The sequence below is a fragment of the Carcharhinus amblyrhynchos genome, chromosome 10 (genome assembly GCF_965287045.1).
Source record: "Carcharhinus amblyrhynchos chromosome 10, sCarAmb.v2.hapA, whole genome shotgun sequence".
Taxonomy (NCBI): Eukaryota; Metazoa; Chordata; class Chondrichthyes; order Carcharhiniformes; family Carcharhinidae; genus Carcharhinus; species Carcharhinus amblyrhynchos.
The window spans coordinates 104,331,563-104,475,741 of NC_137333.1; the positions used below are offsets into that span (position 1 = coordinate 104,331,563).

The 144,179-nt window shown below is 45.3% G+C and overlaps 3 protein-coding genes across 3 annotated transcripts; 1 reads left to right on the plus strand and 2 right to left on the minus strand.

Moving 5' to 3' along the window:
- The first annotated feature begins 381 nt into the window (after window positions 1-381).
- On the plus strand, window positions 382-53,135 carry LOC145349233 (transmembrane protein 164-like). Its single transcript, XM_080197707.1, has 6 exons — window positions 382-1,416; window positions 24,077-24,126; window positions 34,301-34,367; window positions 35,779-35,854; window positions 40,551-40,651; window positions 49,058-53,135. The coding sequence occupies exons 1-6, from the start codon at window positions 1,054-1,056 to the stop codon at window positions 49,262-49,264; spliced, it is 864 nt and encodes a 287-aa protein (XP_080053833.1). The 5' UTR covers window positions 382-1,053; the 3' UTR covers window positions 49,265-53,135.
- Window positions 53,136-60,353: 7,218 nt separating this feature from the next.
- Window positions 60,354-114,673, minus strand: ints4 (integrator complex subunit 4). Its single transcript, XM_080197709.1, has 23 exons — window positions 114,579-114,673; window positions 108,294-108,491; window positions 106,728-106,845; window positions 103,040-103,146; window positions 101,432-101,617; window positions 93,573-93,623; window positions 91,669-91,757; window positions 90,467-90,587; window positions 89,291-89,362; window positions 87,763-87,937; window positions 86,040-86,245; window positions 83,953-84,095; window positions 82,372-82,487; window positions 80,359-80,492; window positions 77,903-78,060; window positions 76,757-76,850; window positions 73,525-73,605; window positions 70,742-70,872; window positions 69,250-69,309; window positions 68,358-68,517; window positions 65,365-65,508; window positions 64,824-64,944; window positions 60,354-63,038 (listed from the first exon to the last, which is right to left on the minus strand). Exons 1-23 carry the CDS (start codon window positions 114,630-114,632, stop codon window positions 62,839-62,841), a joined length of 2,919 nt encoding a protein of 972 aa, XP_080053835.1. The 5' UTR covers window positions 114,633-114,673; the 3' UTR covers window positions 60,354-62,838.
- A 14,619-nt stretch (window positions 114,674-129,292) lies between these two features.
- kctd14 (potassium channel tetramerization domain containing 14) lies at window positions 129,293-140,970 on the minus strand. Its single transcript, XM_080197995.1, has 2 exons — window positions 140,857-140,970; window positions 129,293-130,587 (listed from the first exon to the last, which is right to left on the minus strand). The coding sequence occupies exons 1-2, from the start codon at window positions 140,914-140,916 to the stop codon at window positions 129,916-129,918; spliced, it is 732 nt and encodes a 243-aa protein (XP_080054121.1). The 5' UTR covers window positions 140,917-140,970; the 3' UTR covers window positions 129,293-129,915.
- Window positions 140,971-144,179: the final 3,209 nt, after the last annotated feature.

The window sequence follows — 144,179 nt, forward strand, 5'->3', positions numbered from 1 at the left end:
GTGTGGCTCCACGTGATTGGCTGGTGTAGGAGCTCCAGCTGATTGGCTGGTGGGGGTTCCAGGTGATTGTTTGGTGGAGGGGTTCCAGGTGATTTGTTGGTGAAGGGGCTCCAGGTGATTGGCTGATTACGGCTCCACGTGATTGGCTGGTGTAGGGGCTCCATGTGATTGGTTGGTGTAGGGGCTCCAGGTGATTGGTTGGTGTAGGGGCTCCAGCTGATTGGCTGGTGTAGGTTTTCCAGGTGATTGTTCAGTGTAGGGGCGCCATGTGATTGGTTGGTGTGGGAGTTCCATGTGATTGGCTGGTGTAGGTTCCAGGTGATTGTTCGGTGTAGGGGCTCCATGTGATTTGTTGGTGAAGGGACTCCAGCTGATTGGTTGGTGTAGAGGCTCCAGGTGCATGGTCTCAGGTGAGTGGGTGGATTCTGGTTTGGGTTCAGAGCTCTGGGCGGGAGCCGCAGGGAAGCAGCAGCCGGCAGAGGAGCAGCAGCAGCGGGCACTGAGACTGCCGTGAGCCGGGGTAGCAGCGGGAAGGGGAGCTCCTTCAGCGGAAACTTTCCCAAACTGGAGAGTCCAGCCCCAGAACTCCAATCTCTGCCCCATTCGGAAAATACATCGCCTGGGAAGCTGAGCCCTCCCGGGAAGAGAAAGCAAAGTTATTTTAGTGATCTGGATATTTAATGAGGAGATTTAATGACTTTTTTTTGGACCTTAAGTCGAAATCCTCTCCAAATTATTTCAAACCAAGAGGGAGTAGTTAATTCATAGACTAAAAAATCTATTATCCTGTCTCATGTTGGTTATTTCTGAAGCTGATAGGCGGGTGTGACTTAAAAATATATTTTACAAAGGAACAGGAACAGAGCAAGGAACAGCTTTCCTGAGATCTAAATCAGCTTCTGTCAACTGCGAAAATGTCATCTTGAAAACAGCTTATAAGGGGCCAGGTTTCACTCCCGGTGGTGGGCTGTGGACGGTTTCAGGTTTCGTGCTGTGATTCTGGATGTGAAGTAAGGCTCTCGTCTGCTGGTATTGTGTTCGCCCTGATCGAAGATGGCCAGCTTGGAGCTGGAGCCGCTCTTGGACATGCTGTACGGTGGCGTGGACCCCAACTTCACTGGCAACGGCGGGGAGGAGTGTGCCGCTTTCCTCTCCAACACTCAGCGAGCCCTGGAGACCCTCCTCATGGTCAGCGTCTCGTTGCTGCAGATTGCGGTGGCCTACGGGAAAATCAGTGGGGGCTTTCAGGAGCACTGTACGCCAGCAGTGTTGTCGCACGAGTGGGAAGAGACTGTGGGTAAAAACCTCCTGCAAGTTGCCCTGTGCTTGACGTTTGGGTTGGAGCTCGGATTCAAGTGTGCTACCAAAACTCTTATCTATTTACTGAATCCTTGCCATGTTGTTACTGCCTTGCAGGTATGTTGTGTTTCTTTCACTCCCTTTCCCTCAAGTTTTTAAAGTTTATTCGTGTTGCAAGTAGGCTTACATTAACACTGCAATTAAGTTACTGTGAAAATCCCCCACTTGCCATATGTCGGTGCCTGCTCGGACACACTAAAGGTGAATTTACCATGGCCGATACATCCAACCTGAATGTTGGGGTGGCATGATAGCACAGTGGTTAGCACTGCTGCCTCACAGCACCAGGGACCCAAGTTTGATTCCAGGCTTGGGCCACTGTCTGTGTGGAGTCTGCACATTCTCCCTGTGTCTGTGTGGGTTTCCTCCAGTTGCTCTGGTTTCCTTCCACAGTCCAAAGATGTGTGGGTTATGTGGATTGGCCATGGTAAATTGCCCCTTAAGTGTCAGGGGGATGAGCTAGAGTAAATGCATACAGTTATGGGGATAGGGCCTGGGTGGGATTGTGGTCAGTGTAGACTCGATGGGCTGAATGGCCACCTCCTGCACAGTATAATTCTATGAATCTTTCAGACTGTGGGAGGAAACCCACACAGACACGAGTAGAATGCAGATTCTGCACAGACAGTGACCCAAGCTGGGAATCAAACCTGGGTACCTGGCTCTGTGAGGCAGCAGTGCTAGCCACCGTGCCACCCCTTAATTTATTTCATCTTCTGTCTGGTCTACTTTGATAAGAAGGAAAATAGACTTGTGTTTATATTGCCCTTCTCATATTCACCAGATGTCCCAAAGTGCTTTACAACTCATTTGGTATTTTCTGAAGTTTTGGAATATAGGAATTTACACAAAGCAAGCTTCGTCAATAGCAATGTGATAATGACCAGATTTGTTGGGGATGAGGGGTAGTGAGTGTTTATTGGGGGCAAACTGTTGGTACGGGTGGTAGGAAGAGAAGCTTTTGTCATAACTGTAATTGAATAATTAATCAAATACTGACAAAGTGTACAAAAAATATATTGCAGTTTGAGTTATGATCTGTTAGAAACTAGAAGCAGGAGTAAGCCATTCGGCCCTTCGAGCCTGCCCTGCCTTTCATTTTGATCGTGGCTGATCATTAAATTCAATATCTTGTTCCCTCCTTCTCCCCATATCTAATTTCTTCTTGAAATGACACAACGTTTCAGCTTCAATTACTCTGGGTGAAGAAATTTCTCCTCACCTCAGTTCTAAAAGATTTACCCCTTATCCTCAAACTATGACCACTAGTTCTGGTCTCTCCCACCATCAGGAACGTGCAATGTGATTTGCTCTCACTCTTCTAAACTCCAATTAATAGAATCCTAATTGACTTAGTGTCTCCCTGTATGACACACCTGCCATCCTAGGAATCAGCCTGGTAAACCTCCACTGCACACCTTTATTAGCAAGGACATCCTTCCTCAGATAAGGACACCAAAATTGCACACAATACTCCAGGTGTTGCCCCACCAATGCTCTGTACAATTGCAGTAAAACATCCTCATTTTTCAAATTCTCTTGCTATGAAATCCAACATACCATTTGCCTCCTTTACTGCCAGTTATACCTTCACATTAAGTTGATCTTTCACTACACCCTAGCTATGACTGTAACACTACATTCTGCACACTCTTGTTTCCTTCTCTATGAACAGTATGCTTTTTCTGTATAGTACGCAAGAAACAATACTCTTCACTATATACAACACATGACAATAAATCAAATCCCTTACTTTCAGGGACTAATGCATGAGGACACCAAGCTCTCGTTGAGTAGCCACTTTTCTCAATTTACACTTATAAATAATAATCTGCCTTCCTATTATTAGTGAAAAAGTAGATAATCACGCATTTATCCACATTGTACTGCATGCATATGCCCACACACTCAGCCTGTCCAAATCACGCTGAAGCATCTCTGCATCCTCCTCACAGCTCACCCTCCCACCTAACTTTGTATCATCTGCAAATTTTGAAATGATGCACTTACTTCCCTCTTCCAAATCATTAATATATGATGTGAATAGTAGGGATTCCAGCGCAGATCCCTGCGATACCCTACTAGTCACTGCCTGTCAATTGGAAAAAGACCCATTTATGCCCACTCTTTGCTTCCTATCTGCTAACCAGCTTTCTATCCATCTCAAGACACTACCCATAAGCCCATGGCTTTAACTTTACATACTAGTCTGTTATGTTAGATTTCGTCGAAAGCCTTCTGAAAGTCTAAATAAACCACATCCACTGGTTCTCCTTGGTCAACTCTCTTAGTTACATTCTCAAAGAATTCCAATAGATTCATCAAGCATGATTTGCCCTTTGTAAATCCATGCTGACTTTGTCTCTGATTATACCACTGATTTACTAATGCTGAGCTATGAAATCCTTGATAAAGGATTCTAACAACTTCCCTACCACTGATGTTAGGCTCACTGGTCTATAGTTCCCTGTTTTGTCTCTACGTCCCTTTTTGAATAGTGAGCTTACATTAGCTACCCTCCAGTTTGTAGGGACTAGTCCAGAGTCCAAAGATTTTTGGAAAATAACCACCAATGGATCTACTATTTCCAGGGCTTATGTACTTTGGGATGAAGATTATCAGGCCCTGGAGATTTATCCACCTTCAATCCCATCAATTTTCCCAAAACAATTTCTCTACTAATGCTGATTTCGTTCAACTCTTCAGTAAAAGTTGCCCTTCTCAGAACTTCTGGGACATTGTTCACGTCTTCCTTTGTAAAAGCAGAAGCAAAGTACGAATTTAGTTTCTCGGTTATTTCTTTATTCCCCGTTATGAATTCTCCTGTTTCTGTAAGGGGCCAATATTCATTTTTGTCGATCTTTTCCCCTTTACATACTGATGGCAACTTTTACAATCAGTTTTTATGTTCCTCGCTAGCTTACTTTCATACTCTATTTTTCCTTTCTTATTCAATCCCTTTGCTGAATTTTAAACTGCTCTTAAGCCTCGGGCCTATTTCTTTTTCTTGCCAATTTATATGCTTCTTCATTGAATCTAACATATCTCTAATTTCCTTTGTGAGCCATGCTTAGGCCACAGTTCCCTTGCCACTCTTGCATCAAACAGGAATAAACAACTTTTGTTCATTTATTTGTTCTTCAAATGTCCACCCTCCATCCTTTTTCAGTAATGTTTCCCATCCATGATGGACAATTCATGCCTCATACCATCATGGTTACCTTTACTGAGATTCAAGATTCTGGTCTCAGAATCAACTACGTTACTTGACAAAGAATTCTACCATGTTATGGTCACTCATCCCCAAGGATTTGATTTGAGGTGTTATCATTGTCACATGCATTGGTATGCAGTGCAAAGTATTATTTCTTGCATGCTATATAGACAAAGCATACCATTCATAGAGAAGGAACGGAGAGAGTGCAGAATGTAGGGTTACAGTCATAGCTAGGGTGGAGAAAGATCAACTTAATGTGAGGTAGGTTCACTCAAGGATGAAAGGCTACTTAATAGAGGTTTATAAGATGGTGAGGGGGTTAGATAGTCTCTGCACGAACACTTCATTTCCTCGGGTGGATGTTACTAGGGGGCATAACTTTAAGGTTCGTGGTGGGAGACATAGGAAGGATGTCCGAGGTAGGTTCTTTACTCAGAGTGGTTGGGTTGTGGAATGCACTGCCTGCTGTGATAGTGGAGTCGGACACTTTAGGAGCTTTCAAACAGTTATTGATTGGATAGGCACCTGGAGTGCACCAGAATGATGGGGAGTGGGGATAGCTTGATCTTGGGTTCGGACATAGCTCAGCACAGCATCAAGGGCCAAAAGGCCTGTACTGTGCTGTACTGTTTTATGATCCAGACCGGCAGGGTGTGGAAGCCGCTGACTCTGGACTGGCAGGGTGCGATTGCCGCTGACTCCAGGCTGAGCAACAGAAGAGAAGCTGCTCTTGAGTCGTTATATTTAGCATGTATATCTTTTTCCCGGAGAAAGAAGAGGGGGGGGTGGCGGCATGGGGTCCTTAGTTATGCTGATTGCTTTGCTGACGCAGTGGGAAGTGTAGACAGAGTCAACGGATGGGAGGCTGGTTTGCCTGATGGATTGGACTATATTCACAACCTTTTGTAGTTCCTTGCGATCTTGGGCAGAGCAGGAGCCATACCACGCTGTGAGACAACCAGAAAGCTTTCTATGGTACATCAGTAAAAGTTGGTGAGAGTCACAGCTGATGTGTCAAATTTCCTTATTCTTCTGAGAAAGTAAGAGGCGTTGGTGGACTTTCTTAACTAAGTTCTCTCACAACTAGATTGCCAGCTAATTATTTCTCATTGCACAATACCCAGTCCGAGACGACGGTTCCCTTGTTGGTTCCTCAATGTATTGGATCAGAAAACCATCTGGTATACACACCAGAAATTCCTCCCCCATTGTACTGTGACTAATTTGACTGTCCCAAGAAGTTGTTCCTATTGAACCATATCCCAAAGTAAAATTATGAAACGCTTGTTAATGCAAATTGTGATCGGAGTTTGGAATTCATTCCGCAAATATAACTGATAGAATTATTAATTATAAATCTGAGATGATAGATTTTTGTTATTAAAGGCATTAAGAGATGTGGGGCAAAGGTGAGTATATAGAGTTATATAGGTGAGTATATGGGGGATAGAATATAAAAGTAGGGAGGTCTTGCTGCAACTGTACAGGGTACTGGTGAGGCCGCAGCTGGAATACTGTGTGCAGTTTTGGTCGCCGCACTTGTGGAAGGATATATTGGCCTTGGAGGGAATACAGAGGAGGTTCACTAGGCTGATACCGGAGATGAGGTAGTTGGACTGTGAAGAGAGACTAAATAGACTGGGTCTGTACTCGTTGGAGTTTAGAAGGTTGAGGGGGGATCTTATAGAGATGTATAATATAATGAAGGGTATGGATAGGGTAGAGGTAGAGAGATTCTTCCCTATTAGAAAGGATAGCAGGACTAGAGGGCACAGCCTCAAGATAAGGGGGGGGTGCAGTTTAGGTCTGAGTTGAAGAGAAACTTCTTCACTCAAAGGGTGGTGAATCTCTGGAATTCTCTGCCCTTTGAAGTGGTGGAAGCTACCTCGCTAAACATATTTAAGTCAGGGGTAGATAGGTTTTTGACAGGCAAGGGAATTAAGGGTTATGGAGAGAAAGCGGGAAAGTGGAACTGATCCACTTCAGATCAGCCACGATCTTATTGAATGGTGGGGCAGGCTCGAAGGGTGAGATGGCCTACTCCTGCTCCTATTTCTTATGTTCTTAGAGTTGGATGACAGATTACCCATGACCTCATTGAATTGTGAAAGAGCTTTGGGGTTGTCTGTACTTGTTTGCACTCCTGTCTCACAGACAACAGGGGTGGATTTTTGATTTGATTTATTATCTTCACATGTATTAATACACAGTTAAAAGTATTGTTTCTTGCGTGCTACACAGACAAAACATACCGTTCATAGAGAAGGAAAGGGGAGAGTGCAGAATGTAGTGTTACAGTCATAGCTAAGGTGGAGAGAAAGATCAACTTAATGCGAGGTAGGGCCATTCAAAAGTCTGATGGTCGCAGGGAAGAAGCTGTTCTTGAGTCGGTTGGGACGTGACCTCAGACTTTTGTATCTTTTTCCCGACGAAAGAAGGTAGAAAAGAGAATGTCCGGGGTGCATGGGGTGCTTAATTATGCTGGCTGCTTTTCCGAGGCAGCAGAAAGTGTAGACAGAGTCAGTGGATGGGAGGGTGGTTTGAATGATGGACTGGGCTTCATTCACGACCCTTTGTAGTTTCTTGAGGTCTTGGGCAGAGCAGGAGCCATACCAAGCTGTGATGCAACCTGAAAGAATGCTTTCTATGGTGCATCTGTAAAAGTTAGTGAGAGTTGTAGCAGACATGCCAAATTTCCTTAGACTTCTGAGAAAGTAGAGGTGTTAGTGGGCTTTCTTAACTATAGCAGGGGGACCAAGACAGGTTGTTGGTGATCTACACACCCAAAAACTTGAAGCTCTTGACCATTTCTACTTTTCCCCCATTGATGTGGACAGGGGCATGTTCTCCTTTACGCTTCCTGAAGTCGATGACAATTTCCGTCATTTTGTTGACATTTGAGGGAGAGATTATTTGGTTGCACCAGTTCACCAAATTCTTCATCTCTGTGCTCTGTCCTGTCATTGTTTGAGATCCGACCCACTACAGTGGTGTCATCAGCAAACTTAAAGATCGAGTTGGAGGGGAATTTAGCCACACAGTCTTAGGTGTATAAGGAGTATAGTTGAGGGCTGAGGACACAGCCTTGCAGAGCACTGGTGTTGAGGGTGATTGTGGAGGAGGCTTTGTTGCCTATCCTGACTGATGGTGGTCTATGAGTAAGGAAGTTCAGGGTCCAGTCACAGAGGGAGGAGCCGAGGCCCAGGCCACGGAATTTGGAGATGAGTTTTATAGGAATAATGGTGTTGAAGGCTGAGCTGTAGTCAATAAATAGGAGTCTAACATAGGTGTCCTTGTTATCTAGGTGTTCCAGGGTTGAGTGTAGGCCTGGGAGATGGCATCTGGACCTGTTGCAGCAGTAGGCGAACTGTAATGGAACCAGGCAGTCTGGTAGGCAGGAATTGATTTGTGACATGACTAACCTTTCAAAGCACTTCGTAATGATGGATATCAGAGCCACCAGACTGTAGTTATTAAGACATGCCTGGCTTTTCTTTGGTACTGGGATGATGGTCATCTTCTTGAAGTAGGTGGAGACCTCAGATTGCTGTAAAGAGAGGTTGAAGATGTCGCGAATACCCCCAGTAGCTGGTCTATGCAGGACCTCAATGTTCGTCCGGGTACCCCATCTGGGCCAGTCACTTTCTGTGGGTTGACCTTGGAGAAAGCTGCTCTGACATCAGCAATGGTGACCTCAGACACAGGTTCGTCCGAGGCTTCCGGGATGCTCTCACTGACCTCTTACTCAAAACGAGCGGGGAATGAGGAGAAAACACTTGTCACTCGGGAATATGGGACGTGAATAGAACTATAAGTGTTTTGTGACTGAATCTAATTTCAGCAAGACTAGGAAAATGCAGGACATGGGGTTTAAATTATACTTCAGAATAAGAAAGAACTTGATGATTAACCCTAGTGTTGTTAATAGATTAGCGAGTGGTAATGGAATGTGCAAAACAATCCTGATGTTTTTTCCCTATTCATTCGTGGAATGGGAATGTCCTGATGAGGCCAATGTTAATTGTCCCTTCTTAATTCCTCTTGGGAGATTGGCTTTAAATTGCTTCTCCAATCATGATAGTTACGGTAGAGATTTAATTGAGCTTGAGCTAAATAACTAGTTAATGTTTTACATTAATATTACTTATTGGCATCCACCCAGCATTATTAGCCATTCATGAGAGGTGATTCTTAAAACAGTTAATCACCAACTTGCATTTCACAAAGTGCATCTGTAAATGCCTGCATGTAACTTGGAGGGCACTTTCTTAATTCAATTTTGGAAAAGTGGGCATCATTGGGGAGGTTGTTGTTTATTGCCTGGTTCCAGTTTCCCTGACTTTAGTATTTTGCTGGGTCATTTTCGACATGGGTTAGGAGTTCAACCACTTGGGTCTGGGGGACTGGAGTCACATACAGGGCCCAGACCAGGTAAGGACAGCAGACATCCTTCTCTAAATGGGATATTCGATTTTCAAGTTTGCTGACGACACCACCATCGTGGTTTGGATCTCAAACAATGACCAGAAAGGGTGCAGGAACGAGATAAAGAATCTGGTGAACTGGCGCGGCAACAATAATCTCTCCCTCAATGTCAACAAAACGAAGGAGATTGTCATTGACTTTAGGAAGCGCATAGGAGAACGTGCCCCTTTGAACATCAGTGGGGACGAAGTAGAAAGGGTCAAGAGCTTCACGTTCTCAGGTGTCCAGATCGCTAATAACCTGTCCTGGTCCCCCCCCCCCCCCCCAAGCCAACACTATAGTTAAGAAAGCCCACTAACACCTTTACTTTCTCAGACGACTAAGGAAATTTGGCAGTCAGCTCTGACTCTCTCCAACTTTTACAGATGCACCATAGAAAGCATTCTTTCTGGTTGTATCACAGCTTGGTATGGCTTCTGCTCTGACAAGACCACAAGAAACTACAAAGGGTCATGAACGAAGCCTAGTCCATCACTCAAACCAGCCTCCCACCATTGACACTATCTACACTTCCCTCTGCCTTGGAAAAGCAGCCAGCATAATCAAAGACCCCACGCACCCTAGACAATCTCTCTTCCACCTTCTTCTTTCAGAAGAAAGATACAAAGTCTGAGGACATGTACCAACTGACTCGAGAACAGCGAGTTCAACAGAGCATTGAAACGATATGTTTTGTCTGTATAGCGTGCAAGAAACGATACTTTTCACTGTAAGCGAATATATGTGACAATAATAAATCAAATCAAAGGGCAATATGTGGACCCAAAACACTCGGCCTCAAATCGGTGTAGAGTAAGGATGGAACCCTTGAGATAGTGAAAACATCAGCATTTGACAGAGAGAATGAAACATCTAAACCATGTTACAATTATAGATGAGGTCATGTTTGAGGAAATCCCCCTCCCCAACTGGCTATTAAAGATGAGTTTGGACTCCCACCAAGCATGGTCGAAGTCAAAGCTGCCATTAAACGTATGATTGGAAAAGATGCAGAAATGGACAGGATTTTCAAACTTGAAAGAGAAGAGATCATCCATTGCTTTAGTCAGCTGTTTCGACAAAGCAGACTGTGGGAACTACCGAGGAATCTTCCTGATCTCCATTGCTGTGAAGATCATCACCCAATTCCTCTCTTGTATCTTTCCCCAGTCACTGAAGTAATCCTCCTGGAAAGTCAGTGTGGCTTCTGACCAAACCATGGAGCAGCTGACGTGATTTTCGTTGCTTGACAATTTCAAGAGGAGTGCCAGGAGCAACATCAACCACTCTACACGGCCGTCATCGATCTGACCAAGGCATTTGACTCCCTTGGGAAGCGCTATGGAAACTGAATTCCATAAAAATTATCTGGAATTAAGAATGTACTGATGACCATGAAACCATTGTTGTAAAAACCCATCTGGTTCACTAACGTTCCTTTAGGGAAAGAAATCGGCATTCCTTGCCTGGCCTACATGTGACTCCAGAGCCACAGCATTGTGGGTGGCTCTCAACTACTGTCCAAGGGCAACTGGAGATGGGCAATAGATGCTGGTCAGCCAGCAACGCCCACGTTCCACAAATGAATAAAGAAATTAGCTGGTTTACTAATGGCTCTTGGGCAATACCATCCATGTCCAGTCCTCCTTCAATGTGATTGACCCTGAACTTCCCTCTAATATGACCAAGGAAGCCACTCCCTTGTGTTGAGCTGCAACTACAATTATGCAACGGGATGACTCGCCACTTTCTGCTCCAGAAAGCCAGTTGGTGAAAGAGTCAAGCTTTACTCTGTCTTGCATTTATTTACAGAGTTGAACATTACAGTCACATACCGCCTAATCCAGCCACACTACAGTTTCGACAAATACCCCCTTTGTGTGCTCAAGTCAACACCTGTTTGAAGCCCACTAACTCGATTCTCTTAAATATAATTGGTATCCATTGTAACAATTATCACCAAGCATTGATAAATAATAAATGGCAGCGACACCCACAGCTTGAAGTGAGCTTAGGAAAACATTTAAGATAAATGTGGAACCAGGTTTCAGAGGTGGAAACAGAATTGTGATCCATTTTCAGAGCAGAAAATTTGATATCCAGCAATAAAATTTCCCGGTGGCAAATAATTTGCTGAAATTACTGCTCTACATGGTAGAGAGGAGAAGTTTGAATTGTCCCTTCTCTGTTGTCCCTGGCTGTGGTAGTGGTTAGCAGATGCTATTGTTTGAAGATTCTTTCTTCCAATAGATTAAGTTTATTTATTAGTGTCACAGGTAGGCTTACATTAACACTGCAATGAAGTTACTGTGAAAATCCCCTAGTTGTCACACTCCAGCGCCTGTTCGGATACACAGGCGGAGAATTTAGCATGGCCAGTGCACCTAACCAGCACATCTTTCGGGCTGTGGTAGGAAACCAGAGCGCCTGGAGGAAACCCATGCAGACACGGGGAGAATGTGCAAACTCCAAATATGCACTGACCCAAGCTGGGAATTGAACCCAGGTCCCTGGCACTGTGAAGTAGTAGAGCTAACCACTGCCACCATGCTGCCCATCAGGGTGATCAGAAATCCTTGGTCTAAATCATAATACTCATGATATTGCAAGGACAGCATGGGAAGGGTTCTTGAATTCCGCTTTTAAGAATGCAAATATTTATTTGCAGGCCTCAGAGAGGGAGATTGAATTGAAGTCTGTAGAATCCCTACAGTGCAGAAGGAGGCCATTCAGCCCATCAAGTCTGCACCGACTTCCCGAAACAGCGCCTTAACCAGGCCCGTCCCCTGCCCCCTCCCCATAATCCTGCGCATTTACCAATGTCAATCCACGGAACCTGCCCACCTTTGGAAACTAAAGGGCCGTTTACCATGGCCAATCCGCTGAGCCACGAGGCCTAGATAAGTGTATAGGGAAGCCCTTTTTCCCAAAGCTGTGAGGTCAATAACGGGCATAGATTTAAAATAATTGGCAAAAGAATTAGACGGTGAGCTGAGATTATTTTTCACCAAGAATGTGGTGGCTGTCTGAAAAGCTGATAGAGGCTGGGCCAACGTTTGTTGCCCATCCTAATTGCCTTTGCCTTTGTACTGAGTTTTGTTAGGCCATTTCGGAAGGAAGTTGAGAGCATTGCTGTGGCACTGGTGTTGCACGTAGGCCAGACCAGGTAAGGACAGCAGATTTCCTTTCCTAAAGGACTAACCTTTGTGGCCCAAGAGCTGGAGAGTGGAATTAGACTGGGTCAATCTTTTTGATCTGGTGCCGACAAGATGAACAGAATTGATGGTGTCTTTCCAGGCCAGACATTTTGTGTTTCTAGTCCTCTGACTCTGAGGTAAGAGCACTGCTAACCAAGCTGATCTAAAGAACAAAGGAAATACAGCACAGGAACAGGCTCTTTGGCCCTCTAACCCTGTGTGCAGATCATGATGGAAACATGGAATCTAGAAGCAGGAGTGGGCGTTTGGGCCCTTTGAGCCCATTCTGCCTTTTGCTTTCATCAAAAAGATGCCCTGACTTAACTGAAAAAAAAACACCTGCCCTTACTCGGTCCATATACCTCCATTCCCTCCCTATTCATGTACCCATCCAGATGCCTCTTAAATGTTGTTAATGTTCCTGCTTAAAAGCGGAATTCAGAACCCTTCCCATGCTGTCCTTGCATATCATGAGTATTATGACTTAGACCAAGGATTTCTGATCACCCTGGTGGGCAGCATGGTGGCACAGTGGTTAGCTCTACTACTTCACAGCGCCAGGAACCTGGGTTCAATTCCCAGCTTGGGTCAGTGCAGCGCGTACCAGGCACCCACCACTCTGTGCGTGAAAAACTTCCCCCGCACATCTCCCTTAAGCTTTCCCCTCTCTCATCTTGTGCCCCTGTCTAATCGACGCTTCCACCCTGGGGAAGAAAGGCCTCTGACTATCTGCCCTGTCTGTGCCCCTCGCAATTTTGTAGGCCTCTTATCAGATCTCCCCTCAGCCTCCGTCTTTCCAGTGAAAACAATCTTAGTTTATTCAGCCTCTCCTCATAGCCAACGTCCGAGTGAAACTTCTTTGTACTCTTTCCAAAGCTTCCACGTCCTTCTGGCAGTGTAGCAACCGGAACTGCAAGCAATACTCCAAATGCAGCCTCTCCAAAGTTTTTGTATAGTTAATGTTGGACGTTGTGCATAATGGGGATCTGCCTCAAAAGGTTGTGTAACCATGCAGTGGGATGTTGCAATTCCAGTCTCATTAACAAGGGGAAAGTATCTTTCCAAAAAAAACCATGTGAAAATAGACTTTCCTTTTCAGAAATGATGACATCAATTTCCATAGAAAGTTGGCAATAAGTAACCATTGTGTATTAATGATGTACTGCCATAAAACCCGGAGTATTCAGTGGATGTTTTCAATAGGGTAGGCTGAAAGAATTGTAATAGTAAGAAGGGTTTGCTTTTCTGTAACATCTTTCACAATCACCGGGTTGCACAAAGCGTATTGTAACCAATAAAGTGAAAAGTGGCTATTGTTGTACTGCAGGAAACTCAGTCAGCCAATGTGTACACGTAGAAACATAGAAGATAGGAGCAGGAGAAGGCCATTTGGCCCTTCAAGCCTGCTTCACCATCCATCACGATCATAGCTGATTGGTCGAACCCAATAACCTAATCCTGCTTTCTCCCCATAGCCTTTGATCCCATTCGCCCCAAGTGCTATATCCAGCCACCTCTTGAATACATTCAATGTTTGGGCATTAATTACTTCCTGTGGTAATGAATTCCACAGGCTCACCAGTCTTTGGGTAAAGAAATATCTCCTCATCTTTGTCCTAAATGGTCTACCCTGAATCCTCAGACTGCGACCCCTGCTTCTGGACTCCTCCACCATTGGGAACATCCTCGCTGCATCTACCCTGTAAAGTCCTGTTAGAATTTGATATGTCTCAATGAGATCCTACCCCCATTCATCTGAACTCCAGTGAAAACAATCCTAACCTAGTCATTCTCTCCTCATACATCAATCCCACCATCCCTGGAATCAGCCTGGTATATATTGACTGCACTCCCTCAAGAGTAAAAACATCCTTTTTCAGAAAAGGACATCAAAATCATGCACAATATTCTACACAGTAAGCTCCCACAATGTGATGATGACCAGGTCATCTCTCTTTGAGGGATAAATCAGCCAGGGACTGGTGACCACTCCACTGCTCTTGTTCAAAGAGAGTGCCACTGTATCTTTTTACATCTATTTGGGAAGGCTGATGTGGGTTCAGTTGAAAGATGGGATCAGTGCTGCACTTGAGTGTTAGCCTTGATCTTTTTTTGTTCTCAGCTCCTAGAGCAGTACTTCCCGAGTGAATGAGATGAACTTGTATTGGTCAAAGAACATCTCGCCCTTTTTTCTTGTGTCTGTGCTGAGGTAAGTTGTGGTTTGTAGCTCACAGCAGTAATGTCTAACCTGTTCTCACAGGCCTAATGTAACTAAAAACCCGAGATATTGATCCAGCAAGTTCATTCAGGTGACCTGGACCAAGTGACATCGTTTCCCATCCTATTCCTAAATTTGTTTTTTTTCCCTATGTTTTAAAGTTTTTCTTTTATTATTAGTGTTACAAGTAGGCTTACATTAACTCTGCAATGGAGTTACTGTGAAAATCCCCCAGTCACCACACTCTGGCATCTGCTTGGGTACACTGAGGGGGAATTTATCATGGCCGATACACTTAACCAGCACATCTTTCGGACTGTGAAAGGAATTTGGAGCACCCGGAGGAAACCCACGCAGACACGAGGAGAATGTCACTGTGGAATCTGCACAACAACCCAAGCCAGGAATTGAACCCGGGCCACCGTGCTTTGAGGCAGCTGTGCAAAACCACTGTGCCACCATGCCACCTTCATTATGTCCCATATTAAAGGTGTGTATTGCAATGTGCCAGTTCCAAAATTCTTTCCTACAAATCCCATTGTTGCCTAACCCTTCAAATCTTGAATTTTCTCCTTGTGAGATCCATCCATTGCTCTAGCACTGCGCAATTCCTCTCCGATCACACTTTCCATGCATTATCAGTAGTTATTCATTAGTGTTTCTTACTTGTTATGCTCTACCTTGTAATTCCCTCTACTTCAGTTCCTCAATCCCTGTTTTCCAGAAACAACTTTCACCATCTCAGTTACAATGTTTTCTGTATTTCAGTCAGGGCTAAACTTCAAAGGTATTTTGTTTGTTGTCTGTTTTTCTTCCTTTGTTTCTCTCTCTCTCCCTCTTACTCACTTTCATTATAAACTAGCAATTGCCGATATCTGAATTAAAAGCGCCTACTATTCAATGTAAACAGCTCATCCAGATAACTTATATCCCATTTTCAGCCTCTGATCTTTGCTAAGTGGGTTAGCGTAAGCAATAGGTTGTTGGCTTAAGTGCTTTGGGAGGAGAATGGTCAATGTGAGAGCTTCCTAAACTGCTGCTGTCCCATCCTGGGACATGACCCTCTCCAAAGGTTGGACAAAGAAGCAGGATGGGTCTTGTCTTTGTGACGCAATCCACGGTTGAGGAGTTTGATTCACACTCGCTGGCTAAACAGAACAGCTACCTCGGTGGACAGTCCCAACTCCTTCAGGAAAAGGGAATGTTGTGAAATTGGCCCTATCTACAGGTTTTCTTCTGGTTTGGCTTAATGTTGAGGTGAGTTGTGGTCTTAATTCTAATATCAACAGAAAATAACTTTTTTACAAAGGCCCTTTCATGTTGTGGAGAGCAGATGACACCTTGGGATTTCCTCCTAATTAAATGTTACAAACTGCAGACTTTACAAGCATTGCTTATTGTATTCGAGACTTGACTATGTCAGTGCTCCTCTGGCTAGTCTCCTGCTTTGTTTCCTCTTTGAATACGAACACATCCAAAGCCTTGCTGCCCCTTTAATATAACTCGCTTCAATTCTTGTTGGTGATGTGCTGTGCTGACCTACATTTCCTCCCAGTCAAGCAACACGTGGAAGTTTAAAATCTTTTTCCTTGTTTCAAATTCCTCCATGGCCCCCTCTCTGAGGGGGGAATCTGGAATGCATTGCTTCGGAAACCTTACAACCTTTTAAAAAATATTTGGATGAGCACTTCAAACATCATAACATTCAAGGATATGGGAGAAGTGCAGGAAAATGGGATTAGCATGAATTTATTTGATTTGATTTATTATTGTGTTGGGATGCAGTGAAGAAGTATTGTTTCATACACGCTGTACAGACAATGCATTCTGTTCATAGAGAAGAAAAGGAAAGAGTGCAGAATGTAGTGTTACAGTCATAACTAGGGTGTAGAGAAAGATCAACTTAATGCGAGGTAGATCCATCCAAAAGTCTGACAGCAGCAGGGAAGAAGCTGTTCTTGAGCCGGTTAGTACCTGTTCTCAAACATTTGTATCTTTTTCCCAACAGAAGATGGTGGAAGAGTGTATATCCAGGGTAGTTGTTGCTGGTACACACTCGATGGGCTGAAGGGCCTTTTCTATGACTCCTATCTGTAATCTCAAACAACCTTCTTGTAGCTATAATCCTTCAAGTTTGGCCTTTTGAATATCCCAATATTAATTGTTCCACCATTGGTGGCCTCGACATCAACTCCTCTATCCTAAGCTCTGGAATTCATTTCCTAAACCGCTCCGCTTTTCTCCTAAGATGCTCTTTAAACCCTACCTTCTTCACAATCTGCCTCAGTATCTTAAGTCGCTCATCTGAAATTTTGTTTCTTATTCCTAATTGAGAAGCAACTTGGGATGTTTTTACCATGTTCTAGGTGCTATATAAATGCAAGTTGTAGAGCTGTAATAATAACTTTCCTGAGATCTGTGCCCTCCTGTGTGCAGCCTGACCCTCCACTCGAGAGGGGATCATAGACTGAAGTGAGTTGTTATGTAGGGGGTTGCTTCACAGAGGTCGGTGCCTTTAGAACAGAAGGTTGAGTTCACAAAGTGAACCATGCCCCCAGCCTGACACTGCCTTCAGGCTGACCTCACATCCATGACCTATTTTCTTGGTGCCTGACAGCTTCACTGTAACCTGATCCCATCTGGAGAGCATTTCCTTCAAACTGCATTTGCTTCCACTCAACGAGAGCATTTGTCAACACAAAGGAAGCAGCAGTGAACGTTTGTGAATTGAAGGTTGGAGACCTGAGTAATGTGATAACCTGCCAACGTAATGCATATTTCATCCTGTGTTAACCCAGCTGGTAATATTTCATCACTGTCCATAAAGCGGTGACTGAGTGCGAGAGCGTTATCACTTTTTCCACCGAAGGTAATTGCTATGCGGTCAAAGCAGTGTTGCTGGAAGTACAGCCTTTGTCCTATCATTATGCATTCCTAACTAAACGATCACATGTGGTGCATTGTGCTAAAGCTAAGATAACATTTTTGGAGTCCTTTGTAACCATCCAGGCTTCCTTTCCCCCATCTGTGAGATGTTGACATTTACACAAAGGGGCCTGTTGGAATAAAGAGAGGAATTTAGCACCGTAGCTTGTTTCTCAAATGTACCAAAGGAAATAAGATAGAAATTTACATTTATATCGCAGATCACACTTTTCATAATAGTCATAGAATCCCTAAATGCGAAAGGAGGTCATTCAGCCCCATTGAGCCTGCTGATCCCCCTAACACTAAGGGGCAATTTAGCATGGCTAATCCATCGAACCCGCACATCTTTCGGATTGTGGGAGGAAACCCATGTGGACGCTGGGAGAATGTGCAAACTCCACACAGACGGAGACCCAAGGCCGGAATTGAACCCAGGTCCCTGGTGCTATGCGGCAGCAGTGCTAACCATTGTGCTGCCGTGCCGTATTGGGGCATCCGTTTTGCATACAGCGAAGTTCTTGATTGGGATGAGCAACTGATATCTTTGTTAACTGTGGATCATTCCTAACACTTTAATTACTCTTTGTGAAGCATCTTCGGGCCCCTCTTTTAGTGTTAGTGGCACAGACCAAGATCTTACTATTAAAGGTGAACAAATGACAGTTTCCATTCACCACGTTTGCAGGTCCCCTTTCACTGAGTGTCGAGAGGCAGCTCTGTCATCTGGTGTCTGATGATGTCCTCTACAGGGGACCTCTGTGAACAGGCGAGCAACAGTGAGGCTCTTCAACCAATCAGACTGAAGAATCCTCACTGAGAGGCACAAATTGTAAACCAAAAGTATAAATAAGAATTATATATTAAAAAATACTTTAAAACCATGAGTGGAAAGGGAACTAAGATGGGATTAAGAAAGAGATGAGTCAAAACAGAAAAGTAAAATTAAATACACATTTAATTTTTAAAAATCGCTAATAATAACTAAATTATGAATGAGCATCCACATTTGTAAATCTAAATATTTATATAGAGAGTCATAGAGGTTTAGAGCATGCAAACAGGCCCTTCGGCCCAACTTGTTCATGCCGTCCTTTTTGTTTAAAACCCCTAAACTAATCCCAATTGCCTGCATTTGGCCCATATCCCTCCATATCCATCATACCCATGTAAGTACTAAATGCTTTTTAAAAGATAAAATTGTACCTGTCTCTCTCTCTCTCTATCTCTGGCAGCTGGTTCCAGACACTCACCACCCTCTGTGTGAAAAAATTGCCCCTCTGGACACTTTTGTATCTCTCCCCTCTCACCTTAAACCTATGTCCTCTAGTTTTTCTCCTATCTTTGGGAAAAGATATTGACTGTCCACCTTGTCTATGCCCCTCATTATTTCATAGACCTCTATAACGTCACCCCTCAGCCTCCTACGCTCCAAAGAAAAAAGTCCCAGTCTATTCAGCATCTCCTTATAACTCAATCCATCAAGTTTCGGTAGCATCCTAAAAAACTTTTCTGCACTCTTTCTAGTTTAATAATATCTTTCCTATAATAGGGTGACCAGAATTGCACACAGTATACCAAGTGTGGCCTTAGCAATGTCTTGTACAACTTCAACAAGACGTCCCAATTCCTGTATTCAATGTTCTGACCAATGAAACCAAGCATGCCGAATGCCATCTTCACACTATCCACCTGTGACTCCACTTTCAAGGAGCTATGAACATGTACCTCTAGATCTCTTTGTCCTGTAACACTCCCCATATGCCCTACCATTAACTGAGTAAGTCCTGCCCTGGTTCAATCTACCAAAATAGAACATTACAGCACAGTACAGGCCCTTCGGCCCTCGATGTTGCGTCGACTGGTGGAACCAATCTAATGACCCTCTAACCTAAACTATTCCAATATTATCCATATGCCTATCCACTGACCGTTTGAATGCCCTTAAAGTTGGCGAGTCCACAACTGCTGCAGGCAGGACATTCCACGACCTTACTACCCTCTGAGTAAAGAACCTAGCTCTGACATCCGTCCTATAATTACCACCCCTTAATTTAAAGCTATGTATCCTTGTGTTAGCCATTACCATCCGAGGTAAAAGGCTCTCACTGTCCACCCTATCCAATCCTTTGGTCATCTTGTATGCCTCAATCAGGTCACCTCGTGACCACCTTCTCTCCAATGAAAATAACCTCAAGTCCCTCAGCCTTTCCTCATAAGACCTTCCCACCATACCAGGCAACATCCTGGTAAACCTCCTCTGCACCCTTTCCAATGCCTCCACGTCTTTCTTATAATGCAGCGACCAGAACCGTACGCAATACTCCAAGTGCGGCCGCACCAGAGTCTTGTACGGTTGTAACATGACCTCACGGCTCCGAAATTCAATCCCTCTACCAATAAAAGCTAACACGCCGTACGCCTTCTTAACAACCTTATCAACCTGGGTGCCAACTTTCAGGGAACTATGCACATGTACCCCGAGATCTCTCTGCTCGGCAACACTACTAAGAGTCCTTCCATTAGCCCTATATTCTGTACTCCTGTTACTCTTACCAAAGTGAATCACCTCACACTTTTCTGTATTAAACTCCATCTGCCACCTCTCGGCCCAGCTCTGCAGCTTGTCTATGTCCCTCTGCAAACTGTAACATCCATCCTCACTGTCTACAACTCCTCCAACTTTGGTGTCATCAGCAAATTTACTAATCCATCCTTCTATACCCTCATCTAGGTCATTTATAAAAATGACAAACAGCAGTGACCCCAAAACAGATCCTTGAGGCACACCACTTGTAACTGAACTCCAGGTTGAATATTTCCCATCAACCACCACCCTCTGTCTTCTATCAGCTAGCCAATTCCTGATCCAAACTGCTAAATCACCCTCAATCCCATGCATCTGCATTTTCTGCAAGAGCCTACCATGGGGAACCTTATCAAATGCTTTGCTAAAATCCATATACACCACGTCAACTGCCTTACCCTTATCCACCTCTTTGGTCACCTTTTCAAAAAACTCTAAGCTTTGTGAGGCACGACCTACCCTTCACAAAACCGTGTTGACTATCCCTAATCAATTTATTTCCCTCTAGATGATTATAAATCCTATCCCTTATAATTCTTTCCAAAACTTTGCCCACAACAGAAGTAAGGCTCACTGGTCTATAATTCCCAGGATGGTCTCTACTCCCCTTCTTGAACAAGGGGACAACATTTGCTATTCTCCAGTCTCCCAGCACGATACCTGAAGCCAATGATGACATGAAGATCAAAGCTAAAGGCTCTGCAATCTCCTCCCTAGCCTCCCAGAGAATCACCTTGCATTTGTCTAAATTAAACTTCATCTGCTATTCGTCAGCCCACTGCCCAATTGATCAAGATCCCGCTGCAATTGGAGATAACCTTTCTCACTGTCCACCTTTCCACCAATCTTGGTGTCATCTGCAAACTTATAACCATGCCTCCTATATTCTCATCTAAATCTTTAATATAAATGACAAATAATAGTGGGCCCGGCGCTAATTCCTGAGGCACACCGCTGGTCACATACCTCCAGTTTGAAAAACAACTCTACAACTACCCTCTGGCTTCTGGAAAGAAGTCAATTTTGTATCCATTTAGATATCTCATCCTGGATCCCGTGAGATTTAACTTTATGAACATACCGTGTGGTACCTTGTCAAAGGCCTTACTAAAGTCCATGTAGACAACATCAACTGCACTGCCCTCATCTACCTTCTTGGTTATCCCTTCAAAAAACTCAGTCAAATTTGTGAGACATGATTTTCCACTCTCAAAGCCAGGCTGACTGACCCTAATCAGTCCTTGCATCACTAAATGCCTCTAGATCCTGTCTCTCAAAATACCTTCCAACAGTTTACCCACCTCACGTGAGGCTCACCGGCCTGTAGTTCCCAGGCTTTTCCCCGCAGCCCTCTTTAAACAAAGGCACAACATTTGCCATTCTCCAATCTTCAGGCATCTCACCTGTGACTATCAATGATTCAAACATCTCGGCTAGGGGACCTGCAATGTCTTCCCTAGCCTCCCACAATATCCTGGTATACACCTCATCAGGTCCTGCAGATTTATTTACCTTGATGTGCTTTAAGATTAGAAAGTTCCAGCAGTAATTATTTTATTTGTGGGACATGGGCGTCTCTGGCTGGCCAGCATTTTCTGTCCATCCCCAGCTGCCTGAGGGTAATTGAGAGTCAACCACATTGCTGTGGCTCTGGAGTCACATGCAGGCCAGACCAGGTAAGGATGGCAGATTTCCTGCCCTAAAGGACATTAGTGAACCAGATGGGTTTTTCTGACAATTGACAATGGTTTCGTGGTCATCAATAGATTCTTATTTTCAGATATTTTTTACTGAATTCAAATACCACAATCTGCCGTGGTGAGATTCAAAGCCAGGTCCCCAGAACATTAGCTGAGTTTCTGGATTAATAGCCTAGCGATAATACCACTAGGCCATCACCTCCCCAAAATTAAGACTTACTGTTAAAATTGACTTCCATTTGAATGAGCAGGCTCGGTGAATACCTGAACACCATGCCCCTTACGCATTTCAATGCAGATTCTCTCAGCAATGCAAGATGTAGTGAAGCTCTGGAGGAGGGCAGCTGCTGGCCAGCAACGCCCTGCTTTCTGGGTTTAACTGTACATGTGTGCAGGCCAGAACATCATTGGAATCCCTGCAGTGCAGAAGGAGGCCATTTGGCCCATCAAGTCTCTACCAACAACAATTCCACCCATGCCCTATCCCTGTAATCCAATGTATTTATCCTACTAGTCCCTCTGACGCTAATGGGCAATGTAGCATGGCCGATCCTAGTCCACACATCTATTTTGGAGTGTGGGAGGAATCTGGAGCATCCAGAGGAAACCCAGGTAGACACGGGGAGAACATGCAGACTCTGTACAGTCACCCGAGTCCAGAATTGAACCTGGGTCCCTAGCGCTGTGAGGCAGCAGTGCTAACCTCTGTGCTACTGTGCAGCCCAAATGTTAATGTCTGATTTGCTCCTTAATAATGGTGAACCCTAATTTCACCAATGTCACTGTCTGTGTGGAGTCTGCATGTTCTCCCTATGTCTGCGTGGCTTTTCCTCCCACAGTCCAAAGATGTGCGGGTTAGGTTGTTTGGTCATGCTAAACTGACCCTTCATGTCAGTGAGACTAGCAGGGTAAATGTGGGCTGAAGGGCCTCTTTTTTTTGTGCTGTAAAACCCAATGACTCCAGCACATTGGGAGGAAACTCTGTCCTTGGAATTCTGCCAGCCAATCTGATTGGCTCTACCAGTCTCAGCAGTGCCAGAACTGAGCAGTGGGCACTGCTGGAACTACAAGCAGTCTGACGCTCGATAGACGCCGGCATCTCTACATCGTGACTAGATCCTGGAGTCGGGTCAGTCTTGGGTTTTCAAGACGGAGGGGATCAGGCAGCCTGGGGGGTGGCGAAGGGAATGATGAGTGGGACAGGTTTTGGTGTTGGGGGTAGGTAGGGGCATTGCCCTAATGCGCACAGAGCAGCCTCTGAACGCTGTGTTCCTCCCACTTTCCAAATATTTTCTTTTCAATGGGGGCTCCCCCCTCTTATCCATCTATCCACACCAATGACTGTGTGTCATGGGCAGTGTGAAATATGGCTCAATGGCCTGTTAATTTTTTTTTAAATGGTGGGCAAACTGTCAATTCTGAAGCCCACCTCCTGCTGGGAACCAGGATGGGGATGGGTGGGGAAGCGGTGAGTGGCTAGCGCTCATTTTCTACACCCTACGCCTCCCCACCCCCCTCACCACCAGCTCCCCAACCACAGACAACATGCCCAGCAAAAAGCCGTACAGTCAAAATTTATCCAAAACCCTGCATGTTTTAGAACCCCTCCCTTGAGCCGCTCTGCTCCAAGGAGAACAATCCCAGCTTATCCAGCCCCTCCACATCACTGAAGTCCCTTGTCCCTGGTATAATTTTAGCAATTCTACTTTGCTACTGTACAGCTAGTCTTTTGAACAAAAGCTTGTTTATGGGATGTGGGTGTCGCTGGCTCAACCAGAATTTATTATCCATCCCTAATTGCCCCTTGAGAAGGTGGTGGTGAGCCGCTGCGCTCCATGAGATGTAGGCACCTACAATGCTGTTAGGGAGGGAGTTTCAGGATTTTGACCCAACAACAGTGAAGGAACGGATAATATATTTCCAAGTCAGGATGATGAGTGGCTCGGAGGGGAACTTTCAGGTGGTGGTGATCCCATGTATCTGCTGCCTTTGTCCTTCCATGGATCCATGGTCATGGATTTGGAAGGTGCTGCCCAAGGAACATTCACAAGTTCCTGTAGTGCATCTTGTAGATGGTACACGCAGCTGCCACTGTGTTGTCAGTGGTGGACTGAGTGAATGCTTAAAGTGGTCGATGGGATGGCAAACAAGCAGACTGATCTGCATTGACCTGAACAGGTGCCAGAGTGTGGTGACTACAGGAATTCCGCAGTAGCTTCATTGCAGTGTTAATGTAAGCCTTACCTGTGACACTAATAAATAAACCTTAACTTTGATTTGTGTTGAGTTTCTTGAGTGTTGTTGGAGCTGCACTCATCCAGGCAAGTAGAAAGTATTCCATCACACTCCTGACTTGTTCATTTATAATGGAAGAATACAATTTAACTGACTAACACTTTTTTATTTCAGATATTCTTGCTTGCCTGTCCGCCTTGCCCTGCCAGCTTGATACTCTTCAGGTGAGCATTACTTTATTTAGGCTTTTGATATCTGAATGGAGTAAGCTTGAGGGTCTTATTTTTCCTCATATTTGTTATGAACTTGGGAGCTCTGCAAATATTTCCAATGCTCTTTGAAAGTTACTTTGTAAAAGTTACTCCAAGACCTCCACCCTTCCTGAATTATGGTTCTTGGATTTTTAAAAATTCTTTCATGGGATGTGGGCTTTGCTGGCTAGACTCACATTTATTATCCATTGCTAATTTGATTTATTATTGTCACATGTATTAGTATTCAGTGAAGAGTATTATTTCTTGCATGCTACACAAACAAAGCATACTGTTCATGGAGAAGGAAAGAAGAGAGTGCAGAATGTAGTGTCACAGTCATAGCTAGGGTGTAGAGAAAGATCAACTTAATATGAGGTAGGTCCATTTAAAAGTCTGGCAGTAGGAAAAAAGCTGTTCTTGAGTTGGTTGGTATGTGACCTCAGACCTTTGCATCTTTTTACCAACGGAAGAAGGTAAAAGGGAGTATGACTGGGGTGCATGGGGGTTTTAATTATGCTGGCTGCTTTTCTGAGGCAGTGGGAAGCATGAACAATGGATGGGAGGCTGGATTGGGCTACATTCACGATCTTTTGTAATTCCTTGCGGTCTTGGGCAGAGCAGGAGCCATACCAAGCTGTGATACAACCAGAAAAAATACTTTCTGTGGTGCATCTGTTTAAAAATTGATGAAAATTGCTTTTGAGAAGAGGGTGGTGAGCTGGTGCCTTGAACCGCTGCAGTCCATGTGGTGTAGGTACACCCTCAGTGCTGTTAGGGAAGGGAGTTCCAGGATTTTGACCCAGCAACAATGAAAGAACGGAGATATATTTCCAAGTCAGGATGCTGAGTGGTCTGTGGGGGAACTTCCAGACGGCGGTGTTCCCAGGTGTCTGCTGCTCTTATCCTAAGTCAGGGTGCTGTTGAAGGGCACAACACTTCATTTTATTATTTTTTTTCTCAACCATCAAAACAAGATGGGGGAAAAGTATATTACTTTTGGATTGAATAATATTTACTGTGTACCACTTGGTTCTTGAAGTCACTGCTTTTATAGGAAAATGTCCTTTGAGGAGAGGAACTGTTTGTACCTTGATTTACACTGTCTCATTACTTTGCAGTTTGTATCATTTTATCCTCTCTTTAGCGATGCAGGTAGACAAAGGGATTGAGTTCTCAACTGAATCTGAGCTACAGGTGTCTAGACCTTAAATGAGCAGAATCAAATGGCACCAACTCGTAAGAACACGCCAGCTACATGCAATAGTTAAACCGCTGATCCTGACTGGTGTTCTGCTCGTTCTGATATTTAGGAGGGTGAGGAAAGAAATCACTCTTGCTATGATCCCTCTAGAGTCCTGTATCTTTTAAAAAGACATTTAAGTTCCTACTGACAAACTCAAGTGAGTGCATGACAAGATTTCATGTCTTAAGACACAAAATCCACTGAACCCTTACAGTGCAGTCCTTCCAGCCCACCAAATCTGCACTGACTCCCCGAAACAGCATGATTCACTTCCACTTTTGTTCCAGGAAAGCCTGTGCTGAAGAAGTATCACTCTTCTCTCTGATGAGCTCTGTCAAAGGCTCATCCAGACTCGAAACGTTGGCTCTATTCTCTTTCCACAGATGCTGTCTGACCTGCTGAGATTTTCCAGCATTTTCTGTTTTTGTATTAAGTTAAAGCACTTGACTGTTAATCAGTTTGGACCTGGGCCGCCACCGCCTCTCCCTTTCCCTCTCCCTGTGGCAACTTGGTCACGTACACCCATTGCCAGACAGGATTGGTCACCTGCCACACTCCACTAAATCATTTTATCTTGAATTAAAATTGACGGTTTAAAACACAATTCTGCAGCTGAAACAAAGTCCAAACATCCCCATGGTTTGTGTTGTCTCTCAGTATTAGTGTCAGCAGCTCATTTGCTATAACACTCTTTGAGTCAGAAGGTTGTGGGTTCAAGCCCCATTCCGGAATCTTAAGTACAAAGATCTAGACTGGCATGCCCAGGAGGAGTGTGGCACCGCTGGAGGTACCATCTTTTGGACAAAACGTTTGAACATAAGAAATAGGAGCAGGAGTAGGCCATCTAGCCCCTCGAGCCTGCCCCACCATTCAATAAGATCATAGCTGATCTGAAGTGGATCAGTTCCACTTTCCCGCCTGCTCCCCATAACCCTTAATTCCCTTATCGATCAGAAATCTATCTACCCGTGACTTAAACATATTCAACGAGGTAGCCTCCACCACTTCAATGGGCAGAGAATTCCAGAGATTCACCACCCTTTGAGTGAAGAAGTTCCTCCTCAACTCTGTTCTAAACTGCCCACTGCCCCCTGCCCCCTGCCTTATTTGGAGGCTGTGCAATCTAGTTCTGGTTTCCTTTCTAAGTGGAGAGAATCTCTCTACCTCTATCCTATCTAGCCCCTTCATTATCTTGTAAGTCCCTATAAGATCCCCCCTCAGCCTTCTAAACTCCAACGAGTACAGGCCCACTTGAGACAAATCTGGCTCCGCAGGTGGGCATAAAGGATAAAATGGACTATTTTGTAAATGATGAGGGGAGTTCTCCCCGGTTTCCTGGCCAACTTTATCCTTCAACCAACATAATTGATAAAGGAAAATTATCTGTTCACTGTTAAGATTGTTTGTGGGAGCTTACAGTAAACAAAAGGGATGTCACTTTTCTTCTGTTAAAGCAATGCATACAACTCCATACATATTTAATTGGTTGTAAAGCACTGGGGTGAGTGATAGTAGCACAGTGGCAGAATGGTTAGCACTACTGCCTCACAGCTCCAGGGACCTGTGTTTGATTCCTGGCTTGGGTTGCTGTCTGTGTGGAGTTTGTACGTTTCCCCGTGTCTTGCCTGGGGGATTTCCTGCGGGTGCTCCGGTTTTTCCATGGTGGATTGGCCATGTTAAATTGCCCCTTAGTGTCAGAGGGACTAACTACAGTAAATGCATGGGGTGTGAGGATAGGGCCTGGGTGGGATTATGGTTGGTACAGAATCACAGAAACCCTACAGTGCAGAAAGAGGCCATTCGGCTCATCGAGTCTGCACCGACCACAATCCCTCCATATTTTACCCACTAATCCCTCTAACTTGCGCATCTCAGGACACTAAGGGGCATTGTTAGCATGGCCAATCAACCTAACCCGCACATCTTTGGACTGTGGGAGGAAACCAGCGGAAACCCATGCAGACACAAGGAGAATGTGCAAACTCCACACAGACAGTGACCCGAGCCGGGAATCGAACCCTGGTCCCTAAAGCGGTGAAGCAGCAGTGCTAACCACTGTGCTACTGTGCCAACGTGATGGGCCAAATGGCCTCCTGCACTGTACGATTCTGTGTAATCATGAAAGACACTGTGTGTGTGTGTGTGTGAGTAAAAACACAAGTCTCTTCTCATGCTTGTTGTTTCTGCGATTCACAATGGATGGGTAATCGATATTGACCTTTTAGTGAGCCCACATTCTGAGAATTCATTAAAGGATTATTACAGGCTAACCTTCAATGAAACACTGGAAAGAAGTACTTTTATTTATTATACCATGTGATGGAAGAATCTGGAACCTGAAATTTATTTGCACTCTCTGACAAGTTCAACATTTATTGCCCATTTCTATGTTGCCTTTGAGAGGAGGAGGTTGAACCACCTTCTTGAATATACAGAGTGGTTTGCTCGGGATTTCAGAAGGTAGTTAGGACTCAACCACATTGTGGTGATGGGGCTAGATAGGGTAGAGGTAGAGAGATTCTTCCTGCTTAGAAAGGATAGCAGGACTAGAGGGCACAGCCTCAAAATAAGAGGGGGGGGGGGCGCAGTTTAGAACAGAGTTGAGGAGGAACTTCTTCACTCAAAGGGTGGTGAATCTTTGGAATTCTCTGCCCATTGAAGTGGTGGAGGCTACCTTGCTGAATATATTCAAAGACACGGGTAGATAGATTTCTGATAGACAAGGGAATTAAGGGTTGTGGGGAGAAAGCGGGTAAGTGGAACTGATCCACTTCAGATCTTATTGAATGGCGGGGCAGGCTCGAAGGACTAGATGGCTTACTCCTGCTCCTATTTCTTATGTTCTTGTAAAGAATAAAGAACAACATAGCACGGGAAACAGGCCCTTCGGCCCAACGAGCCCGCGCCGCCATTTTAACAATGTGCTTTTCCTCTTCCACCCTTGACCTATGGCATCCACATTGGAAACCAGATTGAGGGGAGAATAATTTAGGGACAATTTGTTACACTAGAAGGCCTAAGAGCACATCTTTGGGGTGTGGGAGGAAACCAGAGCACCTGGAGGAAACCCACGCAGCCACAGGGAGAATGCGCAAACTCCCACAGATACTGGCCCAAATCCATGTATCTGCACAGCAAACAGTGATGGTCACTGAGCTGTCGTGGTGCCTATCTGCTGGTCCAGTTTAAGCGTACACAAACGACGCGAAGTATTAAGCTACTGTCGAAACATCCAAGAGCAGCCCACGCACGACCCACTACGTGTATGCCCCTCGTTAGACAACAAGGTGGACCGACGCACCTGTGGAGTAAAAGAGAAAAACATCAACACATGTAACAGTTGATTTCCAGGAACGTTCCGAGGCTCTGATCCTTATTTAAAACAGTCTCCTGTAACTCTCCATCCCTATTTCGCTCATGTGTCTATCTAAGTACACCTTAAACAAGTCCAGCGTGCCTGCCTCCACCACCTTACTTGGCAGTGCATTCCATACCAGTGCATTATGGTGGCTCTGGAGTCACATGTAGGCAGATTTCCTTCCCTAAAGGACATTAGTGAACCAGATAGGTTCTTTATGACAATCAATGATAATTGTCACGTTCTACATTATTTTCAGTTCCAGATTTATTTGATTAATTGAGTTTGAATTTCCCCATGGTAAAATTTGGATCATTAATGTTCCAGATCTCTGGCTGCTAGCCTAGTATCATAACCCACCCTGCAGCTGGGGAGATGTGTTTGTACTTGCTGCATTTAGGCGGCACCGTGTGATCTGCATCAGTGCAGCTGGTTCATACCTTGCCAGCCTTAAGGCATTAGATTTTCTATCTGTTCCCCTTGTTCAAGCCTTGGAGAAGTATGTTTGGGTTTCTGACCACCCTCAAATACACACGGAGCAGTAACCTCTGAGCTGTACTGCGTGACCCCAAAACAGCCCAGTGTCACCAGTCTCAGATGAATGAAAAAGTATAATTGTTTGTGCCAACAATCCAAGCGCAGTAACCCAGCCAGCAAGTCCCCAGACAGGGTGTTCCTGCTGACACCATCTCTGAGGAGCTTTTGATTGGAGCGAACCTTTAAAAATACATTCTGCTGTTTGCTGGGCAGAGCTGTGATCAGGAAGGAAATGCTACTCTGATTCACTGAATGGTATCATCAAGTCTCAGGTGTATGTCGGTGTGCCCTGGGGGGGGGGTCCCACTGGGTTTCCCTGTTTGTACTGGGGGGGGGGGGGGGCGGGAGGGAGTGGCAGGAAGAAGTTCCCACAGGCAGCATGGTGGCACAGTGGTTAGCACTGCTGCCTCACATCATACACACAAGGACAGCCTCAACTGGGATCTTGGGTTTATGTCACACTACGTGTAACCTCCATCATTTGGCCTGGGTTTGCAAAATCCTACTAACTGTCCTAGCTAGAAACAATTCACACCTCTTTCACCTGTGGTTATCCCTCTCTCCACTCACACTCTCTGTACCTGTAAAGACTTCTGTACCTGTAAAAACTCACATTCCAACATTGCGATTGAGTTCTTGTCTATTTATGCCGTGTTTGTGAACCCAACTCTCCACTCACCTGATGAAGGGGCAGCGCTCCAAAAGCTTGTGATTCCAAATAAACCTCTTGGACTTTAACCTGGTGTTGTGAGACTTCTTACTGTGCCTCACAGCGCCAGGGACCCGGGTTCAATTCCTTTTTGGGTCACTGCATGTGTGGAGTCTGCATGTTTTCCTCGTGTCTGCGTGGGTTTCCTCCGGATGTTTCAATTTCCTCCCACAGTCTAAAGATGTGCGGGTTAGGTGGAACAGTCATGTTAAATTATCCCTTAGTGTCAGTGCTCGGGTAAATGTATGGGATTATGGGGATAGGGCCTAGGTGAGATTGTGGTTGGCGCAGACTCAATGGGCTGAATGGCCTCCTTCTGCACTTTATGAATCTGATATTCTATGAACTGATATGGCGAGGTGTGGACTCCTGCACTGGAATTTGACCATCCTGCCTGCCATGAGAATTGTAGCAGGTGGAGGGGGGGCAGCCCAGGCAAAGGGAGGGGTTTTCCAGTTTTGGGACAAGCATGGCTGGAAAATCCCGCCCCTGGAAGTTTAAGGACATCTCAGAGTTGGAGGGAAAGATCCAGTTGTCACAGTCTACATGTGTAACCAGCGACAGTGGTCGGGCTGAAAAAGAAATTCTGTTGAGAGAGTACAAGCAGCTGGGGACTAAATTGATAAAGCAGAATGATGGTAATCTCTTGATTACCACCTGAGCCAGGAGCAAACTGGCATCAGCTAAATAAAATCAGAGAATTAAATACTGTAATAATTCCATGGAGGCAAAAGTCCTGTCACCAAATTACTTTATTTATACCATACATCTGTACACAGCCAGCTCTCCAGTCGCTCTCTGCTGAATGCAGGCTGGGAATCTGACACACCTGCTTTAAACAAGGAGCGTGAGGCTCCCTGATTTAACCATCAGTTAGGACTCATCAGGTAGCTCTTTTCAGGTACCAACAAATTAAACTAAATCAAATTAACTGAGGGACAAATTGAAAGGGGCAGCTCCCCAAAAGGAGGGGGAACAGCCCGAACAAAAAACAAAGTCGAAAGGAAACTTAAAACGTCAAATTAAAATGTGATTATCGAGGACAAGAATATAGCCCAGCCCCTGTCGTGCCCACCGGGCACGGAAAAGGACACATCAGGTAGCTGATACTCTAGCAAGCCAACCTCATCAGCCTGGCTGAAGTCATTATAAATATGTGGCTGAAGGTGTGGGTGGGAGAAATAGGTTTCAGTTGATGGGGCGCCGGTAGCAGTCATGGGAAAAGTAGAAGCTGGAAGGCTGGGATGGTCTTTACCTGAATAGTTTGGGGCCAGTGTTCTGGCAAATTATAAACCAGCATGTAGAGAGGGCTCTAAACTAAATTGTGCAGGAGTTTGAAAAAAAGTAAGAGAATGGACAAAGCAATAGTGCAGTGTAGCGATACAAGTAGAAAATAAGGTCAGAGTAGAGAAAATGGTAAAACATAGAAACTAGAAGCAGGAGGAGGCCGTTTGGCCTTCAAGCCTGCTCCCCCCCATGTATTATGATCATGGCTGAACATTCAACTCAATAGCCTGATTCCACCTTTCTCCCATATCCTTTGATTCCCTTCGCCCCCAAGTGCTATATCAGCTGCTTCTAGGTTTTGGAGTCAACTACTTTCTGTGGTAGTGAATTCCACACATTCACCACCTTCTGGGTGAAGAAATTTCTCCTCACCTCAGTCCCAAAAGCACACTCGTATCCTTAAACTGTGACCCCTGGTTCTGGACACCCCCACCATCGGGAACATCCTTCCTGCATGTCTAGTCCTGTTAGAATTTTCTAAGTTTCTATGAGATTCCCCCTCATTCTTCTGAACTCCAGACAAGCTGTCAGGCGGATACAGAGTCTGCGAAGAGAGGAAGATAAATTGAGTGGGCAAAAGATTGGCAGTTGGAGTATAATATGGGAAAATGAGGTCTACACTGGCAGGATGAAGAAAACATAATATTAAGGTTTATTTATTAGTGTTGCAAGTAGGCTTACATTAACACTGCAATGAAGTTACTGTGAAAATCCCCTAGTTGCCACACTCCGGCACCTGTTCGGGTACACTGAGGGAGAATTTAGCACAGCCAATGCTGTGTTTCCCAGACTGTGGGAGGAAACCTGAGCACCAGAGGAAACCCATGCAGACATGGGGAGAATGTTCAGACTCCACACAGACACTGACCCAGGCTGGAATTGAACCCGGGCCCCCGGCGCTGTAAGGCAGCAGTGCTAACTACTGTGCCACCGTGCAGCCCTCTATTATTTAAATAGAGAGAGTGAGACTGGCGTGCAGTGTGATTTGGGTGTCTATGTATATGAATCACAAAATGTTAACAGGCAGGTAGTTGCAGAAGCAATTATTGTGAGGGTGACGGAGGATAAAAAATATTAAAGTCTCATTACAACTGCACAGGGCTTAGTTTTGGTCTGCTTACTTAAAGGTACACTTTCATTGGACACAGTTCAGAGAAGATTCACCAGGCTGATCCCTGGGGTGAAGGGGGTTGCCTTGTGAGGAAAGGTTGAGCAGGTTGGGCCCAGACTCATTGGAGTTTAGAAGAATGAGAGGGGATCTTATTGAAACATAAGATTCTGAGGGGGTTTCACAGGGTGGATGCTTCCCCCTCGTAGGGGAATCTAGAACTTGGCAGTTTTAAAAAAAAAAGTGAAGGGACTCCCATTTAAGACAGAGATGGGGAGGAATTTCTTCTCTCAATGGGTGTTTCGTGTTTGGAATTCTCCCCCAGAGAGCAGTGGGGGCTACGGGTCACTGAATATATTCAAGGCTGAGTTGGACGGATCAACAAGAGACACGGGTGGCATTGTGGTTAGCACTGCTTCCTCACAGCGCCAGGGACACTGGTTTGATTCTGGCCTCAGGTGACTGTCTGTGCAGCGTCTGCACATTCTCCCCGTGTTTCCTCCAGATGCTCCAGTTTCCCCCACACAAGATTTGCACGTTCGGGGGTTTGGCCATGCTAAATTTCCACTTAGTGTCAGGGAGATTGTTGTCAGTGCAGGCTCGATGAGTCAAATGATGACACCCCGCTCCCTCCCTGCACTGTATGGATTCTATTATATTCTAGGGAGTCAAGAGTTATGGGGGCCAGACAGGAAAATGGAGTTGAGGCCACAACTAGATCAGCCATATCATAGAGTCATGGAGGTTTGCAGCATGGGAACAGGTCCTTCAGCCCAACATATCTATGCAGTTCAGTTTTTACCGCTAAGCTAGTCCCAATTGCCCACATTTGGCCCATATCCCTCCATACCTATCTTATCCATGCAACCGTCTAAATGCTTTTTAAAAGACAAATTGTACCCGCTTCTACTACTGCCTCTGGCAGCTTGTCCCAGACACTCTCCACTCTCTGTGGGGGGGGGAAAAAATTGCCCCTCTAGACTGTTTTGTATCTCTCCCTTCTCTCACCATATTGAAAGGCGAAACTAGTTCAATGGGCTGAATAGCCCACTCCTCCTTCCAACTCAACCAACTCAAGAACAGCTTCTTCCCTGCTGCTGTCAGACTTTTGAGTGGACCTACCTCGCGTTAAGTTGATCTTTCTCTACACCCTAGCTATGACTGTGACACTGCATTCTGCACCTTCTTTCCTTCTCTAATAAATGGTATGCTTTATCTGTATACCGCAAGAAACAATACTTTTCACTGTATACTGATACATGTGATAGTACATCAAATCAAAATCCCATTTATTCTGATCTTGTGCCCTGGTGTGCCTCACTGTGTATTGAGGTTATGTCTAGGTGGTATCTGCGTCAGGTTGTTTGTTCAAGTTGTTGACCTTCGCTGTTCTGACCTGGATTTAAGAGTTTTACCAAATGTGCCAACCCAGCAGTTGCACCAGATCCAGCTATTTCTCGAATGTGTCGAGCATATCCTGACCTCACCACCTTCTTGGCAAAATGTCCAGATGTTGATTCACTTCATCTCAGTGTATACCTCCTGTAGCTGTGCGTAAAACAAACTAAAGCTCTGAATGGAATGTTGGCAGGTAGATTCTGCTCCACTGATTAAACTTGCTCTTGGTGGAGCATGGCTTAGTGTTGTAATTCCAACACAGAATCAGGCCATTCAGCTCAACTGCCCTATGCTTGTATTCCTCACTCTTCCCACCTTGCCCCGTCTCACCCTAACATTATACTTCAACACACATTTTTCAGTGTCTGGGTTCTCTGTATTTAGTGTGAACACTGACTTCATATCTGTCTGAACACTGATATATGAAGTCACTGCAGTCAGTATCTTGGCCTGTTGTTTGTGATTTCATTTTATGAAGTCTCTGAATTATGTTTCCTCCTTCAGGTTACACGTTCATATGTTGAACGGACCCTTCCTGGCTTTGCTCTTCCCTGTCGTCAACACCAGATTGGTGAGTGTTTAGAATCATACAATCCCTACAGTGCAGAAGGAGGCCATTTGGTCCATCGAGTCTGCACCAACACTTATGCAGGCTTCCCCTGTAACCCCATTTATTTACCTCGCTAATCCCCAACCCCCCCCCCCCCCCCAAAATCCATATATCCTGGGACACTGAGGAGCAGTTTTGTCATGGCCAATCCGCCTAACCTGCACATCTTTGGAGTGTGGGAGGAAACTGGAGCACTCCGAGGAAACCCACGCAGACACGGAGAGAACGTGCAAACTCCACACAGAGTCACCCAAGGCCGGAATTGAACTTGGGTTCCCTGGTGCTAAGAGGCAGCAGTGCTAACCACTGAGCCACCATGCTGCCCCAATCAGGCAGACATAAAGAATGGCGTCTCCTGCAATGCAGCCATTGCTGTTACCTCCCAGAATGACTTTCTTGTGTCAGTCTGAAGCAGCAGCTGTACTCCAGCTTGATCTAATAGTTTCTTAACCGGCAGAAAGAGTGTTACCAAGTTGACACAAAACCAATGTCCAATTGAAGACAACAGCTGTTTCATGCTTAATATCCAAGAACTTGGAATTATAGAATGGAACAGCACAGAGGAAGAACATTCAGTCCATTCTGCCCATTTATCTGCTTTTCCTTATAGCCTTGTATTTTCCTTCCAGTATTCATCCATTTCCCTTTTGAAAGTTACTGTTGCATTTTCTGCTAACATTTCAGATAGCACATCCCAGATCACGTATCTCTGTGCAAAAGAAAAGTTTCTTCTTTTTCCCCCCTTTTTGACACCATCCTTGTGGCTAATCCTTTTGCCACTGTAAGCAGTTTCTTCTTATTCACTCTATCAAAAGCCTTCACTGATTTAGAACACCTCTATTAAATCTCCTCTCTGCTCAAGAGAGAACAAGCTCAGCTTCTCTAGTTTCTCTGCATTATGGATGTCCCTCATGTCTGACACCGTTGCAATAAATCTCCTCGATTCTAACCCTGCAGGATTTTATTGAAAACACAAGCATATTGCAAAAACTTTTCAACTTGCTGAACAATCCTGAGTGTGCCAATAATTACACTAGCAGCCATTTTAAGATAATCAGTTGAGCTCGTAATGTGGCTCATTTACGCTTGGTCAAGGCAAACATACATTCAGACACGGGCACCCGTTGTCTGTGTTCAAGCCTTGAATTACTCGGGAACCTGTCGTTCCATGGCAATGCCTCAGCCAATCAGCAGCCTTTTCTCATGCTGTATAAGTAGTGATTGTTTTAAAATTTGGAATTATTGAGTTTGCCCTGATGAGTGCAAGATGAAAAACTTCAGCGACATGCCTCTTTTCAGCAACATTCAAATTCTAAGGGATTTGTTCGGGTGTGTGCGATATTTCTCTAACTTATGTTGCCCTTACTTGCAGCTTCCATTCGAAACAGAGGTGTACTACGTTCAGCACTCCCTCATGTATGTCGTTCCCCTCTACCTGCTCAGCAAAGGTAATGAGTAAAACAGACCAGTCATGTAATGTAACCTCCTGATGCTGGAAAGAGAAAGACTTCTCAAATAGTGCCTTCTGCAACCTCAGGATCTATCAGAGGACTTGGCAGACAATAATGTATTTTGTTTTTGGAATCAGTTATGGTTGTAACGTAGGAAACCAGTTTTTGCACAGGAAGCTGCCACAAATAACAATGCGACGATGACCAGGTAATCTGTTCTTCATGAAGTTGGTTGAAGGATAAATATTAGCGAAGGCACCAAGGAGAACACCCCCCACCCCCAACTTCGCCAAATAAAATGTTGAGGGATCTTTTGTTTTTATTTAGCTATTAGTGTCACAAGTAGGCTTACATTAATACTTCAATGAAGTTACTGTGAAAATCCCTTAGTAGCCACACTCTGGTGCTTTTTGGATACTTTGAGGGAGAATTTAGCACAGCCATAATGCATCTAATCAGCACGTCTTTCCGACTGTGGGAGGAAACCAGAGCACCTGGAGAAAACCTACGCAGACGCAGGGAGAATGTGCAGAGTCTGCACAAACAGTGACCCAAGCCGGGAATCAAACCCGTGTCCCTGGCGTTGTAAGGCAGCAGAGCTAATCACTGTGCCACCATGCCACCCTGTAATACACCCATGAGAGGTAAACGGCATTTCTGCTTCGAGTCCCACCCAAATAAAAGGCACGCCTGACAGTGCAGCACTTCCTCTGTACTGGAGTGTAGGTCTAGATTACGGATTTGAACTTCGAGTGGGATTGGAACCCACGATTGTTGTTGTAATACAATGTGCAGGTTCAATTCACAGCTGTTGCATTTTATTCCAACCTTTCTGATGACGTTACAATCAATGTTTAAAGAAGCAATTAATCAACACCACGACATTCAATTTTTTTTAAGCAAAAAACTTTATTGTGTACATATAAAGATAAGTTTAACAAAGCAAGCGTCGGGCGGCATGGTGGCACGGTGGTTAGCACTGCTGCCTCAAAGCACCAGGAACCTGGGTTCAATTCCCAGCTTAGGTCACTGTCTGCGTGGAATCTGCATGTTCTCCTCGTGTCTGCATGGGCTTTCTCCAGGTGCTCCGGTTTCCTCCAAAAATGTTTAGGTTTAATGGCCATGACAAATTGCCCCTTAGTGTCCCAGAATGCATAGGTTAGAGGGATTAGCAGGGTAAATATGTGGGGATACGGGGATAGGCCCTGGGTGGGGTTGTGGTCGGTGCAGATTCAATGGGCCAAATGGTTGTCTTCTGCGCTGTAGGGATTCCATGGTTCTAAGCAGTGCAGACAAATCACAGTGTTAAAGACTGCTTTAACCTCAGTTCTACTTTTTCCACACCCTAACCCCAAGAGTTTTCACATCTTAAGAAATCTTGCACGTTCCTGGGATCAGCCCAAAAGTTACGTCACAACTCTGCAGAATTTAATTTAATTCTCCTTCGTATTCCAGTTTTTCACAAGCTACCAATTATGTGAGGGTCCTTCCATTAGCTTTTGATTAGCCGATTTACCCCCCAAAGACCTCACCACTTTGAAATTTTCAGCTCCTTGCCCTGCCTTTCGACGTGCATAGATTGCTTTTTCCCCGATCTGCTCCCACAACTCCTGCGGAGCTCTTCCCACACTAACTATTCAACCTGTTTCCTGCTACGAGGCATCGTGAGGATCACTGTGGATATCTCCCACTAGCTATAAGCTAGAGGCAAATCTTCCAGCTGAGTTTTCCTGAACTGAACTGTCTGCTTCTGTCAGAAAACACACACGCACACACAGATTAAACAAAAGAATCTTCGAACCAAGGCTCCACCTGAGTCACCATCTCCGTGGCAACATGGTTTGCTTTGGGATTATTTCTTAACATAAGAACATACAAAATACCAGGAATGTAAATTAATTCTTTTACCTTCAACAGAACTATTCAATTCTGCAACCCATGGGAATCATTTATATTTCTAATGGTTTTAGAATCACAATTGTTCCAGTTTACTTGGCTCTGTTAATGCTTAGAGATGGATTATTATTTTATAAAGTTTTTTTCACTATCAATTCTGACAATTTTATTCATGGGACATGGGCTTCGCTGGCTGGCCAACATTTATTGCCCATCCCTGGTTGCCCAAGGGCTGTTGAGAGCCAACCACGTTGCTGTGGCTTTGGAGTCACATGTAGGCCAAACCAGATAAGAACGGCAGATTTCCTTCCCTAAAGGACATTAGTGAACCGGATGGGTTTTTCCAACAATCGACAATGGTTTCATGGTCATCAGTAGATTCTTAATTCCAGCTATTTTTTTATTGAATTCAAATTCCACCATATTGCCATGGTGAGATTTGAACCCAGGTCCCCAGAACATTAGTTGAGTTCTGGATTAATAGTCTAGCGATAATATCATTAGACCATTGCCTCCCATAAACACAAGCAATCTTTTATGCACAATAAACCCAGGTTTGTTTGAGTTGCTTTTACATCAAGGTCACGTTTTTAACTGGTATCTCAATTCGACTTTTCTACTTTGATTCCTAAAACTAAAAGTTATTTTCTAAAACATACAAGCCATGAACCAAATTTTCACAACAGCATAAAAACCAATGGCCTATGCAGTTTTCTAAACCAATAAAAATCATCTGATGAATCCAATCTGCAGTAAACATCCCTCATGACCAAAGTGCGGATTAAATTCTCTCACATTGCACATTGGGATTTTCATTCAAAAGGTAGAAAAAAACAATTTTTAAATGATCAGCAACATAGAATCATAGAATCCTACAGCCATTCAGCCCATCGAGTCTGCACCAATCACAATCCCACCCAGGCCCTATCCCTATCACCCCATGTATTGACTCAGCTAATTCGCCTGAACTAAGGGCAAATTTAGCATGGCCAATCATCCACCTAACCTGCACATCTTTGGATAACTTAACAGCTTTAATGTAGAACAATGTTCCAAGATGCTTCATGGGGGTGTAATCTGGGGAAATTATTATTTAATTTATTATGATCACATATATTGGGATAAAGTGAAAAGTATTGTTTCTTGCGTGTCATATAGACGTTCATGGAGAAGGAAAGAGAGTGCAGAATGTAGTGTAGTCATAGCTTGGGTGTCGAGAAAGATCAGCGTAATGAGGTTGGTCCATTCAAATATCTGATGGCAGCAGGGAAGAATCTGTTCTTGAGTCGGTAAGTACGTCAGATGGTGTAGTGGTAATGTCATTAGTGATAATCCAGACGTCCAGGCGAATGCGCTGCGGGCGTATGGGTTCAAATTAAAATTCAATTCATAAAATCAGGAATATAAAGTTAGTCCCAGTAATGGTGACAATGAAACTATCATTAATTGTTGTAAAAACTCACCAGATTCACTAATGTATACAAATACTCGATATCTGTTTATGCATTACACTCATTCTAGGGCAAGCATTTCCTTAAGAAACCAAAAGATCCATGTGTGGCCTCACTGATGCACTGTCCAACTCTATTAAGAATGAGTGAGTCAGCAATCTGCATTACAAAGTACAAAAAACAGCACAGTACAGGAACAGGTTGTTCTGCCCTCCAAGCCTGCGCTGATCACACTTACCTATCTAAACTAACCACTTATATATCTGTATTCCCCATTTGTTCATGAGTCTATCAAGATAAGTCTTAAATGTGGCTAACGTAACTGCCTCAACCAAAAAAAACTTCCCCCTGCACATCTCCCCCTGTTTCCCCCTTATCTTGAACTTGTGTCCTCTTGTAATTGTCATTTCTGTCCTGGGAAAAATCTTCCAACTGTTCTATACCCCTCATAATTTTACAAACGTCTATCAGATCACCCTTCAGCTCCATCTTTCCAGGGAGAACAATCCCAGAGTATTCAAATTCTCCTCACAGCTAATACTCTCCATACCAGGCAACATCATAGTAAACTTTTTCTGAATTCTCTCCAAAGCTTCCATGTCCTCCTGGTAGTGTGGTGACCAGGATTGGACACAGTATTCCAAATGTGACCTAACCAATGTTTTATATAACTAACATTATTTGCCAACTTTTAGACTCGATGCCCTGTTCGATGAAGACAAGCATGCTGTATGCTTTCTTCACCACCTTTCCCACCTGTGCTGCCACTTCTAAGGATCTGTGGATTGTTATAAAAACCCATCCAGTTCACTGAAAGTCTTTTAGAGAAGGAAATCTGTCATCCTTACCCGGTCTGGCCCACATGGGACTTCAGACCCACAGCAATTGTTTGACTGCCCTTAGAAATGACCAAGCGTAACACTCAGTGGATTAGGGATGGGGAATAAATGTTGGCCCAGCCAGCGACACCCACACCCCGTGACAGAGTAAAGAGAGGAAAATAAAATCTGACTAAAATTTGCTACAGAACCAGTGAGGGAAATATTAGCTGATGAGACTCAAAAGGTTGGTGGGATTCAAGGAGTGTTTTAAAGGAGAAGAGAGAGGTTTATGGAGGAAATTCAGCAGGTAAAGGGCTTAGATGGCTGAAGGTGGAGCTAACAATGATAAAGTTACAGAAGCAGGGCGTGCCTCAGAGTCCAGCATCGAAGCAGTGTCAAAGTCTTTGAAGGTTATAGAATTGGCGGAGATTACAGAGAAGAGGAGTGGATGAGACCACAGAGGTCTCATAGCGAATAGTGAGGAGGAGTTCAATCAAAAACTGTAACCTGCTCTCCATTTTCCAGGTGTATACAGACCCGAGCCATTGGGAAACTTCTGGTGGCCGCTGCTAGCAACAGGCGTGCTATTTCTCTATCACTACACCATCCTTCAGACCCTGGGACTGGTGAGTACATTCACCAATCCACGGACGAGGCATTTCCATAGAGAAAGACGTACAGATATATCAGCCTAGGATCAGCTAGACTTGGGTATTGTAACTCAGGTGGGCCTTAGGAGGGAGGGGGAGTGAGGTGAAGGAAGGGGTGGTGGTCGAGGGAGTGCGACTGAGAGGAAAGCAAGCAAGAGGAGAGGGCGTGAGGGCAATGAGGATGGGGAGTGGTGCTGGCAAACAGGAAATTGACTGGTTAATGGGAGAACCTTCCACACACCTGACGAAGGAACACCATTTCCGAAAGCTTGTGAGATTACTATTAAATAAACTGGTTGGACTCTAACCTGGTGTTGTGAGACTTCTTACTGGGTTTACCCCAGTCCAATGCCGGCATCTTTTCGTAATGGGAGGGTGCACAGTCCAGATTGAAGGGGCAACACCGGGAGGATGGGAGAGGTGGTGGTTTTAGCAGCAGCTGATTCAACTGGCTACAAATTAACTTGTAACAAGGATGACCATTCCTGTACCTTCTAAATCCACATTTGACTGAAGATGTCTTCAAAAGTGTCATTCTCGTTGGCAGTCCTTTTAAGACTCCCATGCAGATGTGCTGCATCGGCTCTGCTCAGGGACCTTCTTGGTGGCTCCTTTATTTTCACGTGACCCGAGTTGCCCCATTTGATGTCTAACCCAATATGGCGGGCACAGATTTTCCTACCTTTTGGTTCCAGGGATGAAGGATTTTAGCTGTGAGGTTTGGGGTGGTTCTCCTTGGAACGACAGAGAGTGAGGGGAGATTTGATCGAGGTGGTCGAGATAATGACAGCATTGGACAAAGACAAGCTGTTCCCATTGGCTGATGGTGCGAGGCATCTTGAAGGGAATTGCTTGATAGGGCAGACGCAACACGGTTTCATTAAAGGGAAGTCGTGTCTGACAAATTTACTGGAGTTCTATGAGGATGTGTCTAGGGCGGTGGATAGAGGAGAGCCGGTGGATGTGGTCTTTCTGGATTTTCAGAAGGCGTTTGACAAGGTACCTCACAAGAGGTTATTGCAGAAGGTCAGAGGACATGGAGTTGGAGGTAGGGTGTTAGCGTGGATAGAGGATTGGTTGTCAAATAGGAGGCAGAGAGTGGGGGTCAATGGGTGCTATTCGGATTGGCGGTTGGTGACTAGTGGGGTGCCCCAGGGGTCGGTGCTGGGGCCTCAGCTATTTACCATTTATATAGATGATCTGGAGGAGGGAACCGAGTGTAGGGTGTCGAAATTTGCTGATGACACCAAGATTGGGGGAACGGCAAATTGTGCGGAGGGTGTGGAGAGTCTGCAGAAGGATCTAGATAGGCTGGGCGAATGGGCCAGGAAATGGCAAATGGAATTTAATGTTGGCAAGTGTGAGGTGGTCCACTTTGGTAGGAAGAATGGTAGGAAGGACTATTACTTACGTGGCGAAAAACTGCAGCAGGCGACAGTGCAGAGGGAGCTCGGGGTCCTTGTGCATGAGTCGCAAAAACCCAGCCTGCAGGTGCAGCAGGTGGTCAGGAAGGCGAATGGGATGCTGGCCTTCATAGCGAGGGGGATTGAATATAAAAGTAGGGAGGTCTTGCTGCAGCTGTATAGGGCATTGGTGAGGCCACAGCTGGAGTACTGTGTGCAGTTTTGGGCGCCGCACTTACGCAAGGATATTTTGGCCTTGGAGGGAGTGCAGAGGAGGTTTACTAGGCTGATACCGGAGTTGAGGGGGTTGAGCTATGAGGAGAGGCTGAATAAACTAGGCTTGTACTCGTTAGAGTTTAGAAGAATGAGGGGAGATCTCATTGAGACGTATAAGATGATGAATGGGATGGATAGGATAGAGGTGGAGAGACTCTTCCCGCTCAAAAAAGACAGTAGGACTAGGGGGCACAGCCTCAAGATAAAGGGGGGGCGGTTTAGAACGGAGTTGAGGAGGAACTTCTTCACTCAAAGGGTGGTGAATCTCTGGAATTCTCTGCCCGTTGAAGTGGTGGAGGCTGCCTCGCTAAATATTTTTAAGAAGCGGGTTGATGGGTTTTTGATAAGAGAGGGGATTAAGGGTTATGGGGAGAGGGCGGGAAAGTGGAACTGAGCCACGACAGATCAGCCATGATCTTATTGAATGGCGGGGCAGGCTCGAAGGGCCAGATGGCCTACTCCTGCTCCTATTTCTTATGTTCTTATGTTGAGACAGGTTTAAGGTTTTGAGGGAGAGTTACGGGGGGGGATGTGAGGGAGAATATTGTTACACAGCGAGTGGGAATGAGCTGAAACTTGCTGCCCTCGAGAAGGGGATGGAAGCAGAGATGATGAATGATTTCAAAAGGAAATTGGATGAGCTCTTGAGGGAAATAAACTTGTGGGGGCTACAGATATCTAGCAAGGTTGTGGGGTGTGTTGGATGAGACTGGACTGCTGTACTGAGAGCTGGGATTGACTCTTTGTGCTGTAATGTCTGACTCTGAATTGGACATTTGGCTCCTATTTTCTGACTGCAGAATAGCAGAACACCAGAGATTTTCTTGGTCATTGTGCATTGATTCAAGCTGGTCGAGTCCTGGGTCAAAGCTGTGGGTGCAAAAGCCTGAAGAATGACTTTGTTCCAGGTCGAAGTTCGAATGTCATCAGGAGGGAAAAGGTTAAAAACAATAATGAATCTGCCTCTCTTCAGAGATCAGAAACTTAGGAGTTAGTCTGCAACTCAACAATGGAGATTTGTTAATTGTCAGGTTTAAAAATATCACTCATGTATTAGAATATATTTCTGTACAAGTTTCTTAAAATAGAAGATTAATTACAGGAGAAATTGTGAGACAACCCCCACCGGAACCACAACAATTAGATTCCAGCAGGGATCACAGGGTGACAGTCAAGATCAGATTTTGAAATTTCCAGAAATTCACTGAGCCTCGATCAAGAAAGGACAGGTTAACGGGTCAGGTTTCAGCTTGCAGGAACCGCAGGAATCTAACTTCTACCTACCTTCCCTTTGTACCTTACTGCAGCTGTACAGGGCCTTGGTGAGGCCACACCTGGAGTATTGCGTGGAGTTTTGGTCTCCTTATCTAAAAAAGGATATTCTTGCCATCAAGGCAGTGCAGTGAAGGTTCACCAAGGCTGATTCCTGGGATGGCAGGATCGTCCTGTGAGGAGAGATTGAGTTTCTGGTCCTATGTTCACTGGAATTTAGAAGAATGAGAGGGGATTTAATTGAAATGTGTAAAATTCTAACAGGGCAGGACTGACTGGATGCAGAGATATTGTTTTCTTTGGCTGAGGGGGGGTGGGGTCTAGAACAAGGGTCACAGTATCAGGATAGAGGGCAGGTCATTTAGGATTGAGATGCAGAGAGACTTCTTCACTCAGAGGGTGTTGAACCTGTGGAATTCTTTGCCATGGAAAGCTGTGGAGGGCAAGTCACTGAATAGTTAAGAAGGAAATAGATAGGTTTCTAGACAATTAATGTGTTATGGGGTATGGGGAGAGCATGGGAGTGCGACGTTGAGATAAAGAATCAACCATGATCGTATTGAATGGTGGAGCAAGCTTGATGGGCCAAATGGCCTACTCCTGTACCTATTTTCAATGTTTCTACGGTGGGGTTTGTGCTGTTGAAAAAGGGAAGTGGGTGAGGTGGAGCAAAAGGGGATAGGTCAAAGGGCAGAAGCGATTAAATGGCAAAGATGTAAAAAAAAAAGCAAAGAGAAAGCTAATGGTTGTAGTAAATAAAGAAAGCCTTGGACCAGAGTAGGTGTTAATAGCAGAGTAAAAATCTGCATTCTGAATGCAAAAACTCGAGAACAAGTTATAGACCAGCATGGATGATGGGGGGGTCTTCAAAATGAAGTATAGAGTTCAGGCTCTGAAGTTGTCAAGCTCCATGCTGAATCTACAAGGATGTAAACTGTCTTAAGATGTGGTGCTCTTCCTCCAGTTTGTATTGAGCTTCACTGGAACATTGCAGCATGCCGAGGACAGAGTAGTCAGTGTGAGAGCTCGATGGTGAATTGAAACGGCAAGTGATCGGAGGGTCAGAGCCAGACTTGCAAAGGTGCTCCGCGAAGTGCCCACTCAGTCTCCTGACGTAGAGGAGGCTCCATTGTGAGCAGCAAACACAGAAAGAAGGACAAGTCAATTGCTGCTTCACCTGCAAGGAGTGTTTTGCACCTTGGGCAGTGGGGAAGGAGGTCAAGGGTCAGCTATTTCACCTCTTGTGATTTAATGGGAAGGTGCTGTGGGAAGGGAGTGAGCTGTTGGGGGTGATGGAGGATGGACCACGGTGACCCCGGAGGATGCTGGCGGGGCAGGAGAGGGGGTAGGTGTGTTTGGTGGTGGCATCATGTTGGAGAAATGGAGTTAACGTACCATGTTTCAATACAGTGGCAGACCAGGCCTGAGGGCTGAATGGCCTTCTGACCTATCAGTCTAATTGTAACTCCAGAAACTCTGGAAGTGGCTGTTGTGTGGGTTCAGTGGTTGCATGTTCCACTCCAGGGCCAAAAGTCATGGATTCGAGCCCTCCACTCGGAACTTGAACACAATCTAGGCTAACACTACAGTGCAATGCTAAGTAATTAAATTTAAGTTATTTATTTATTAGTCACAAGTAAGGCTTACATTAACACTGTAATGAAGTTACTGTGAAATTCCCCTAGTCTCCACATTCTGGCACCTGTTTGGGTCAATGCACCTAACCAGCATGTCTTTCAAAATGTGGGAGGAAACCGGAGCACCCGGAGGAAACCGATCCAGACATGGGGAGAACGTGCAGACTCCACACAGACAGTAACCCAAGCCAGGAATCAAACCCAGGTCCCTGGTGCTGTGAGGCAGCAGTGCTGACCACTGTGCCGCTTTGCTACCCAGGAAGAGAATAATCAGCTTCGAACACACTCGCTGCGCGCAGGGCTGGAACTTGCGCAGGGAAACCCCATTGGATTTCAAATCTAATGCCTTCACCATTCAGCCATCGCAGCTGTAAGGGGATGCGAGACTATTTGTGGATCTAATCAGATTTCAATCCCAAGTGCCTAATCGTTTATTCAAGTGGCTGTTAAAGTGGCCGTTGCATTGGTGACCTGGCCAGTGTTTCTCCCTCAGCTGCATGGCCATTCACCTTACTGTCAGCCGCTACTTAATCGGAAGGTTCCAGTTTCACGCCCATACAAGGATCGTGCTGTGTACAAACTGGCTGCCGTGTTTACAGTGATGACCATTTCAGAAAGGTACTTCATGTCACCCTCTGGTCATCCAAGGTGCTATATAAATGCAAGTCCAGGGAACACTACTGACCAACGACCCTGAGCTTTACTTACAAATGATGCCCTGGGACCTTTCTTTGCCCAGTGGATGGGGTAGGCAGAGCCTCAATTTAATGTCTCGCCTCAGAGACCACTCCTCCGACAATGCAGCACCCCCTCAGTACTGTCCTGGGGCTGTCAGTTTGCTGGAGGGGGTGTACTTAAACCCTCAAGATCTGCATGGAAACTAGAATCAGGAGCAGGCCATTCGGCCCTTCAAGTCTACTCCACCACTCGTTTGGATCATGGCTGATCGTCGAATTCAATATCCTGATTCCCTGTTCCTCCCATATCACTTGATCCCTTTAGCCTCAAATACTACACCTAATTTCTTCATGAAATCAGACAATGTTTTGGCCTCAACCACATTCAGCGCTAGTGAATTCTACACCTTCACCACTCTCTGGGTGAAGAAATTTCTCCTCACCTTAGTTCTAAAGGTTTATCCCTTATCCTCAAACTAGTTCTGGACTCCCCCACCATCAGGAACATTCTTTCTGAATCTACCCTGTCTAATCCTGTTGGAATTTCATACGTTTCTGACCGGGAGGCGAGAGGTCTAATCTGTGAGCCAAGGCGAACACCTTTAGGGCCAAGCTTCACGGGTCAATAGGAATGGAAGTTCCTAATCCTAATGGAACCATTTCAGCTAAAGATGAAAGGAGTCGTGAAATAAGCTCATGGGAAAAGATGACCGAAACGAGCAATATAAATGGGCTAAACAGAGTTAGGTTTGTTTCTGGAGAGCGAATTGAATGAGTAATTGGTGGTGTATTGCAGTTTACTCGGGAGTCCTAGTTGCTGTGGCAACATGTACTTTCATTCTTTCCATCACACGGCTGATCAGGAACCTCTCCCATTCTTACCGCCTGCCATTGGCAAGTGTTGGTAAGATTAACAATTTGATTCCCTACCTGTTTGGTTGTATTATAAACACACCTGTAGCCATCAGGTCCAGGGGTGGGACTTGGATCTACAGCTCCTGGCTCTGTGTACCATTGACTGCACCACAAGGCCTCCAGAATGAGTAGGCAGATTGCTGTAATATAAACAGAAGTTTCTGGGCCAAATTATCTCCCTCAAACACTTTTTAAAAATTCTTAAATACTGAATATTAAGTCCTTGGCTAAGCTCCAAAGAGAATCATAAAGTCATTCATCACAGCAAAAGACTGTTCAGTTGATAAAATCTGTCAGATCTTTGACTTATCTAATTAGTTCCATTACCCAGATCTTTCCCCACAGCCCTGTACATTACAGCAATTCAACTTGTAACACAATTCCCCTCTTGAAAGCTATTATTAAATCTACTTTCAACATTTCGTACAGTGGCACAGTAGCAAAACCCTGTATTTATCAATGACCTTAAGTCTGTATCCTCTAGATTTCATTTTATTCATTCATAGGATGTGGGCTTCGCTGGCTGGGTCAGCATTTATTGCCCATCCCTAATTGCACCTTGAGAAGGTAATGGTGAGCTGCTGCAGTCCATGTAGTGTAGGTACATCCACAGTGCTGTTAAGGAGGGAATTCCAGGATTTTGACCCAGCGACAGTGAAAGAACAACAGTATATTTCTAAGTCGGGATGGTGAATGATTTGGAGAGGACCTCCAAGTGCTGGTGTTCCCATATGTCTGCTGCCCTGATCTGTCTAGATGGTAGCAGTCACGGGTTTGGAAGGTGCTGCCTCAGGAACCTTGGTGAGTTGCTGCAGTGCTTTTTGTAGATGGTGCAAACAGTTGCTACCATCCAGCATGGGTGGAAGGAGTGAATGGCACCTCATCCACAAACAATCAAGTGGGGCTGTTTTGTCCTGAATGATGTGGGGCTTCTTGGGTGTTATTGGAGCTGCACTCATCCAGGCAAATGGGGAATATTCCATCACACTCATGACTGCCTTGTAGATGGTGCAGAGGCTTTGGGGGTGTGGGGGGGTGGGGGGGGGGGGGGGAGGTGGGTGCGGTGGTGTCAGGAGTTGAGTTACTCACTACAGGATTCCTAGTCTCTGCCCAGCTCTGGTAGCCACCATTTTTATATGACTGGGTCCAGTTCAGTATCAGGTCAGTAATAACCCCCAGGGTGTTCATTGAATGACAATAGGAGATGGTTAGATCCTCTCTTGTGAGGGATGGTCATTGTGTGGTGCGAATGTTAGTTGGCACTTGTCAGACCAAGCCTGGATTTTTATCCAGATCTTGCTGCATTTTGGACATGGGCTGCTTCAGCCAAGTCTCCGGTTGGTGTGAACAGCTTCTTATTTATTCTATGAAACCCACTTATCATTTTGAACTTGTCTAACACATCTTCCTTTGACCTGCTCCACTCCAAAGAGATCAATCCAAGCTTTTCCAGTTTCTCTACATAACCCAAGACCCTCATCCATGGAACCATTTAAGAAAATGTCTTCCGCACACACTCCAAGACAATGACTTCCTTTTCCTATAATGTGGGGGACTCAGAATCAGACACAGTTCTCCAGCTGAAGTCTAATTTGTGGTTTATAAAGGTTTAGCACAGCTGCCTAGTTAGTTGTGATCTAGACCTCTATTAAAGGACCCCCCATTTTTTTTCATCTTTGGGACATGGGTGTCACTGGCTGAGCCAGCATTTATTGCCCATTCCTAGTTAACTGAGGGCAATTGAGAGTCAACCACATTGCTGTGGCTCTGCGGGTACGTGTAGGCCAGACTGGGTAAGGACGGCAGATTTCCTTCCCTAAAGGGACATCAGTGAACCAGATGGGTTTTTCTGACAATCAGCAATGGTTTCACGGTCATCAGTAGATTAATTCCAGATATTTTTTATTGATTTCAAATTCCACCATCTGCCGTGGTGGGATTCGAACCCGGGTCCCCAGAACGTGAGTTGAGTTTCTGGATTAATAGTCTAGTGATAATACCACTAGGCTATCATCTAGTCATATTATCTGTTTAAAAGCAGCCTTTTCAACTGATCTGCCAAGATTCAAAGATTGTGCATCCTAGCTCCAGTTTTTTGCTTCCTGCACCCCTTTAAAATTAGTTTCAGTTGCCTCTTAATATTCTTCCTTCCAAATGAGCCACCACATTAATCAAGAACTTTATTTTTTGTCATTTCTATAGCTCACGGCGGTGAATTTGAATAGCATGCTCTGCCCTGCTGTCTCAGACCCTTTCCACGGACCCTTCTATCGGATGTGGGCATCTGTCCACCAAACTGCACTGCTGCTGGTACACGGGAAGCTGCTCATTCTCCTCTCTTACGCCCTGTCGGTGCTGAGCCGTCATCTCTTCAACATCAAGCAGCGACCTTTACAGAAACTGGACTGAGCGATGCCCCCACTGCAAGAGTTAGCTCAGCAACACAGGTTAGCACGTCCGGAGATTAGAGGAATGAGGCCACAGAGGCATAATAAGGTAACCACAGAACAACCATAAAACTAGATGGAAGCGGCTTCCTGTAAAAATGGAAAAGAGTGAAGAGAATTCTGCACCGTCAGACAGGGCTTTGGTAGAACATTGTGTTGGGCACCTGGAAATTTCTTGCTACATCCACCAACCAAAGCAAATAATTGGATTGTAGATTTTTGGCATCAGCTGTACCCATAAGCATTCAGACAAAATTAATTGAAAAATTAGCCTCAATAAACTGAACACTGTGACTGAAAACCATCTCTCCCATTGGCTCCTGTTTTCAAAACTGGCCAATGTTCTGGGAAGGACAAAGGAAATGCTTCAAAAGACATTCTGATGCTCTCCTCAAAGTGCAGAACCATTGACATTGATGCCTAGGGAGAGCTTGCTACCAATCATTCCGAATGACCTCAACTTGTCCATCTAGCTGCATCGCGCTCTTCGTAATGAGACAGAGAAAGAAAGCAAATCCTGCATTCCAAACTCAGCTACCTCACAGCACGGCCCGCCCTCTGTGCCCAAAGAGCTACAGGTTGAGAGTTGGCCTGTTCAGTCACAAAAAGACCCAAGACAGAAAGTCACAACCCTGAGTGGACATTGTCCTGTAATGAAGATGGGGACGCAAGTAGTGTATCAGCACTGGGCGCGATGAATCCAGAGTTTCATGCAGACAAGAAAACCTGTCAATGACCACGTGCGTGCCTCTCTGATCAAATTTGGCACCAAAGTGGCCTCATGGCAACACTGTCCCTGTTTTTATGGAACGCTCGTAAATGAGAATAGCTGAATATCTGAAGCAAGTGTCAGGTGGTTCACTGTCTAAGAGAGATGAAGTTTTACAGAGTTTGGAGAGGAAGCCAGGTCACAAATAACCTTCTCATCCCTAGAGATGGGAGGAGGGAAAGCTTTCATCTCATTATGTTAGCTAATGGTTTTTCCGGAGTTGGACTTTGTCCAGGAAGTTGAGAAGATATCACACAGGAAGAGATTTTGTGGAGTTAAGATATCCGGCACCAGAATCTGAATTGCCTTACAATCAACAGCTTAAAATCCAGATCAGACCAACATGGTGAAAGCTTGCTGCTTCTGCTCTCTGTGACTGTCCTCTATGGCTTGTCTTTAGCTGGTTCCAGGCAGTAACAAGTATTTAAATTGTGCCTTCAACCCAATGTCCCATCACAGGACCATTATAACACAGTTTGAGCCACATAATGAGATAATAGATCAGATGACCAAAGGCTTGGTGAGAGACAGAGGTTTCAGGAGTTGTCTTCAAGGCAAAAGTGAAGTAAAGAACCCAAGAGGAAAATTCCAGAACTTCAAGCCTAAGGAACTGAGGGTTTGACTAACAATAGTGGAACAATGCTGTTTTGGGACCAGGATTACAGGAGTGCGGATATTTCAGTAGGGATTATGGTGTTTGAGGAAAGTCACAGTGAGAGGGAGGGGCAAAGCCACAGAGATCTGGATAGAAGGATGAGAATTTTGAAGTTGAGATGTTTCTTGACTTGGAGCCAGTGTGGTTTGGCACATATGGGGTTGAGAGGGGAACAGGATAACCAGTGTTCCATGTGGCATTAAGTCCCAAATTTGACATCCATTTGGAATTACATAAAATGGTTAGTGTGAGAGACAAAAACATCATATTTATATAGTAGAGGTTATTCAAGCATTTGGATTTGGAAGCAGATTAGGCACAGCTTTAATAAAATCAGAATGTGCTGGCTATACTCCACATTTGTAGAGAGATGATATCAAGCCAGATTTTCATGGAGCTGTGGCTATAATGCAGACCTTTAAAAATGGTAGACGGGACCTCTGTCTGGAAGCTTGGCCGATTTGTGGCAGATCCTACTCTTGCTGGTAAGGGAGGGTGTGGTGGGGCATGACTTACCTGCGGGAAATCTGAATTCAGCAGAGCCATTTGATTGTCATGCTGAGCTCAAACAGGCCCCCTTTTGGCTCAGGCCTTAGTGTGCAGTATGGAGGTCACAAATAATGGAGTACATGTAAATACTGTTGAAGGGTGGTAAGGTCTGTTTAAATACAATGATGTAAAGAGTTTTAAATCCCCTGCTCATTAAAGATGAAAATAAAGAGGCTGAAGCTGTAAATCAAGAGTGTTTTTAAAAAATGCCTTCTGCTGGACTGTTATGATTGACAGGCCATCCAGTGTAGTTTTGAAAAAATATCACTTGGCTGTGCAGATTCTTTTACATCTCTGCAAGAGGTATTATTATGCCATCATGTTTGTTTGGCTGAGTTCCAAAAGCAACAAGGGGTCCTGAGTTCAGAGTTTGAAGAGGCTGTTAAAGGATTAGCTTTGTCAGATCTGAATAAAAATTTGGTTTTATAAAGAATTGAGATTTCAAAATTTTGAAAGTGTTTCTAGAATGATATTTTTTTCACTCTCATTGTGTGGAAGTGAGAGCAATATTCAGTTGTTATTTTTTTCATCTCCACATGGTATCTGTGGTCTGACTATGGTGAAGATGGAAGTGGAATGGGAGGAGATGGAGGTGCTAATGAGGGGCCAAGGGAATGGGTGACACAAGTTGACATGGAGGTGGCATAAGGTGTGGCATTGGGAGTAAGGGAGTATGGCAGTGGGATGGGAGTGAGAGTGCTTACTAACTGGAGTAAGTTCCACAGAATGAAGGTAAGCCTTCTAACCAGCCTGTTCCAGCATCCGTCTGTCCCATACCACCCAGATTCTATTATCTGGGGGCAGTGGGCCAATTCTATCCTGCCCCTGACTTTCCATGGAAAATCTGATCTAATGGGGTCCTCAAAATAGAGGAGGGTCTGTCAAGTCAGAAAATTCCCCCAAAGCTCCAGTAGAGCAACTCAGCCCAGAAAATCATTGTAGCACAGAAAGAGGCCATTCGGCCCACCAGGTCTACATTTTGCACAATTGACAAGAGTCCTCGGTTTGGGTGGACTCGGGCTTGGGGAAAGGGATTGACTTAAGGCATGAGGGATGACCCAGACCTTGCCTTCCTGTCACTCTGATCTATGGCTCTCTAGGTGTGGGTGGGATTGTTATCAGTGTAGGCTCAATGGGCCAAATGGTCATGTTCTGCGCTGTAGGGGTTCTGTTATTCTGTCATCCCTCAGCTTTGTTTTTACGAGGGTCTGTTGATCCTTTCCTGATATCATACCCTCACCTTTCCCATCACTGTAAATGTTTACTGCACTTTGTCTCGGAGCGGCATATTGGTTAGTGCTGTCCCTTACAGCGCCAGGGACACGGGTTCGATTGTCGGCTGTGTAGCGTTTGCATGGGTTTCCTTCGGGTGCTCCGGTTTCCTCCCACAGTCTGAAAGGCATGCTGGTTAAGAGCATTGACCATGCTAAATTCTCCCTCAGTGTACCTGAACAGAGTGTGGCAACTTGGGGATTTTCACAAGGTTTTCGATGCTTGACCCTCTGAATCAGAGTGCGTCTCGAGTCACATGGTGTTTTTGATTCTGTTGGACATTGACACTGGTACAGGAGTGAATTATTACACAGCAGAGCAGAGCAGCCGTGGCTCTGGGTTTACTCTAACTTCGAATGGGTAACATTAGTCCGCTGTTGTAATAACCACTTATCATGATCTTTTTAACTTGTGCTGTCTCCTATCCAAAGTGGCTTCATCAGTTAGAGTTTGGGTATTAGTATTTCAGCAGAATTATCAATAATAATACTGATTTTCTTCTGTAAAATTGTTAGTGCTGAGTGTTCTGTATTTTATAACAAAAACATACAGTTGGAATTACAATAAAACCATCAATGTGCTGCAGAATTTAAAGAATTCTTTCATGGGATGTGGGTGCTTGGCTTGGCCAGCATTTATCACCCTTGAGAAGGTGGTGGTGAGCCATGCCTTTGGCTGCAGTCCATGTGGTGTAGGTACACTCAGTGCTGTTAGGGGGGAGTTCCAGGATTTTGACCCAGCAACAAAGAAGGAACGGTGATATATTTTTAAGTCAGGATGGTGAGTGGTTGGGACGTGACCTTCCAGTTCAGGTGCATCTGCTGCCCTGGTCCCTCCTAGATGGTGGAGGTTGCAGGTTTGGAAGGTGCTGTCTAAGGAGCCTTGGTGCGTTTGCTGCATCTCGGAACAATCTTCCTTTTCAAACGTTGTTTAAGAAGGGTGCCAGGCAAAAGGCGGGGAATTATAGGCCGGTTAGTTTAACGTCTGTGGTAGGTAAAATGTTAGAATCCATCATTAAGGAGGAAATTGCGAGGCATCTTGAAGGGAATTGCTTGATACAGCAGACGCAGCACGGTTTCATTAAAGGGAAGTCGTGTCTGACAAATTTACTGGAGTTCTATGAGGATGTGTCTAGGGCGGTGGATAGAGGAGAGCCAGTGGATGTGGTCTTTCTGGATTTTCAGAAGGCGTTTGACAAAGTACCTCAAGAGGTTATTGCAGAAGGTCGAGGGACATGGAGTTGGGGATAGGGTGTTAGCGTTGATAGAGGATTGGTTGTCAAATAGGAGGCAGAGAGTGGGGGTCAACGGGTGCTATTCGGATTGGCGGTTGGTGACTAGTGGAGTGCCCCAGGGGTCGGTGCTGGGGCCTCAGCTTTTTACCATTTATATAGATGATCTGGAGGAGGGAACCGAGTGTAGGGTGTCGAAATTTGCTGATGACACCAAGATTGAGGGAACGGCAAATTGTGCGGAGGGTGTGGAGAGTCTGCAGAAGGATCTAGATAGGCTGGGCGAATGGGCCAGGAAATGGCAAATGGAATTTAATGTTGGCAAGTGTGAGGTGGTCCACTTTGGTAGGAATAATGGTAGGAAGGACTATTACTTACATGGCGAAAAACTGCAGCAGGCGACGGTGCAGAGGGACCTCGGGGTCCTTGTGCATGAGTCGCAAAAACCCAGCTTGCAGGTGCAGCATGTGGTCAGGAAGGCGAATGGGATGCTGGTCTTCATAGTGAGGGGGATTGAATATAAAAGTAGGGAGGTCTTGCTGTAGCTGTATAGGGCATTGGTGAGGCCGCAGCTGGAGTACTGTGTGCAGTTTTGGGCGCCGCACCTGCGCAAAGATATTTTGGCCTTGGAGGGAGTGCAGAGGAGGTTTACTAGGCTGATACCGGAGTTGAGGGGGTTGAGCTATGAGGAGAGGCTGAATAAACTAGGCTTGTACTCGTTAGAGTTTAGAAGAATGAGGGGAGATCTCATTGAGACATATAAGATGATGAATGGGATGGATAGGATAGAGGTGGAGAGACTCTTCCCGCTGAAAAAAGACAGTAGGACTAGGGGGCACAGCCTCAAGATAAAGGGGGGGCGGTTTAGAACGGAGTTGAGGAGGAACTTCTTCACTCAAAGGGTGGTGAATCTCTGGAATTCTCTGCCCGTTGAAGTGGTGGAGGCTGCCTCGCTAAATATTTTTAAGACGTGGGTTGATGGGTTTTTGATAAGAGAGGGGATTAAGGGTTATGGGGAGAGGGCGGGAAAGTGGAACTGAGCCACGACAGATCAGCCATGATCTTATTGAATGGCGGGGCAGGCTCGAAGGGCTAGATGGCCTACTCCTGCTCCTATTTCTTATGTTCTTAAACTTTAGAATCATGCAGCGCAGAAGAGTCCCTTCAGGCCATTGAGTCTGCACTGACACATTAGACACACCTGAATTCTCACCTAATCCAATCTGCCAGCACTTGGCCCGTAGCCCTGAATGTTGTAACTTGGCCCGTAGCCCTGAATGTTATGATGTGGCAAGTGCTGATCCAGATTCTTTTTAAAGGATGAGGCATCCTGCCTCTGCCACCACCCCTCCCCTCCCCTCCTCCCCCACCTCCCCTACCCAGGCAGCACATTCCAGACCTTCATCATCCACAGTCCAGACCTTCATCATCCTATGGGTAAAAAGAATTTTCTTCAAATCCCTCCAAACCTCCTGCCTCTCACCTTGAACCTATGTCACCTTGTGACTGACCTGTCAACTAAAGGGACCAGATGCTACTTATCCACTCTGTCCATGTCCCTTTGAATTGTCAAATCTGTTTCTTTCCCAGTGGAAGCCCAACACAGGTGAGGAATGACAAGAGCTGCAATTGCAGCTCATTTGAAGATATTCTTCGGAATTCTCTACCTCCAAAGGCCATTGAACATATTCAAGACATACTGATAGACTTCTAAATAGTGAAGATATCAAGGGATTACGTGGCTAGATTGGGAAAATTGTGTTGACTTAGAAGAGTTGCCGTGGTCGAATTGAATGGTCAGCCTGTCTCGAGGGGCCAATTAGGAACCGGACTGCAATGGGTAGAGATTTCTCTACCTATATGTAAGAACCAGGAGCAGGAGTAGGCCATCTGGCCCCTTGAGCCTGCTCTGTCATTCAATAAGATCTTTCCACTTACCTGCCTGCTCACCAAAACCCTAAGCTCATTTACAGTTCAAAAATTTATTGATGCTAAAGAGTTGCAGATTGTTGGAATTCTCTGCTCCAGAGTGTTGTGGATGTTCCATTGTTGAGTTTTTTTTTCAAGGTGGAGATCAAGAATTTTTGATCCATTTTGAGAAGGCCCCTTAGTGTCAGGGGAACTAGCATGGGGTTGTGGGGATAGGGCCTGAGTGGAATTATGGTCGCTGCAGACATGATGGGCCAAATGGCCTCCTTCTGCACTGTAGGATTCTATGATTCCAAAAATCATGGTGGCAGCTGTTAAAATGCTGATCTTCAGTGCAGAGTGCCATAGACCTTTCATTTTTATTCTGTAAATTAGGGAGACCTGTGCTTTGCAATGTTTGCAATTATCTGTGGACTGAACTATTCATTATATTTTCTTTTTAATTTTAATGACTGTAACCATGTAATCAAGACTTATTCTCATCATCGCAACACAACAGCTGCCACCATGAGTTTTCAATAAACCAAATATTTATCCATTTGCCTGCCTTGGGCTCTAAACAGCTGAAGAGAGTTCCTTGAGCTTAGCCAGTTTCTTGTTCTCCACCCACAAATCAAACTGCAAATCTGAAAAATTCTCCAGAAGAGAAAACACCATCAAATCCTTTTGTACAGAAAAAGTGGAAAGAAAAATCAGATTCAATATGCAGCCAACAAAATACTGCAGAGCAGCTAGTGTAAGAGTTAGGTAAGTGAAAAGGTTAATGAAATGCTAGCCTGTGATCTGGACCACAAAGGGAGGAAGATACATTCCAGCTGTGTAAAAGGTAAAGTCGCCATAGTCCCAGCTGCTCACAGGCCATGACCACTGACCTTTTATTCAATTCCTGTTCACTGCAGGCGGTGACTATCAGCTACAGCACTGTTGTCAGAGCTATGTTCCTGTGTGAACAGCAATGGGATATTCTCCTTTACCTGGATAGGTGCAGCTCCAACAACACTGAAAATGCTTGACGTTACCTCGCCCATTTGATCAGAATTCCACCATTCGCTTCTTCCACCACCAATGTGCACTGTCTGCATTGCAGCAACTCACCTAGGCTCCTTAGGCAACACCTTCCAAACTCATGACCTCTACCACCTAGGACAAGAGCAGCAGACACATGGGGAACACCACCATCAGCAAGTTCCTCTCCAAGCAACTCATCATCCTGACTGGGAAATATATTGCTGTTCCTTTGCAGTCACTAGGCCAAAATCCTAACAGTGAAAGGCTCCAGTTCCAGCTCTGCAATTTGTAATTGGTGGGAATTTGGGTCTTTACCTGTGTAGTGAGGCTCAGTTTCTGCATGACTGAGGTCTCAATTATTATTGTTCCCAATGCTGTCACCTCTACATTTGGAAGGCTAAAGGCAGACTGTGTGACTGCTCTGTAAACACTTTCACTCAGTCAGTAAGCATGATGCCAAGCTTTCTACCACTTGCCATTTCCATTCACCATCTTACTCTCACGCTCTCAGTTTTGACCTTGTCCTGTCGTGAAACCCAATGCAAATTGGAGGAAGAGCACATTATCTTTCCAACTAGGTACGTTACAATTTTCTGGACTCAATGCTGAATTTAACAACTTCGGATAATGAACTCTGTCCCATCTTGATCCCACCCTCTGGCTAGTCTGCACCTTGTCGTCATGTCTTTGTTTTCCGACAGCAGTGACCCTTTTTCTGTAATGAACATATTCTGCTATTTTGTTTGCATACAGTGCTGACCTTCAATCTGCTATTATACAGGTCTTAAATACTATCATTACCGCACTCTGTGTTCTATGACATCCTGTCACGTGATTGCTCCTGACCTTTTATTTCACTCCACCTCCTCTGGCCCCTTTTCCATTTCCAACAGCGTAAAACCCATCAAATTTCCACCTCCCTCCGTTTTTGAAGACGTGGGATGTTAACTCTGTTTCTCTCTGTGCAGATGCTGCCGGATCTCCTGATTTTTCTGCTTTTATCTCAATTGTTACTTTCTGGTTTTGGAACTCACTAAGTCCAGGGTTCACAATGCTTTATGAACTGTTTTGTTAGCCTGTCCTATCACCTTGGATGATTTATGCACAAACACTCCCAAGGCTCTCGCATTTTGCACGCACTTCAAAATGACGGCATTTCTGGGGCTTTGACTGAGTGACACGAGGTGATGCTTTTATGCAACCTGTCGGGCATCCCTCAGCACGGCTGGAAAATAAGAGTTGCTTTCCTATGGTCAGCAATATGCATGAATAACAAAAGCCTTACGCAAACACGGGTGCCAATTAATGACTGCCAACCCAGAACCCAATTAAACTCCTTTATTGCCAACACAATCCCAGTATCATCGCTCTAATGCTGGTAACCAGCCATAAGAATGAAGTTGTTTATTTTTAATAAATCAGCTCCATTCAACTCTAAAATCTAATGGCCACAAATATTCCTGACAACCTAGCAACTAATTATAACTGGGTAGCACGGTGGCACAATGATTAGCGCTGTTGCCTCACAGCGCCAGGGATCCAGGATCGATTCCAGTCTTGGGTGACTCTGTGGAGTTTACAAGTTCTCCCTGTGTGGGTTTCCTCCGGACGCTTTGGCTTCCTCCCACAGTCCAAAAGACATGCTGGTTAGGTGCATTGGCTGCGCTAAATTGCCCCTTAGTCTCAGGGGGATTAAGTAGGGTAAATACATGAGGTTGTGGGGGTAGGGCCTGGTGGGGATTGTGGCCGTGCAGACATGATGGGCCAAATGGCCTCCTTCTGCACTGCAGGATTCTATGATTCGATTAAACATCGCATCAACAACTTATTACCCACATCACTCCCTATCTCTGTAGCTTCCACATCTCTGCCTATGAATCTGGCCTCTAGAGCATTTCCCCACTGCCCCCCGCCCCTCGTGGCCATGTCTTCAGTTGATTAATTCCTAAATTCTGGAATTCCTTCCCTAAATTTCTCCACCTCTGCCCTTTAAGATGCCTCTTTCTTTGACTCTGTGTCAATATTTGTCAAATGACTTGACCGCAGACGAGAGAGATTTTACTGTGTGCAACATGAGTTATTCTTCCTGCCATTGTCCAGCTCAGGTGGACCGGCCAGAGTCTGAGCTCAACATTGAAAGGTTTTGTGTGTGGCTCCAGCCATAACAGGCATTGGCTATTCTCTAAAGTCATAGTCAGAGGGGTTTACAGCATGGAAACAGGCCCTTCGGCCCAACTTGTCCATGCCACCATTATTTTTTTTAAAACCCCTAAGTTAATCCCAAGTGCCCACATTTGACCCATATCCCTCTATATCCATTGTACCCATGTAACTATCTAAATGCTTTTTAAAAGCTAAAACTGGACCCACCTCTACTACTACCTCTGGCAGGTCATCATATGGGATATAAAACTCTGCTCAGACCAGACCTGGAAGGCCATGTCCAATCCTGGCCCTCAGGAATAATATATCCCCCTTTGACAGGACGCATGGAGATTCACCAGAATGATAGAGTGTAAAACGGTAAAACTGCAACAGAGATTAGGAGGTTGTAAATCCATAGAATCCCCACAGGAGGAGGTCATTTGGCCCATCAGGTCTATACTATCTTACCTAGGCCCACACCCCACCCTTTCCACGTAACCCCACACATTTACCGTGACTAGTACCCCCTAACTTACACATCTTTGGACACTAAGGGAGAATTCAGCATGATGAATCCACCTAACCGGCACATCTTTGGACTGAGGAAACTGGAGCACCCGGGAGAAACCCACGGAGATACAGGGAGAATGTGCAGACTCCACACAGCGACCCAAGCTAGGAATTGAACCCAGGTCCCTGGCATTGTGAGACAGCAGTGCTAACCACTGTGCCACCGTGCCGCCCAGAGTTATAATTAGTTGTTTGGTTGTCATGAATAACAGGCAGGCTAACTACACCTTCTGGTTTCCTTAATCTTAAAATTAGAGCGTGGCTGTTCAGGGATTTCTTCACGTAAAGGGGAGTGGAAATCTGGAACTCACTCTGCTTAATGTCTCACCCAGTTGCCGAAGGACGATCAGAATAGTTTGTTGTTGACGCAGTCTGAAGGGCCTTTTTCTGTGCTGTCGACCTTCATGACTCTCAGAATTTTAAACAAATGAAAATGAAACTAAATTTCTCCATTTTCTCACAGGCTGCTACTATCAAAACAGCACTGACTGTTTACAAGTTTCTCAGTCACTCAAGGTCTATTAATCTGAGCCTTTCAAATACCAAATTTACCAGGACTCTAAAACAAAAGCAAAGTACTGCAGCTGCTGGAAATCTGATAAGTAGAAAGAGCAGGTTTTCTCAATAGGAATGGGCAATGAATGCTGGCCCAGTCAGCAATGCCCACATCCCATTACGAGCGATAGCCTAGTAGTATTCTCGCTAAATAATTAATCCAGAAACTCAGCTAATTTTCTGGGGACCCAGGTTCGAATCCCACCACGGCAGATGGTGGAATTTAAATTCAATTTCAAAAAAAAATCTGGAAATAAGAATCTACTGATGACCATGAAACCATTGTTGATTTATTGGAAAAACCCACCTGGTTCAATCCTACAGTTCAGAAGGAGGCCATTCAGCCCACTGAATCTGCACTGATCACAACCCCACATATTTACTCTGCTAGCTTCCCTGACACTAAGGGACAATTTAGCATGGCCAATCCACCTAACCCTCACATCTTTGGACTGTGGGAGGAAACTGGAGCACCCAGAGGAAACCCACGCAGACACAGGGAGAACGTGCAAACTTGGCAAAGACAGTGACCCAATCCAGGAATCGAATCCGGGTCCCTGCCGCTGTGTGGCATCAATGTTAACCACAGTGCCGACCACAATCTGCATTGTATAACTATCTTCCACCCACTGCATTTAGCTGAGAGAAATAATCCTGCTTTTACTGGGAGATTGTGTTGTGGTTCTGGGCAGAAGGCCCTTTTGCTGTGGCTTGTCACGCCTCTTGCATAAACAGGTTCAATGAGCTGCAGAAATTACTCTGTGGTCAGGAGACTCTGGTCCCACCGCGGTCACCACTTTGGAGACTGTTTGCTTTGTCTCTTCTCCATCTCAGTGCCCGAGACAGCCAACGTCAATATTCACTCTGAGATCCAGTGGGACCGGGCTCCACCCAAATCAACTTTCATTAGCCCAGACTGTACCGTCCTCATGCCAGAACTCCCATTCCCAAGAATTCCCAGCTCAGAGTCAACAAAAACAAAAATCTCTGTCAGAAATGTTTCCAATTAAATTGATCGCGTTGAGTTGCTCTCTCTACACCCTGGATGTGACAGCAAATCTACATTCTGCACTCTCTCCTTTCCCTCTCCATGCACGGTATGCTTTGTCTGTATAGCACACAAGAAACCACACTTTCCAGTTTACTAATACATGTGACAATAATAAATCAAATCAATTTATTTGTTTAGCGAGATGTAAAAGTGGCCCCCAACTGCACCGACCAAAATGAACCTGTTATTTAAAGCAGTTCCTTACACAGTCCTGGATCTGCCAATGTCTCTCTCTCTGTCTCATGCCTGTCCTTGGCATTTCAATTACAACTGCGCAGGTTCAGAACACAATTCAGAGCAGCAACCGAAGCTTTCAAGCTGGCACTTTGTACTGGGTAATACGTGAACTGGAGAGTGCCATGAGTCAGCGATTGTCTTGGTAGATGGGTGACCTTGTTGAAAAGCACAAGATTGACAGGGTGAATGCTGGGAGGATGTCTCCCTGCGTAGGGGAATTACAACTTGGAGGGGGGAGTGGGGGGCAAAGTTTCACAGGGAGGGGCCTCCCATTTAAGATGGAGATGAGGAGGAATTTCCTCTTCGACTTTGGAATTGTCTCCCCCAGAAAACAGTGGCAGCTGAGTCATTGAATAGATTGGAGGTTGAGCTAGATTATTTATGTAGTCAAGGATTGTGAGGAACAGACAGGCTACAATCAGATCAGCCTTTATCTTATTGAATGCAAGAACAGGCCTCAGGGGCCAAATGGCCTCCTCCTATTTCTTATGGTCTAATGAAGAATAAAGACAAACACCACTGGCTCCAGTAGTTTCTCAGTACCTCATAAATCCCCTTCCACTCTGCATGATTCAGTCACAGAGCTGGTGTATCAGGCAGTGGTATATTCGGCTCCTGTAATTAAAACTGTGCTGTAGCAATGTTAGGGATCCCTGCCCCCTAATTCTGAACCCCATTTAAAATTAAGGCACTGTCGGGCGTGATTCCAGAAACGCTCGGATGTGTTCCCAGTGACCAGTCTCAATCTGTATCAGAAAACTCCATGTTATCTAAACTCAATCGCATCCTCATGCCCAGAGTTTCCAGCTAGGAGGGTCACTGGATAGCAATCAGGAGCTGGAAACCTGGCGCAACGTCCTTCCCTTGCTACCCTCCCTGCTCTCAGAGATCTGATGGCACTGTAACACCCCAGCACGCGAGCTGGCCGAGGCCCAGCTTACTCGATTCTGACCATCTGCCCTGGTCCATTTTCTCAGGAAGCAACCGTGGTCAGCTCCCGATCTGTTGTCCCACAACAAACACAGGAGTGGGATGACGGAGACGTCACAGCTTTAGGCTTTAGCGAATTTTGAGTTCGGGACACTGCAGGTGACGAAGAAGTGATGCAACCCACAAACACTGAATATTTCAGAACCTTGATGACGTTAAAATCAAACTTTCAAAAAGAAAGAAAAAGTCAATTGTTCTAAAAAAAAAGCTGTTTCCAAAAAAATCTATCAAGTTCCTGAGACTCTAAGTCTTGAGCGGAATGGTTTAGGAATCGGAGCGGCACAAGCCCAAGACGATTTGAAAGGCAGCACAGGAATTCTCTTGGGGCTTTGTTGATCTCAGTTGGTTTCAACATTTCTGTAGCCAATTAGGCGAAGCAGACTTCTCGTGAGTAACATCTCAGGTTGCTCTCATGGTCTACAATCCGTGCATCCGCCAATGTTTTAACTCAAGGCTACAACAAGCCTGTGGCTGCTCCTGTCAGCTGGTTCACATTCTGTGAACTTCTCGACTCCAGACTGCTTTCTCCAGCTGGCTCGGGTCCTCTTGCTCCCCCTCCCCAGCACGGCTAGTCCTCACCGCCTGGCCGGCTTGGGCATTAGATAGACCTTGACATGTTTGCTGAGATTAATGGTGCCCTCGATCACACTGTCTGTCTGTGGCAAACCATCTGTGCTATCGTTCCAGGTGGCTCTGCACACTGCACTCAGGCTGGACGCCCTGCTTCGACTGGAACTGTAGGCTAGCAGCAACCGCACCTCGATTTGACAGGGCTCTGTGGGGAGAGGAGCAAATTAGAATCATTACCTGGCCCTCGCTGCCTCTCCTGGGAAGCACCCTGGCTGTTTCATTAACTTTACAAATGCAAGCTGTTCTTGTTATTGAGATGGAAAGATGCATACACCCACCCACCCGCCCACACACACACCCACATACATCACTGTATCAGCTGGACTCCACAGGGAGCACTCCTGCCTCTGGAACATCACGGTTCAAATACCATTTCACAGATTTGAGCCCAGATTCCTGGTGATCTTTGGGGAGAACCATGTTAATTAAACACTATGGTCGTTCTCAGTCATTGTTTTGACTTCAGATGAGTCACAGAGGCCAAACAGGCCCTTCGGCCCATCGAGTGGGTGGAACCAAAGATCAGCGTTTCTGCAAAGTAGGAGCAAACTAAACAGCAAAGAACAACTAAAACTGAGCACAATAGGTCTTCAAATCTCTTCTTGCCTGAAGGATTTAGGGTCTCTGTGTACTGAGCTACTGCACGAATGAGATGAGGCTCATTTCATTTGAACAAATAGGCAGTCTGTGATGGCCTGGCCACTGACTCTCTTTCCATGAAGGAATGAGAAAAGTTCCCACAAACCTGAACCCCAAAGATTTTTCTTCTCCTAACTCTAGCCGCTTGTGCACCCATCCCACCCTGCACCTCTCCTCCAATACCCCAACACCGCAAGGGGAGGCGATGCCTGGTGGTACTATTGCCAGATTATTAATCCAGAAACTCAGTTAATGTTCTGGGGGACCCGGGTTCGAATCCCGCCACAGGCAGATGGTGGAATTTGAATTCAACAAAAAAATCTGGAATTAAGAATCTACTGATGTCCATGAAACCATTGTCAATTGTCAGAAAAACCCATCTGGGTCACTAATGTCCTTCAGGGAAGGAAATCTGCCGTCCTTACCCCAGTCTGGCCTACATGTGACTCCACAGCCACAGCAATGTGGGTGACTCTCAGCTGCCCTCTGGCAAGTAGGGATGTGCAATAAGTGCTGGCCAGCCAGTGATGCCCATGTCCCACAAATGAATTAAAAAAACCCTTTACTGATCAAATTGCTTTCAAAGTATAGATCCTGTGGGCTGGAATTCACTCTAAACTCACCTTGATCACCGTCACCCCACCCACCTTCTCTCAGACCCCATCCAAACTACTGACTCAAGCTAAGCTTCTGGTCACTCTGCTCCCCTACCCAATCTCACACTTCCTTCTTTGGCTCCGTGTTCTTTATTTCATGATTTACAGACACAGAAACAGCCCAGCTGGTCCCTGCTGCTGTTTATACTCCACACGAGCCTCCTCTTGCCCCTCTCCATCTCACCCTTTTCAGCAGATCCTTCAAGTCATTTCTCCCTCATTTTTATTTATCCAGCTTCTCCTTACAACGTATCGATACTATCCACCTCAACCACTTGCTGTGATAGTGAGCTCCCCATTCTCACCACTCAATGGGTTAAGAAGTTTCTCCCCAACTGGATTCATCAGTATCATTGTGTATTTATCAGCCCTAGTTTTGGACTCGCCCCAAAGGTGGAAACATCTTCTCTACATTTTCCCATCACCACTTGAAACACTATCAGGTCATCTCGAGAAAACAGCTGCAGCCTTTCCATTTTCCTTGAGGAATATAATTGCTCATCTCTGGTGACAATCTTTAAAACCCCTCCTTGCCTTCTTTCTATACCCTTATCTAATTATATTGCTTGCAAAGCGCCGTAACCTTCCTTCAGTCCTGAATTATACAGCAAGACGTTGACACCACCTCAGGTTACCTGTCCACGCTGTGTGGGAGAGATAGACTTGTGTGATCAATCTGTGTCTTCCAGGCCCAGGATTTCGGAAATCAGCCGGCTTGGGGTGGATTATATGGGCCTGTCCATCGGGATACATGATCTGCAGGTGACACCAAAGGCAACTTTCACTGGATAGAATGAGTACTTGGCAAGAGCAAAGAGGAAATTTTGGTATGAAGGTTAACTGTATCACAGAATGGTTACAGCACAGGAGGCGGCTTTGGCCTGCTGTATCCATGTGTGAGTTTAGGTTTTTTAAGTTTATTTATTAGTGTCACAAGCAGGCTTACATTAACACTGCAATGAAGTTACTGTGAAAATCCCTAAGTCGCCACATTCCGGCGCCTGTTCAGGTTGCATGAGAGAGAACTTAGCATGACCAATGCACCTAACTGCCACGTCTTTCCAGACTGTGGGAAGAAACTGGAGTACCTGGAGAAAATCCACGCAGACACGGGGAGAACATGCAAACTCCACACAGACAATGACCCAAGCCAGGAATCGAACCTGGGTGACCTACCTGCACCTTAACAGTGTTCTGGGGGTCCTGCACATGTTCTAACGTGGCATCGATATCCAGAGCTACCACCAGGCCAGAAGTAAACCTCAGAGGGTTGTCAGACTCTCCTGTTGGCTCAATGATGGTTGCAGAGGCCCTGTGCACCTACAAAATAAAAGGATAAGTCCAGTGTTGGAAGCAGGCGTGCCTGCCGCTTTCATTTCCTCTCCTCCTTCCAGTTCATGTACAAAAAAAATCCAATGAGAAATTCGGAGAAACCTCTTCACCCAGAGAATGGGTAACACCTTGGAGGAATCATCAAACCGAGACACCGTGAGATGTCTATCAGGCCAGCTATCAGCCTTCCCATTCCCAGACACTGTCTCCCCTATTCTGGAGCACATGTACAAGCTGGAATTTCTGTACAGCAGCTGGGACAGCAATCTCAGGTGATAATCCAACACAGGCAGCTTCACACTGAAGTGCTGTAGCTCACCTCAACTTCACACATTAATGTTCTTTTTAAACATAGGATTACATGGGATACAACAGCACAGAAACAGACCATTCGGCCCAACCAGCCCATGTTCAAGCATCATCTCCATCCTTCGTCAACCTACCCTGTCAGCACATCCTTCTATTCCCTTCTTCCACATATTATTTAACATTACCTGGCCATACCTAGCCTTTTCCGGCTTTATCTCACTTTTCCCTCCTAGTCTTATCTAACATTATCTGATTATATCTTGACTTTCCCAGCCTTATCTCGTCATACTTGGCCTTATCTCAACATCTTTTCCCAATAGTAAAGGGGAGGCTAAAATTAGAGGGCGTAGGTTTAAGGTGAAAGAGGAGAGATACAAAAGGGTCCACAGGGGCAACTTTTTTCACACAGAGGGTGGTGAGTGTCTGGAACAAGCTGCCAGAGGTAGTAGTAGAGGTGGGTACAATTTTGCCTTTTAAAATGCGTTTAGACAGTTACATGGGTAAGATGGGTATAGAGGGATATGGACCAAACACGGGCAATTGGGGCTAGCTTAGTGGTAAAAACTGGGCAGCGTGGACACGTTGGGCCGAAGGGCCTGTTTCTATGCTGTAAAATTCTATGACTACGACTCTAGCTCACCTTTTCCGCATAGTTTTAGCTAGCATTATCTGGACTTTCCTAAAATTATTCACTTTAACCACTCTCTGTGGTCGTGATTTCCACATTCTCCCCACTCTCTAGGTAAAAACATTACTTCTGAATTCCCAGTTGGATTTTTTTTTTATATTCATGGCCTCTGGATTTGCTCTTTCCCACAACTGGAAATATTCTGTGTCGGTTTTATCAAAACATTTCATGGTTTTAAAAGCCTTTATTAGGCCACCAGATGTCTTCTCTTAACAACACAGGGAAAGCCAGCCTATTCATCCTTTCCAGACAGGTATGACTCACTGTTCTGGTCTCAGCCTCGTAAATCTGGTTTTGCTACCGCTCCAGTGTCTCCATATCCTTCCTCTAACAAGCTGCCTATTCACAGTAACTCCAAATGTGATCACTGTTCAATACCCAAGCAATAAATCTTAGCGTTTTTCACAATTTATTTGTGGAACGTGGGTGTCGCTGGCTGGCCTTGGTCGTCCGTCCCTGGTCGTCCTTGGAGGGCAGTTAAGAATCAACCACATTGCTGTGGCTCTGGAGTCACACGTAGGCCAGAACATAAGAAATAGGAGCAGGAGTAGGCCATCTAGCCCTTTGAGCCTGCCCCGCCATTTAATAAGACCATGGCTGATCTGTTGTGTCTCAGTTCCACTTTCCCGCCCTCTCCCCATAACCCTTAATCCCCTTGCCTATCAAAAACCTATCCACCTGGGTCTTAAATATATTTAGCGAGGCAGCCTCCACCACTTCAACGGGCAGAGAATTCCAGAGATTCACCACCCCTTGAGTGAAGAAGTTCCTCCTCAACTCTGTTCTAAACTGCCCCCCCACTTAGCTTGAGGCTGTGCCCTCTAGTCAGCGAAGGATGGCAGATCTCCTTCCCTTAAGGGCCATTAGTGAACCAGATGGGTTTTTCTGACAATCGACAATAGTTTCATGGTTATCAGTAGATTCTTAATTCCAGATATATTTTGTTGAATTCAAGTTTCACCATCTGCTGTGGTGGGATTCGAACCTGGGTCCCCAGAACTTTAGCTGAGTTTCTGGATTAATAGTCTCACAATAATACCACTGGGCCATCGCCTCAAAGCGGTTGCTTTTTTCAAAATGGCCTTCAACATATATTACTGCTTTTAGTGATTTATCATGGCAATCATTACAGAGCAGAATGAGGGCATTCAGCCCACTGAGTTCATGCTAGCTCTTTAGTTCAGTTGGCCAGATGGCTGGTTAGTGAGGCCAACAGCGCGGGATCAATTCCTGTACCGGCAGAAGTTATTCATGAGGTACAATGATCCTCAAATTGAATCACCACCAGTCACCTGGAACTATGGCAACTTTACCATAGCGTAATCCAGTCAGTCCCAGTCCCCAGCTCTATCCCTGTAACTCTGCCGGTTTATTTCCCTTAAGAGTCCATCCAATTTTCTTTCAAAATCATTCATCGTCTCTGCTTCCACCCCCCTCGTGGGCAGCGAGTTCCAGCTCACTCCCACTTGCTGTGTAGAAACATTCTCCCTCACATTCCCCCATTTCTCTCCCTCAAAACCTTAAACCTGTCTCCCCGAGCCCCTGCACCATCAGCCAGTGGAACTGCAGCTCCCTGTGCATCTTTTCTAAGACTGTCATCATCTTGCACACCTCTATCAAATCCCTCTTCGACCTTCTTTGCTCCGGGGAGAATAACCTTTGTGTTCTTGACCCCTTTATTCCACTATGCAATTTAGATTCCAATTTCCTAAATCATTGAGTCTTTTTAAAACCTTCTCATGTGCCTCTTTAATCTCATAGTGCTTCTACCACCATTTTGCTGTCTGTAATCCTGCCTCCCCAACACTGGCAGTGTAGCAGTAGAAAACTGATAACGAACCTGCTCTGGGAGTTCTAGGAGGAGGAAGTTGCTATGTCGCAGGGTGGTCTGAAGGATCTTCACCATCTCTGCTGGTTTGCAGGCCACAAGTCTTGGCATAACTTCCAGCAGCTTCTCAACAAAGCTCTCTTGTAGGTACTGGAGTTCTGATGCAAAGTACCTGCAGGAGGGAATGGAAAAGGAATCGCTGATATGCAACACTGGAAAAAACGCTGACATAAAACTGTAAGAAAGGGCGAGGCTGAGTGGGGGCAAGTCAGGCAAGACACAATATTGCACTGTGTATCTCAATTCCATACCCTACAGAGGAACTCCAATAGGCCCAGTGGTTAGCACTGCTGCCTCAGTGCCAGGGACCCGGGTTCGATTCCCAGCTTGGGTCACTGTCTGTGTGGAGTTTGCACATTCTCCCCGTGTCTATGTGTGTTTCCTCCAGGTGCTCCTGTTTCCTCTCACACTACAAAGATATGCAGATAAGGGTGAATGGCTATGCTAAATGGTCTGTTAATGTCAGGGGGACTAACAGGGTAAATAAGCGGGGCTACGAGGACAGGACCTGGATGGGATTATGGTCGGTGCAGACTCAATGGGCCAAATAGCCCCCTTCTGCACAGTAGAGATGCTATGCATTCCTTCTCCTCACAGATCCTTCCAATCCTAGTCCCATTCCCATTGACACTGGATTGGGATCAGCGCTGTAAACACTCTAGGGTGATTGGAACTTCAGGGTGGCACCAAACTCACACTCCCCCACTCCCCCCGCCAGATACCACTACTCCCCCTCCTCCACCCCCTCCAAAGGTCACTGGTAAACCAGGTTGGGCCAACTTCTTACTTCCACAATTGGTTTTTTGGACTGAATTCAAATTCTCAAATCTGTGGAAATGTTTACCTTGGGAAGGTCTCTATCTCCTGCAGAAACATCTCGCACATATTTATCAGGGTTTCCATCCTGGAAAAGAAAGGGAAGTACTCACAGGTGGGACTTAATGAAGATATTTTTTGCACTCACAGAATCATCAAGATTTAAGCAAAGGAGACTATCCGGTCCATGGCGCACCAGCTGAAATAGAACTGACCTGTCTAATCTCACTATCCAGCTCTCGTTCTACAATCCTGTGGGTTACGGCACTTTGAAGCAATTTTTGAAATGTGTTGAGGGTTTCTGCCTCTGTCACCCTTTCAGGCAGCGAATGCCAGATCCCTCTGGGTGAAAAAATATTCTCCTCAACTCCCATGTTTGCTGTTGATTCATTCATTACGGAGGTGAGGAGACATTTCTCCATCCAAAGAGTGGTGAGCCTGTGGAATTCATTATCACAGGAAGTAGTTAATGCCAAAACACTGAATGTATTCCAGAGGCAACTGGATATGGCACTTGGGGCAAATGGGATCAAAGGTTATGGGGGGAAAGCAGGATTAGGCTCTTGAGTTAGATGATCAGCCATGATTGTAATGAATGGTGGAGCAGACTGGAAGGGCCAAATGGCCTTCTCCTGCTCCGATCTTCTATATTTCTGTGTATCTATGGGATGTAGGTTTCGCTGGCTAGGCCAGCATTTATTGCCCATTCCTAATCACCTTAATTGAATAGCTTTTCAGAGGGCAGTTAAGAATCAACCGCACCGCTGTGGATCTGGAGTCAGAAGTAGGCCAGACCAGGTAAAGATGGCAGATTTCCTTCCATAAAGGGATATTATGAACCAGATGGGTTTTTACATCAACCAATGACAGTTTCATGGTCTCCATTACTGAGACTAGCTTTATATTTCACATTTTAGTAATTGAATTTGAATTCCACCAGCTGCCATGGTGGGATTCGAGCCTATGTCCCCAGAGCATTAGCCTGGGACTGCTAGATTACTGGTCCAGCAACATTACCACTACGGCACCATCTCCTCCTGTTAGGGGTCTCTAAGTTTATGGAAGGGCTTCATGGAGTAGACCATTTATGAGGCAGAGCAAAACTGGGGCCATCAATATAAGACAGTCTAATAAATCCAATCAGGAATTCAGGAGAAATGGTCTAACCCAGAGAATGGTGAGAATGTGGAACTTGCCACCACAGGAAGTGGCTGAGGTGCAGAGCAGAGGACAGGCTGAATAAACACACGAGGGAGAAAGGAATAGAAGGATATGCTGATAGGGTGAGATGAAGAAGGTGTAGAGGAGGTTCATACAAACTGTAAATTGACTAGCTGGGTTGTATGGCCTGGAACTATACTGCAAATTCTGTCCAATACTTAGGTAGCTTTCCCCCCCGAACACATTTGCCACAAACATTCTAACTGTGAGTGAATTCCACATTCTAACCAGTCTATAAAAGATGATGCTCCTGAGTATTCATCAGGTCGTGTTAACGTATTCCGAAGCGATCTCCTTACCCTCTGGTGGTGCGCGCAGTCAGTATGAGCTGCAGCCCTTTAGCCTGAAGACGCATGTGGTGGATGATTGCGACATGTCTACTCTCCAGACCACTGTACAAAAACTCCAGCTTGTAGGTATGTTCCAGAATCTGTAGGAAAGGACAGACAGATAGAGCAAGAGATACTATCTACAAGATGCACTGCAGGACCTTACCAAGGCTCCTTAGGCAGCACCTTCCAATCAATTTCTATCAACTGGAAGCACAAGAGCAGCAGATACCTGGAAACAATACCACCTGCAACTTCTCCTCCAAGTCACTCACCATACCGGTTTGGAAATATATCACCATTCCTTCACTGTTACTGGGTCAAAATCCTGGAATTCACTTTCTAACAGCACTGTGGGTGCACCTACACTGCATGGACTGCAATGGTTCAAGAAAGCGGCTCACCACCACCTTCTCAAGGGCAATTAGGAATGGGCAATAAATGCTGCCCTAGCCAGCAGCACCCAAAAAAAAATTTTAAAAGAAGATAGGAAAGGGCAAGGGGGGGATCCGAGCAACAAGGTTGAGAATTTTAAGATTGAGGCGGGTTCATTGTGGGTCAGTGAACACGGGGTGATGGATAAACTGGTCAGGGGTGTGCGGGGCTTGGTGTATCACTGATAAACGGGCAGCATGTGATGCATAGTTGACCTTATAAAGGAACGGTGATATTTAGCAATCAGCTACAGGGTAACCAAGTTATCAGGGGAACACTGGCGTCTACATTCCAGCTGCTCCCTCTAGTGAATATCTAAAGAAGTGCCACCTTTAGCAAAACTCACTCTTTTCTGCAGCTGTAATGGTACAAATTCACGGGCCATGCTTTAACACTAAGGGTATTTTAATAAATAAAACTAAAAGCAAAAAGGTGTTTTTATTTCGGCCGTGTTTCTTTTAAGCAGGAAGAGAAACAAAGTGCAAGACTAATTCCCACAGAAAACATAATTTTCACTTTTAAGCATAGCTTTTCCTGTGAAGTTAACAATCCAAATAAAATTGGGGCAGGGGAGAATCTACCTGCTGTTTTTAGTCTTCATCTGAGAAACAGCACCTCTGACATTTGAGCACTCCTTCAGTACGGTACTAGTTCAGCTCTCACTTCCTACTTGGTCGCCTTCCTTAAGGAGGGAGTTCCCCTCCAAGCCACTCACCATCCTGACTTGGAAATATATCGCCGTTCCTTTGCAGACGCTGGGTCAAAATCTTATAATTCTCTCCCTAACAGCACTGTGTGTCAACCCACTGTGGCAGCAACTCAAGAAGGCAGCTCACCACTACCTTCTCAAGGGCAACTAGGGATGGGCAATAAATGCTGGCCCAGCCAGCAATGCTCATGTCCCACAAATGAAAAAAAAACTTGCATTGGAGGGAGTTCAGAGAAGATTCATAGATGATTCCTGGGATGAAGGAGCTTGTCTTATGAGGCAAGGTTGTGCCCATGTTCACTGGGGCTTAATAAGAGATGATCTCATTGAAATATCAAAGATACTGAGGGGGTGCTTCACAGGATGGATGCCGAGAGGCTGTTTCCTCTTACGGGGGGAGTCTAAAACTCAGAGGCATATTTCAAAATAAGGGGTTTTCTATTTTGGATGGAGGTGAGGATAAACTTTACCTCTTAGAGGGTCATCAACCTTCGGAATTCATTCATACAGAGAGCAGTGGACGCTGTGGGTCACTGAACGTATTCAAGGTTGAGCTCCACAAAGTTTTGATCGACAGGGGAGTCGAGGGTTGTGGAAAAGAGGAAGGAAAGCCAAGTCAAGGTCACGATGATCAGCCACGATCTTACTGAAAGGTGGAGCAGGGGTGATGGGCCAAATGGCCTCCTACTATTTTTTTCACGATCTAATGATCCAGGACTTAAGCAGAAAAATCAAGGCTGATACTCCAGTGGAGGACTCGGGGAATGCTGCACTGCCGTTGGAGGTGCTGCACTCTCAGAGGCGCCACGCTCGGAGACGTCGCGCTGTCTTTCAGATAAAATATTGAGATCTGATCAGCTGAATGTGAAAGATCCTATGGCACAATTCTGAAACAGACCAGAGGAATTCTCCCCGGTATCCTGACCAATATTTATCCCTCAATCAACATCACAAAAACAGATTGTCACATTGCTGTTTGGAGGGTATTGCTGTGAGTAACTGAGCTGCTACAGATAGTCAGAAGCTTTTCCCCAGGGTGGAAGAGTCAGTTACTAGGGGGCATAGGTTTAAGGTGCGAGGGGCAAATTTTAAAAGAGATGTACAAAGCAGAGTTTTTACACGGAGAGTGGTGGGTGCCCGGAACTCGTTGCCGGGGAAGGTAGTAGAAGCGGATACGGTAGTGACTTTTAAGGGACGTCTTGACAAGTATATGAATGAGATGGGAGAAGAGGAATATGGTCCCCGGAAGCGTAGGGGGTTTTAGTTCAGTCGGGCAGCATGGTTGCTGCAGGCTTGGAGGGCTGAAGGGCCTGTTCCTGTGCTGTAATTTTCTTTGTTCTTTTCCTACAATGATTGCACTTTGGAAGTATTTCACTGACTACACAGCTCCCTGGAATGACCAATGGTTACAGGAGGTGCTACAGAAATGCAAGGTTTTCTTTTCGTTGTGAATGTCAGTGAGATTCTTTTGTTGTAAGTCTCTGGAGTGGAACCGATCTACTTTCTGATTCAAAAGCAGGAGAGCTACCAACTGAGTCACGACTGACACCCACATTGAACCACAGGGAGCAAGTAAAGCGGGTAGGTTACACAAGGGGAGATCTCTTACCTTTTTAGCTGCAGCAGCAGCCATGGCATTCTGTTTGAGATAGAGTGGGGCAGCCACATTCCACAGCTTCTCCTGAAGAGACTGCGGGGGGAAATAACATTTCATATCAGATTCCACTTCATGGACAGCACATTGATCTCATATACATTTTGACACCTGCAATCAGCAACATACCCATTCTCCAAATCTGCTTACAACACCCTTAGAGAATAAAGATTCAGCTGGCTAAGACTCAGACACAACCTGAGCGCAAGACACAGAGCGATACACAAGAGGAGAATTGAAATCTAATTCACCTGGTGAGGATCACAAGGGACTGGGTGGAACGCTGGTTTAACATCTCCCTAACCCCAGTTTTACATACCATTGATTTCAAATCAAGCAGGGAAGTTGAATCAATGAAACACCCTACTCTGTGAGTTTGCTGATAAGTGGGATAGGTTAAAATTTGTTACATTATTTTGTTATCCAAACACAGATAGCGTGATGGCACAGACATTTTTATTTTTATTAATGACACAAGCAAGTTTACATCAACACTGCAATGAAGATACTGTGAAAATCCCTAGTCGTCACACCCTGGTGCCTGTTCGGGTACACTGAGGAAGAATTTAGCATGGCCAATGCACCTAACCAGCGCGTCTTTCAGACTGTGGGAGGAAACTGGAGCACCTGGAGGAAACCCATGCTGACACGGGGAGAACATGCAAACTTCACACAGACAGCGACCCAAGCCAGGAATTGAACCAGGATCTGTGGCACTGTGAGGCAGCAGTGCTACACCCACTGTGTCACCGTGTTGCCCCTATAATCAGATAGGGGCCCCACCATCTCCCAAAACACAAAGTCTCAGTCAGCACAAATTAAATGCAAAGTAAATCTCGCTTGTCCATGAGCAATACTGTGGCATGATGGCAACCCACGTTACACCCACTCCATCACCAAGAAAGGGGTTTAGAAATAGTATAGGCCGTTCAGCCTTTTGAGCCTGGTGCACCATTCAATTAGTTCATAGTAAGAAGTCTCACAACACCAGGTTAAAGTCCAGCAGGTTTATTTGGATTCACAAGCTTTCTGAGCACTGCTCCTTCATCACTCACCAGCTTCCACTACATCCCCCAAGCAGTGAGTTCCAGGCACCCGCCACCTTCTGGGTAAAAAACCTGCCTCGTACATCTACTTTAAACCATGCCCCTAGCACCTTAAACCTATGCCACCTAGTTACTGACTCTTCCACCCTGGAAAAAAGCTTCTGACTATCCACTCTGTCCATGCCCCTTATAATCTTGTAGACTTTTATCAGGTCGCCCCTCAACCTCCATCATTCCAGTGAAAACAAACCAAGTTTCTCCAACCTCTCCTCATAGCTAATGCCCTCCATACCAGGCAATATCCCAGTAAATCTTTACAACTGTACAAGTTACAACTAAAACTCTACTGTGAATGTTCTAAATAGGTGAGGCTTAACAGAAATGTCCTTCATTGTACATAGTGTTTTGGACAGCTCGCATTCTCCCCTGTAGGCTGGGGTTCAACTCTCACTCTTTTTAGGATACAGATCAACCATGATCTAATTGGATGATGGAACAGACTCCAATGGGGCTGAATGGCCCCATCCTGCCTACAGGCATGCCAGCAAAGTTTCGAAAACTTGGGTCTCAAACCAAATCCTCATTGAACCTTCCCAATTTGAGTCAGTTACAGCCAAGGAGGGTCATGCTGACCCATCCCAGCACTATGGGATTAGCTATGCCAACAGGCTGCAGCAGTTTAAGGAGGGAGCTCATTACCACCTTCTCAAGGGTAATTAGAGATGGGCAATAAAATCTGGCCCAGCTAGCCATGGCTACATCCCAAGATCAAATATTAAAAAAACTTGTCCGTATAGAAAGACTTTCCAATCCGAATTTTTCATGGCATTTAGCTGTTTTGACAATGATTTCTCTAACCTACCCAGAAATCACTGAATGTACTTTTTGTACAAGGTGTGGAGATGCCGGCATTGGACTGGGGTCAACACAGTAAGAAGTCTCACAACACCAGGTTAAAGTCCAACAGGTTTATTTGTAGCAAACACCACTAGCTTTCGGAACTGGCTGTTCCTTCATCAGGTGGGTGGGAGTTGTGACTTGATTAGCTGTAAAGACTCACATTTCAATCATTATTCATGTAAATTGAGTTTGTGTCTTCACGTGCCCTGTTTGTGATCAGAACTCCCACCTACCTGACGAAGAAACAGCCAGTTCCGAAAGCTAGTAGCTTTCGTCTACAAGCTAGTAGACTTTAACCTGGTGTTGTGAGACTTACTTTTTATACAAGCCAGGATTTTGTGGCATCCATACCACATCTGTGAGATTTCTGTAAAACAAGTATAAGCCAAAGACCCACTGTCCTCTTATCAGAGAAACATCCTAACAGGGAGTGTAGCCCAATCCATCATGCAAACCAGCCTCCCATTCATTGACTCCGTCTACACGTTCCTCTGCCTCAGTAAAGCAGCCAGCATAATTAAGGACACCACGCACCCCGGACATTCTCTCTGCCACCTTCTTCCATTGGGAAAAAGATACAAAAGTTTGAGGTCGCGTACCAACCAACTCAATAATAGCTTTTTCCCTGCTGCCATCAGACTTTTGAATGGATATACCTCACACTAAGTTGATCTTTCTTTACACCCTAGTGATGACTGTAACATTACATTGTGCACTCTCTTGTTTCCTTCTCTATGAATGGCATGCTTTGTCTGTAGAAACAATAAACAATACTTTTTGCTGTATAGTAATACATGTGACAATAATAAATCAAACAGCCCAGGAGGCCATTAGGCCCAGCATGCCTGTACCGGCACCTTGAAAAGAGGTATCCAAGAAGCCCCACAACACACTGCGATGCTTCCCATGGTTCCGCAAACCTTCTCCCATTCATAAGCATATTCCATTCTCTCTTGAAAGTTCCTATTGAATCTGCTTCCACCACCCTGTCAGGCTGTGTCTCCCCAGATCACAACTCGCTGAGTTAAATTCTCAACTTGCTCCAGTTCGTTGCCATTTGTCCAGAATTTGTGTTCACTGGTTAAGGGCTCTCGTGCACTGGACACAACTGCTCCCTACTCGATTTAATTTTTCTATCTCAGCTATCTTATATACCACTACTAAATCTCTTCCCTGTTTCAAAGTCCGACAGTAGAGAGTTACAACAACGCAGTGTTTCAGAACCGTACGTACCACCCTACCTTCATAAGGAGGAGCTGACACTCTAAGTATGTGGCAGAGAACTCTGCTATTCCCGCCAGTTCTGGCTGTAGTTCTCCCAGTCTCTGCAGGTCACTGTGTGGGGAAAGGAAGGTTAAAAAACACGTTAAAAACCAACATAGTCTGAACTGAACGAATAAAACCCTGCTCTGAGCTTCAACCCTTTGCCAAACCTGGGAAGAGATGGCAGATTACAGTCAGGGCTTCCACTCGTGTTGTAACTGTCCTCAGCATTTGCTGTTAAAATCGCACGATAGGGGAGGCCATTCACAAAGGCTTTGGCTCTTTGAACAAATCACCCAATAAATCCCACTCCCTTACTTTCTCCATTGCCCTGTTCAGTATTCTTCTTCAAATACTTATCCAATTCTCTTCTGAAAGATGCTGCCTAGAAAAATGTCCCTAATTATCCCACTTCTGTCTCTTCTGGTTACCGACTCACCCACCATGTAATCAAGTATAAGTTTATTTATTTTTCACAAGTAGGCTTACACTAGCACTGCAAGGAAGTTACAGTGAAAATCCCCTAGTCGCCACACTCTGGCGTCTGTTCGGGTACACTGAGGGAGAATTTAGCATGGCCAATGCACCTAACCAGCACGCCTTTCAGACTGTGGGAGGAAACCTGAGCACCTGGAAGAAACCCACTCAGATACTGGGAGAACATGCAAACTCCGCACAGACAGTCACCCAAATCGGGAATCGAACTCAGGTCCCTGGTGTTGTGATGCAGCAGTGCTAACCACTGTGCTGTTTTTTTTATCGCTTATTGTTCAATGGGTAACATCCCTCCCAGAAGCTCTGGGCTGACAACCCACTCTAGAATTTAATGGGGAAGGAAGGTGGAAAGGGCAATCTCAGTCTCTCCCTGTAACTGAAGTCCCTCACTCCTGATTCCGTCTGGCCAATCTCCTCTGAATACTGGCATCCTTCCTAAAGTATGGTGTGCAGATTTTAAGTCTGGCGCCTGAATTCATTTTGCAGACACCCTTCATTCTTTTATGGGATGTGAGCATCATTGGCAAAGCCAGAATTTGTTCTCTCTCCCTAATAACTTACACATCAACAAGATCAGACTACGTGGCTTAAATAAAACATTATACAATTGTATCATTGGAAATTCACACCGAATTGTTAACTTCAGGAGATCCTGAGCTCCTTGGGCATCTAGATGTTGGATATTCTTAACTCGGTCAAGGCTTTGTTGGACAAACTGCCGGGAAGAGTCTTCACTTAACGCTAGGTTGGTGGAATCTGAGACAGTCACCATCTTCCTACCTGGCAACTGCGAAAGAAAAACACGGCGATTAGGCTATTTGTTCAGAGGAGAGCTGGGAGTGGCACAGATTTCCACAAGTTAGGCATCTAAAAGATCGGAATATTTTCACTCGTTCCACCCCAACAGAATATTCGTACAAGTGGATCTGGCTATCGTGCTGAGCAATCCACCTAGCTGTCACCGGCACACAAACAGTGGACAAACCCCGGGTGCTGCAAACATCAGTCTTCAGTCTCTGCCTGGACTGGAGGGTGCATGTATAGAGAAAAGGGTTGCATCTCCAATACATAATAATGACTGCTCGTCAAAAGCACTTCTCTGGCCGCAAAGCGCTTTGGAATCTCCCAAGGACATGAAGAGTGCTATATAAATGCAGATTCACTTTCCTGCTGACAAATCCCCCACATGAAAACATTTCTCCTTTGTTGCACTGACGGACAGTCACCACACTATTACCTTCACAGTACAAGCAAACCCCACCCCCACCCACTCCTTGCAAACATTAAAACCAGGTTGGCACCGAAAGGGTACTGGGATAGAGTGTCCTTTGGGGGCCTCCCATTATGTGGATGTGGAGAGACTGGGATGAGGGAATATCTGCATTCCTGGGGGAGGAATGTCTGCATTGTAGTGTGTGTGGGAAAGTGGGTGCCCTGACGCCACTGATGATGGGACAAGAGGATCTCTAACTTCAATTTAAGATCAGCGAGCCCTTTCAATCTCTGTGGGGATGGATTTGCAGGCGTCTTTAGGCTTCGCCCTCAGGAATGACGGCACAGAACACACCTCCCTGCCTTTTATTTCAACAGAATGTCAGGGGATCTGGAGAGAAAACCTGCCCATTTCAGTCTGAACCTGACACTTTGCATGTTTTGGGAAAATTCTGCCCATCAATCTCAGCAGCACCAGAAAACTCAGCCATGAGTGAAGACGGGTGATTTTGATAATACCTCAATAACTAATGGACATGGGATAGCCGAGGAAAATTCATATGCATCCTAGAAAATCCGGGAGGGTTGGTCACTGGTCTGCACGGTGCTACTTTATAAGATGTGAGGACTGTAATCGGCTTCAATCTCTTTTTGCACAGAAGCAGATATTATGAGTCAAGGTTCCCAATATGTGCACAAGTCACTGAAGGTGGCAGGACAGATTAAGAGATTGGTTAATAAAGTAGACAGCATCCTAGACTCTATTAATAGAGGTGCAGAACACAAAAGCAAGGTGGTTATGTTAACTTTGTGTAGAACACTGGTTCAGCCTCAAATGCAATTTTTATATTCAGTTCTGGGTAGCACACTTTAAGGAGGACGTGAAGGCATTAGACAGAATGCAGAAAGGACACAGTTGTTAGCACTGCGGCTTCACAGCGCCAGGGACCTGGGGTTCAATTCCCAGCTTAGCGTCACCCTGTGTGTGGAGTTTGCACCTTCTCCCCATGTCTGCCTGGGTTTCCTCCATGCGCTCCGGTTTCCTCCCACAGTTAGGTGCATTGACCCGAATGGGTGCAGGAGTGGGGCAACTAGGGGAATTTCACAGCAGCTTCATTGCAGTGTTAGTGTAAGCCTTACTTGTTACTAATAAATAAATAGTTTTCAGGAACGAGATATATTGGTTAAGTTGGTAAATTGGAGGGGTTCGGGCGGATTTTCTTGGGAAATGGTTGACAGGAGTTTTGATAGAGGACTTCAAAATCACGATAGGTTTGGACAAAGTAGGTAGGGAAAAGCTATGGATCTGGCTAAGATGCTATTTCAGAGAGTCGGTGCAAACTCAAAGGGCCAGGGGCCACCTTCTGCATGGTGGGGATTCTATGATTAAGTCAAGGACAATAAAGGATGGTCAATAAATGTATTCCGTGCCAGCATAAGAACATAAGAAATAGGAGCAGGAGTAGGCCATCTAGCCCTTCGAGCCTGCCCCGCCATTCAATAAGATCATGGCTGATCTGTCGTGGCTCAGTTCCACATTCCCGCCCTCTCCCCATAACCCTTAATCCCCTCGCTTATCAAAAACCCATCAACCACACATCCTCAGTATCAAATCAAAAGAAATCTTGAAAACAACAACAGGCTCTCTCCTGAGCTTTCTCTGCTCCTGTGTAAACATTCCCAGGTTCTTTTTGGCCCTGCCTCTTGGGGGGCAGGGTATCTAATCACTGGTATCAGTTTAACTGCACAACCCTGCATCCTCCCCAAAGTCGGAACATCTCTCATCGCAGCACACAGGACCCCAGATTCTTCACTTCTGTGCTCCCCAACAAGCACCGAATAGAGATCTGCGGCTGCTAGCAGTTTCACTTACCTGCAATGCTGGCACCAGGTGAGAGAGGCTGTCACGTAGGTAGGCATAGTGTCGGAATGTGTGATCAGAGAAGAGTGCTGACATCGTAGGACAGGTCTTGGCAGCATTAAATACCAGGACCAGCACAGCTATATCTAATATAATATGGAGTTAAGAAACACAGGACAGCTTTCTTTGACTGTGTACACTCTAGAGGGACAACAACCTCATCCTGTATAAATATTCATTCCAGCATTCAAACACAAGGGTATTTTCACCCTCATTCATTTTTCAGCAACAGATTTCTAGATGAGAAAGGTTAGCATTATAAAATGGAACATTGTTAGTACCCGGTGTCAGATACAAGCACTCCTAATCAAGGGCAGCCTATTTAAATGCATCAAACTAGCTGCCTTACACTGTGCTCCGAAGAGGGGCAACTGTTTTAGAATATGGTTCATGACTCGGAGGATGGGGGACAGGTTCTTGAGAACCTTCTCTGCTTGGAGGGAGATCTTTGTGCTTACTGTGGGGCAAGAAGGAGCTTCAGATCACAGTTAGCAGGTGAGGGGGAGGGCAGGAATATGGCGAGGGGGCAGTCGAAAGGGGTGGATGTTTGCTAACCCTGCTGCAGAAAAAGATTTGTAAGTTGGTGGATTCTGATTGGCTGTACATGGCCTTCAACGGTTACGGTTGTTGAGTTATCGAGTCACAAGAGTTATTATTGCACAAGGGAAAACCATCGGGGCTATGCTGCTATTCTGCAGTGAAATTCCCTCCATAAGTTTATTTCCTTCAAGTGCCCATCCAATCGCCTAGTACCAATCATAGTAACTATTTGCAAGAGAGTGGCTTCTACAGGGTGACTCAGATGGATTGCTGTCGAGTATTGGGGGAGGTCCATTGTACAGTGGAGAGGGATGGGGCTTTTGCCACAAGCAATGAGAAGACTTGGCTTTGTAAAACATCTTTCACAAACTCAGGATGTTCCAAAAGGTTTTAAAGCCAATGACGTGCAGTCACTGCTGTCATATAGGAAGTAGAACAACCAATTTACACTCAGAAAGATCTCACAAACAGCAACGAGGTAAGGGCCAGATGATGTTTTCCTGATTAACGCTGATTGAGAGGTGAACATTAGTCGAGACATTATGTATCACAAAGGGCACTGATTGACTAAGTATCTTAAACACATACAGAGGCTTCTGGGCATTAGGACGGACGCAGACATATGTGATGATGCATTCTGTAAATAAATCCAGTTTTCAGCAGAGGACTTGTGTATGGCCCCTACTTCACTATCTGTCTTCAACACTAAGTAACGTTCACCAGGAGCAGACTCCCTTGCTCTTCCCAAAAAGAGGGTCATGGGGTCTTCTGGTGTCCAGCTGAGGGGCTCAGTTTAACTTCACGTGTTAACAAGACGCGGCATTAACATTTTGATAGCTTAACTGCAACATCAAAAGTGGGAAGCCAGCACAAGTGACACAGGATCCTATTGAAGGATATTAGGCAGTGATGGGCTCTATTTTCTACATAGAGTTAGATAGCTTCTTGATTAATAAGGGGATCAGAGGTTATGGGGAAAAGGCAGGAGAATGGGGATGAGAAAAATATCAGCCATGATTGAATGGCGGAACGGACTCGATAGGCCGAGTGATCTAATTCTGCTCCTTTGTCTTATGGCCTTACACGTCAAGAAGAGGTCAAATGAAATAAAGCAGGGACAGTGGTAACAGTTTGTCTGCCAACATCTGTAAGGAGCACGTTTGTGAACGGTACATTATCAGAATCAGGTGAAGAACCTCCAATCTTTCTCTGAGAGACTGACTAGGAAGTGCAGCGCTTTCCTTTATCATTTCAAACTTTGAATCTTTAAATTGGATCTCAAGGTTTTGTAGCGGAATGACTTTTGTCCACCAGTGCACAGCCCCACAGGTCACCCCATTTGAAAAAAAGTGAAAATTTTAGTCATGTTAACTCTGTTAAGACAGAAAGAACAAATTCACTTTAAATCGACATTAAAATGGATACAGGCTGGGTCGTCCATGTCTGGTTCTGGTGTGTCAAAGTACGGGTGTGTGCTCAACAACTCTGGGACGAGTGGCAACACCAGAGTGGGGTGTCTGCTTCCAAGGTACTTGAGACATCTAGGAGGAGAAAACTTATTAAAATTCATGAGAGTTGAAGTTTTCAAATATTGCTGATATGGTCCTGTATTCATAGAATCATATAGAACAGGAGGAGGTTACGCAGCTCATCATGTCAGCTATTCTTTCCGTTTGTATTGTGTGCGGGGCAGCAAACATCTCTTTCAATAAAACTTGTGTGTTAGTTTGAATCTATGTGTGCAAACCACATTCCTTCTGTTGTTAAAACCCACAACCTCTAACAGTTAGGACATTACACACAAGAATGCCAAATTTCAAATGATCACAACACTTTATACTGCAGGAGAAAAGGGTGCTGATTTGTTGACTAGTTGAACCTGGCTGAGGCATTGCCATGGAGAAAGCAACAAGGAATATCTCATCTAATCAGAGTTGACTTGCCAGCCAATCAGTGCTTTTTTTCTCCTGTATGATTAATGGTTGTGGTTGTTTGAAATTTGGGTTTGCCCTGATTAGCGCATGACTAAAACTTCAGCAACACAATTTTTTCAGCAATAAATGTAGGAACAGCACATTAGCATAGTGGTTAGCATTGCTGCTTCACAGTGCCAGGGACTGGGTTCGATTCCCAGCTCCAAACTGTCTGTTTGGAGTTTGTATGTTCTCCCCATGTCTGTGTGGGTTTCCTCCGGGTGCTCCAGCTTCCTTCCACATTCTGAAAGATGTGCTAGTTAGGTGCATTGACCCAAACGTGCGCCAGACTGTGAAGACTAGGGGAATTTTACAGTAACTTCATTGCAGTGTTAATGTAAGCCTTGCTTGTGACTAATAAATAAACTTTGACTTTGAACAGGAGGAGGCCATTCGGGCCTACAAGACTATCCTGTCATTCAGGCTGATCTGTATTGATCAGATATATATTTTCAAGAAGCAATCCAATGCCCTTTCGAAACGTACAAGTGAATCCACTGCCGCCACCTTTTTAGGCTACATTACTCCCAATAGACTGGGATCACACCAGGCCTTGCCTGGTGAAATAGATCAAGGCTAATTGAGAACATAGGAAGGTGGGTTTCTGTTAAGCTGAATTGATTCCAAGATGATATGCTCAGCAATAGCAAAACAGCACAGGTTCACCAAAGCAGGCTCTGACAACCTGAGATAACTGATAAATACAACAGACAAGGGACAACATATCAGGTCAATCAGCCTGGTTCTTTAATATTCCTCAGGGGGTAGCTGTGGGTGGGACTCTTCCACTGGGTTCCAGGCAGCCCCACAAGCCAGCATCCTGGTAATCCTACCATACAAACGCCTTGAATCATCTTAAATATCTCCTGATGGAGGAATGGTAAGCAGCTCATCACAGATCTCAATCCAGCAACTCCTCGATTCGAAAATTCTCTCAACAAAAATTGTTGTATTGAAAAACAAAGGTTAAATTAGGGCCCCCTCCTGTCCCAGGGAATCAGCAGGCATCATTTAATCACAGCAAAAGACTCACTTCCAGATGGAATTCCGATCAGTTGGATACTTTGCCAGATTCTTCAGAAGTTCCACCAGAGCCAAGTGAATGCCATCCTTCGTCGACACATTGGTGTAGCACAGCAACTCATGCAATGCTTCCCGGATGTCACGGGAGGAATCCTGCAAAATATTAAAGCTAAATACTAAAGCGGCAGCCCTGGGGAATAATTTCACACTTCTCTTCTGAAGTTCAGCAGAATCACTTTGCCAATGAACCCCATTTTAAAGGGAAGATGTTCTTGGATTATTGACCAACTCTATTTATCATTTGCCCATCGCAAGATGATGATATTAAATGTCACAGAAACATGGTGAGGCCATTCAGCCCTTTGACCCTCTTCTGCCATTAACTATATCACAGCTGATCTGCATCTCAAATTCCACATGCCAACTTGGTTCCTTTTCACTAAACACCCTTAGCTAACTGCCGTCACTTGTCACCATAAATAAGACAGTCAAATGTATTGTCCAAAAGAAGGAACTTCTTTATATAGGTAAATAATGAAGTTTAGCAATAACTATGAAAACAGGAGCACTAGTAAAACAGGTCTTGCTTACACAACACTCGCTTGCAGACTGAAAAGCAATGAGGACGTGCACATACTCAGAACCCTCAACATATTCCAGTAAAACAATCACAAAGGAGAATGGCTTATGTACTTTTCTAACACTAATTAACCTCAACTTTGAAACTTTCAATATCATTATTTTGGTCTTGGCAGTGAGGGGAGGGGAGGGGATGGGATGGGGGTGCGGGGAGGGAATTGGAAGTTTCCAGATGTTGAGGCTCCTTGGCATTACCCCGAACAGCCTGGCTCTAACCTGAAGGTTCTGCCTCCTTGCTGTAAACTTCCACTGCCAGGGGAAGTATCTATTCTTACAACACTTTTAATCATCTTAATTAGATCACCCCCTTTAATCTCCACACTCAAAGGAAAAGCAACCTGGGTTCAAGTTCAGCCTCAGGTCACTGTCTGTGTGGAGTTTGGTGGATGTTCTCCTCGTGATTGCGTGGATGTCCTCCCGCACTCCAAAGATGTAGGTTAGGTGACTGGCCATCCTAAATTGCCTCTTAGTGTCCAAAGATGTGCAGGTTAGATGGACTGATCATGGAGAATTTCCCCTTAATGTCTCAAGATATACAGGATAGGTGGATTGGCTATCGTAAATTAGCAGGGTAAATACATGGGATTACAGGGATAGGGACTGTTGTCAGTGCAGGCTCAATGGGATGAATGGCCTCCTTCTGCACTGTAGGGATTCTATGATATTCCCCAACTCGCGCTCAGGAAGGTCATGTGGGTTAGAATACAAAGACTACTGGTGCCTTTAGCCTTATATTCCAGTAAGAGTCGGTGCTCTTGGGAGAGGCAGGAATTGAAATGGGAAGAGAAGAGGTGTTCTCAGTACAATGGGGAATGCTGAGGCTTAGACCCGTTGATTCAAGTTACTTTGGGAGAGCTGGGGTGCAGGTTCACCACCAAGTTGGGAAATTGTACATCACTGGTTAGACCCCACTACATTCAAATCTAGACACCAGACCTTAGGGAAGATGTCAAGGCCATTGGAGAGGGAGCGCAAAAAAATCTAACTGGAAAGATATCAAGGATGAGGGACTGCAATTACATGGAGAAATTGGGACTGTTTTCCTTGGAGCAGCAAAGGGCAGGAGAATGAATTATAAATGGTTTTGTTAGAATAAATAAAGTGAAGATCTTTCCAGTGGCAGGTGGATCGGTAACAAATTCACGAGTTAGATTTAAGGGCCAAAGACAATAAAGAGTTTTGTTTTACCCATCAAGTCAATTCCGAACAGGAATGCATTGCCCAACAGGGAAGTGGATTCACTTCTAACTTTCAAGAGAATTAGATAAAACCTTTACAGGGAAAACATTTACAGGATTACGGGGAAAGAAGTGAAAGAGTGGGGCTAATTGGGTAGCTCTATCAAAGAGCTGGAGTGGTCTGAATGGCCTCCGCGGTGCTGTACCTTTCTGTTGTATCTTGTGTGGTGCAAAGGACACAAGGAAGAAATGGGAGCCCAAAAGGTTTAAAAAAGATCACCTCCAGCACGGCCAGCACAGTGTCCAGCTGATCCTCACGTAGTCGGATGTGACAGGAGATTTTGCGCAGAGCGTGTATCGAACCCAGCCGCACCTCCTCGATTTCATCATTGAACATGTCCACCAGAAAATCCAGGCACTTTTCAGCAAAAGATGCCGAGGCCTGAGCCAACATACAGAGTGATTCCACGGCTGCGTTACGGACCTCTGTGGTTCAAAGAAAAAGCAATCCCATAAAACCGTTAGGAAATATCCTAGGGAATGTTTTGTGTCAATTTAAAAAATGCTCTGCTGGACCACAGCCCCTGGATTCATCACTGTGGTGAGATTCTGTTAACTGCCCCCACCCAGATCTTTGGCAAGGTTCTTTACAACTAAGTGCTTTCTGAGGGAACTAAGAGGCGTTAGACCATCCTTACACCATAAAAAGCTTCTAAATATTAAAGCATGCTTAAATGTCTAAGAAATTCTCTACATACGTTAATAAAATTAGCAAATGGTCCTGTAAAGAATCTTCAAAGTATTAAAATCGATCGTGGACTCTTCCAAAAATTATTATTTTTTCAGTGATAAACTAACTTTCAGCCATTTACACCCCAGATTCCCCCCTTAAAAACGAGTTTTTTTGGGGGAACGAGCTCCAGATTTCCACTAGCCTCAGTGTGAAGCAGTGGTTACTGATATCACCCCCAAACGGCCTGGCTCTAATTTTTAAGGTTATGCCACCAGCCTGCCAAAGCCCCACTTTCACCCCCACCTGTCCTGGACTGCCATCTCCACCCTGTGGAAGTAGTTTCTCTTTATGTACCTGTTGAGTTCTCTAATCATCTTAAAATTGGATACTGGCAAATGAGGTCAGTTTGTTAATTTAACATTTATTAGTTTTAGCCCAGGTATCATTCTGCATTCAAACCACCCAAACTGACTCCACCCACCTAGCCCAAAAAAAGGTCAGTACATCCTTCCCGAAAATGCAGTGTCCGGAATTGAACAGTTACCCCAGATGGGATGTAACCAGGTTTTTGTACAACTGCAGCATAACTTCACAATTTTCATAAAGTCAGTTTGAGGGTGATTTTACTGTTTCTGAAATTTTGCAGTAAGTAACATCCTCCAATTCCTCACAGCTAATGAATTACGGTTGAAGTGGGATCACTGCTGCTTTTATAAGAGTAGCAAGCATCCCCAAACGGTATATGGATGAGCGACGCCACAGTGGCAGGCACTGCTGCCTCACAGTGCCTGGTTCAATTCCGACCTCCGACGACTGTCTGTGCGGAGTTTGCTCGTTCTCCCCATGTCTGCGTGGGTTTTCTTTGGGTGCTCCGAAGATGTATGGGTTAGGTTGAGTAGCCATGCTAAATTGTCCCTTAGCATCAGGGTGATTAGTAGGGTAAATAAAGAATAGGGCCTGGGTGGGATTGTTGTTGGTGCAGACTCAATGGGCCGAATGAGCCCCTTGTGCACTGTAAGGATTCTATTCTATGAGTGACTAAATAAGCTATCATTGATGACACTGCTTGAGAAATGGAAATCGACTGGGTTATGAAATCTTTTACATCCAACTGAGTTTAACATCTCTCACACTGCCAACAATTGTGACCACAGCTTGCAGTGATATAGTACTTTGATCACTGCAAAATGTTCCAAGCTACTTGGCAATAATTAACACGATATTCTGTAAACCCCAGTTTACAATCCGCACGGAGATGGGCACAGCTCACCGTACATCTCATCCTCCAACCCATGAACAAAGGCTCCACAGGCCCCAGAGTTGATCAGATTGACTGTGTAGGTGTCCACCGCTTCCTTGGGGGCATCGTCACCCCACTTCCGGCCGCTGGAGAACTCGCCTGACGTGTACAGCTCCTTAGCTCGCTCATGGGCACTGCGCTTTCTCTGTGTGGAGAATCAGAATGCCACAGCTCAGAATCTCACAAAATAAAAAGCACATCAACTAGTGTGCATTTAAAAAGTTCCTTTCATGTCATCAGGTCGCTAGCAAAGTGCTGCACAGCCGATGGGTTTCTGGTAGGTGTTTATTGTCCATTTCTACTGGCCCTCGAGAAGGTGATGGTGAGCTGCATTCCTGGCCCACTGGTCTGCGTGGTGTAGGTATACCTGCAGTGCTGTTAAGACGGTCATTAGGATTACTGAATCTCTACAATGCTGAAGGAGGCAATTTGGCCCATCGGGTCTACATCAACCCACCTTTTTATCTTACTCAGGCCCTATTCCCATAACCCCAAATTTTTATCCCGCTAATCCTCTAACCAACGTATTCTGCAACACTAAGGGGCAATTTAGCACGGCCAACCCACCCAACCTACACATCTTTGGACAGTGGGAGAAAACTGGAGCACCCAGAGGAAACCCACACACAGACACGGAGAGAACGTGCAAACTCCACACAGACAGTGACCCGAGGTTGGAATTGAACCCGGGTTCCTTGCGCTGTGAGGCAGCAATTCAGGATGTTGACCCAGCTGCAATGTTGGATGTACAGAAAGGACTCAAAAATTACACAAGATTTCACAGAAGGCACAGAAACAGGCTATTCCTCCAACCAGTCCATACTAGTGTTTATGCTCTACTCGAGCCACCGCCTATCTTTCCTCACCTAAACCTACCATCATAACCCTCTATTCCCTTCTCCCTCATAGGCTTGTCTAGTTTCTCCTTAGAATCCATAGAATCTATGATTCTCCTTAAATGCATCAACAAACTCTGGGTGAAGAATTGAATGAATGTGTGAGCAAAGAAGCTATTCTTGGTGACAATGACTGAAGAATTAGTGTTGGTCAGTTCAAGGGATCGCAAAACTGCCCACAAGCTTAAAATCTCAGGAAAGTGCAATGCCACAACTTGCAGCAATTTCTCAAGTGCCCGTCATACAGTAAAACGGCTCAAGGACTTCACAGCAGTGTCATTCAGGCAAGGAAATTGATATAGAGTCAAAGGAGACATTAGGACAGGTGACCAAAAGTAGTCACAAAGATACAATTTAAGTAAAAAGGGCTAGAGAGGTGCAGAGACCTACTGGAGAATTCAAAACCTTACGGCTCAGCTAAAGACAAGGCCAATGGTGCAGAAATTGAAGATGCAGAAGAGGACAGAATTGGAACAATGCAGAGACTGTGAAGTTTACAGATAGGGTCAGGGCAAGACAGAGGAGGGAAGAAAGAATGGGAACTGGCAAACTACGTGATATATAAATCTCAGAGAGGTCATTCAACGAAAGCACAAACGCACCTTCAGATCAGACATCAATTTCTTATCAAGGGTCTGCTCCAGAAACTGTACGCTGACTTGGTGCATGGATCCCTGAAATATAAGGGCATGATTAGCAGCAATGCTGTAGGTGTAACTGTGAGACAAAACAAGAGACATTTATACAACACCAAAAGAAATAATAGATTAGCATTAAAATAGAATTTTTTACAAACTCTGGACATCCCAAAGTGCTTTCCAGACAATGAAGTACTATATTTTTACACTGCAGTCACACTTGTATTATAGGAAACATGGTAATCAATTTTCATACAGCTCCTGTGCAGATAGCAAGAGGCAGGTACAATTTTGTCTTTTAAAAAGCATTTAGACAGTTACATGGGTAAGATGGGTATAGAGGGACATGACCAAATGCGGGCAATTGGGATTAGCTTATTGGTTCAAAGAAAGGGCAGTATGGACAAGTTGAGCCGAAGGGCCTGTTTCCATGTTGTATACCTCTATGGCTCTATAGATAATTGGTTTCAGTGATGTTGTTGGGAAAGGAATGTTGGCCAAGATACCAAGGTGAAGACCTCTGCCCTCCAAAATTACACAGTAGGATCTTTTATGTTCAGATGAGAGGGCAGAAGGAACACCTCAGGTCAAAGACAGCAACACTTTGACAGTGCAGTACTCCTTCAGCACTGTACTGGGAATGTCCTGAGCAAGACTTAAACCCACAGCTCTCAATTGAGGCACAACATAATTAGCAAGGCTTATCAAAGACAAGTAACCACGTGGAGCAGAGCTGTAGAACTCAATGTAACAATTAATGATTGGGGAGGCAGTGGTGCAATGACATTGTCACTGGACTAGTAATCCAGAGACCCAGAGCAAGATCTAGGGACCTGGGTTCAAATCCCACCACATCAAATGGCGAAATTTGAATTCAATAATAATCTGGGATTAAAAGTCTACTGATGACTATGAAACTATTGTCGATTGTTAGAAAAACTCATCTGGTTCACTAATGTCCTTTAGGGAAGGAAATCTGCCATCCTTGTCTGGTCTGGCCTACATGTGACTCCGGATTCACAGCAATGTGGTCAAATGTCCTCAGAAATGGAGGGCAACTAGGAATGAGCAATAAATGCTGACCCAACAAGTGATGCCTACATCCATAAAATTAGTAATAAAAACTCGAGTGAAACCTACCAACAGTTTGGCTGCTTGTACTCTCACCAGCCAGGATCCGTCATTCACCATGTGACAAACCTTCCCAAAAGCATCATCGACCAGGCGAATTTCCTCATTGGATGATGGAATAGGGACTATACTAAAGTAACAAAGATAACACGGAATGATAATAGGGGCACTTTATACCAACACAATCTGTCCTCAAAGAACATCCTCAAGCCCTTTACTTCAATCCATGCTACCAGTTCAATTATTAAACATCAACACAGTAAGAAGTCTCACAACACCAGGTTAAAGTCCAACAGGTTTATCTGGAATCACGAGCTTTTAGAACGCTGCTCCTTCATCAGGTCAGTGGAGAGGTAGATTCACAAACACGGTATATATAGGCAAAAATACAATTGCAAGATAATTACTGATTAGAATGTCAAAAATGATTGGAATACAAGTCTTTACATGTAATCAAGTCTTTACAGGTACCAACAATGTGAGTGGAGGGAGGAATAACCACGGATTAAAGAGGTGTGAATTCACTGCTGAAAAGACTTTTTCCAACCATTCTTCACATTCTAATCTGTAATTATCTTGGCAGTTACATCTTTGTCTATATATGCCGTGTTTGTGAACCTACCTCTCCACTCAGCTGATGAAGGATTCCAAATAAACTTGTTCGACTTTAACCTGGTGTTGTGAGGCTTCTTTCTGAGGCCACCCCAGCCTAATACCGGCATCGTCACATCATAAACACCGACAGATTAACCTCACCGCAAAACGCAAACAAATATATCCCATGATCCATTAGTCACATGTTGCTGATTTAAGAAATATTTGGGTGGTGGCGGTGGCGGTGGTGTGGGGCAGACGTTGTGCGCTTGTGGACTAAATTCAAAAAAAGCCCTGCTTCCAACCTCAAACTCTGTCAATTTGCTACTCCTTTGCCACTGCATTGCCAATAGGAAGGAGATTTGGAACGGGTGTTCAGAGCAGGGGACTGAAATGCCACCACCTGTCTTCTGTCCCATCGCCCCGCCCCAGTCAAAGTTGAATCTTCCCCCACCCCCCATCTAACAGAAAGTAGCTTGTAACGTTCCCTTGCTTAATGTATTATATGCCCTTTGTCTATTGGCCCCAAGTTGGTTTGAGGAGAATCAGTCTGGGATTTCAGTGCAACAGCTGAATCTAAAACACACTCAAATACACCCTAATGTAGTAACACTAACCTGTCGGGGTACAGTTGGCTGAGAACCCACACCAGCTGCACAGCCACAGAGCGCACCTGTTCATAGTCGTCCGACAAAGCTTTGCAAGCCTTTGAAAAAGTAATGGGAAAGGAAACAATATGGTGACTGCCAGTCATGTTCAATAACATGCATTGATATATCACACTTAACACAGCAAAATCTCCTAGGATACTGGAAGACATAGCAATCAGACAGAAATTGAACTGAGATGGTGCAGATTTGCTGGGCCGAATGGCCTCTTCTGCACTGTAGGGATTCTATGATTCTATATCCATCAGGCCTCCTAGGTACGGACTTGATGAGAAGAAAGCTGGTAAATAGCTTAGGAATTAGCAACAAAGATCACTGGGTCATAGAATTATAGCACAGGAGGAGGTAATTCAGCCCATCGAGTCATGTAGAGTAATCTCTAACATTTGGGGCAATAAGACTTTGTGGTCATTTAAGAAATCTCATTCACATTTTAAGGGGCATCGGGACAAATACGCGAATCGGATGGGAATAGAGGGATATGGTCCCCAGAAGGGTAGGGGGTTTTAATTCAAACAAGCAGCATGGTCGGCGCAGGCTTGGAGGGCTGAAGGGCCTGTTCCTGTGCTGTAATTTTCTTTGTTCTTTGTTCACCCAGAGGAAACCCACCCAGACATGGGGAGAACATGCATACTCCACACAGATAGTGATCCAAGCCAGGAATTGAAACTGGGTCCCTGGCACTGTAAGGCAGCAATGCCAACCACTGTGCCACCACTTAGTCCCTCAAAACCTGAAAACGCAAAGTATCCGTTTCTCTGGTAATCCTAAACTCTGGGACTCCCATTTCCCAAACAACCATAAACCTATTGGTCAAGTCTAGTCAGTGATTACCTTAGACTACAGCTTAAGTGACCAGGACCTGGGAATGGTGTTCAGTTCAGTGAAGGAAACCATCTTTTATGCAAACTGGCTTTTGCCTTCAGCACTTTATCTCTAGCGGAGCCATTACCCAAGGATGGCTGCCCCCGCCCCCTATCGTTTTGTTGCTTCAACTCCTAATCTCTGCCAGAGATGGTGGCTCAGGATGGTTGCCTCTCTCTCTTGCTGCTGCTTCTTCAACACCTCATCCGTGTCTAAGCTGCTTTGTGACTCACAACATTCTGCCTACCAATTGTATCAATTGCAAATAACTCCCTTTTCCACGTTATTTCCTTTTCCTTCCTTTCTGCTGCTCAGGCATGGATTGCAAAATACATGGCAGTTTGATTTTACTTGTGCAAAAATAACATCCATTTTAATAACATTCTCCATTTCATGACAATTTCCCTTTGAAAGTTATTATTAAAGTGGTTTCCACCAGTCAGTCAGTGCATTTCAGATCATCAAAATTTTTCCAATAGCACATTTGGTTCTTTTGCCAATTATCATGAATCTGTCTCCTCTGGATACTGACCCTTCTGGCAGGAGTAACTCATCTTCTTTATTTCCTCTATCAAAATCCATCATCATTTGGGACACCTCTATTAAATCTCCCCTTAACCTTTTCTGCTCCAAGGAGAACACTCCCAGATTCTCCAGACCCTCCACATCACTCGAGTCATAGAATCCACAGCGCAGGAGACGATTTGTCCCATCAAGACTGCACCAACTCTCTGACAAAGTGTCTTAAACAGGCCCCCTCTCCCACCCTATTCCCGTAACCCCCACATTTAACCACGGCCCGTCCATCTATCCTGCACATCTTTGGAGTGCGGGAGGAAACCGGAGCACCTGGAGAAAACCCGCACAGACACGGAGAGAACGAAAAAGCTCCACACAACAGTCACCCAAGGCCAGAATTGAATCCAGGTCCCTGGTGCCCTCAAGCCTTCTGATAAATCCCCTCTCCAAGACTTTTGTGACATCCTTACCTGGCAGTAGATGATCTGCTGCAACTTCATTCCCCGTTCGTGCAACTGCAACTAGAACAAAGCACAAAAAAATGCACCAGTTCTCAGCCAGAGCAGCCTAATAAACAGGTCGCAAATGCATTGTAATTACTAAAGTTGTGATCGGCCTCATCATGCAGCTGGAGTACTGTGTGCAGTTTTGGTCGCCGCACTTACACAAGGATATTTTGGCCTTGGAGGGAGTGCAGAGGAGGTTTACTAGGCTGATACCGGAGTTGAGGGGGTTGAACTATGAGGAGAGGCTGAATAAACTAGGCTTGTACTCGTTAGAGTTTAGAAGAATGAGGGGAGATCTCATTGAGACATATAAGATGATGAATGGGATGGATAGGATAGAGGTGGAGAGGCTCTTCCCGCTCAGAAAGGACAGTAGGGCTAGGGGGCACAGCCTCAAAATAAAGGGGGGGGTGCGGTTTAGAACGGAGTTGAGGAGGAACTTCTTCACTCAACGGGTGGTGAATCTCTGGAATTCTCTGCCCATTGAAGTGGTGGAGGCTGCCTCACTAAATATATTTAAGATGCGGGTTGATAGGTTTTTGATAGGCAAGGGGATTAAGGGTTATGGGGAGAGGGCGGGAAGGTGGAACTGAGACACGACAGGTCAGCCATGATCTTATTGAATGGCGGGGCATGCTCGAAGGGCTAGATGGCCTACTCCTGCTCCTATTTCTTATGTTCTTATGAGGGTACAGACTGACAAGTGGCCATCCAGGTGAGTGCTGCTATGGGACCTCCAACCAACACTGCCTATTGAATTTAAAACTTTGCACAATCTCAGGACGTCCCAAAGTGCTTCACAGCCAATGAAGTAACTTTCTTAAAGTGAGCTCACTGCAATATCAGAAATGCAGCAGGCAATCTGCACAGCAAGTTCTTAGAAACAGCAATGTGATAAAAGACTAGTAATCTGTGTTGATTATAGGACAAAGAAAATTACAGCACAGGAACAGGCCATTCGGCCCTCCAATCCTACAAAAATAAAAATGATATATATTGGGAACAAATGAGCCTGCAATTCTCAAGACAGGTTTTCTGGCTGTTTAGTTCAAGATATTTCCAGATTGCAATGTCCAAATAACAATGGATATTGAAGTCCAAATTACATGCTGCCCATTTGAACTAAACACGGCCCGGTAGCACTGTGGTTAGCACTGCTGCTTCACAGCTCCAGCGACCTGGGTTCGACTCCCGCCTTGGGTCACTGTCAGTGTGGAGTCTGCACATTCTCCTCATGTCTGCGTGGGTTTCCTCCGGGTGCTCTGGTTTCCTCACACAGTCCAAAGATGTGCGGGTTAGGTTGACTGGCTATGCTAAAATTGCCCCTTAGTGTCCTGAGATGTGTAGGTTAGAGGGATCAGCCAGTAAATGTGTATATGGGTGGGGATAGGGCCTGGGTGGGATTGTGGTCAGTGCAGGCTCGATGGGCCAGATGGATTCTTTCTGCACTGTAGGGATTCTATGATTCCATTCTATGATTCTAAAGCCCCCTACACTTCAGGGAACCATAACCCTCTATTCCCATTCTATTCATGTATTTGTCCAGATGCCCCTTAAAACTCACTATCATATCTGCTGCCACTACCTCCCCCGGCAGCAAGTTCCAGGCACCCACCATCGTCTGTGTAAAAAAACTTGTTTTTAAATCTTGCCCTCCCACCTTAAACCTATGCCCACTAGTAATTGACTCTTCCACCTTTGTAAGATTGGTTTAGAGATAAATATCGGCCTGATACCAGGGAGAACTCCCCTCCTTTCTGGAGAAGTGATTGCATTTCTAAATTTACTGGCCATGATAGACTTTAGGGCTTCCAGGGTATGACGGCAGAACGGTTATGTTGTTGGATGAGTAATCCAGAGGTCAGGGCTAATGATTCAGAGACATGAGTTCAAATCTCATCCCGGCAAGAGGAGAATTTATATTCGGTTAATAAATTAAATATAAAGTTAGTGTCCGTAAACAGTGACCATGTAACGCCTAGATTGTCATGATTCACAAATGTGATTTAGTGAAAAAAATCTGACTTCCTTACTCAGCCTGCCCTCGATGTGACTTCAGGCCCATTCTTGAGTCTTAACTGCTTGGCAAGCCATTCAGTTTACAACTCTTCTTTAGTTTCTGCCTTAAGGCAGGTCCAATGCACAGCATCACGACCTCCACAATGGAGAGCACAAGGAGGCAATTTCCGAATCCACCCCAGCTGGAATGGGGATTGGACACCAAACTGCTGGCACCAATCTGATCCAGGCATTGGTCCGTCCAGCTAACTCAACCAAGCAGCCTCCCCAGGAGTCCATGGTGTAATGTCCTAACTACGCCAGGGGTTGTGGGCTTTAAACAAAAAGACTTGGTTTGCACGCAGATTGAATCTATGAACGACAGGTTTATTCTAAGCTGTTTGTTACCTGTACAGAGTAAAAACTGAAACTGAAAGCAGGAGCCTCTAAAACACCCCAATGAAATCAACATCAAAGCACATTTAAATTCAAGTTTCTGCTGTCTGATATCACAACAAAAACAGCAAATCACTTGCATATATACAGCATCTTTCGTGACCACTAGACATCTCAAATCACTTTATTGTCTATTAAGTGCTCTTTTTGAAGTGTAGTCTGTTGTAATGTAGGGAATTCAACAGACAATTTTACACACAGCAAGCTCCCAGAAACAGAAATGGGATGATAACCAGATAATGTCTTCTGTTGTTAACTTTTAGGGATAGATAAATATTGACTAAGAGACAGCCTCCTTTCTATTCATTGAAATAGTGCCAAGAGATATTTTACAGAATCCCTACAGGAGAAGGCCACTCGGCCGATTGAACGTGCACTGACAACAATCCCACGCAGGCCCTATACCGCAATTCCAAGTACTTACCCTAGCTAGCCCCCCCGACACTAAGGGTTAATCAAACTAATCTGCACATGTCTGGAGAGTGGGAGGAAACTGGAGCATCCGAAGGAAAACCATACAGATACGGGGCGAAAGTGCACACTCCGCAAAGACAGTGACCCAAAGCTGGAAATGAACCTGGTGCTTGGAGATAGCAGCACTAACCAATGTGCCACCGCACCACTCCATATGTACCCGCCTGAGAGGTAAGCGGTCTAATTCCTCTTTGAAAGCAACTCTTCCAACAAAGCAGCACTCTCTCAGTACTGCTCTGGGAGTATCAGCCTAAATTATGTGCTCAAGTCTTTGGAATGGCAGTTAAACCACTTGACTCAGACACTTCAGGGCGAGTACGACCTGATTATCAGCTCAGCGTGCGCTGAAGAGAGACAGAGCTAAGATTTTACCTGTTAAAAACCTGTTTAAAATAAGTTTAAAGCACTTTACTCTTTGTAGAACTGTTTAAAGCATTTATTTATTGTATTTACTGCTTTAAGAATTCTGAGGGTGTGGTGAAAAGGCATTTGTGGACCAGCCTGCTTAATTATCAAGGGGCCACACGGTGAAGCCTTCCATTGTTTGCTGGAGCTGAGAGAGAGAGAGAGACAGAGCTAAGATTTTACCTGTTAAAAACCTGTTTAAAATAAGTTTAAAGCACTTTACTCTTTGTAGAACTGTTTAAAGCATTTATTTATTGTATTTACTGCTTTAAGAATTCTGAGGGTGTGGTGAAAAGGCATTTGTGGACCAGCCTGCTTTAAATCAGCGCCAGGGCAGTGGAGTGAGGGGGAAGCAGAGTGAGTTAATAGGGCTTAATATCAAAAAGGGCTTGAGGGAAAAAAGGCCAGGTGAGTTTGTTTGAAAAAAAACAAGGAAAAAAATTTTTTCAAAACTACTACAGCAAGAAACAAGGAAAAAAAATTTTTTTCCCATAAAATATTACAGTGAATAATGGAGGGGCATGTGATGTGTGGTTTGTGTATGATGTGGGAACTGGCAGACCCCAGGGTCCTTCCCAGTGACCATGTCTGCAGTAAGTGCAGGTTGCTGGAGGAGCTCCAGCTCAAGGTGGATGAGCTGGCCTCTGAGCTACAGACACTGAGGCTCATCAGGGGGAGAGAGGGTGCCCCTAGACTGGCTAAATCTAAGGGTCAGGGACAAAAGGGGGCTGCTGGGAGGAGGAGGAAGGGGGGTGAGGAGCGGAGGCCTCAGCCTCTTAATCTGCATAACAGGTTTGAGGTTCTTGCTTCCAGTCTGGAAGAGGACGAGGCAGGTGAGGTTGGTGAGCAAACTGCACACGGTACAGTGATGCAGCAGGACATAGGCAAAGAGAAGGGGAAAAGGAACGTAGTAGTGATTGGAGATAGTGGGGTGAAGAGTATTGACACTGTCCTTTGTCACAATGACAAAGTGCACAGAAGGGTGTGTTGTCTGCCTGGTGCTCGGGTACAGGATGTCGCAGCTGGGCTGCAGAGGAACCTGGAGTGGGAGGGTGAGAACCCGGTCGTTGTAGTACATGTGGGTGCCGGCGACGTAGGCAAAGTGCGGACTGAGGATCTGCGGAGGGAGTATGAGAAGCTGGGAATGGAATTAAAAAGTAGAACCGACAAGGTGGTCGTCTCTGGGCTACTGCCTGAACTGAGTGCAGACGGGCGTAGGGTTGACAGGATAAAGGAAGTGAATGGGTGGCTCAGGGATTGGTGTGGGAGGAATGGGTTCGAATTTATGGGGCATTGGCACCAGTATTGGGGTAGGTGGGACTTGTTCGGGCGGGATGGGGTTGGTCTGAATCGTGCTGGGACCAGAGTGTTGGCGAATCGAGTAAAGAGGACTGTAGACAGGGCTTTAAACTAATTAGGGGGGGGGAGGGTGCGAGGGTAGGTGACGCTACGAGGTCTAAAGTTAAGGATAGGGTACAGGTAAGGGAAGAGGCCGAGGATGTCCCAATTGGTGGCGTTACGGCAAATAGGGTCCAGGTGAAGGCTGGGATGAAAGCGCTTTATCTGAATGCACGAAGCATTCGGAATAAAGTGGATGAGCTGGTGGCGCAGATCGACACAAATGGATACGATCTGGTGGCCATTACAGAGACGTGGCTGCAAGGTGACAGGGACTGGGAGATGAATGTACAGGGCTATCAAGTGTTTAGGAAGGATAGGCAGGAGGAAAGAGGGGGTGGCGTAGCTCTGCTGATTAAGGATAGTATCAAGGTGGTAGCAAGGGATGATATCGGAGCCAAAGAGCAGAACGTGGAATCGTTGTGGGTGGAGATTAGGAACAGCAAAGGGAGGAAGACGCTGGTGGGTGTCGTCTATAGGCCCCCGAATAATGATCTGGAGGTGGGGCGGGCTGTTAACACGCAAATAAGTGCGGCGTGCAGGAATGGGACGGCAGTAGTTATGGGAGATTTCAATCTGCATATTGATTGGTCGACCCATGTTGGACGAGGTGGGCTCGAGGAGGAGTTCTTGGAATGCTGCCGGGATAATTTCCTTGAACAGTGTGTGTTGGAGCCGACGAGGGAGCAAGCTATCTTGGATCTGGTGCTATGTAATGAGGCGGGTAGAATTAGGGACCTTGCGGTGAAGGATCCTCTTGGAGAGAGTGATCATTGTATGGTGGAGTTTCTGGTGCAGATGGAGGAGGAGAAAGTGGGTTCCCGGACGCGCGTCCTTTGTTTGAATAGAGGGGAGTATGGTAGGATGAGAGAAGAATTGGCGAATGTGGACTGGGGGAATGTGTTGGAAGGTAGGTCTGCTGAGGAGCAGTGGAGGATCTTTAAGGAGATCTTTCTTGGTGCTCAGCAGAAATTTATTCCGATGGTTAAAAAGGACAGTAGGAAGAGAGGTAATAAGCCGTGGATAACGAAGGAGGTGAAGGAAAGTGTTAAATTAAAAGCGGAGGAATTTAGAGTAGCTAAGAGCAGTGGGCGAGAAGAGGATTGGGAAAGGTTTAAATGTCAACAAAGATTGACAAAGAAGTTGATAAAGGAGGGTAGGAGAAGCTATGAGGCTGGGCTAGCACTTAATATAAAAAAGGATAGCAAGAGTTTTTATAAATATATAAAAAGGAAGAGGCTGGCTAGGGTGAACGTTGGTCCTTTAGAGGATGAGAAAGGGGAGCTAGTGGTAGGGGATGGGGATATGGCGAAGGTCTTGAATAACTTTTTTGTTTCTGTCTTCACGGAGGAGGACGTGAATAATTTGCCGGGTGTTAGCGATGGAAAGGTGGTAGGAATGGAGGGTCTTAATGACATTACTGTTACTAGAGAGGTGGTGCTCGACAGACTGGAGGGGCTGATTGTGGACAAGTCCCCAGGACCGGATGGAATGCATCCGAGGGTTCTGAAAGAAATGGCGGAGGTGATAGTGGATGCCTTGGTGGTTATTTTCCAGACGTCGCTGGATTCTGGGGAAGTGCCGGAAGATTGGAAAACGGCTAATGTTACGCCGTTGTTTAAGAAGGGTGCCAGGCAAAAGGCGGGGAATTATAGGCCGGTTAGTTTAACGTCTGTGGTAGGTAAAATGTTAGAATCCATCATTAAGCAGGAAATTGCGAGGCATCTTGAAGGGAATTGCTTGATAGGGCGGACGCAACACGGTTTCATTAAAGGGAAGTCGTGTCTGACAAATTTACTGGAGTTCTATGAGGATGTGTCTAGGGCAGTGGATAGAGGAGAGCCGGTGGATGTGGTCTTTCTGGATTTTCAGAAGGCGTTTGACAAGGTACCTCACAAGAGGTTATTGCAGAAGGTCAGGGGACATGGAGTTGGGGGTAGGGTGTTAGCGTGGATAGAGGATTGGTTGTCAAATAGGAGGCAGAGAGTGGGGGTCAATGGGTGCTATTCGGATTGGCGGATGGTGACTAGTGGGGTGCCCCAGGGGTCGGTGCTGGGGCCTCAGCTATTTACCATTTATATAGATGATCTGGAGGAGGGAACCGAGTGCAGGGTGTCGAAATTTGCTGATGACACCAAGATTGGGGGAACGGCAAATTGTGCGGAGGGTGTGGAGAGTCTGCAGAAGGATCTAGATAGGCTGGGCGAATGGGCCAGGAAATGGCAAATGGAATTTAATGTTGGCAAGTGTGAGGTGGTCCACTTTGGTAGGAAGAATGGTAGGAAGGACTATTACTTACGTGGCGAAAAACTGCAGCAGGCGACGGTGCAGAGGGACCTCGGGGTCCTTGTGCATGAGTCGCAAAAACCCAGCTTGCAGGTGCAGCAGGTGGTCAGGAAGGCGAATGGGATGCTGGCCTTCATAGCGAGGGGGATTGAATATAAAAGTAGGGAGGTCTTGCTGCAGCTGTATAGGGCATTGGTGAGGCCGCAGCTGGAGTACTGTGTGCAGTTTTGGGCGCCGCACCTGCGCAAGGATATTTTGGCCCTGGAGGGAGTGCAGAGGAGGTTTACTAGGCTGATACCGGAGTTGAGGGGATTGAGCTATGAGGAGAGGCTGAATAAACTAGGCTTGTACTCGTTAGAGTTTAGAAGAATGAGGGGAGATCTCATTGAGACGTATAAGATGATGAATGGGATGGATAGGATAGAGGTGGAGAGACTCTTCCCGCTCAAAAAAGACAGTAGGACTAGGGGGCACAGCCTCAAGATAAAGGGGAGGCGGTTTAGAACGGAGTTGAGGAGGAACTTCTTCACTCAAAGGGTGGTGAATCTCTGGAATTCTCTGCCCGTTGAAGTGGTGGAGGCTGCCTCGCTAAATATTTTTAAGAAGCGGGTTGATGGGTTTTTGATAAGAGAAGGGATTAAGGGTTATGGGGAGAGGGCGGGAAAGTGGAACTGAGCCACGACAGATCAGCCATGATCTTATTGAATGGCGGGGCAGGCTCGAAGGGCTAGATGGCCTACTCCTGCTCCTATTTCTTATGTTCTTATGTTCTTATGAACAGGCCACACACAGTAAACCAAACTCACCATGGCTTTCATCGCAGCTGTTCGAACACGAGGATCCTGATCGGTGAAAGAGTCGCTGATGATTTTCTGCACATCTCTGGCAGCAAGATTTTCCAGCTCCTTTGTTGCTGGTTTATCGAGGGATCCCAGACAACCGATCAGTTGCAAGCATTTATTACGCACCATGTGGGATGTATCCGCCAAATGCTGAATGTGGCAAAAGAAAAACCATTGGAGTTACACAGAATGCAAAGAAAGACGTGCATTTACTTAGTGCCTTTCACAATCACAGGACGCTCTAAAACGCTTCACAGCCAATGAGGTCACCTTTGAAATACAATCACTGTGGCAACAAAGGAACCATGGCACCCAACTGGCACACGGCAAACTACAACTACCAATAATGCGACAATGGCCGGAAAATCTATTCTGCGTGCTGGTTGAGGGATGAATATTAATCAGAAGTTAGAACACCAGGCAGAATTCTTCACAACAAAATAAATGCAAAATGTTGCCGACACTGGAAATCTGAAAGCAGAAAATGATGTCAAGTTTGAGCAGGTCTGGCTTCATCTGTGGAGACAGAAACTGAGTTAACATGTCGAGTCCATATTTCTCTCTGCTGCTCCAAAGAGTCACAGACTCGAAACTTTAACTTGGGTTTCTCTCTCGAGATGTTGCCAGACCTGCTGAGAAAATGCTGGAAAGAATCAGCAGGTTTGGCAAGTTTCTTTGAAGCTAGACATGTTTCTCTCTTTGCAGATGGTAAAAAGTCTGACAACACCAGGTTTCAGTCCAACCGATTTATTTGATAGTAAACTCACTAGCTTTCGGGTTAGCCCCTTCGTCAGGTGAATGGAGAGTTCTGGACTTTGCAGATGGTGCCAGACCTGCTGGGCCTTTTCAACATTTTCTGTTTTTAGTTCAGAATTCTTCACACCATGGCTGAGGTACAAGGACATAAGAAACCGGAGGTGGAGTAGGCCTTGCCTTGAAGTAATCTCTTCCAGCCCCACAACTAGAGCGACACAGTGGGTTAGCACTGCTGCTTCACAGAGCCAGGGACCCGGGTTCAATTCCCGGCTTTGGTCACTGTGCGAAGTCTGAACATTCTCCCCGTGTCTGCATGGGTTTCATCCGGATGCTCCGGTTTCCTCCCATAGTCCGAAAGATGTGCTGGTTAGGTGCACTGGCCAAGCTAAATTCTCCCTCATTGTACCAGACAGGTGCCCGAGTGTGGCAACTAGGGGATTTTTACAGTAACTTCATTGCAGTGTTAATGTAAGCCTACTTGTGACACTGATAAGCTTAAGCTTAAAACTTAAAGGTTTTGAACTCTTCTTCAAATGGCAGTGGACGCTGATTCGATTGTTAGGTTGAAGTCTGAGATAGACAACTTTTTATTGAGTAGGGATATCAAAGGATAAGGGCCTAAGGCAGGTACTGGTGTTAGGCTACAGAACAGCCAAGATTTTACTGAATGGCACGGCATGCTCGAGGGGCTGAATGGCCGACTCCAGTTCCTACGTTCCTGAGGAGGATGGAGTTGGTGCGCTTTATTTCTAAAGTATCTCAGAAATAATTTCCTCCCCTAGGAGGAATTAGAAATAAACAGCAAACGTTCCCTACCTTACAGCCAATCTCTACCAGACGGAAACTGAGAGGCAGGTTATCCTGGAGCTGAATTCCAATCACCAAAATGGTATCCAGCAACTGGGCCAAGACATGGTGAGACTCTGCAAGAAGACAGTATATTTAAAAGCAAACACTCCAAAACCAGGGCAACTTATATTCTCACACTAAGACAGTGCATATTCTGGAAATCTGAAATATAAAACAGAAAATGCTGGAAATACTCAACAAGTCTGGCAGCATTAAGCTGATCTTTCTCTACACCCTAGCCAAAACCATCAGACTACATCCTGCACTCTCTCCTTTCCTTCCTGATGTATGGTATGTTTTGCCCGTGTACTGCCCAAGAAACAATATTTTTCACTGTATACTAACACACAGACAATAATAAATCAAATCAAAAAAACTGAGTTAATGTTTCAGGTCAAGATGACCTTGCACCAGAATTGAAGCTAGATAAGAAATGCAAGGGCTTTCAAAGTCAGTGGAAATAGCAGGGGGCAGGAACAGCAATAGTGAAGGCCTGGGATAGGACGGAACGTGAGCGGGATTAAATAACAAAAGGTTTCATTTACGAACAGAGATTGAGCAGTTTACTCTCTAGAGTTTAAAAGAATGAGAGGAGATCTAATGGAGGTATACAAGATGCTAAAGGGGACTGATGGGGTGGACGGAGAGAAGACGTTTCCCCTTGTGGGGCAATCTAGAACAAGATATCAAAAGAGGAAATGCTGGAAAATCCCAGCAGGTCTGGCAGCATCTGTAAGGAGAGAAAAGAGCTGAGGTTTCCAGTCCACATGACCCTTTGTCAAAGCTCCAGTGAATTTGAGACTTTGCCCATTTTTTACAGAGTGGCAAATGAAAAGCATCTGATCATGGAATTAAAAGTAGTAAATGCTGGAAATAATCAACATCTGCGGAAAGTCAATGTTTCCACTCATGATCTTCTTTAGTATCTTATAATACTGAAGTACCACAAAATGATTCACATAATAAAAAGTTACTTGTTAAATTCATTCTCCGCCTGTGGTCAGGACTGTGATATATAGCTCAGTAAGAAGTCTGACAACACCAGGTTCAAGTCCAACCAGTTTATTTGATAGTAATCCCACTAGCTTTCGGAAATGGTGTTCCTTCATCAGGTGTGTGCAGCCTTAGATGCCCCTTGAAAAAATGATCGCGAGTCTCCTTCTTGAACTGTTAGTAGTGCTCCCACAAGCTTGTTCATACAGCAAGTGATTAGGGTCTGGAATGCACTGCCTGAGAGTGTGGTGGAGACAGAGTCACACAGTGAGTGGTTAGGATCTGGAATGTACTGTCTGAGAGTGTGGTGGAAACAGACACACACGGTGAACGATTAAGGTCTGGAATGTATTGTCTCCACCACACTCTCAGGCAGTACATTCCAGATCCTAACCACTCACTGTGTGAATCTGTCTCCACCACACTCTCAAGCAGTACATTCTGACAGTACATTGGAATGTATGTCTGAGAGTGTGGTGGAGACAGATTCACATAGCGAGTGGTTAAGGTCTAGAATGTACTGTCTGAGAGTGTGGTGGAGACAGATTCACACAGTGGGTGGTTAGGATCTGGAATGTATTGTCTGTGAGTGTGGTGGAGACAGATTCACACAGTGGGTGGTTAGGATCTGGAATGTACTCTCTGAGAGTGGTGGAGACAGATTCATGCAGTAGGTGGTTAGGATCTGGAATGTAGGTCTGAGAGTGTGGTGGAGACAGGTTCACACAGTGGGTGGTTAGGATCTGGAATGTAGGTCTGAGAGTGTGGTGGAGACAGGTTCACACAGTGGGTGGTTAGGATCTGGAATGTACTGTCTGAGAGTGTGGTGGAGACAGATTCACACAGTGGGTGGTTAGGATCTGGAATGTACTGTCTGACATAATCATTCAGTGAGCCTCCTTCGGTACTGCAACAATTATGCGATTCTGTGACATTGAGTGTTCCAGGATTTTGGCATGGCAACCATGAAGGAATTTGATATATGTGCCAAATCAAATGCAAACAATAGCCCTATTCTACATCAGTCATAGCACACACAACTACAGTGAGGTGAATAATTTGTTTGTTTTTGAAGGTGATGTTTAAGGAAAGTGCATTAATGTGGACGCTGAGCAAACACCCTGCTCACAATTTCCATGGTTCTTCAATCTGGACAGCCTCCAATTGCCTCAGATCAACATTTTATCCAAAGAGTTGATAATACAAGGTGCCCTCTTGTACTGCAGTGCATTACCAAGTCCTGATGTGTTTAAGTTTGCTCCCATCCTACAGTCCATAACTTCTCTGCTCGGTCTTGTTGATCAACTGAGACTTTCAAACTGTTTCCCATTGAGGGCAGAAGGTTGAGAGGTAATTTCACAAAGGTATACAAAACTATGATAGAGCAGATAAGGAGCAACTATTCCCATTTGTGGAACCAGGGGGTGCAGTTTTGAGGTAATTGGCAAAAGCAGCAATGGTGATATGAGGATAAACTTTTTCATGCACTGAGTGGATAGGACCTGGAATGCACTAAGTGTGTGTGGTGGAGACAGGTTCAATAGTATTCAAGAGGGAATTGGATTATTATCCGGAAGGGAGAAATGTGCAGGCCCACAGGGAAATGGCACAGTAGACTCACCAGGTGAATTTCTCCAATCGAGAGCCAGCACAGACACAAGCAAATGGCCTTCTTCTGCACTGTAACCATTCTGTAAGCCTTTCAAATCATTTATCTGCCTCATAAGGCATATATGATTGCTTGGGCTAATGAGGAAAATGCATGGGTGCAAGAATATTGTTACTATTAGCCTTGGTGGAAGCAGGAGACAGTGAAAATGAAGGTCCTATCCTACACTAATAACATGCCATTTAACAGCAGTGATGTGAATGTAGAAATTTCTTTTTGGTAACCAACATATTTGATGGGTTTTTGCCAGCTTCAGCATCAAATACCGATAGAAGCCAGCTTCTCATAGTTCCAGGTCATTTAAACAGAAATCAAATTCTCAGATTGCCATGCTGTAACCTGAACTCCTGTTCTATGTTACTGCTACATACAAGTCAGGACTATAATGGAATACCCTCCTTTTGACTGGATGAGTGCAACTCCAACATTCAAGAAGCTCAACACCATATAGGACAAGACAGCTCACTTGCTCAGCACCACAACCCCCCAACATTTAATGCCACAAATGGCGCACAGTGGCAGCCGTGAATACCACTGAAGTATATCATTATTCCTTCACTGTTGCTGGGTCAAAATTCTGGAACTCCCTCCCTAACAGCACTGTGGGTGTACCTACATCACATGAACTGCAGTGGTTCAAGAAGGCAGCTCACCACCCACCTTCTCATGGGGCAATTAGGGTTCGTCAACAAATGCTGGTCTAGCCAGCGATGTCCATTTTTTTAATCATTTGTGGTACACGGGCATCACTGGCTAGCCAGCAATTAATGTACATCCCTAGTTGCTCGAGGGCAGTTCAGAGTCAACTACATTGCTGTGGCTCTAGAGTCACATGTAGGCCAGGCCAGATAAGGACGGCAGATTTCCTTCCCTAAAGGACATTCCATGAAATAATGGAAAGGTAACGTAGCTAAACTACCAGATAGGAAACTGGCAGTAGAAAAATGATTGGGCACTTGGAGTTTCTGCTAACATGTTGTTCTGAGGACTTACTTTCGTTGTTCAGGGCGATGATTACATCATCGATGATGCAGTCAGCTGCGAAGCCTGAAGTTTTCGACAACAACCCAATCAAAGAGGCAATCTTCAATCTGACTGAGCTCTCCTTCTCCTGTAATGGAAATACAGGTGTCAGCAAAGGAACGTCCAAGCTCCCAAAGCACTTTGCAGGAGCGATATCAAACAAAAACTGGCACCAAGATGACAAAAGGAGCTTTTACATCAACTTTGCTTTCCCGATCTTTCCCGATAACCTATGGTGTGTAACAATCAACCAACCTCGGTCTTGAAATTACCGAGCACCCACAGCTCCTCATTGTAAGAGGGATGCAGGATGAAAATAGGAAAGCCTGGCTACAACCGGGGATCTTGCTACAATAAGGGATGCGTTTGACTCCAGAATTGGAGTACAGAGAACTCAGATGGTTTTAGGCTGGCGGCCTATGGTACTCATGATGTGGGTATGCCGGCGTTGGACTGGCGTAAACACAGTAAAAAGTCTGACAACACCAGGTTTTAGTCCAACCTATTTATTTGATAATATACTCGCAAGCTTTCGAGGGGTTACCCTCTTCGTCAGGTGAATGGAGAGTTCTGGCCTCAGACAGAGCATATAAAGCACAGACAGTTTAGAGATTACTGATTAAAATGCGAATCCCCACACCCAACCTGCTGTTCAAGACCTGAAGTGGCTGATAATGTGAGTGGTAGGAGCACTGATCACAGTTTAAAGAGATGTGTATTGTCTCCAGACAGTCATTGTCTGGAGACAATACACATCTCTTTAAACTGTGATCAGTGCTCCTACCACTCACATTATCAGCCACTTCAGGTCTTGAACAGCAGGTTGGGTGTGGGGATTCGCATTTTAATCAGTAATCTCTAAACTGTCTGTGCTTTATATGCTCTGTCTGAGGCCAGAACTCTCCATTCACCTGACGAAGAGGGTAACCCCTCGAAAGCCTGCGAGTATATTATCAAATAAATAGGTTGGACTAAAACCTGGTGTTGTCAGACTTTTTACTGGGCCTATGGTACCACAGCGATTAGCACTGCTGCCTCACAGCACCAGAGATCAAGGTTCAATCCCCGCTTGGATCACTGACTGTGTGGAGTCTATGTTCTCCCCGTGTCTGTGTTGGTTTCCTCCAGGTGCTCCAAATCCTCCCAAAGACCAAAAGATGTGCTGGTTAGGTGCATTGGCCATGCTAAATTCTCCCTCAGTGTATCCGAACAGGTGCCAGAGTGTGGCGACTAGGGGATTTTCACAGTAACTTTATTGCGGTGTTAATGTAAGCCTGCTTATGACACTAATAAATAAACTTTAAAAAAAACTAGAGGAAATTACAGAGACAGGAGCAGGGCAAAGTTAATGAGGGATTTGAACACAGGCTGAGAATTTTGAAAAATGAAAGCATTGCAGAGACAGGAACACATGTAGGTCAGCAAGCACACAGGGTGATGGATGAATGGGACTTCATGTGATGAAGCAATGAATTGCCCAGTTACAGAAGGTGCCCATTGTGAAGGCAGGTGGCATTAAGTGGTGGCAATCCGTACCTTATAGTAATGATCGAGGAGGATGCGGACTACTCCCTCCACACTCTCTGCCTCCACAGGCTTCTTTGCAAACTGCAGCAGGTACTGAAGGGCTTCAGTAGGGTTTGTGGATTTGCACAGGTCAATGTGAAGGGCAGCCGATTTGCTGGGTTTCGTCAGTCGGAGTTTCTTGGCTGGAATTTCTTCGTGTGGCTGTTGCTACATATGCAGAGAGTAAAAAATGGAGAGAATTAAGTTAACAAATTTTACAATTTGTTAACATGACGCCCAACCAGTCCAGCTTCTTCAGTGCCACTGAATTATAAAACAAAACAGCAGAGAAGCCGTCCATTCGGCCCATCATACCTGTGCCTGCTCTTTAAAGAGCTATTCAATTAGTTCCACACTCTGCTCATTCTCCATCAACCTGCCAATTTTTCCCTTCAAGTCTTTATCCAATTTCATTTTCAAAGTTACCATTGAACATGCTTCCACTGCTCTTTCAGTCAGAACGTTATGGATTACAATTCATTGCGTGAAAAATATTTTCTTCATCTCACCTCAAGTTCATTTGCCCATTGTATTAAACATTAATGAACACAACAACCAATGCTCATTTTAAAACGTATTTCAATGTTGTCAAGCCACACGTAGAAGACATTTCCACCTACGAAGGGTTCTGAAACCTGTTCAAAAATATAAGAGTCACTCATAAATCTAATCAGGGATTCAAGAGAAACCTCTTCACCCAAAGAGTGGTGAGAATGTGGAACTGGTCACCACAGGGATAAGAAATCTCACAACACCAGGTTAAAATCCAACAGGTTTATTTGGTATCACAAGCTTTCGGAGCACTGCTGTTCATCAGGTGAGTGGCTGAAGGAGCAGCACTATGAAAGCTCGTGATAACAAATAAACCTATTGGACTTTAACCTGGTGTTATGAGGCTTCCTACTGTGCCCACCCCAGTCCAACACCATCATCTCCACATCATAGGGAGTGGCAGAGGTGAATAGTACAGATGTATTTAAGGGGAAGCTGGATAAACACAAGAGGAATAAAGAAATAAGAGGATATTTGAAGAACAGGTTGGAGGAAACTTGGGTGGATCATAAGAGAAAACAGAAGGAGTAGTAGGCCATTCAGCCCTTCGAGCCTGCTCCACCATTCATTTTGATCATGGCTGATCATCAAATAAACGCCAAATAAATGCCGGTATAGCCACATCATCAAATAAACACCAGGGTAGACCAATTGAGGTTAGTGGTCTGCTTTGGTGCTGTAAATTTGAAGATAAAAAGCCTCAATCAGTGGGAAGGCCATAAATTGTGGATAGCTCAGAGAGCTGCCACAGGCAAGGTAGATAATGGGATCCTTCTGAGCTGGATAATTCCAGGTATGAAATCTAAATTAAAAATTATTCATCTGCTATTTTTGGCCAAATTAGGTTATTAATTCAAATTTTTCTTGTTAAGCCCAGTATGCACATGGTGAGTCACAGCTCAGGTTCTAGTCATAGAGTTTTATAGCAGAGAGAGGCCCTTTGGCCCATCATGTCTGCACCAGCCATCCCAGCATTTGGTCCGTAGCCTTGGAATCTATGGCATTTTAGGTAATCATCTAAATGCTTCTTAAATGTTGTAAGGATCCCACCTCTACCACCTTTTTAGACTGTGACTTCCAGATTCCCATCGGCCTTACAGCGCCAGGAACCTGGGTTCAATTCCAGGGTCACTGTGTGGAGTTTGCATGTTCTCCCTATGTCTGCTTGGGTTTCCTCCGGATGCGCCAGTTTCCTCCCAATCCAAAAATGTGCAGATTAGCGGGGTAAATATATGGGGTTATAGAGATAGGGCCCAGGTGCTGGCTTGATGGCGCAAATAGCCTGTTTCTGTACTGCAGAGATTATCCTCTTGAATCCCCTCTAAATCTCCTGCCTCTTACTTTAAATCTATGCTCCCTGGTTATTGGCCTGTCTACTAAGGGGAAAAGTTTCTTCACATCTACTCTCTCCCTGTCCTTCATATCTTTTTACACTTCAATCTGGTCCTCCCTCAGCCTTCTGCACATCATAGACTGAATGGTTCTTGCACCTACAATGTAGAAACATAAAGAGTTGGCCTAGCTTTAACTGCTACTGGATGGTGAGGGGTCCTGTCACATATGTCAAAGTATCTGACATCAATTAATGGAACAACCCATTCCAACTGCTGAATTTGGTTCAAGTCAGCATGAGAGGATGAGAATTCCATCATGTTTGCACTGGTTCTCTGAATGAGTTTAGTTCCATTCTCCGGCCTTCTCCCTGCAATTGGTCATGCCAAATTCTCCCTCAACGTACCCGAACAGGTGGAGTGTGGTGACTAGGGGATCTTCACAGTAACTTCATTGCAGTGTGAATGTAAGCCTACTTGTGACTAATAAACAAACTAAACTAAATAAACCCTGCACATTCTTTCTTCTCAGATAACAGTCTAATATCCTTCTGAATGTTTTGATTGAAGCTGCCTCCACACTCAGGCAGCGCATTGCAAATGCTGCATGAAAAAGATTTTCCTTCTGTAGCTTTTGCTTCTTTTACCAATTAGTTTAAATCTGTGCCCTCCTACATTCTCAACCCTTCCATTAATGGGAATAGTTTCTCCTTGTCTACTCTGAAATGGGATTGAATTATTGAGTTATTTATTCTTTCACGGGCTGTTGATAATACCATCATTGACAATGAGGCCATCATTGCTCATTCCTTAACTGTCCTTGAACATTTCAGAGTACAATTAAAAGTCACGTTATGACAATTGACAATCACCATCACTGAGACTGGCTTTCAATTCCACCAGCTGCTGAAGTGGGATTTGAACTCCCGCCTGCTGGGCCTTAGCCTCTGTACTACTAGTCCAGTGACATCACCACTACGCCATCTCCCTGAGACAGCATGCTTGAACTTGAGTGTAAATGTCAGATGTACTCATGCAGAAAAATGTGCCAATTAATTGTTAACTTATGCACTGGCATTAACACTGAGTTGTCTTAATGCTTTTTTTCATAGAAACTAGAAGCAGTAGGCCATTTGGCCCTTCAAGTTTGCCCCGCCATTCACTTTGATCATGGCTGACCATCGAATTCAATATTCTGATTCCCACTTGCCCCCATATTCCTCGACCCCTTTAGTTCTATGAGCTGTATCTAATTTTATGAAATCGCACAATGTTTTGGCCTCAACTACATTCTGTGGTAGTGAATTCAACACATCCACCACTCTCTGGGTGAAGAAAATTCTTCTCACCTCAGTTCTAAAATATTTACCCCTGATCTCAAACTATGACCCCTAGTTCTGGACTCCCCCCACCACTGGAACCTTCTTTCTGAATCTACCCATTAACCCTGTTAGAATTTTATAAGTCCCTATGAGATCCCCTCTCATTCTTCTAAACTTTAGAGAATTTAAACCAAACTGACTTAGTCTCTTCTCATATGAAAGACCTGCGATCCCAGAATCAGTTTGGTGAACTTCTCTGTACTCCCTCTATAACTAGAATATCCTTCCTCAGATAAGGACACCAAAAACTGCATTCTATACTCCAGGTGTGGCCTCACCAACACACTATTTCAGAGCTTGAACAATGGACAGTGGATGACACTTCAGATTAATGACTCTTGTACATACCCTTAACCCACACTCAATTCCTTAACCTCCTCCAACCCAGCAACACTTCAAGATCTCCGATCTCCTCTTATTGGCCAGGTGCAAGACTGACATTGTGGTTCAATTGCTCCATTATACAAATCATCAGTTCTATAATTAATGATCCATCCAGTCAATGTTACACCCAAATAGCAAGATGTAAATAATGTACAATTTGTATTTACATTGAGCTTTCAATATAGTAAAACTTCATAGACTGCAAGATGCTGGTGTAGAACTTTGCCATTCAGCCCATCAAGACTCATCCACCCATTCAATAATACATGACTGATCTGATGTGATAATCTTCAACTCCACTATTCCACCTTATCCCCATAACCCTCGATTCCCTTACTGATTTGAAAGTCTGTGTATCCCAGCCTTAAACATAGCATATAATCGAACAAAGACTGACACCATGCCGCACAAGCTGATAAGCGCCCTGAGGCAGCACTGTGCCATCGTGCTATCCCACTTAAAAGAAAAGCTTGCATTTATATAGCAATTTGCACATCCACTGGACATGTCACGACTAAGGCTGCTGAAGGCATTGTTGCCAATTTTAAAATTGAATCATACAGCAGACCGGAGGCCAACATAGATTGGCAAGTGCGGAGGTTACAGGTGAACAGGACTTGGTATCCGTTAGGATATGAGTAAGTTTTGGCGGAGCTCCAGTTCATGGAATATCATCTTGAATACAGGAGCCACAATGTCTGATCTATAGTACGATGAAGACGGGCTTCGGACCTGTAGTCAGAACTACAACCAACTCAAGCATCCATTTCAGCTGCACTTCAACAGCATAACTATACACTGTGTTCTAGGCTGTAATGTTCCTGTGATCATCAAGCATAAAGTCCTTTGACTTTCTGTGGGGAGATTTGCTAACGTGTTTATAATTATGACCTACTCTAAGACAGGTGTTTGATCTTCAAAAATTATCAGTGGAATTTGTTAAATTAATTAGCATTAGGGAACGAAAGTGCACTCAGCGGCAGTCATAAAACCACAATACAAAGTCCCTCGGTGTCTTATTTTTTAACTTGTTCATTAATCAATCACAGCAAACGTGCGAGTAAATCTGTTAAAATTGCCAACGATCTGAAAGCAAAGATCAGGACTGCTGGTTTGTAATAGGCAGCAATCTCATTATTGCCCACTCGCTGCTCCCAAAAGCTGTTGAGGCTTGGTGTCAGAATAGGATATATGACTGGAGATCAATTGAAAATTTCAAAGCAGAAATTGATAAGATTTTTACCAAAGACTGCAGATCTTGACAATCTGAAATGAAAACTTAAAAAGTGCTGGAAATACTTAGGAAGTCCGACCACATCTGTGGAAACAAGTTCACATTTCAGGTTAACAATGATTGATAAAGGGTCATCATCAACTTGAAGTGTACACTTTTTTTTAAAAACTGTTTTTGTTGGGCAAGTGTACATTAAAGGACGTGGAACCAAGACACATAGCTGATCTGTATAGTACTCCAACCCATGAGCTAATCAAATGAGAGCACAGGTTCAATGGTTTGAATGACTTCCACCTGTTTGTAATTACTGCAGAAGATTTGAAGAATTCTTTTGCAGGGTCAATGCAAACAGAAACTATCAACCTGGAAGTTCCCACAAACTATATGCTGATAAAGTTCTTGAATGTTGACAAAATATAAACTTTGAACCTTTTTCAAAAAATAATAAATCTAGAAGAAATGTACAAATTTTAAGTACATAATTTTAGAAAGGTTATATTCACATTGGCGATAGCCTTTTTTGAAGCAAATATCTATTTTCTATACATGGTATGTTTTGTCTGTATAGTGCACAAGAAACAATATTTTTCACTGTATCCTAATATGTGACAATAATAAACCAAATCAAAAACATTCCTGAGGCACTACAGAACAGTAACTTTGAATCTTACAGAAAAATATAAAATTATATAGAACTTTTAATACAGGATTATACAAAAAAATGTGATTCTGAAAAATCCTATTCATACATTTGAAAGATGTCTCCTAAATGTCTATTTTCTCCACATTAAAAATACTTTCAAAGCACTTGATTCTTAACAGATCAGTAATTCTGGAGGATCCGCAAAAGATATAGTCCAACAAAGATCGTTCAAAAATTTAAGTATGTAATTATCAGAAGCTGAATATTTCTTTTAAGCAAATGTCTGTTTTCCCACGTAACTTTAAATGGAGAGAGATTTTTAAAGTGTACTGATTGAGGGGATTCCGTGCCCACTGGGCACCGCAGGTGGTGGTGTGTTATAGACCCTGATAATCACATTTTGATTTGATGTTTTAAGTTTCCTTTGGACTTTGGTTTCTGTTCGGGCCGTCCCCCCTTCCTTCTTGAGGGGCTGCCCCTCTTAATTTGTCCCTAAGTTAATTTGAGTTCGTTTACTTGATGGGTACATAAAAGAACTGATTGGGGGGAGGGGGGTAGGCCTCAGGCCTGAGCAAGACGCCGTTTTCCTGACGGCCGCAGCCGCATGAAGCGTCCTGATAGCCGGTCACTTGAACTTCTATGTAGGGGTGGAGGGGAGGCAAACGCTGGAGAAAAAACTCCGGCTAAAGCTGTAGGGAAGCCAGTTAGAGTTGTGGAAAGCTAGCCGACCTGAACTACTTTGGTGAACTCCTCATACACCCGCTTCTTCAGGTGGGCCGCCATTGTCGGAGAGCCGGGAACCGGTGCGCAGGCGCCAAACTCCCAGCCGGCCAGACACCAAAATGCGCATGCGCCAAGTCCTCGCCATCCCGGCGCCAAACTGCAAATTGCGCATGTGCCGAATTCACAGCCGGTCAGACACCAAACTGCGCATGCGCCAGGTTCCTCACCTTCCCGGCGCCAAACTCCAAAACGCGCATGCGCTGAACGCCCAGCTGTCCAGATACCAAACTGCGCATGCGTTACATGTACGCCGTGACATCAGAGGGCGTTGGAGTCCAGCACCAAGATTGCAACATGCAATCACACCGGGGGAATGCGTGCCCACCCAGGGTCACCCACTCTGGGGGAAATAACGCTTTGCAAACACACCAGGGGAATGCATGCCCACCCAGGGTCACACACTTTGGGCGAAATAACCCTTTGCACTCACACCAGGGGAATGCATGCCCACCCAGGGTCACACACTCTCTGGGAAAACATCCCTTGGCTAAGAAGAAGTGTTGGATCAAGCCCAAGATGGGATGCAATGCATTATTTTGTAACCTTGGTTTTTGTTTCTCTCTTGTGAGGACCATGAATTGGATCGAATTGGAATTTGGTTTTTGAAACAAGCAAAGGAATGGGTTTGGGTTTGCCTGGTCCATTCTGAGCATTGGCTTTGTAGCTTTAAGGATGGACCAACATTTTTTTAAATTAAGTTTTTTAAAAGTAAAAAACTCTGGGGGAAATAAAAGTACAGTTTATTTCTTAGTTGCGAGGCTTACATTAACACTGCAATGAAGTTACTGTGAAATTCGTCTAGTCACCAAAGTCCGGCACCTGTTCAGGGTCAATGCACTTAACCAGCACAGCTTGCGGACTGTGGGAGGAAACCGGAGCACCTAGAGGAAACCCACGCAGACACGGGGAGAACGTGCAAACTCCACACAGACAATGATCCAAGTCAGGAATCGAACCCAGCTACCCATAAGGGGTGCTTTACCTGGGGGAGGGGAGGGAGGCATGGGGTGGCTGCCAACAGACCAGTAACCAGTTCCTGGAGTTACTAATGGAAAACATACAAAAGCCTGCCTTAGTGCACCGCCAGCTGCGGGAAGAGAATTGGGGCACTGTGAGAGCAAGTCAGGGTCAGGGGTGAGGGTCACACCCAGCCCAGAACACTGCGATGGCGAAGGTTCATACTGCGCATATGTCAGAGTAACCAACCTTCCCCCTATTTTGTGGGAGTCCACTGTCACCTGTATATAGCGCGCAAGAAACAATACTTTTCATGTATGTTAATACATGTGACAATAATAAATTAAATCAAAAACTGTACCCGTTCCGTGGGGCGGCACAGTAGCACAGAGACCTGGGTTCGATTCCTGGCTCAGGTTACTGTCTGTGTGGAATTTGCACATTCTCTTTGTGTCTGCGTGGGTTTCCTCCGGGTGCTCCAGTTTCCTCCCACAGTCCAAAGATGTGTGGGTTAGGTTGATTGGCTATGCTAAAATTGCCCCTTAGTGTCCTGAGATGTGTACGTTAGAGGGATTAGCGGGTATAATATGTAGGGATTTGGGGCAGGGCCCTGGGTGGGATTGTGTTCGGTGCAGACTCGATGGGCCGAATGGCCTCTTTCTGCACTGTAGGGTTCTATGATTCTATGATTCAAATCAACGTGTCCCAGGCTTCTTTGACTGGGAGGCATTTTTAGATTTCTTTCATGGGATGTGGGCAGCCAGACCAGCATTTATTGCCCATGCCTAATTGTCCCTTGAGAAGGTGGTGGTGAGCTGTCTTCTTGAACCGCTGCAGTCCATGTGGTGTAGGTACACCTACAGTGCTGTTAGGGAGGGAATTCCAGGATTTTGACCCAGTGACAATGAAGGAACAGTGATATATTTCCAAGCCAGGATAGTGAGTGGCTTGGAGGGAGACTTCCAAGTGGTGGCGTTCCCAAGTGCCTGCCACCCTTTTCCTTCTAGGCAGTAGAGGTTGTGAGTTTGGAAAGTGCTGTGTAAGGAGCTTTAGTGAATTGCCGCAGTGCATCCTGTAGATGGTACACATTGCTGCCAGTGTGCATCCATAGTGGAGGAAGTGAAATGTGTAAGGTGGTGGACGTGGTGCCAATCAAGTGGGTTGCTTAGTCCTGGATGGTGTCGGTCTTCTTGTGTGTTGTTGGAGCTGCACCCATCCAGACAAGTGGAGAGTATTCCATCACACTCCTGGCTTATGCCTTGTAGATGGTAGACTGGGAGTCAGCGAGTTACTCATTGCAGAATTCCCAGCCTCTGACCTGCTCTTGTAGCCACAGTATTTATATAGCTGGTATAGTTCAAAATTTAATTCATTTTTTCCCCATAATTCAGACCTTAAAACTTGGCACATGAGCTCAACTGTTCACTCCAGCAGCTCTGGCATCACCCAGCAACCCACTGCTTCTCAACTTTGTCAGAAGCAGAATCTTTGGACTCCAAGGGACACCAAGAAAATTTTTATTGAGGGTTGCGAGCCTGTGGCATTCACTTCTCCAGAGAGCAGTGGAGGCTGGGCCACTGAATATATTCAAAGACCAAAGAATAAAGAAAATTACAGCTCGGGAACAGGCCCCCCAAGCCTATCTGTCTAAACTAAAATCCCTTATCCTTCCGAGGACCGTATCCCTCTGTTCCCATTCTATCCATGTATTTGTCCAGATGTCCCTTAAAACTCACTATTGTATCTGCTTCCACGACCTTCCCCTTAGCAAGTTCTAGGCACCCACTACCCTCTGTGTAAAAAGGTTGCCTCGTACATCTCCTTTAAACTTGGCCCCTCACACCTTAAACCTATGCCCCCTAGTAATTGACTCTTCCAGCCTTGGAAAAAGCTTCTGACTATCCACCCTGTCCATGCCCCTCATAATCTTGTAGACTTCTATCAGGTCGCCCCTGAACCTCTGTCGTCCCAATGAGAACAAACTACGTTTCTCCAACCTCTGCTCATAACTAGTGCCCTCCATACCAGGCAATATCCTGGTAAATTTTTTCTGTACCATCTCCAAGTCTTCCACATCCTTCTAGTAGTGTGGCGACAGAGTGAGATAGATTTTTGATCGACAAGGGAGTTTAGGGTTATGGGGGGCAGGCAGGAAAGTGGAGTTGAGGTCACAATCAGGTCAGCCATGATCTGATCGAATAGCAGAGCAGATTCGAAGAGCTGAACAGCCTATTCCTGCTCCTGTTCTTATGCAAATTTCCAGCATCCACAGGGCTTTGCTTTTGTTTAAGGATAGACTACAATGTTTATTTCCTAATCTCCCTTCCACCCTACAATCTCTCTGAGATTATCCTTCTAAACTCCCAACTGCTACCATCTAGAAGGACAAGGGCAGCAGATCTATGGTAACACCATCACCATCAATTCCAGCTCCAAGTCACACACTATCCTAACTCGAGACTTTGGCATGTCAGCTACGACTCTCACCAACTGTTACAGAAGCACCATAGAAAGCATTCCTTCTGGTTGTATCACAGCTTGATATGGCTCCTGCTCTGTCCAAGACTGCAAAAAAGTACAAAATGTAGTGAATGTAGTCCAATCCATCACTCAAACCATCCATTGATTCTATTTACACTTCCCCTGCCTTGGCAAAGCTGCCAGCATAACCAAGGATCCCACACATCCCAGACATTCTCCCTTCCACTTTTTTCCATTGGGAAAAAGATACAAATCTTTGAGGTTACGTACCAACCAGCTCAAGAACAGTTTCTTCCCTGCTGCCTCAGGCTTTTGAATGGATTTATCTTGCATTAAGTTGATCTTTCTCTGACTGTAATGCTACAGTCAGACTGTAATACTACATGACTGTAATACTACATTCTGCACTCTCGTTTCCTTCTCTACGAATGGTATGCTTTGCATAGCGTGCAAGAAACAATATTTTTCATTTATGCTAATATATGTTATAATAATAAACCACATCAAATCAAATCAAATCAAAAGAGAACAAACAAAAGGTCAATCTCTCTGAGCGGGAACTTTTTCTGATAAATAAACATGCTAATTGTGTTTACTGCACGACACCCCTCCCACCTACGCTCCCCCTCCCCCCCACAACACCCACCAACCCCCATCCCTGCCAAGGTTTTTCTATTATCCACAACACCATATTATCAAAGGATGATTTCTCAATTTCTGCAGAATTTGAAAGGAAGGTGGGAGGATTGGAGGTCGTGTTACAATATTTCGTTACTGATCCAGACTTACAACATACCTGCAAATACCGGTCACAAATAGTCAGTAATGACGGTAATCAGTAATAAAGCCAGTGGGGAATTCAAAGATTGGTTAGAATGTGGAACGCGTTACCCCGGGGAGTGATTGAACCAGATAACATAGATGCCTTTAAGGGAAAGTTGGATAAACACATGAAGAAAAAAGGAGTTAGGAGGATGTGGTAAGAAAATTAGATGGAGTAGGAGGAAGCAGGTGATTTATTGATACCAGCATTGGCCAGTTGGGCCAAATGACTTGTTTTTGGAATATATACTGTGTGTCATTCCATAAGACCATAAAATATAGGAGCAGAATTAGGCCACTCGGCCCATTGAGCCTGCTCCACCATTTAATCATGGCTGATTTGATTCTCATCCCCATTCTCCTGCCTTCCCACCATAACCCTTGATCTCCTTACTAATCAAGAACCTATCTATCTCTGTCTTAAAGGCACTCAATGGCCTGGCCTCCACAGCCTTCTGTGGCAAAGAGTTCCACATATCCACCACCTTCTGGCTGAAGAAATTCCTCCTCATCTCTGTTCTAAAGGAGCGTTCCTTCACTCTAAGGTTGCGCCCTTGAGTTCTCGTCTCTCCCTCTTGTGGAAACATTGTCTCCACGTCCACTCTACCCAGGCCTCTCAGTGTTCTGTCAGTTTCACTTTAATTTTTAATTCAAGTTTTAATTTAAGTTTCAATGTAAGTATGCATTGGCTCACCCGTGTTAATGGGCAATAATAATTTAACATAGAGCTGTGTGTACATTGCACATTTGTGACACAGCATCATGTTAACGTCTCGCACCTTGTCTGAGCAAGCTGCCAAACCTGTTTGGAGTTTGCATGTTGCACATTCCAGTCAGAGGTGATGAATATGATGCTTTGAAGAGCTGAGGAATGCAGTGACTGACCTGGTTTTTGTTCATTGTTAGACTGAGTGGTACTGATTTCTGAGATGTTACCGAGGCTTCATCCTGTAGGTATACATCAGGCTCTTGCATTCATTTCCAACATCCAAACTATCTTAACTTGAATCAAATCCTGTTCACCTGTTACCTCCTGCCTTTGCTGAACTACACTGCCTCCCTGTCCAGCAGCATTTATTTAAAATATTTAAAACATTCTCAAATTTTTGTCTGATGTCCCACCAATTAAGCACCTTGGGACATCGCACTACATTAAGGGAGGTGATGGACTAATGGCTAGCACGGTGGCACACTGGTTAGCACTACTACCTCACAGCACCAGGGACCCATAAGACCATAAAGCATAGCAGCAGAATTAGGCCACTCGGTCCATCAAACCCGCCCTGCTGTTCAATCATGACTGATATATTATCATCTCCATTCTCCTGCCTTATCCCTAATCTCTTATTAATCAAGAAACTATCTATCTCTGTCTTGAAGACACTCAATGACTTGGCCTCCACAGCCTTCTGCAACAAAGAGTTCCACAGATTCGCCACTCTCTGGCTGAAGAAATTCCTTCTCATCTCTGTTTTAAAGGATCATCCCTTTAGCCTGAGGTTGTGCCCTCTGGTTCTAGTTTTTCCTACTAGTGGAAACATCCTCTCCACGTCCACTCTATCCAGGCTCGCGGTACCCTGTAACCAAATTCCCAGCTTGAGTCACTGTGTGTGGAGTTTGTACATTCTCCCCGTGTCTGCATGGGTTTCCTCCCACAGTCCAAAGATGTGCATGTTAGTGGATTGGCCATGCTAAATTGCCCCTAATGTCAGGGCATCTAACTAGGATAAATGCAATAGGGTTATGGGGATAGGGCCTGGGTGGGATTGTGGTCAGTGCAGACTTGATAGGCTGAATGGCCTCCTTCTGCACTGTAGGGTTCTATGATTCCATGGCAATATTGTTGTAGAAATAAGCTTTCTCTATTTGTGAGCTAACTTCCTCTCTCCCAGTCACTTCAATTTGATTCCCACCCCCCCGCCGTAGTTTAATCCAAAAACTCTGTTAGTTTTCTGGGGACCTGGTGTTCGAATCCTGCCATGGCAGGGGGTGGAATTTGAATTCTATAAAAAATATCTGGAATTAAGAATCTACTTATGACCATGAAACCATTGTCGATTGTCAGAAAAACCCATCTACATATGACTCCAGAGCCACAGCAATGTGGTTGAGACTCAACTGCCCTCCAGCAACCAGGAATGGGCAATAAATGCTCACCAACCAGCGATGCCCATGTCCCACAGATGAATTTTAAAAAGCGCTATATAAATGCAAGTTGTTGTTGCTTCGTGTGATACTGTGGCGGTAGCGTGATTAGCACGGCAGTGTTGTCACCCGACTAGTAATCCAGAGGCTCTGGGGGCTGGGTTCAAGTCCCACCATGCCAGAAAGAGAAATTTCAATTCAATAAAAATCTGGAATCAAAAGTATAATGATGACCGTGAAACCATTGCCATAAAAAAAAGACATCTGGTTTGCTAATGTCCTTTAAGGAAGGGGATATGCTGTTTTCACCTGATCTGGCCTACATGTGATTCCAGACTCATAGCAATGTGGTCAATTCTTAATTAACAATTTGGCCTTGCAATGAGGAATATCAGCATCCCACCATGGAATCCATGGAATCATTGAATCTGGACAGTGCAGAAGGAGGCCATTCGTATCATTGAGTCTGCATCAACTCTTCAAAAGAACATTTTACCCAGGTCCAAACCCCTCACTCCTCACCACTCTACACCCCGGCCCTATCCCTGTAACCCCGCGCATTTATCATGGCTAATCAACTTAACCTGCACATCTTTGGACACTAAGCAGAAATGTAACATGGCTTATCCACAATGGCCTCCTTCTGCACCGTAGGGATTTTATTTTTATTTTCTTTGGACTGTGGGAGGAAACTGGATAACCCGGAAGAAACCTATGCTGACACGGGGAGAATGTAGGCAGCGCGGTGGCACAGTGGTTAGCACTACTGTCTCACAGTTCCAGGGACCCGAATTCAATTCCTGGCTTGGATCACTATCTGTGTTGGGTCTGTACTTTCTCCCTGTGTCTGGGTGGGTTTCCTCCGGGTGCTCCAGTTTCCTCCCACAGCCCGAAAGACATGCTGATTAGTTGCATTGGCTTTACTAAAATTCTCTGTCATTGTACCCGAACAGGCACCAGAGTGTGGCAACTCAGAGATTTTTATAATAACTTAATTGCAGTGTTAATGTAAGCCTATTTGTGACATTAATAAGTCAACTTTAAACCTAAATGAGTGGGAGAGAAAATTGGAACGGTGAAGCAAGACTTGAATGAGAAAATTGGATGTCTCCCTTTTGTATCTGCTTAGAATCATTGAAGGAGTACAGAAGGAGGCCATTCAGACCATCGAGTCTGCACCAACCACAATCCCATCCAAGCCCTATTCTCATAACGCCACACTTTTATCCTGCTAATGGGGAGGTGATGGCGTAGTGGTGTAGTCACGGAACTAGTAATCCAGAGACCCACGTCAATGCTCTTGGGATCTGGGATCGAATACCACCATGGCAGACAGTGAAATCTGAATGTGATAAAGATCTGGAATTAAAAGTCTACTGATGACCATGAAACTATTGTCGATAGTTTAGGAGTCGGGAGATAATGCTGCAGCTGTGTCAGGCCTCACTTGGAGTACTGTGCTCAGTTCTGGTCGCCTCATTACAGGAAGGATGTGGAAGCCATAGAAAGGGTGCAGAGGAGATTTACAAGGATGTTGCCTGGATTGGGTGGCATGCCTTATGAAGATAGGTTGAGAGAGCTCGGTCTCTTCTCCTTGGAGAGTTGAAGGATGAGGGGTGATCTGATAGAGGTGTATAAGGTGATGAGAGGTATAGATCAGGTGGATTCTCAGAGGCTATTTCCAAGGGCTGAAATGGTTGCCACAAGAGGACACAGGTTTAAGGTGCTGGGGAGTAGGTACAGAGGAGATGTCAGGGGTAGGTTTTTCACTCAGAGGGTGGTGGGTGAGTGGAATCGGCTGCTGGCAGTGGTGGTGGAGGCGATTCAATCGGGTCTTTTAAGACACTTTTGGATAAGTACATGGAACTTAGTATGATGGAGGGTTACAGGTAAACCTAGTGGGTAGGCACATGTTCAGCGCAACTTGTGGGCCGAAGGGCCTGTTTGTGCTGTAGCTTTTCTATGTTCCTACATTTCTATGTTTGTCGGAAAAACCCATCTAATTCACTGATGTCCTTTAGTGAAGGAAATCTGCCATCCTTACTTGGTCTGGCCTACACGTTATTCCACACCTACAGCAAATGTCCTCAGGGATGGACAATAAACCCAGCCAGCGACACCCACATCCCATGACCGAATAAATAAAAAGCCCCCTGACACTAGGGTCAATTTAGCAATGGCCAATCAACCTACCCCACACATCTTTGGACCGTGGGAGGAAACTGAAGCACCCAGACGAAACCCACTCAGACACGGGGAGACTGTGCAAACAGACAGTCACCTGAGGCCGGAATTGAACCCGGGTCCTTGGCGCTTTGAGGCAGCAGTGCTAAGCACGGTGCTGCCGTGCTGCCCCTTCTGTGGTCAAATTTTGCTAACTAACCATCCTCTGTGGGGCATTTGATTACAAGATCTTGTTTTGCAGAGCAGCACAGTATCTGCGGCATGACTGACCAACAATCTCCCAGCCACTCTGTCACACCTTTGTGACACATCATTCCTTTTCTGCTGCCTTCAGTGAGATTCAATTATCACAATCCTGTGAGCTCCGTCATTCTCACCGCCACCCAGAGAGTAAACAAGGGAGGGCGTGTTAAGAAAAGGTTGAACATGCTGGGACTGTTTGAACCTTTCTGTCTAAGAAACAAGAAGTATCGCAATGTCACACTTTGAAATTGTAGAAATGACAGCGCAGAAATAGGCCATTCAACCTGTTATGTCTGCGCAGGCCAGCAAAGCTTTCGACGGAGGACAAACAGAGAGAATGTTTTCTCTCGTGGGGAAGAGCATAACTAGAAGCCACCAATATAACATAGTCACCAAGAAATCCAATAGGGAATTCAGAAGGAAATTCTTTAACCCAGAGAGAGTGCTGAGGATGCAGAACTATAGTTAATGCCGACACTATAGTCAAGAAAGCCCACAAACACCTCCACTTTCTCAGAAGAGTAAGGAAATTTGTCACATCAGCTACGACATGGGTACAGAGGAGATTTACAAGGATGTTGCCTGGATTGGGTGGGATGCCTTATGAGGATAGGTTGAGGGAGCTCGACCTTTTTACTCCTTGGAGAGACGAAGGATGAGGGGTGACCTGATGGAGGTGTATAAGATGTTGAGAGGTATTGATCGAGTGGATAGTCAGAGGCTTTTCCCCAGGGCTGAAATGGCTGCCACAAGAGGACACAGGTTTAAGGTGCTGGGGAGTAGGTACAGAGGAGATGTCAGGGGTAAGTTTTTCAGTCAGAGGGTGGTGGGTGCATGGAATAGGCCGCCAGCAGTGGTGGTGGAGACGGATTCGATAGGGTCTTTTAAGAGACTTTTAGATAAGTACATGGAACTTAGTAAGATAGAGGGTAATAGGTAAGCCTAGTAATCTCTAAGGTAGGGACATGTTCAGCACAACTTTGTGGGCCAAAGAGCCTGTATTGTGCTGTAGTTTTTCTATGTTCTATGACTCTCACCAACTTTTTCAGATGCACCATAGCAAGGATTCTTTCTGGTTGTATCACAGCTTGGTATGACTCCTGCTCTATCCAAGACCGCAAGAAACTACAAAGGGTCGTGAATATAGCCCAATCCATCATGCAAACCAGCCTCCCACCCATTGACTCTGTCTACACAACCTGCTGCCTTGGCAAAGCAACCAGCGTAATTAAGGACCCCACGCACCCCGGGCATTCTCTCTTCCACCTTCTTCCACTGGGAAAAAGATACAAAGGTCTGACGACATGTATCAACTGACTCAAAAGCAGCTTCTTCCCTGCTGCCATCAGACCTTTGAGGAAACCCACGCAGACACAGGAAGAATCTGCAAACTCCACACAGACTGTGACCCAAGCCGGGAACTGAACCGGGTCCCTGGGGCTGTGAGGCAGCAGTGCTAACCACTGTGCCACCCATTAATGAATCCATTTAATAAAAGCAGAATTACTTATCCAGCAGGATACAGTGAGTGGCAGATGGTTATGTAATAGTGCTCCAGTCAATCCCGGTTACCTACGATTGTGCGATCTTCAAGTGTGATTCACAAGGGGGATATTATAAGAACATAAGAAATAGGAGCAGGAGTCGGCCATCTAGCCCTTCGAGCCTGCCCCGCCATTCAATAAGATCATGGCTGATCTGAAGTGGATCAGTTCCACTTTCCTGCTTTCTCCCCATAACCCTTAATTCCCTTGTCTATCAGAAATCTATCTACTTAAATATATTCAACGAGGTAGCCTCCACCACTTCAACGGGCAGAGAATTCCAGAGATTCACCACCCTTTGAGTGAAGAAGTTCCTCCTCAACTCCGTTCTAAGCTGCCCCCCCCCCCATCTTATTTTGAGGCTGTGCCCCCTAGTTCTGGTTATGCAATAAACTCCATTCCGAACATGCTTTGTGGCATCAGTGTATGCAACAAAATATGAAAAATACGTTGCAGGATTGATCAATGAGACATTTATCATTCTTTAATAGAAGTAACCACAGGCGCCCTGTAGATTTCCCAATCCGATCCCTCAATCACAGACCAACCATGCAGTGTATACACACCCAGCTACAATTAGCAAATGTATCACAGCTCCCAGTTCCACCCATTAAGTGCAGCATAAATAAAACATCTTTCTATCCAGAGGCAGTTCACAGTGTCAGATGGCCTGGATTGCTGGGACACATGCTGAGAGTGGGGTTTGAGGCAGGGGAAGAGGGGGGGGCTGCCCAGCAGAGTGTGTGTGTCTGTGGTCGGTGCAGACCCGGTGGGCCACGTTTGGCCAAAGGGTCTGTTTCCATGCTGTAAACCTCTACAACTCTATAGACTGTTACACGGGTAAATGGGAATAGAGAGATATGGGCCAAATGTGGGCAATTGGGACTGGCTTAGGGGTTTTTAAAGAAATGGCAGCTTAGACAAGTTGGGCCGAAGGGTCTGTTTCCATGCTGTAAACCTCTATGACTCTATAGATTGTTACATGGGTAAGATGGGTATAGAGGAATATGGGCCAAATGGGGACTGGCTTAAAGGTTTAAGAATAAAAAGGGCGGCTTAGACAAGTTGGGCTGAAGGGCCTGTTTCCATGCTGTAAACCTCTATAACTCTAAATGGCCTTCTTCTGCACTTGGATTCTATACTATAGAAGCCAGTCTCTTCAACTCTTCCAGCTGCGAAGAGGACAGGCCCAATTTGAGGCCTGTACCTCTTTGCAGTGAGAATCTGGCAAACTGGGGGCATCGAGGTGGAGTAGGATTGAAACCCGTGGTGGGGCAGATGCAGAAACAGCTGGTACAGAGTGAAGCAGCTGCTCCAATCACATCCCACCCAGTGTCCATTTCTGCGGACTTTCGTGCCGATTGGCCAATCAGACATCTCTCTTCAATTTCAAACCCTCCGCTAGTTTGACTCTTAACTCACAATCCCGTCATGGGAAGATGTTCCGGTGAACTTCAATCTTCTACCTCTGCTGTCACAGGGCTAATCAGAGTCTGTTAAGCTGGGAATTAAACCCGGGTCCCTGGCGCTGTGAGGCAGCAATGCTAACCACTGTGCCACCCATCTAAATTGATTCATCTCTCACTAGAAGGTACTGGCTACAAAGGTGCAAAATGCTGTAGGGTGAACTCAAGTGGAGGTTGCATATAGGCCAATGCACCTACCTAGCATGTCTTCTGGTCAACACAATGGCACAGTGTTCAATTCCCGGCTTGGATCAATGTCTGTGTGGAGTTGGCACAGTAGGAAGTCTCACAACACCAGGTTAAAGTCCAAAAGATTTGTCCAACAATCCTGTTGGACTTTAACCTGATGTTGTGAGACTTCTTACTGTGCTTACCCCAGTCCAACGCCGGCATCTCCACATCATGTGTGGAGTTTGCACATTCTCCCCATGTCTGCATGGGTTTCTTCCAGCTGCTCTGGTTTCCTCCCACAGTCTGAAAATGTGCGAGTTATATTGATGGGCCATGCTAAATTACCCCTTAGTGTCAGGGGAATTTGTAGAGTAAATGTGTGGGGTTATGGGAATTGGGCCTGGGTGGGATTGTGGTTGGTGCAGACTCGATGGGCCGAGTGGCCTCCATCTGAACTATGGGAATTCTATGATAGATGTCAATAGGCTGGAGAGACAAGTGAGAGGCTGCTCCTTTTGTGAGCCATGCCATTTGGGACCAGATTGAATAACCATGGGAACGTAGGTAATAGGAACAGGATTTCAGTTGCTTGAGACTAGACAACGAGATCATGGCTGATCTTCCACCTCAACGCTATTCCCATATCCCTCGATATCTTTACGATCAAAGTTTTTAAGTTTTAAGTTTATTTATTAGTGTTACAAGTAGGTTAACATTAACACTGCAATGAAATTACTGTGAAAATCCCCTAGTCACCACACTCGGGCGCCTGTTCGGGTACACTGAGGGAGAATTTAGATGGTCATTGCATCTAAACAGCACATCATTCGGACTGTGGGAGGAAACCGGAGCACCCAGAGGAAATCCACACAGACAAGGGGACAACATGCAAACGTTGGCCCTTATAGCGAGGGGGATAGGATATAAAAGCAGGGAGGTCTTGCTGCAACTGTACAGGGTACTGGTGAGGCCACAGCTGGAGTACTGTGTGCAGTTTTGGTCGCCGCACTTGCGGAAGGATATATTGGCCTTGGAGGGAGTGCAGAGAAGGTTCACCAGGCTGATACCAGAGATGAGAGGGTTGGCCTATGAAGAGAGATTGAATAGACTGGGTCTGTACTCATTGGAGTTTAGAAGGATGAGGGGGGATCTTATAGAGACGTATAAGATAATGAAGGGGATAGATAGGGTAGAGATAGAGAGATTCCTCCTGCTTAGAAAGGATGGCAGGACTAGAGGGCACAGCCTCAAAATAAGGGGGGCGCAGTTTAGATCAGAGTGGAGGAGGAACTTCTTCATTCAAAGGGTGGTGAATCTCTGGAATCCTCTGCCCGTTGAAGTGGTGGAGGCTACCTCGCTAAATATATTTAAGTCACGGGCAGATAGGTTTCTGATAGACAAGGGAATTAAGGGTTATGGGGAGAAAGCGGGAAAGTGGAACTGATCCACTTCAGATCAGACATGATCTTATTGAATGGCGGGGCAGGCTCGAGGGGCTAGATGGCCTACTCCTGCTCCTATTTCTTATGTTTGCACAGACAGCGACCCAAGCTGAGAATTGAACCCGGGTCACTGGCGCTGTGAGACAGCAGTGCTAACCACCGTGCCACCCATTCAAATCTAATGATTTCACTCTTGTATATGCGAAATGACTGAGCCTTCACAGCCCTTTGGGAAAGGCAATTCCAAAGATTCGCCACCCTCTGAAATAAGAAATTCCTCCTCATCTTGTTCCCGAATGGTCTGCCCCTTATTCTGTCACAGCGTACCCTGGTTCTAGATCTTCTGTGATGTGGAGATGCCGGCGTTGGTCTGGGGTAAACACAACAAGAAGTCTCACAACACCAGGTTAAAGTCCAACAGGTTTATTTGGTAGTAAACACCACTAGCTTTCAGGGTTTGCCCCTTCACCCTCACCTGACGAAGGGACAAACCCTGAAAGCTAGTGGCATTTACTAACAAATAAACCTGTTGGACTTTAACCTGGTGTTGTGAGACTTCTTACTGTCTAGGTCCTCCAGCCAGGAGAAAAATCCCTCCTGCTCTACCCTCATTGATTTCTACAAGAATTTTGTACCCCTTCATCTTCTAAACTCTAGAGAACACCAGCCATTCCCTCAACCTTTCCTCATAAAAGTAATCCTGCCATTCCAGGGATTATTCTGGCGAACCTTCATTGTGCTGAAACAATGAAATATCCTGAAATAATACAGGTTTGAGTGCTCCGGTTATATGGGGAAAGCCACCAGCTGGGCTGAATGGTGTAGAAGGAGATTTGAACACAGAGATTTTGCAGGTACTCCCCATTACAGATTAAATAAATGGGATTGGAAACTGTGCTCATACAGAATGAGCTAGCTTGGTTGGCCCAATGGCCTTCCTTTACTCTGAGTTGTCTTTGTCCCTTTGGAATACTTTGTTTGAAGTTTCTTTCAATTGCATCATGAATATAAAGGAAAGGGAGTCCCACTCGATAGTCCAACAACATCGTAATTAAAAAAGAAATATCTTTAAATCTGTTGCTAACTGCATGAGATATAATGAACAGTAAGCAGTCTCACAACACCAGGTTACAGTCCAACAGGTTTATTTGTAGCATAAGCTTTTGGAGTGCTGTCCCTTCATCAGGTGAGTCCATCTGATGAAGGGTCAGTGCTCTGAAAGCTCATGCTACCAAATAAACTTGGACTTTGACCTGGTGTTGTGAGACTTTTTACTGTGCCCACCCCAGTCCAATGCCTGCATTTCCACATTGAGATATAATGAATAGTGAGACACATGATCGGTATAGGCTTGGAGGGCCAAAGGGTCTGTCCTTGGGCTGTAATTTTCTTTGTTCTCATTGATATTCGTTTCTTAGCCTGTGTCTTGCATTTAGAGGACACAGATTTAAGTTAATTGGAAGAACTGAAGAGATGAGAAGAATTTTTGTTGATTTGTCAACATCTGGAATGTGTTCCCTACAAGGGCAGTATTACCAAATATAGTAGTAATTTTCAAATGGGAGTTGGATAACTATTTACAAAGGAGAAATTTTTAGGGTTAAGAGGAAAGAGTGGGGGGAGTGGAATTAATTGGAGAGCACTGTCAAAGAGCTAGCACAGGCATAATGGGCTGAATGGACTCCTTCTGTGCTGCATCATTCTCTGATTCGCATCTGGCTGAAATGCAACACCCTCTCTTCACACAAACTCCACTGGTTCCCAGTAAAACGGACACTCCAAATGTCTTCAGTGGGTGGTGTGGGAACAGTTCCTGTTGGGTTATGTTTTACCACCATGTGAAGGTAAATTTGTAGAGGAATTCACAAGGTCGCACGAGGAAACCTTTTCCCACCTCGTGGGCTCGGAAGGAGGTGCTATAGCCTTTGCTTTCGATGTCCAGTTTGATACAATACAGCAGGTCAGAGATGGAGGGTGATGCTTTCCAGGGTCCGAACCTCACCACCGACTCCTTGCCAGTGTCCAGGCCATTCACCACCTCGTGGCATTTGGCCGCGTCCTCCTCGTTCCTGACCACACACACCAACACAGTGGACTGCCGCGAGGCCATAGCCTCTGCCCTGGCCACCCGCACCATCACCTCAATGTTCTCCTGGTAGTTTGGTATCCTGGCCAGGAACTGCCTCCGCCCCACCACCTCACCAAAGATCTTGGGCGAATCTTCCAGCAGCTTGGCCAGGGGCTCGATGCCGTAGTACATGGCCTCCTGGTAGACCTCCTCGGCGAGGCTGGGGGGCGGCTCATGGCCCCGGAGGAACTCCAGCACGTATTTGAAGTAGGTCCCATCGCGGTCAATGAAGTACCTTCCTTCTGAATCCAGCGTTGGTTGGTACGGACTCTTGAACATCTCAGCCAGCTTTGACCCTGGATACTTCAGCAGGGTTCCAAGCATGGTGGAGTAGATGTGACCCCCAATATTCAGACTGACGACTGATGAAGCCTAGAAAAACAAAACAAAATGAATTGAGAGCTGTTCACCCCCATTCCCCCAATTCTCTGTCCCTTCCCCTCCCAATTGGCCATCCATCATTCATCCTGGGCGATGGGCCCAAGGTTTACATCTCACCCAAACAGTTATCCTGCAAGTGTGAACATGAACTCAGAAAGTGAGACCCAACAAGGTCATTTAGGCTGGCAGGGTGGCACAGTGGTTAGCACTGCTGCCTCACAGCGCCAGGGACCTGGGTTCGATTCTGGCTTGGGTCACTGTCTGTGTGGGGTTTGCACCTTCTCCCCATGTCTGTGTGGGTTTCCTCCGGATGCTTCGGTTTCCTCCCACAGTCTGAGGGACGTGCTGGTTAGGTGCATGGGCGGTGCTTAATTCTCCCTCGGTGTACCCGAACAAGTGCTGAAGTGTGGTGACTAAGGGATTTTCACAGCAACTTCATTGCAGTGTTAATGTAAGCCTACTTGTAACACAAATTAAAACGATGAACTCAAATCAGTCCCGAGGTTGCCTTCTTTGAATTAATGGTATTCAGAAAGCTGTGATCTCATTGCATAAAGCTATAGATGGACCATATCAGGAGTAACAGCTCTGGGCACTGCACCTTGCTCAGTAAGGATAGACTGGCCTTGGAAGGGATACAGGACAGATCAACTAGCACTAAAATGGCTAAATTATGAGGATATGTTGCTTAGAGCGAAATTGTATCCCTTTGTACATTGGAGATTCAGTGATGATCTGGGGTGTTTATTTAAATACTTCAATTTATTCTTCCAGTGGATGTGGGAATCGCTGGCTAAACCAGCATTTATTGTCCATCCCCAATTGTCCTCAGGAATCATAGAACAGAATCTCTACAGTGCAGAAGGAAGCCATTCAGCCCATCGAGTCTGCACCAACCACAATCCCACTCAGGCCCTATCCCCATAATCCCATACATTTTCCCTAGCTAGTCCCGTGATGCTAAAGGGCAATTTAGTATGGCCAATTCGCCTAACCTGCACGTCTTGGGACTGTAGGAGGAAACCAGAGCACCCAGAGGAAACCCACGCAGACATGGGGAGAACATGCAAACTCCACACAGACAGTGACCCAAGGCCGGAATTGAACCCGAGCCCCTGGCGCTGTGAGGCAGCAGTGCTAACCACTGTGGTACCCTGACGGCCCCGGAGATGGTGAGAGGGTGGCGCCTTCTTGAACCACTGCAGCCCCTGTGGTGTAGATACACCTGCATCACCTTCACCGCTCACCTGATGAAGGGGCAGCGCTCCGAAAGCTAGTGGCTCATGCTACCAGATAAACCTGGTATTGTGAGACTACATACTGTAGGTACACCCACAGTGCTGTTAGGGAGGGAATTCAAGGATTTTGACCCAGCCACAGTGAAGAAACAGCGATGTATTTCCAAGTGAGGATGGTGTGTGGCTTGCCAGGAGTGTGTGTGTGTGTGTGTGTGTGTGTGTGTGTGTGTGTGTGTGTGTGTGTGTGTGTGTGTGTGTGTGTGTGTGACCCGTTAACAACTCAGACAGGTATTGATAGAGTAAATACATTGTGTTCCCAAATTACGCTTCCTGAAGTTGATGACAATCTCCTTCTTTAAAAATTGGTTCCAGTTTAAGTCATGATAACCCCATCATTACTTTATTTAAAGTTTTATTAGTATTAGTCACAAGTAAGGCTTACGTTAACACTGCAATGAAGTCACTGTGAAAATCCACTAGTCATCACACAGCGCCTTTTCGGGTAAATGTACCTAACCAGGTCTTTCAGACTGTGGGAGGAAACCGGAGCACTCGGAGGGAACACACGCAGACATGGGGAGACCATGCATCTGTACGGTGCATTTCTGTGTGTAGATGGAGTCAATGGATGGGAAGCTGGTTTGAGTAATGGACTGATTTTTCATTAAATCTCTCTGCTATCAGTGACTTGGTAGATCACAATGAATATATAGATGCAGTGAAAACAGCCCAATACTCACAGCTAATGATTGAATATTGTGACTCAAGCCAGGAATCGAACCCAGTGCTAACCACTGTGCCACCATGCCACCCAGAAATCGAACTGATCTGTTGGCCCTTTAAGACTGCGGCAACGTCACTGTGCTAACATTTTAGAAATACTCGCTGAATGAGTCATTCTGAGGGCAGGACACTGCCTGGAAATTCCATTGAAGGTGACAACTATTTGTTGTTCAAATATTGGTGCACTGATCATTACTTGCCAACACCCTGTGGAAAATACATACGCAAGCCTACACGCATTACAATGCTTAAACAATCTGAGTTCTGATAGTGCGATGATTAGAGGAACATATGAACGAGGGAGGAGACAACTGAGCCCACCTATCTGTCAATCAGTAATGACAGCTCTGTATCTCAAATCCAGCTACTCAACCTGCTTCCAAAATCTATTCATTGTCAATCGATTTAACCTCAAATCTTTTAGATGGAGAGACTTCCAGGTTTCAGCGATCAGAATTATGGCAGTGGATTAACAACGCGAAGGCTGTGAGGCTAAATCGCACTTTGGCAAGAGATTAAACTGTATGCAGAGAATTGATTAGATGTATATAAATTTAGCTGAACCTTCAATGATGCAACTATGTTGGGTCCTAGTCAGACCCCACTTGGAGTATTGTGCGCACTTCTGGTCGCCTCACTACAGGAAGGATGTGGAAGCTATTGAGAGGGTGCAGAGGAGATTTACAAGGATGTTGCCTGGATTGGGTGGCATGCCTTATGAGGATAGGTTGAGGGAACTCGGTCTTTTCTCCCCAGAGGAATGAAGGTTGAGAGGTGACCTGATAGAGGTTTATAAGATGTTGAGAGGTATAGATGGGGTGGATTCTCGGAGGCTATTTCCCAGGCCTGGAATGGTCGCTACGAGAGGACGCAGGTTTAAGGTGCTGGGGAGCAAGTACAGAGGAGATGTCAGGGGTAAGTTTTTCACTCAGAGGGTGGTGGGTGAGTGGAATCGGCTGCCGTTGGTGGTGGTGGAGGCAAATTCGTTAGGGTCTTTTAAGAGACGTCTGGATGAGTACATGGGATTTAATGGGATTGAGGGTTATAGATAGGCCTGGTAGGTAGGGATATGATTAGCGCAACTTGTGGGCCGAAGGGACTGTTTGTGCTGTAGTTTTTCTATGTTCTATGTTGCCTTTATAGTTATTAGATTTGATTTATTGTCACATATACAGTGAAAAGAATTGTTTTTTGCGCACTATAAAGAGAAAGCATACCATTCATAGAGAAGGAAAGGAGAGAGTGCAGAATGTAGTGTTACTAGGGTGTTGAGAAAGATCAACTCCGAAGATGTGCAGGTTAGGTTGACTGGCCATGATAAATTGTCCCTTATTGTCGGGGGAACTAGGATGGTAAATATGTAGGGTTATGGGGATAGGACCTGGGTGGGATTGTGGCCGGTGCAGGCTCGATGGGCCAGATGGCCTCCTTCAATGATTAATGCAAGATAGGTCCATTCAGAAGTCTGATGGTGGCAGGGAAGAAGCTGTTTTTGAGTCGGTTAGTACTTGTCCTCAAACTTCTGTATGTTTCTCCCTATGGAAGAAGGTGGAAGAGAGAATGTCCAGGGCGTGGGGGTCCCGAATTATGCTGGCTGCTTTGCTGAGGCAGCGGGAAGTGTAGACAGAGTCAATGGATGGGAGGCTGGCTTGTGTGATGGATTGAGCTCCATTCATGACCTTTTATAGTCCCTTGTGGTCTTGGGTAGAGCAGGAGCCCAGACCAAGCTGTGATACAACCAGAAAGAATGCTTTCTATGGTGCACCAGTATGGTGCATTTCTGTGTGTAGACGGAATCAATGGATGGGAGGCTGGTTTGAGTGATGGATTGGTTTTTCATTAAATCTCTCTGCTATCAGTGGCTTGGTAGATCACGATAAATATATAGATGCAATGAAAATAGCCCAATACTCACAGCCAATCATTGAATATTGTGAATGTTGAGCTATCGTCACTTCACCTATGGCCTGCATGCCTCTTTCACTTCACCTGAGGAAGGAGCAGTGCTCCAAAAGCTTGTGATTTCAAATAAACCTGTTGGACTATGACCTGGTGTTGTGTGACCCCTCAGTTTGTCCACCCCAGTCCAACACTAGCATCTCCGTATCTTAGTAGATCACTGCAGACTGGTGGGGGGACAAGGGAAGAAGGTCACCCACTTGGTGTCACCCTCACCAATCATTCTGTCAAAGGCACATCTGTCCAGGGTAACATAGGTAGGAATTCTCACTGCCCAGTCCTTGAGAAGAGCACATCTGGCCTTCACAGTGAGGATATGGTATTATGGCTCTACCACTGTGCTAGGGACAGAGCAGTTTAAGCTTATGTATTAGTGTCACAAGTAGGCTTACATTAACACTGCAATGAAGTTACTGTGAAAATCCCCGAGTCACCACACTCCAGCGCCTGTTCGGGTACACTGAGGGAGAACTTAGCACGGCCAATGCACCTACCCAGCATGTTTTTCAGACTGTGGGAGGTCACCAGAGCACCCTGGGGAAACCCAGGCAGACATGGGGAGAAGGTGCAGACTCCGGACAGACAGTGACCCAAGCTGGAAATTAAACCCGGGTCCCTGGCACTGTGAGGCAGCACTGTGCCACCCGTGATAGATCCAGCAGCTCATGAGCTAATGTGGGCAAGATTAAACACCCATTACAATCTGTAATCTACTATCAAGTTAAAAGTTTTTTGCTTGACAGTGACCCTAATTCAAATTAAGTGTACAGTAACAAGTCTCACAACACCAGGTTAACTCCTACAGGACTTTAACCTGGTGTTGTGAGACTGCTTACTGTGCCTATCCCAGACCAATCAAAACTAAATGTAGAAAGATTAGGTCCTTTAATAGACTCAAGTTATAAGTGCTTTTATTAGAATAAATGAGGAAATACAATTTCTATTTGCAGGAGGGTGGATAACCAGAGGACAGGATTTAAGATAATTGGTTAAAGAACATGAGAAGAGCTGAAAAGACATTTAGTTATGTAGTGAATGGTTGTGATCTGGAATAATTGGAGGGGGAACGTATGGAGAGCTATTTGCAAAGAGTGGACTATTCTTTGAATAGCTGGCACAGGCATAATGGGCTGAATGGCCTCTTTCTGAGCCACAAGATGGGGCACATGGCATATTTAGTAGGTGCAATCAACCTAGCAAAGCAACCATCCATGCCCACTTCCATGTGGCAGGCTGTAGCCACAGTCTTGTGGTTCCAATAGCAGCCCTCAGGGTCAAGGCAGCATTTCACCAAGTGGCCTGGGCAAAATTTGAGGTCAGTATGGGTCAAAGGAGAGCCACGCTAGGGCCTGGAGCCATGCTGGGTGCAAAAGCAAATGGTTCTGTTTGTCAAAGGACAATTGTCACAGCCCCAGGGCATTGCGGATTCCATAGGGAAAGCGAGAAACCTTGACCCAACGTCAAAAATGTTCCCGAGCTGGCAGAGGGACAGTTCCGGAGCCTGTGTGATATCCTTCATTCATCCAGTCATTCATTATCTGGAATCACCGCTTTGGAAAGAGGTGGCTCTGATCTGTGGCTTTGAACCCTGCCCCCCCCCCAATATCCAATTACCTCACCACAGTCTCTCTGCCACTGGTTGCCTGACCCACCCTCATCATCCCCTCATTCGCACGGCCAAATGGAAACTAACAGGCAGCTGATAAGATGAGTTTTGATTCTCAAAGTTTAAAGCTTATTTATTTATTAGTCTCAAGTAGGCTTACATTAACACTGCAATGAAGTTACTGTGAAAATCCCCTAGTTCAGATACGCTGAGGGAGAATTTAGCACGGCTGATCCACCTGACCAGCACATCTTTGGACTACGGGAGGAAACTGGAGCGAGAAGTCTCACAACACCAGGTTAAAGACTTCTTACTGTGTTTACCCCAGTCCAACGCCGGCATCTCCACATCAGGAAACCGGAGTACCAGGAGGAAACCCACGCAGAAATCGATGCAGACTCTGCACAGGCATTGACCCGAGCCGGGAATCAAACCCAGGTCCCTGGCGCTTTGAGGCAGCAGGGCTAACTACTGTGCCACCGTGCCACCCCTACTCACTCGAGCAGGCAGGTATTTCTTTCTCAGTGGCCCTGTGATTATTTTCCCGGCTGTTCTTTGCTCACAGCGCGTCCTGAAATCTTTAATTTACGCGGAGGTTGGTGTCCTCGACCAGACACAGACTAGTTGCAGTATCAGCCACAAAGTGGTCAGTCATTCTCATTGGCATTGATGCATCATAGACCTTGAGGCATCTCCAAATGTCTAGAATCCAACACCTACAGAGAGATGGTGGCATAGTAGTAACTGGACTCGTAATCCAGAGGCCCAGGCTAATGTCCTGGGGTGGTGAACCTGTGGAACTCACTGCCACAGAGGGCTGTGGAGGCCAGGTCTTTGAGTGTCTTTAAGACAGAGATAGGTAGGTTCTTGATCAATAAGGGAATCAAGGGTTAAGGGGATAAGGCAGGAGATGAGAATCATATCAGCCATGATTGAATGGCATAACAGACTCAATGGGCCGAATGGCCAAATTCTGCTCCTATATCTTATGGTTTTATGGACACAGGTTCAAATCCCACCATGGCAGCTGGTGGAATCTAAATTCAATTAATAAAATCTGGAATTGAATGTTAGTCCCAGTAATGATTATCACAGCTGCCTCGCAGCGCTAGGAACACTGGATCGATTCCCGGCTTGGGTCCCTGTCTGTGTGGAGTTGCATAGTCTCCTTGTGTCTGCGTTGGTTTCCTTCAGGTGCTCTGGTTTCCTCTCACAGTCTCAATGCTGGGTAGGTGCATTGGCCATGCTAAATTCTCCCTTTGTGTACCTGAACAGCAGCTGGAGCATGGCAATTAGGGGATTTCCACAGTAACTTCATTACAGTGTTAATGTAAGCCTACTTGTTACACTGATAATAAAGAAAATTACTGTAAGAAAAAACCATCTGGTTCACTAATTTTCTTTGGGGAAGGAAATCTGCTGTCCTTATCTGATATGATCTACATTCCAAAGATGAACGGTTCAGTGGATTGGCCATGCTAAATTTTGCCCTAGTATCAGGGGGACTAGCTAGGGTAAATACCATGGGGTTATGGGGATGGGATTATTGTTGGTGTAGACTTGATGGGCCGAATGGCCTCCTTCTGCACTGCAGGAGTCTGTGATTCTGCGAGATTCCAAAGCCACAGCAATGTGGTTGACTCATGAAATGGTTTAGCAAGCCACTCAGTTTACGGGCAATTAGGAATGCGCAATAAACACTGGACCTCATTAGTATCGGCCACATCCCAAGAAAGAATGAATGGAAAGGAAAACAGAGGTGGAGCAGGACAATCTGCTCCTTGGCTTCACTGATGCAAGTAATTAGTGACCTACCTCATGGGAATACAAACTCGCAAGTGAGATTGGTAGAGAGAGCCTCAAGCAGAGGTTGGAGAATTTCATCGAAGTTTCAAATCATATTTCCAGAGACTAAATTTAATTAATATATTTAGATCAGTGAGCAGGAGGCTATTTTTTTTTAAATGCTAGACGTTAAAACAGTGCACTTTTTTCAAAAACTAAGGACCATGAATCTAACTTACTCAATAAAGAACTCAGGAGAAACTATTTTACCCAGAATATTTGGGATACTACCAGAGGGAATGGTCAAGGTGTATAGATTTTGAAAGCATTTTAAAGGAAGCTGGATAAACACAAGGGGGAGGGGACAGGATAGAAGGATCTTTTTGATAGAGGGAGGTGAAATAGGTTGGAATGGGCTTGTATGGAGAATGGAACAGATGGTCTGAATGGTCTGTTTCCCGAATGTAAATTCCTTTAAAAAACACAGAAAACAGCAGAGGATTGTGAGAAACTTGACCGGAGTTAGTGACTGATGTGATATACAGTGCAGAAGGAGGCCATTCGGCCCATTGAGTTTGCAGTTACCTCTATCCCACCCAGGCTCTATTCCCGTAACCCCATGTATTTACCCTACTAATCTCCTGACACTAGGGTCAATTTAGCATGGCCAATCAACCTAACCCACGGATCTTTGGACTCTGGGAGGAAACCAGAGCACCCAGAGGAAAGTAGTGTTATGTAACTGAACTAGTAATCTAGTGGCCTGGCCTGGTGACAGGAGTTCAAATCTCACCACAGATACTGGAGAATTTATATTCCGTTAATTAGTTAACTTTGGGATTAGGAGCTGGTCTCAGCAATAGTGACCATGAAACTGCTGTCCTGTGGTAAAAGCCCCATAATGTCCTTTAGGGAAGGAAATCTGCCGTCCTTACCCAGTCTGGCCTACACATGATTCCAGGTTTAAGGGCGGCATAGTGGTTAGCACTGCTGCCCCACAGCGCCAGGGGCCCAAATTCAATTTCAGCCTCGGGTCACCGACTGTGTGGAGTTTGCACATTCTCTCCGTGTCTGCGTGGGTTTCCTCCAGGTGCTCTGGTTTCCTCCTACAGTCCAAAGATCCGCAAGTTAGGTCGATCGGCCATGCTAAATTGACCCTAGTGTCAGGGGATTAGCAGGGTAAATACATGGGGTTACAGGAATAGGGCCTGGGTGGCATTGTGGTAGCTGTAGATTCGATGGGCTGAATGGCCTCCTTCTGCACTGTAGGGATTCATAGAATCATAGAACCCTACAGTGCAGAAAGAGGCCCTTCTGCCCATCGAGTCTGCACCGACCACAATCCCACCCAGGCCCTACCCCCATATCCCCATATATTATACCCACTAATCCCTCTAACCTACACATCCCAGGAAACTAAGGGGCAATTTCTTAACATGGCCAATCAACCTAATCCCCACATCTTTGGACTGTGGGAGGAAACTGGAGTACCTGGAGGAAACCCACGCAGACACAAGGAGAATGTGCCATGGCTGATCTCAGCTTTTTTTTAAGTTCTTAAAGTTTTTTTTCTTTGTAAGTGTCACAAGTAGACTCACATTAACACTGCAATGAAGTTCTATGAAACTCCACTAGTAGCTACAACTCCGTTGCCTTTTCAGGTACACAGAGGGAGAATTCAGCATGGCCAATGCACCCAACCAGCATGTTTTTTGGACTGTGGGAGAAAACTGCAGCACCTGGAGGAAACTCATGCAGACATGGGGAGGATGTGCAGACTCCACACAGACAGTGACCCAAGCTTGGAATTGAACCCGGGTCCCTGGCGTTATGAGGCTAACTGATGTACACCATGCCACTTGAGGGAAGGAAACTTAAACTTAAAAAAAACTTAAATGCCAACACAGGCAGCGTGGTATCATAGTGGTCAGCATGCCAACACAGGCAGCGTGGTATCATAGTGGTCAGCACTGTTGCTTCACAGCTCCCGGGATCTGGGTTCGATTCCCGGCTCGGGTCACTGTCTGTGCGGAGTCTGCACGTTCTCCCTGTGTCTGCGTGAGTTTCCTCCGGGTGCTCCAGTTTCCTCCCACAGTCCAAAGATGTGCGGGTTAGGTGGACTGGCCAAGGTAAATTGTCCCAGGATGTGTAGGTTTGAGGGATTAGCGGGTATGTATGTAGGGATACAGGGATAGGGCCTGGGTGGGACTGTTGTCGGTGCAGACTCGGTGGGCCAAATGGCCTCTCTCTGCACTGTAGGGTTTCTATGGACTCTTGGGGCTGATTGGCCTCTTTCTGTTATAAAGATTGCTAGTCCACCATCTCCCATCCTTTAATTGAATTGGATGATAAATTGGTCTGGAGTGTGGAATTTTACAGCGGGCAACTCTGGATCTAACCACGAAATGAGATCTGTGACTCTCATGGAGACAGGGGCCAATGCTTTCGAAAGGGAGAAGGCAAAGAGATTGGGATTTAACAATATAGCAGCAACCGTGATTTGAACACCCACTGTCCTCGTCACCCCCTCCCCTGGCCCCACAACTAAAACACTGTCACTGCAAACCCTTCCCCCTCCAGTTCTGACAAGTCTCCAACTACAGGGATTAGTAAACATTACTCAGGGAGAGGCATTAACTGATAGATTGATTGCCTGGGGAAATCCTTAAAGATCTGACGGACACAGAGAGAGAGAAAGACAGCCAGGGTTAGAAATAAAGATAGGAGGAGAAGGGAGCGAGGGGGAGAGAATAAGAGAGAGAGAAGAGAGTGGAGGAGTTGAGAAGAGAGGGAGAGAGAGAGAGAGAGAGAGAAGGAAGTGACAGTCTGGAAACTTTCCTTTACAAAGTTAAGCAGTAAGTGTTTACTCAGGGAAAAGGTCAAACTCACGCTCTGAGGGCTGCCAGTGTTGGTTTTTCCTGAGGTCCCCCTCGATCCGGTTGAACTCATGCCTGTCTACCTGTTTTCCAGCTGCTGTGTACGGAGCAGGCGGGACACTGGAGGCACCTGCTGAAGGAATTCCTACGTAAACAGTCAGGTGGACAGGGCGGGGAGCAGCGGGGCAGTCAGCTCAGTCAGAATGCTACGCCGCCTGAGAGACAAACAGGAATTTAAAGCCGCAGTACGCACTCGTGTAACGAAAACAGAAAATGCTGGAAAATCCCAGCAGGTCAGGCAGCATCTGTAGAGAGAGGATTAGAGCCCAAGGTTTCGAGTCCGGAGGACCCTTTGCCAGAGCGTACACACTCATGTGGGGCGGAAAACACTACAGGAAAAGAAATGTGTAAATCAGGTCGCTGTTCACATACATAAATCCTTATAGCACACTGGACAAGTCGACAAGGTGACTAACAAAGCATGTGGGTTACATGTAGGGTCGCTAACTCTGGCTGACAGCACTCCAAGACGCAAGAAACTACAATGGGTTGTGAATGAAGCCCAGTCCATCACACAAACCAACTTCCATCCATTGACTCTGTCTACACTTCCCGCTGCCTCGGAAAAACAATCAGCATTATTAAGGACCCCACGCACCCCGGACATTCTCTCTTCCACCTTCTTCCATCAGAAAAAAGATACAAAAGTCTGACGTTACGTACCAACCGACTCAAGAACAGCTTCTTCCTGCTGCTGTCAGACTTTTGAATGGACCTACCATATATTAAGTCGATCTTTTTTTACACCCTGGCTATGACTGTAACACTGTACTCTCTTGTTTCCTTCTCCCTTACGTACTTTATGTTTCGATGAGTCTATGTCTTGTCTGTAAAATGCGCAAGAAACAATGCTTTTCGCTGTTTCCAAATACCTGTGACAATAATAAATCAAATCAAATCCAGGAGATATTGGTGGAGGTGACATCACAGAGGGTGGGCAAGTCCTAAGTATTAATAAAATCCAAGCCTGTTGGTGAAGACGATACCAAGGCAGAGAATTTTTCTTCACTGAGAGAGTTTATCAACTTTATTCAGTCTCACAGCTCTCCTCACACACACCTAGTGTCCCAGATGTCTCCGATTTAGTACTCCATTGAATAATGCCCCTCACCTATGAATGCTGACAATATAATTAAAGTTTATTTATTACTGTCACAAGTAGGCTTACATTAACCCTGCAATGAAGTTAATGTGTCCCCTAGCTGCCACACTCCGGCTCCTGTTTGGATACGCTGAGAGAGAACTTAGCATGGCCAATGCCCCTAACCAGTGGGAGGAAACTGGAGCACCCGGAGGATAGCTTGCTCAAACTTGCTCCTGTGTCAATCTTGACCAGTAATGAATAGTTACCACCTTTCTTAGGACAGATAATTCAAATCTCGGCAAACACTTCAGGTGATGAGCTGGTATTTATGTTTTCCATAAAATTGAGAGTGCGGGATCCTGTGTACACTTGGCTCTGTCTGTTTGAGTCTATGCAAAGACTTCATTTTAAGATATTTTCGCTTATGTCTGCTATGATTCTCATCCCCATTCTCCTGCCTTCTCCCCATAACTCCAGACAGCTGCTCTGATCAACTTAAAAGATCAGCTGCTGACTTGGACTAAATTTTAAAACTCAGAAGGCATGCTAAGAATTGACTGCATTCCTGAAGGGTACACAGCAGGCAAAACAAGTCCTGCAGCTGCAAAACTTGTTTTTCTAAATGGAAACAGTCTGTGAAGGGCATTTCCAATGATGACATAAGGGCTGAAATATAGTTTAGATTTTAGTGCGTTTTTATGTGCTGTTTGTTTTCACGATCCTGTTGAAATTTCAGTACAGAGGCTGGCAGTAAAAGCAAGTTCGCTTTGCTTTTTCTTTTTGCTTCTGTCATGATTTGATTCTGTTCAATAAAAGAAATTCATTTTTAAAACCCCCATCCAAGTGCTGTCCCCTCGCCTGTTCAAATGAATGAATCGCACAGGGCCAGTGGGACAGCACAGTGGTTAACACTGCTGCCTCACAGCGCCAGGGATTCGATTCCTAGCTTGTCTCACTGTCTCTGAGGAGTCCACACATTCTCCCCATGTCTGTGTGGGTTTCCTCCGGGTGCTGTGCTTTCCTCCCACAGTCTGAAGGACGTGCCGGTTAGATACATTGGCCCTGCTAAATTCTCCTTCAGTGTACCCGAACAGGCGCCAGAATGTGGTGACTAGGGGGTTTTCACAGTAACTTCATTGCAGTATTAATGTACGCCTATTTGTGTCTTATAAATAAACCCTTACTTTACTTTGAATGGACATGCATTCACCGCTTTGTCTCATTATGCACTCCATCATTATTTTCTGTAAAATAAATGCACAGTACTGTAGATACTGGAATCTGAAACAAAAACAGAAAATGTTGGAAAATCTCAGCAGGTCTGACAGCATCTGTGGAGAGAGAATAGAGGGAATGTTCCTGGATCAACTCTTCATCAGCGCTAAACCCTTTGTTAGTCAGCTGTATGGAATGGAACCTACAAGGGAGCAAGCTATCTTAGATCTGATCCTGTGTAACGAGACAGGAACATTTAATAACCTCACAGTTAGGGATCCTCTTGGAAAAGCGATCACAGTATATGGTTGAATTTAAAGTACAGATGGAGTGTGAGAAGTTAAAATCCAATACCAGTGTCTTGTGCTTAAACAAAGGAGACTACAAAGGGATGAGGGAGGAGTTGGCTAAGGTAGACTGGGAGAAAAATCTTTATGGTGGGACAATTGAGGAATAGTGGGGGACTTTTAAAGCAATTTTTCACAGCAAAAGTATATACCAGTGATAAAGAAGGAGCTTTGCCAACAGGCTATTGGATGTCACAGTGAAGCAGCAGTGCAGGGCACTAAACAGCAGGTGGGGCTATTGGCTAAGCACCTATGTCCATATTATAAGAACATAGAACATAAGAAATAGGAGCAGGAGTAGGCCACCTCGCCCTTCGAGCCTGCCCTGCCATTCAATAAGATCATGGCTGATCTGTCGTGGCTCAGTTCCACATTCCCGCCCTCTCCCCATAACCCTTAATCCCCTCTCTTATCAAAAACCCATCAACCCACGTCTTAAAAATATTTAGCGAGGTAGCCTCCACCACTTCAATGGGCAGAGAATTCCACAGATTCACCACCCTTTGAGTGAAGAAGTTCCTCCTCAACTCTGTTCTAAATCGCCCCCCCTTTATCTTGAGGCTGTGCCCCCTAGTCCTGCTATCCTTTCTGAGCGGGAAGAGTCTCTCCACCTCTATCCTATCTATCCCA

Excerpts from the sequence above, each read along its gene's own strand:
- LOC145349233 (XM_080197707.1), top strand. The coding sequence starts at position 1,054 with ATGGCCAGCTTGGAGCTGGAGCCGCTCTTGGACATGCTGTACGGTGGC. Across the intron at positions 1,417-24,076 it reads ATGTTGTTACTGCCTTGCAG|ATATTCTTGCTTGCCTGTCC; the intron begins GTATGTTGTGTT and ends TTTTTATTTCAG. Across the intron at positions 24,127-34,300 it reads GCCAGCTTGATACTCTTCAG|GTTACACGTTCATATGTTGA; the intron begins GTGAGCATTACT and ends TTCCTCCTTCAG.
- ints4 (XM_080197709.1), bottom strand. The coding sequence starts at position 114,632 with ATGGCGGCCCACCTGAAGAAGCGGGTGTATGAGGAGTTCACCAAAGTA. Across the intron at positions 90,588-91,668 it reads AGCCAACTGTACCCCGACAG|TATAGTCCCTATTCCATCAT; the intron begins GTTAGTGTTACT and ends TTGTTACTTTAG. Across the intron at positions 70,873-73,524 it reads CTGCTGCTGCAGCTAAAAAG|ATTCTGGAACATACCTACAA; the intron begins GTAAGAGATCTC and ends CCTTTCCTACAG.
- kctd14 (XM_080197995.1), bottom strand. The coding sequence starts at position 140,916 with ATGAGTTCAACCGGATCGAGGGGGACCTCAGGAAAAACCAACACTGGC. Across the intron at positions 130,588-140,856 it reads ACACTGGCAGCCCTCAGAGC|GCTTCATCAGTCGTCAGTCT; the intron begins GTGAGTTTGACC and ends TTGTTTTTCTAG.